Source organism: Chenopodium album, chromosome 21, assembly GCF_948465745.1.
Source record: "Chenopodium album chromosome 21, dcCheAlbu1.1, whole genome shotgun sequence".
Lineage (NCBI taxonomy): Eukaryota > Viridiplantae > Streptophyta > Magnoliopsida > Caryophyllales > Amaranthaceae > Chenopodium > Chenopodium album.
In genome coordinates, this window is record NC_137854.1 from 34,174,158 (window position 1) to 34,315,331 (window position 141,174).

Genomic DNA, 141,174 nt, shown 5'->3' on the forward strand with positions numbered 1-141,174 from the left:
GGTAGAGTATAAAGTTGTTTTAAGTTTGATTTTGAGAATTTCCCCGCATATTAAGCACTTATGATTGTAAGGTAAAAAAGGACAACTAGTGATAAGTGATTTTGGTGATTCTATTCGTGTGAAACACATCCAATAACTTTTAATAAGTAGCGAATTTTATCAAAGACATCCTTCTACCTATTCCTTATAGTGAGGCTCCTATCTATTCTACCATCTTTTCCTAATGTACTCTTTTTTCTAACTTCATCATCAATATTTAGGAATATTAAGTAATCGGTGATAAACTGATAATATTAATTAAAAAGAAAATTCCTTAATTATTTAAATCCTAATCAAGGTAAGCTAAAATTGCAAATTTTGGTGTATAGATCACGGAATCTAAATGAAGGTATGATTATTAATGGCTAAGCGATATGTGTGTGTTTCAGCAGATGCTATATATACGCACCACGCACGAACATCATGCGCCGAGTGTGTAACTCATGCAACCAATGCATACCTAACAAGCTAGCACCACCCATTGATGCAATATGTACTATACACCCGAGTGTATGTACATAGACCTAGGTGTACGCCACACATTGATGCAGCGCAATATGCACCACCCGAGTGTAAGTACGTATACCTAGGCGTAGATAGAAAGTTCAACAAAGAGGTAAATCTTAATTCAGTACGTTGTGTATTTGTGATGTGGCCAGTGACCACTATATGTTGTTTGCTTATTAAAGGAGTTGTACAAAATTAAAGGAGCATTATTTGACTAGCTTTTTAAATTCAAACCTGCTCAAAGTATATCTAGTATTAAGGGTTCTAAATAAAGAGAGATTTAAAAAAAGCATGTCTGATTTTGTTTATTCATAATTTTCAAAAGAAGATGCTAGCAAACTAAAGAAACTAAATGACGCATATATATACTACTTAAGTTAGAGCTTGTTTGGCACCATTTTTGATTTTCAGTTTCCTGTTTTTATGAAAACTAAAAACCAAAAACAGGAAACAAGAAAAAGGTGTTTCCACTTTTCTGTTGTCAATTTTCAAAATTATTATGATTTTAATAAGTTTAAGTAATTTTTTATTCATTATGTGACCTATATCATATACTTTTAATAAACAAAAAACCAAAAAACAGAAAACCACAACAATGCCAAACGAGCCCTTAGTTGTTCGTTTTTATTACTTGACTATATTCATTTATCACGCTTGCTAATTAATATATTACTTAATCATGAAAATTTTAAATGATTATGTTTTTCCTTACTTAGAATTTTAGAAATCACGAAAGTCTAAAATAAATTAAACAAAAGCAAAACAAAGTATCATGTAAATTAAAATCAAAGTATTAAAATAAGGATAATAGTCCGTCAAAAAGATAATTATGAAAGAATTTGTTCACTAATCATACCATAATATATTCTGTAAATCAAAGTACAAAATGAAGGATCCGTAATTAAAAAGTACATTTGTTAATTACTTGAACTTACAGAGACTGAAAAGACAGGCTATCTACTTTGATAAGGCAACAAAAGCAGCTTCAAAATGCTAAGTGTTGTTGTAAGTCACTTTAAAGAAGATGCCTGTTCAGACAATAATCTCTTTAATTTTAATATCTTTTTATTAAAAACATTACTTAGCTAACAGGTACTTGTTTAAGATATTATAAAGAATAAAAAAAAAAAGATGGTAGAACTAAAAAAAAAAGAGTTTCTGCAAAAAGGTTCAAGTGGAACAAAATTATATGTTAATTAACTTTATGCAAACTTAAATAGAAGTTGGAATAAAGCATATAGATACAAGAACATTGCTTTTCATTTGCTTAGTTTGGTGAAATTTGAATTTGAGGAATAGCACGCACCACATTTACGACTGTACCTTTTGTAAGAAGAATTTATTTTAAACTATAAACTACTTTACTATTAGGTCATGATTCTTTCAAGACGATATGTGCAATTATCAAGGCAATGCGAGTTTAGTTAATGAGTAATTATGCCTCAACAATCTAAGGAACATCAAAGATTTCGTTGATATTATCCCAATTGTCAATTGTATTTCGCCCTACCCTCATTGTTAGTATACGATGCAAGGAGGCCATCGCAATTAAGGATGAGAAGTGACATATTAAATCATGTTAGAATTAACATAGCTAGGCTAGGTAAAAGTATCACTTATAGTTATACCCAACTCCCAATGAAAAATATAAGAGTAGCTTGTTATCATTCTCTAATAATGATTTTATCCCTTTTTTCTAAGGAAATTCATGCAAGCCATTCTATAAACATGATAACAAAGTAAGAAGCTAGTTGTTTTGAGTAGGGAATACTTGCTTTTTCTTGAAAGAATATATATGTGAAGAGTGCCACGATTCTCTATTTCTTTAGGGCATGTAGATGAAACAAATAAACATATCATAAATTGCTTCTCAAGATAAGGTATACACTAATTCTTGGATATGGTAAGAGTGTACAATTGTACATGTACTTGGATTATTTTTATTGGGTGTATATATATGTATTTAAAGCCTCCTTTTTTCTCTAAGGTTTTAATTTGAGACTTATAAGTAGTTAGCAACTAAGTATAATTCTTCCAAAAAAAAAAAAAAAAAAAAAAAACTAAGTACAAAAAATCTAGCATTGAAACTTTTTAAATCAACAAAAAAAAAAAAAGTTAAATAAATTACTCAAGCCTACAACTAACTTTAACATTTTGTAATTTAGAGAACATATATAACATTAAAAATTACATGGAGAAACCTTCTTTCTATGCCACCTAATGATTGAATAATAAGGAAGACAAACAAAGACAAGAATACTCATGTGTTTTTTTGGTTTTGTTTTCCATGCATGAATGAAATCTATATATCAAAGCAAATTTTAGACTTTTTTAAATTAAGGAAGTGAAAAATACAAATTAAGAAATCCATCCAACTAGAGTTTATCTAATTTATCGTTCTTAGCAAATTATATAAAAAAAAAAGAAGTAAATGATTGATGGAGATATAACTTAATAGCAATTTTAATTTTAAAACTATCTAGCAGCTACGAACACACCTGTTATGTATAGGATCAGGACCATTAGGTACTTTTCTTTTGCTCATGTAGTTTATATCCACCTCGGAGCGAGCTAAGTGCTTCTCTCTTCCAACCGTGAGCTCTTCATGATTCACATTATGCTTGTCTAAAGAATTTGATATTGCCAACGTCGTTGTTCCTCTACTAGCTAAAACTCCAACCAAAGAAAGCCACAAAAAGCTTATTAATCTTAATAAGCCCTTCATAGACCTATTAAATCTCCCACTACTCATATTCCAACTTCTTTAATTTGTCCTCCACTCCTCTTTGCTTGTATATAAGTTTTTATGTAAAACTAAAGAGGAAGAAGAACCAATCAAGAGCAAAAGCTATATTATGCTTGCATGATTTGAAACAATTGTGTAAGATTAATTACTTAATTTGTCTAAGATTTTGTGTTTAGGGTTTAAAATTTATGTTGTGGCTCTAGCTAGCTAATTAAGATAGATAGCTTATAAGAGAGGAAATGAATTGAAGTAGTTAGGAAAAGCAAATAAGGCAAGGAATTGTTGCTTTCTTCATAAGAGGAATTGGTCTTAACTTGTCTTGGAGGAAGGTTGGATAAATTATTTCCTTTATAGGTTTAAGGGATTTTGTTACACTTTCTCGAACCTAGACTAGAGGAGAGAGAAAAGGAAGAAATATAGAATGAAGATGTTAGCTGGTTTGGAACGTGACATGGAGACAAGGCTCCTAGCTTTATAATGCTAAGTTCCCAATACCAACACTACACTTTTGCTTTGAATTGTGTATTTTTATGCATCTACAAATACAATTGTATACCCCAAAAGTTTAAGGATATATATGATCTTATTATCATTTCTTAACTTTGTATGAGAACAAACGTTTGTATGAGAATATATAAGAGCTGGCATGCATATGTACCATTATACAACCAAACAATACTTGATGTGTGTGGTTATATAGATATTCATCACCTTATAACCTTAAGGTAGTAATGTTGAATCCTTCCAACTGTAGGTGCTTGGAGTTTAAAATTCCTTAACTAGTCCCGTCACTTAGCTTAAATTTCAAGTGCCTATCCCGCAAAAATTGAACTATGTGATGCACATTTCATGTTCAAGAGTCTCCTTATAACGAAAACTTATTTTGTGCATTATACATTTAGCTGCTCCAACTTATTTGGAAATTACATTGTTTATCCATCATTGGCGATAAATTTTGGTAAATAATATATATACGAAGTATTAAACCTGTAGAAAGTTTTAGAAAGTGATCATAAATTTGCTTATAGTTGTTAAGAAAAATTTATATTATATCCATTGTATGTAATTCAAATTCTTAAAAATGGCTTATCTAGTCATACAAATCCAAAATAAGTGAAAATTTTCCAAGTTTATTGATTTCGAAGTGGAGAATTTTAGGTGGTTTCACTCTTCTAATTGTGAGGTATAGGCCTAGCTAATGAAATGTTTGGATGTAGCCTATCTAGATAGCCAGTTTAGTTGGTTACTTTATGTATATATTGCTATCTATTAGATTAAAAAAAAAAAACGCAAATTAAACATGCGTGCATTCTTATATACGTGTTATCTGATTTTATTCAAATAAATATAGTGTACACCATTGTATTGACCGATTGAAATTTATTTATTTATATATTTATTTTTTGTAGACAAGATTACCTTCTTATATATTTATACTTTTTCACTTAGGAGTAATACATTATATTACATATGTGGATGTTAGTAGTCAAGCATATATGCTTTGATCACTTGAACCATTCAAGGAACAATATTGAGTAGACACCTAGTTCAAATGACAATCTCAAAAATCATTTTAGTAATGCTAATCAATCAAAGCTTGATCATGAAGAATACAAGAATTAGTTTCATGCCGTAAAATAAAACTTTGATATAGGTTAAAAGAATAGACTAATTTAAAGAAATTAATAGATAAATGAATAAAGAAGCAGGTTCCATAAAAAGGGTAAGTGAAGGGGGAATATCATGCACAACAAACATGAACATCAATTGGTTAAAGCAAATGGTACTTGTGCTGTTTTTATAAGTGCTTTCTCTTTAGATTCACAGTAGTAGTTTTTAAAAGTTTCGGCCAAAGGAAGAATCAAATGCTCCTCTATATCCTTATTTCACTTTCACTGTGTCTATTCTTTATCACCTTCTCATATAAAGTTTAAAAATTAAATAATTTAAGGACTTGTTTGTTTTTATTGCGTTGTTAGATTTCACTTTATGTCTTTTGTTTTGTTTTGTTTTTTTTTTTTTTTTTTTTTTTTTTTTTTTTTTTTTTTGTTTTTAAATTTTTTTTTTTTGTTTTGTTTTTTATATGGTTTGAATTCCAAAAAGATAATGCATATTTAATGTTTGTTCGTTTATTAAGTTTGAAAATTAATTACTTGTAAAAAAAAAAAATGAGCACCCCAAAAATAGTAGTTTTCAATATTTAGTTGGTAATTTTCAAAATGATTACTAAAGTATTTTCTTTGTTTCTATTTTTTTTTTTTTTTTGGGAAATTCTCACTGGTGAACTCCAATTACTTAATATTACAAGCGGTAAACATTCTACCCCTTCCCCCACCAATTGCCCAGCGCCCCAGCCCCTCCACCTCCTATCGGCGGCCGACACCCCTACCCAACCATCGGCGCCGACGACTCTACTTCTCTCCTTTTCCCCAGTTTTTCGGCCCCCCTAACCCTTTAAACCCATTCGAAACCACCCTAAAGCCAGAAACCACCCCAAAATCTGAAACCCTAGTAAACGGGTAGAATGAATTTAAGGGAGGTTTCGGGTTTTAGAATGGTTACAAGGGGGGGGTGATTAGGGTTTTAGGTATCCGATAAACAGGGGAGGGGTAATTCGGGGAAGGGATGGGGCGGATGTTGGGGCGGTTTGGGGTAGAGGTGGGTGTCGGATTGGGGAGAAATGGAGAAGGGGTGGGTGGGCAGCAAGAGTGGGGAATGGGGGAGTTCGGCGTTCGTCGGCCGAGGGTGGGGGAGTTCGGGTGTTCGCCGGCCGAGGGAGGGGGATTTCGTGTGTCGCCGGCAAGGGGCCTAACCGCCGGCAAAGGGGAGAGGCTGCTGGTTGGGTGGGGGAGAGGTTTTGTTTTTGTTTTTTTATAAATATTTTTATTATAAATTAATTATTAAAAAATTAAAAAAAATAACTATAGTTAAGGATTTTTATTAAAATAACACTTATCAATGGTAAGCAATAATTTAGGTTTACCATCGATAATAAAAATTGAAAACGTTTACCACTTGGAAAATGAAAAAGTTGCAGTTCAACAAATAGAATTTCCCTTTTTTTTCTCCATTTGACTTTTCATGTTATTCAAGATCTGTCTTGATATATGTACGAGAATATCTCTATAATTATACACGTAAAAATTATATAAACTTGATATTAATAAATATACAATGAGACATTTCCAACAAAATCTCTCATAGTCACATGACCATAGTATTGGGTCGGCGAAAGTATGGCTAAATTTAAGCTCAAAATACAATCTATATCGACTTTTATAATCTAAATACCAAAATTTAAAAACTAAACGACAATGAATTCCCTTAGAGTTCGCTTGACATTGTTGTGGTTTTTTGTCTTTTAAAGTCATATGATATATGTTATATAATGAATAAAAAATTATTAAAATTATGACAATTTTGAACACTGACAATACAAAAATGAAAACACCCTTTTCTATAGTTTCCTATTTTTGTTTTTTTATTTTTAAAAATACAAAATTGAAAACAAAAAATGATGCCAAACAAACCCTAGCTTCATAGGTTATAAATGTTGTTTTAAGGACCAAGATTACATTAAACTCAATAGCTTTAGGTTATCTTTTATTTAAATTTTATAAAACTAAGTTTTTTTTTCATCAATTAATTTGACAAGAATTGTACAATAATATGAACACTTCTGTAAGCAACGAAGTACTCCATACTACTTCCTTCTGCTCATTTCTCCATGTGTGAAGTTTTAGGAGAAATTGGTGAAAGTAATAAAATATGGAGATAATGGGGTTAGTGGAAGGTAAATTAAAGGAGAGAAGATCTAATGTAATAAAATATAATTTCATTGGGTCTCCCTAGTTGAGAGAAATGAATTAAATATTGTAAAAAATTTCCAAATAAGGAAATAAAGTAAGTATTTAAAAACGGCTTGAAATAGAAACTGGAGCAAGTATTTAAAAATGGAGGAAAAACCTACTTATACAAGAAATTAGACCAAGTCAAAAATCAAATTAGGAGTTTATCCAACATACACGTTATTTTTTATTTTTTATTTTTTATTTTTTTTTTTTTTTGACAAAGAGAATTAAGAAAGAAACAACAAGCAAACTAAAACCGAAAACTAAGAAGCTGACGAGTACGCGCTAAGCCGGCTAGGAAATGGGCATAAGCCACTAAGGATCTTGAAACCTTCCGAATGCGGCAGGCTAAGAACGACAACATAGCATGTTGAATATCTTCTAGAAGCCAGACCACATATATGTCGCCCACATGGCTATCCAAAATTAACCGCGGAACTAAATTACAGTCTGTTATAAGGCAAATATTACCAAAGCCCCGATCCATAGCATGCCGGAGACCCAACAGTCAAGCCCGCAATTCAGATTGAATAGCGAAATTACAGAAACCTACCTGAGCCCCACTACCAAGATAATGAAGAGAAGAATCATTAGAAAAGAACCAACCTGCCCCTGAGTGGCGATCAAAGATACACGTTGATGTAAGACTACAGTCCAACGGTGAATCCAGGGGGTACACAGAGAAACATTTGTACCCCTATTCCAAATAGAAAAAACAGATTAAAAAAGAGACCGCCTATTAATAGGCGGTCTTTTAGGTACTGTAGAGTAACTAGCCAAGGCAATAAATCACACTGTGATAAATTTAAAGACCTCCTGTTTAAAAACAGATCTCTTAGGTTATTTTTAATTTTTCCATGCCAAGTAAGTACTTTTCGATCAAAGAACTGGTCTCAAAAAACTGGTCTCTTAGGATTTTTAATTTTTTTTTTTTTTTTTTACCAACGAACACATTTAGTACTCAATAATAATTTATAAGCCTCGCAAATTGAAATGGTTTATTATCTTAAAATTTAGTTAGTAAAAAATTATTGCATGCACTTCGAGCCTATTCTCATTGATTAAACTTAGCTGAACTGAATTGAACTTATTAGAGTTGAATTGAACTGAACTGAACTTAACTTAACTTATTAGAGCTGAATTGAACTGAACTGAAAATAAACATATGAGAACAAGCCCTTCACATTTTATTTTGTAATTTCTTTTATTATCAAATTAATTTTGTACCCTCATTCCTCAAATTCTGGATCCGTCACTGCTGCAATATATCAATGCTTAAGAATGTGAGAGGAGAATGTGTGATCAAGTGTGAAATCTCCATTTCTATAACTTATACTTCCTTTGTTTTTATTTACTAAAAACACATTCTTGTGGCGTGCGTTTTGTGATCGACTTTATATAATATAAACGAACAAATTAATCCAAATAATGTGGCGGCTAACTATGGGTTTGCCAGCATATGACAAGTTTGTTAGTACAAAATCTAAAAATTCTAGGTAGCCTTATAAAATATTTCCTCGTCTAAAAGCCATTTCGATTCTTGCGGAAGAGAATATTTTGCATAGTTACACAATCTTTTATGCTTTGGTTTTTTGTTTTGCTTATCCATTTTGCACATGTACAGAGTGCTTCCTGTATTTTTCTAGATTGAAATGTTTCTCCTATACATCTATTTTAAATTTTTTCCTCCAAAAAAAAAAAAAACTATTTTAAATTTTTAATACTACGTATAAAATATTGATCAATACTCCCTCCGTTTTATAATACTTGCTTCACTTTTTATTTTCGATCGTATTTATATACTTGCTCCATTTTCTTATTTAGAAAACTTTTACAATGTTTAATTTATTTTTCTCAACTAGTGGACACAACATAAATCATACGAAGTATTTTATTAATTTCTTATTATCTCTCCGCAAATTCTCTCAACTACTTTTGTTTTTGTTTTTTTTTTTTTTTTTTTTTTTTTTTTTTTTACAGTTTGTTTAATTCTTCCACCAACCACACTACCTCCCTATTCTAAGACTATCCAATTTCCACACATGGAGAAATGAAACAATATTTAAAAACGGAGGAAGTAATATCTTTAGTCATTAATAAATAAGGGTCTGTTCACATTAACTGAACTGAGCTGAGCTGAATTGAACTGAACTGATTGGAGCTTAATTGAACTGAGCTGAGCTTAAATGAATATTTTATGAGAGAAGAAAATTAGGAGCTGAACTAAACTGATCAGTTTAAAGCTGAACGGAACTGAACTAGATTGAACTAAAATTAAGCTGAAGTGAACAGACTCTAAAAATTATACTGTAGCTTGTTGAAATATATCTGAACATAAATATGAAATTTACTAGAGTGTTTCATATACTGGTACACATTTCATTTACACTGGTAATTTCCCCAAAATCCTTATCACCAAATAAAAGCTCCATTTTTCCCATATATAAGCCACACATTTCATTTGTGGATCTATCATCCACTAACACATTTTTGTTTTTTATTTATACTCAACAAAACACCTCAAATCCCATTAAATTTACTCCATCTCACATTCTTACTTCCCCTTTCAATCTTTCATATATACTAAGGGTTTATTTGGTTCACCTTATTTTTGCTTATCTGAACTAATCTGGTCTGGTCTGGTCTAATCTGATTGTCTGATTTGACCAAACTTTGACCTTAAGTGTACGATAATTTATAAGGAAAAATTATAAACTCGTTAATCAGAGTGATTTTCATTGATCAATATTTATAGGGTTACAATGAGAAACCTAATCATATTAAGTAACTATAAGATATGTACAGATATCAAAGATAATCTTATACAAAATATATCCTAAACCTAGGATGAGAATATTCTATGGATATTTTCTATCATAAATCGAGTAGGATCTTGTTAGATTCGTAATAATGTGTATTTTATTCACATGTAATTTCCACAAAAACTTATGATTATATAATTGGTTTTTCTAAATTGGAGATCTCCCTCTAAAATTAGCAAACACCGTTACACTTACACATATAAAACTAACCACGTAATCAATTGCGTATCCAATGGAGTTCAGTGGGTTCAACAAAATCAGAAAATAATCAATTTAAATTCGAAAGAGTTGAGCAATAAAAGAATTATAAGAAGAAAATGATTGATAATTTACCTTTAATCTAGCGCTTTTCAGGAAATCTTTGACTATGCGCCAAATATAAGATATTAAGAATGAGTAGTGGAAAGCTTGATGATTTCCATTTAAATATGAGAAGCCTTTATATAGGTGTATTGTAGTAGTAGGTTACAATAGCCAAGTATAGAGAAGATATACTGTTGAAACCCATTGAAGCCCACTTATGAATGTCCCACATTGGAGAAAGAGGAGAGATGGTTTCACTTTATAAGATAGAGGAGTACCTCCTACTATTGCCAATTGGTTTTAGTATGGAAGCTCCAAAAACCTTGTTTGTGGACCAAACTCTCCTCTTCCGCTCAGTTCAGTTTAGTTCAGCTCCTAATTTCCATCTAAGTTATTATGGAATATCTAGAATTTTTAACTGTTTAACATTATGTAGTGGAAATTTGAAAGAAATAATGTGGATTACTTGTAATGAATAAACTTTATTGATGATTTTAATATAAATATTTTATAAAACAAAAAATAAAAAAATAGGTTAAATGATAAGTGTGATATGTGACAATATTAATTATACATTTTACAAATAATTTAAACCCCATTTGAAGTATTTTTAAATTACACTTCGCAAATTAATTCAGTAGCACAACATTTTAGATACAAATCATACAATTATTTGTATAAATTGACTACAAATAAAAAAAAAAAAAAATTATAATTAATGCTCTGTACGTATATATATACACACTACGTACGTACGTATGTCTTCGTACTAATTACTAAACATCAAAATGTAAAGGCATTATAGGACTAAACATTAGCATTCGATTCCATTTCATTTCATTTCATTCATTCATTCATTTATCTTAACCCCCTCAACATCTCTATCAGACTCTCACTCTCCAAAACATGGAGGGAGGAGGCGAATATTCGTCGTCACCATCATCGTACATGATCCCAAACATGGAAATGCCGCCGTATCTTCCACCATCAATGCTAGAAAAACGGGTAAACTGGGACGTATTCTTAAGCTTTCGAGGCGAAGACACACGCCACAACTTCACAACACTACTACGTGACGCCCTCGAAAGCAAGGGCTTAAGACCCTTCATGGACGACAAAGGCATGGAGAAAGGTGATACAATACAGCCTACCCTAGACGAAGCTATTGTGGATTCCGCTCTTGCGGTGGCCATTATATCTCCTAGGTACGCTGACTCACGGTGGTGTCTCGACGAGCTGTCGAGACTTTTCGAGTGTCGAAAACGGGTCATACCCGTTTTCTACGGAGTTGACCCGTCCGATGTTCGGAGGCAGCGAGGGGAGCTTGGTAAGGGGTTTCAGAAACTTATAAATGATGATTCGAAGAAGATTAGTGAAGCTGAGATTGAGAAGTGGAGAAGTGCTTTGAAAGATGCCGGTAATATTTCTGGTTATCCATGCTATTCTCAAAGGTAATTATCTAGATATATACTAATTAATTCGGTTTGAATTTGAATATGAGTTGATTCAATTCATGTTCATGTCGGCAGCACATTTGTATCGTTCATAATGCCAAAGTTGCATATAATGTCATAGGTTCGGAATGTACCTAGCTAAGATATGAACTTATTGACCTTAAACTTTATCTAATAGGTGATTCTGTATGCATAATCAATTAATCATCATATTAATGTCTAACTAACTCTTATTTATACCTACTTGGATTAATCAATACAATCTCATCTCAATTTCAATATGATACAAGGTTTTCTGAATTTTGTACCTTAATCAAAATCGTCTAAAATACAATAACAAGTTAACAAAATTGGTATAATTTCAATTAGTTTACTATTTGATTTACATTTAGGGCTTGTTTGGTTGACATAAAAAAACATGGAAATTGAAACTCCCTAAGATTTGCAAATTTGGTATGTTATTTGGTTGGCAAAAATCTGGTGATATGGGGGAAGTGGAACTTCCTATGAATTTTGAGTTCCTAAAAAATGTAGGAATTCACTTACTTAACTCCCAAAGGTAAGTAGAAATTTCCTTGGAAAGTAACTTCCCCCATTGTTTTGTTTTTTGTTTTTTTTTTTTTTTTTTTTTTTTTTTTTCGGGAACTTCCCCAATTGTGAACCAAACAATTTTTGGAAATTCCCATAAATTTAATTGTAGGAATTAAAGTCCCATATATTTGCAATTCATGGAAAATTTTAATTCCTTTGTGGACCAAAGGACACCTAAATATGTTTTACTGTCAACTAATTATTGAGCCATTACTTTTTATTTTTTTATCGACAGTAAATGATCAAACGCATATGACTTGTGAAGTTGTGAGCTTGTGACCAACTATTGTGTATAATTATTGAGTCCTTTCATAGCAGTAATAGTCTTTCGATGTGACTTGTGACTTGTGACGTGACTTCTATATTGCCATATGAGAACTTGGTCCATACTCCGTATCTCTTTTTAACTTGAGCATCTTAAATTATTGCCTTATTTGAAAAATAAATAAAAAGTCTAAATAGATAAAGCTTCCTCAGTTTCTCTATCCTATAATCATGGAGATCTTGTCAGATTTGTTATGAACACTAGTGGAAACCCATTTAAAGATTTACAATTAAGACCAGGAGGAAAGAGATGGTAAAGATGGAGAGAAAAAGGAGAAGAGATAAGAAAAACCTTAAAAAAATCTAACAAGTGAATGCTAGAAAAACCTTATTAGAGAAAAAATCGTAAAGGAAACCAAAAAAAAAAAAAAAACTCCAAGGAAAAAAACTAAGGAAGAAAATCTAGAGGGAACTGTCTTCATTTTGTAAAAAACCTAGAAGGAACTTTCATAGAAGTAAAGTCCTATAGTCATTGTAAATGCTTGTTGTATATGAACTACAATATAAAGTATTCCTTCCATTTTTTTTTTATTTGCATCACTTGTGTTTACGCGAAGTTTTAGGAAAATAAATTAGGTATAATATAATAATGTGAGTGGATGAATGATTTATTATGATAAAATTAATGTGGGGACCAGTGAAAATATGCGAGAGAGAGTAGTAGAGACCATGGGAGAGAGAATCGCTAAATTATTTGAGTGGATTTAAAGTAAGAGAAAGAAATAATAAAATATAGTTTAAAGTTACTATACATAAAAGTAATGCAAATATAAAAAAACGGAGTAAAATCTTATACTTCCTGTGTTTATTTATATTTGCAACACACCTTTTATCACGCTTATCAATGAGGTAATTAAACTAGGTAAACGAATGAATTAAGCTATGAAATTTAAACTGTAGAACTTAGTGACTTATCTATTTCTTCTTATAGGTGTTAAAATTTTATAAATTAATTTATCCGTTTAGCTAATCTAATATTTTCCTTAACATGTGTGTCAAAGGGGTGTGTTACAACTAAATAAAAACGAAGAAAGTAATTCGTACTCCATAGTTTGTCAAAGCATACCTTTTGACTAATACGAGTAATAACTTGGGAATATCTGTTTGATAAGATAGATTCAATTTTTTATTTTTATTTTTGGTAATCTTGTACAGTTTCATTGAAAAATCAAAGATAATATGGACTAACTATTTAATTAAACTCTTTAATCATGATTAGTTTTTAACATTTTAGAAATAAAATAAAATTAAACCACCTCCTCTACCACCAACCAGCCACTCACCCACCCACCTCCCCCGCCTCACCGGCGAATCCCACCCCGAAAACCCAGCCTTCGTACTCTCCACTTCTCAAGTGACTCTTTGTATTCTGAATCGATATAAGCTTCACTTTAATTACTTTCGCTACTTTCCATAACCCTTGAAACCATGGCTTTTCAAGTTTTCATCGTCGTTTATCGGCAGGTAGAACTTCGCCGGAATTAGATCAACCAGCTTGCCGAAGAAGCTAGCATAGTCTTGACTAAGTTTCCGACGACATCTGCGACGGTGGAATCGTCGGCGGCGATAATAAGGTTGAATATGGGGTAAGAAATCGGTGTAAGAGGGAGTTATTTGTTTTAAGGGTTGAATTTGGGCTGGGGTGTCAGGATGGGGTTGTCACCGGCTGGATGGGGTGACGGGTAATAAAAAATTGTTATTTACTCCCTCCGTTTTTTTTTTTTATATGCATCACTTTGACAATTGCACTATTCACATAGCATAGTTGACTTAATTTTTTCACCTCTAGAAAATAAATAAATGTTATTATATAATATATCATTATATTCGTCATAATGTTTAGTTTCATAATATAATTTTGTTACAATTTTCACTAATGCACAATTAAAGACATTAATGGTCAAGGTAACGTCTCGGCAAATGTGCCGGTCAAACTGATGCATATAAAAAAAAACAGAGGGAATATGTCATAAATAATACTCCCTCCATCCTCGAAAGGACGACCTATTTGGGTTGATTACGCGAGTATTAAAAAGTTAAATAAAAAAAAAGTAAAAGTATATTGAAAAGATAAATTTACATGGGATTTGTAAAAAAATTGAGAAAGAAAGTAATAAATTACATGGAAAATCAATTTTTTATATAAGGAAGCTAATTTTGCACAAATATTATTGCAAATTGGTGATTGTTTTAATGCAAATAGGGCATTATTTTTGGGACTAAAATTAGGGCAAGTGAGTCGTTCTTTCGGGGACAGAGGTAGTAAGTACCGGAGTTTAAATATTTTTTTTTTTATGGAAAAGTATAAATAATTTACTATTACCAAAAATAAATTTTTTATTTTTTATTTTTTTAAAAAAAAAGGAGTTACCAAAAGGAGAAATTTCCTAGATGAGCAGGTATAATTGTGCCCCTTAATAACGATCTTTTAATCCTAGCCATTATTTCCGTCTTTCAAGTGAAATGGTCTGTGTTTGATTTTAGGCATATACTGGTATAAGTTAGTTAGAGTCTGTTCACATTTATTTAATTTCAGTTCAGTTCAGTTTAGCTCCAATCAGTTCAGTTCAGTTTCTAATTTCATTCTCTCATAAAATATTCATTTCAGCTCAGTTCAGTTCAGTTCAGTTCAGCTTAGTTCAGTAAATGTGAACGAGCTATTAATCTATTCTTGAATTCGTGACACTATTCTTGCTCAACTACAATGTTACTCTTCATGAGTTCATGTTACATACTTACATGCTTACATCTGAAATATTTTGAATGGTCTATTGTGTTTAGCATTTTATAATTGTTAGATAAAGATCAACGCCTATATTTTGTGATTTAGTCTACCTTTACCTCTAATAATATAATATATGGTCATCTAATTTTAAATTCTACACTGGAAGTCTTAACCAAGAATATAAAATAAAAATATGGCCATATTATATTTTTCGTTCTCTATTAATTTGTCATGTTATTTGCAGATATAAATTTTTGGGAAAATTTTTGCTCTACGTGTCAAATAACTTAAGTATCATTAGTTCATTACCCTTCGTGCCTCTCTACCCAACGCCTCCCTTCAATTCCTGAAACTAACAAAACATAATTTCAAATATAATGGCAGTGATGAAACTGAGGATGTTATACAACGTATAGCTCTACAAGTCTGGAGTGAGTTAAAGAACACTCCAGAGTATGTGGTGAAGCTTGCAGTTGGGTTGGATTCTCGTGTTGACAAAGTGATTGAAACGTTAGACCTTCGCTCACAGGGTGTTCGGTTTTTAGGAATCCATGGAACGCCAGGAATAGGCAAAACAACATTGGCTAAGGCTGTCTTCAATAAACTCGTCGTAAAGTTTAAGCATCGCTGCTATATTTCCAATGTCAGAGAACAGCTATGTACTAAAGAGGGTCTTATGGGTGTTCAAGACAAACTCATTAGCGATCTTTCCTTAAAAACAATGTTATCTGTGAAAGAAGACGATGTTGTGAATAGACAAAAAATCAAGAAGATAGTTAATGAGAATCGAGTCCTGGTTGTGTTGGATGATGTCTCTGAAGCAGGGCAGCTTGAAAAACTTGGCATTGTCAGAGAATGGTTTGGAGACGGGAGCAGAATAATCGTTACAAGTAGAAATGTGAACGCGTTACATGATTTTGCTCGTAATGATCGTGAACTATATGAAGCAGAGAAGCTTGATCCAAGGGAATCACTTGAACTTTTTAGCACACATGCTTTAGGAAGAATGGATCCTACACAAGAGTTTCGGGATGTTTCTGAGAGGATTGTTTCTCTGACGGGTGGACTTCCTTTGGCGTTAGAGGTGTTTGGTTCTTCCTTGGTTAAGAAGACAAAAAAGGAGTGGGAGGATGCTGTAATGAAATTAAAAACATTTCGACCACCTAATCTTCAACATGTGCTGAAATTCAGCTATGATGGGCTAGATGACCAAGAGAAAACCGCCTTCCTTGATATTTCGTGTTTATTAATTCAAATGAATCTAAAAAGAGAGGATGTTGTAGATATTTTAGAAGGTTGTGGCTTAAGCGCTGAATTAGCAATAGGTAACCTTGTCACAAAATCACTCTTAAAGATAACAAAAGATAAGGAGCTGTGGATGCATGATCAAATTCGGGACATGGGAAGGCAAATAGTCATAGAGGAAAGCTTTCAAGATACTGGAAAGCGTAGCAGGCTGTGGGACTATGAGGACATAATGCATGTCTTGCGCCATGAAAATGTATATTCCCTCTTTTTTATATTGACACTGAGTAATAGTTTAACAAAATGCAAAATAAATTGTGCATCAGATTAGCTGTTTAGTTTTTTTTGGATAAAATGAATTATTTCAAAATATTTCAATGATACTGACTACTAAATTTGTGCAATGTGATGTATCACAGGTAACAGATGCAGTACGCGGAATTGTTCTGGACATAAAAAAGCCTCCTCTAGACTCCCTTGATGAAAAGAGTTATTGGAACAACTTCAAAAGGAATCCCAGCATCAGTACTTTTATCACGTACGTGAAAGAAAAATTCAAGGGACTACTTTTACAGCATCTTCCAGATGAGGATAAAAAACCTGCTCTTCAAACAATTTGGTTTAAGAAGATGGTACATCTGAAACTGCTTCAAATAAATTATGCAAATTTGCAAGGAAACTTCAAATATATGTCCTCTGAGCTAAGGTGGCTGCAATGGAAAGGATGCTCTCAAAAGACTTTTCCTGCAACTATGCCAGAGCAAATTCGTGTGCTTGATCTTTCGGAAAGCAGAATAGAACATTTGTGGTACTCAGATCAGTCATGTTGGGGTTTCAATTTCAACAAGGTAAATGTCACACTGAAGTGTTGAATGCTGACATAAAATAATCGCCTCCTAATATTAAGTCATAGCAGACTCCCTCACCTTAAGTTTGGAGCTTTCTTCCTTACAATAAAATCTTTATTTCTGTCATAAATGTGGAAACTTCTTGGCTTGATTTGCAGGTGGTTGGGAACTTGGTGGTGATAAATCTCTATGGTTGCCCTTGCCTTACAGCTCTTCCTGACATGTCTGGACATCGACATTTGAAAAAGCTTACACTTGAGCTTTGTGTGGGACTGACTAAAATTCATGAGTCAATCGGAAACATGAGCTCTCTTGTTCACTTGAATCTAAGAAGATGCTCAAATTTGGTTGATTTTCCGAGAGATGTGACGGGGATGAAAGGTCTCAGGGAACTGCTCCTATCTGAATGCAGAAAGCTCACAGGACTTCCCCATGATGTTCGTAGCATGACATCGTTGATCCAACTACATCTCGATGACACAGCAATTTCTGAGCTGCCTGAATATTTATTTCACCTTACACAGCTTGAAGAGCTTAGTCTACAAAGTTGCTACCAGATAACAAGGCTGCCTGAAGAGATAGGGTCTCTTATTTCTCTGAAAAAGTTATCACTTTCTCATACTAAGCTTAAAGAGTTACCTGTATCGATTGGAACCATGGCAAGGCTCGAGGAATTAAGTTTGTATTCCTGTTCCTCGCTTACAGCCCTTCCTGAATCAGTGGGAAGGCTCAAATCTTTGACTGAGTTGCACCTTGATTCTACTTCAATCCAGGAACTTCCTTCAACAATTTGTGCACTATCCTGTCTGAAAGTCTTATCACTTGAAACGTGTCATTCTCTTGTCAAGCTGCCTGATTCAGTAGCAGGATTAGCTTCTATTGTCGACCTCAAGCTAACTGATACACCGATTAAATCACTGCCAGATGATATTAGTTGCTTAAAATTTATTGAGAAGCTTCAGATGACTGGTTGTAGTTTCCTTGAAAAACTACCAGAATCAATCGGGAAAATGTCAAATCTCACCATGCTCACTGTTGCAGGCGCCGATATAACACAGCTGCCAGAGTCCATAGGGGAGTTGGAGAATCTTACATGGTTAAACTTGAATAATTGCCAAAAGCTCTGTAGCCTACCCGAGTCCATCGGATCATTGGGGTCCTTGTGTGTATTTATGATGGAGGAAACTGCTGTGACATGTTTACCTGAAAGCTTTGGGTTTCTTGGTAACTTAAGGGTGTTGAAAATGAAGAAGTCTTCCAATAAACTCGCAAGGCTTAGTGAACTTCCTGGTTCTTTCTGCAAGCTTTCCAATTTGGAAGAATTTGATGCTCGGACTTGTGGAATTTGTGGTCAGATAAGTACTGATTTTAACAAGTTATCCAAGCTGGAGATTTTGAATCTTGGATACAATGATTTTCACAGCCTTCCTGTGACACTAGAAGGCCTTAGTGTTTTACAGAAGCTATTGCTGCGCCACTGTACAGAGCTGAGGTCCCTTCCTTTACTTCCATCAACTTTGGTAGAACTAAACGCGGCTGATTGTTATGAACTAATGAGTATAAGTGACCTCTCAAATCTTGAAAGATTACAAGAACTACAGCTTGCAAACTGCAAGAAAGTTATCGACGTTCCAGGCCTTGAATGCTTGAAGTCTTTGAGAAGGTTGTTTATGGGGGGCTGTAACAAAGCAATTAAATCAGCTGTCCGGAGAAGACTACGCAAGGTATCAGTACCCTTTCAAGTTGCATTTTTCAATCAGATTGATTAGAGTTTTCAGTCATTTGTCACTAGCAGTCATCTAAGACAACAACTGTGGATTCTGAATCGTTTAAGAAGTAAAGCGAGTTGCTGCTAATTTTGTATCGTGTTTTTCTGCAGGCAACTTTGAGGAATTTGAACAATCTCAGTGTTCCGGGAAGTGAAATTCCTGACTGGTTTTCTCAGACGGTTGTCACTTTTGCAGCTCATCCAAACCTTGCAATAAAAAATGTGGTTGTCGCTCTTGTAGTGTCTGTGGATCCCGATGTATTAGATGAGATACGAGTTCATCAGTATCCTGGCATCACTGATATTCAGGCTTGTATTTTCAGACTCGGAGAACCCATTTTCTGTACCACACTATACTTAATGGGAGCTCCACGCACGCATGAAGATCAGCTCTATCTGTGCAGATTCAAGGCATATAATCCCATGGTTTCTTTGTTACAAGAAGGAGATGTAATAAGGGGAAGGTGGAGGAGAGGAACTGTCACCGGAATTGAGATCAAAAAGTGGGGAATTCATCTAGTTTTTGAAAATGATGATGATTTTGATGGCGATGAGGACTCATTGTCATTAGCCGAAAGCCATCAATCTGTATCCCAGAGGCTACTGAACTTTTTTCGCTCCATGGATCAATGAAGACATAAGTTCTGCAGCTATATCTGCAGCTAGCTGTAACTTCAAATCATATATGATGAGGGCTTGAAGGTCTATACATGGTTTATTGCTAGATTATATCAGATAATATTGTGATGAAACATGATAAGTAGCTCTTTTAAGGTTGAAATTCAGGGAAGGTTGTGCATGACTTAGTAGAATTACGCTTCTCATTCTAGGCTCATCCAACAGTACATCTAATTTGACGTGACCTTCATTGAAAGCGTTGCTATCAATTATACATCACAATCTGCTTTATAATTAGGCTGTTATATTGGTATCCTTCATAATCTTCACAATCAACATTTTGCAAAATTACTTACAAACTGCTCAATAGTCCACAGATCATTTGAAAATTACCTTAATCAACTCGCTCATAGCTTATTCTTAGATATATTGATTACTAAACACTTGAGAAAGCGAGTTTTAGACAGTCCTAAATTGCGAACAGAGAAAGCAAGAGCTTATGACTAGGAATTATGGCAATCTTAGCTTTCGCCATCCCAGAGCTCCTCAATTGTATATATAGGACCTAAAGGTGAAGTGTAATCCAGTCCATCACATGTCCTGCCTTGTGGGATACGACGAATCTTCTCATGGTCATCTGAGCTCAGTTCAAAGTCGAAAATTTCAAGGTTCTGTTTCATCCTGTCTTTATTGAAGCTCTTCACGACGACTGTAATGCCAAGCTCATATGCCCACCTCAGTGCAACCTACAACAATAACTTGTTAGGGGACTTCTTAGTATAAAGGACCTAATAAGATGTTATAAGAGAGCCTAACTACTCCAATGCATGATGATATGAAGAAAAAGTACCTGAGCAACACTCTTTCCTTTAGCCTTTGCTATGTCTTTGAGTATATCGGATCCCATTACTCCGTTGTGCCCGCCAAGAGGGCCACCCAACGGCGAGTATGCTGTTACTATAATTCCTTTCTCCTTGCAGAAATCTATTAGTTCCTTTTGTTGCCATGTAGGGTTAACTTCCACCTTTACATAAATTTTGACAGTAAAACATTGTTATTTTGATCTTATGAAGCAATCTTTAGATAATTTTAGCTATAAATCTGTGTATTTGTGATAATGTAATATGTATTCAAAGAAAAACAAATCACATTGCATTTTTGAAGCATGTAGGCTAGTGGCCTTGTAACACAAATGCGAGCAATTATTTTGAGACAGAGGGAGTAATACATTACGAAGTATAACATAGAGGACTCACCTGGTTGACTGCAGGAGGTATGGTTGCAGTTGCCATAAGCTGTTTAAGCTTCTTTTTGGTGAAATTGCTAACACCAATGGCTTTGGCGAGGCCAAGTCGTTGGCACTCTTCCATGGAAGTCCACACACCCTTGATGTCAAAAGGAAGGAATTCTTCCTTCTTAATGGGATAGGCTGGTGGTCCTGGCTTGGCGCTTACAGGCCAATGTATAAGGTATAGATCCAAATAGTCCAATTTCATATTCCTGTATAAAGGATAGAAACAATAATGTAAGCTACCTTCATTTGTTGGAAAATTAAGGCTATTTCAAGATAATTTAAGGCTAGGTTATACTGATGATGTTGTATTCCAACAATAATATGAAGTAGTTACTGGTTACATATACTATTTCAAGATCAATAAAGGCTAGGTTATACTAATGTTGTATTCCCTCCCATCCTAAATGAACTACTCGTTTATAATATGTCACATCTTAATTTTGGTTTTTAATATTCTTTGGGAAAAACAAGGAAACCCAGATCAATCTTTGTGAAAAACAAAAATTGTTTGTTCATCACATGGCATTTCGGTAAATAAAAATGAAATATTTATCTAGTCATTATAATTGTGGGGCCCGTTTTTAAGGAAAAAGTTTTTGATTTATTTACAAAAATGTCATGTGATTAACAAAAATTGTCAATCTCAAAGATCAACTTGTATTTTCTCGGGAAAACCTAGTTTGATCCGTTTCTTTTGACATAAATGTTAAATCAATCTAAGGGAAGATAATCATATAATTTCAACCAAATTCCTTAGAATGAACTTTAATCATATGTGTTCTAATATTTAGGGACGACAAATTTAATCTATCATACAATAATTTATTTAAAAAAAAAAAAAAAAAAAAAAAAAAACAGTTGTTTGAAGTGTAAGGAACAACTTACTGTAGGCTAGTTTTGAGAGCAGGAACAACAAGGTTAGGATGTCCATCACTAACCCACAACTTAGAAGTGATAAAGAGGTCCTCCCTTGACTTAACCATCCCACGTTTAAGCACCTCAGAAATGCCCTCCCCTAGAGCCTTTTCAGTGAAATAGATGGTAGCCGTGTCAAAGTGCCGGTAGCCTACTTCCACCGCGTCTAACACGGCATCTTTTGTTACTTCGTTGGGTACCGGAGGGTTCGGGGCCATGCCTAGACCCAAAACTGGCATTGACACTCCACCATGGCTTAGCTGAATTGTTGGAATTTTTGGTGAAGTTGCCTCACTTGCCATGTATATTTTTTCTCTACTTCTCAAAATTTCCCCTGTTTTTTGTTTAGTGTTGTAGTAAGAGTAGCTTAGTAAGCTGGGTGTAGTGTCTTTATTATTGATGATCAAAAGTTTGTGGGGTATTTGAATACAAGTTCCATCTTTTTGGGTTGTATTTTGTGGGAACCAAATGCCACGTTAATGTTGGAGTGAAATTGAAAGTGATTTGTTAGATGTGATGTTGCTAACATGTGAGAGTAACAGAGGACACATGTAACATTTTAATTTGGATTCGTGCATGTACAACTTTCAATTGATCAATTGATGCTGCCCATTTCATGATCATATGTTTGATCTTTTAGTCATGCATGATTGGTTGAGTCTAGACCACAATCAATATCCTATATGCCTATTCAAAAGTAGGTTAGAACGACATTGTGTACAAATTCTTACATGAGTCATCTTACAATAGGAAAAAAAAAAAATCAGTTTATCAGTATGAAGAATTACTTCTACTATCACCAATTGATTTCAATATGATGAAGTTCCTTCAAGACATACAAGTGACCAAATTCTTATTCTCTTTATTGAGTTACCAAGCTCATTTCATATTACATGACATCTTTATCAATATGTTATAAGTTCATTATCAATAATAATTAGCATTTTTCATATTAGGGCCAATGAACAGTATTCAAACTATAATTATAATGCCGATCTTGTCCTCTTTAGCCTTGTACAATTGTAAATTTGTAAGTTACACAACATAACAATAATTGTAACATAACATAACAATAATTGTAAGACATCAAGTGCAATATGCCACATGCTTATTTATTAGTAAAGTTTTGTTAAAGATCTCCATCCCAAAGCTCCTCGAATGTGTGGTAAGGCCCAATGGGTGAAAGGTAATCCCATCCAGTCAATGTTCTAGCTTGTGGGATTTTACCAATCTTCTGGTGGTCTTCTGAGCTCAATTCCCAATCAAATATTTGAAGGTTTTCTATCATCCATTCCTTGATAAAACTGCTCACCACTATTGCTATGCCTTGCTCATATCCCCACCTCAATGCAATCTTAAGAAAACCAATCAACCATGCACATGCATGTAGAGCACAAATTTGGTTAGAAGCTTATTTCTAAATGGCTCACAAGGGACAATAGAAGTTAATAAGGATTGACAACTCGAGCATACAAGTCAAGTTAGACTTCATTCTAAAACCATATTAGAATTAGAGGACCAACATACAAATCAAATACCCTCCATTTCTAAATAAGTGATACAGTTAGATTTGACACACATACTAATGTACTGGTTTTATCTTAGATATAAATGTATGATTAAAAATGAACAAAAAAAAATTTAAAAGCTAATATTATGAAACTTTATATTAATACCTATTTTGTATAGTGAAAAAATCAAAAGTGTCAATTACTTCCTCCGTTTTCTTTTAGATGCAACACACTCTTTAGCGCGGTAATTAAGAAAGGTGGGATTTACATGATATAATAAACTTTAAAATAGGATGAGTGGTTGTTAGGAGTGTAATTCAGTGGGCCATGTGCTTTAAATAAGGGATATAGTATAGTTTTTCCCTAAAGTAACTTTCCTTTTATAGTGTGTTGCAAGTATTGTGACATTTTCTTTTTAGGGAAGTGTTGCAAGTAAAAGAAAACGGAGGAAGTATTATTTAGGAAAGAAGAGATTATGTTAGTAAACTTCATGTCAATAAAAAGAGTAGATATACTGTGATAGAAATTGGCCACATTGCCATAGGAGTTTGTTGTGCAACATCTATCATGGACGATTAAATAAGCCTATTAGTAATATAGTAGGCTTTAATATCTGTCCTTTGTGTGTTATTATAAGTGCCCAATAATTTATAACCCTTGTTTGGTTAAGCTAAGGGAAGGTGTTATATAGTTAGTCAATGTCTCAAAGTTTTTTAATCATTCCTTTCTCCATTAGACACAAATTCGTATCAGCAAATAATTGATCAATTATATAAGATGGCTAAGTTTGAACTAATTAAACATATAATAATATATCATGCAATATTAAACAAAACCCAAATAATTAACGTTGTAATTATCGCGAGTGCATGTGCATAATCCGAGTTTAACCGATAAGAGCAATTAATTAACCTAGTATATATAATAATACACTAATCTATTAGAAAAATACAAAAGCGAGTTTCTACTAGGGATTAATCAATCATAGTTTTGCAAAGCATTCATTGTTACTATAACCAATCAAGCTATGTATTTGTTCACGTCGGTCCAATTTTAGCAAAAATAATAAAAACTATACTTACAACAACCGTTTATGATTATTATTTACCAACATAATAATAAGAACGTGAAAATTATAAGCATGTACAGCTGCTACAAGATTCTTTACGTCCAGCAGCCCTAGATGCCCCATATTCTTCCGAAGGTTAAAGCTTTGGCTTCACTATAAATAAGACATTTTAGCAAACCTATCAAAACACATTAATAATAAAACATAGTAATTAAGGGAAACAATAATAATAATAATGAGGCTTGCTTCGCCTTCTTTAATGCTTTCTCTTGGGCTCATCCTAATGACCCTTGTTGGTCATTGTTATGGAAACAATAAGCTAAGAGTTGGATTTTACAATGGCAAGTGTGGAGCACACAATATCGAGAAAGTCATTTATGGAGTAGTTCAGCAAAAGATTAGGGAGGACCCTGATATCGTATCTGATCTTGTTCGTCTATCATTCCATGACTGCTTTGTTAGGGTATGTATTTGATTAATAATGATTTTTTATTTTTAAAAAGAATTGCATAAAACTTAAGAATATACAATTTTTTATTTTTTAAATTCTATGCTAATTTAATTATTTGATTGAAAAAGGGTTGTGACGCATCAATTTTGCTCGAGGGAAAGCATACCGAGCAAATGGCACAAGTAAACAAAAAACTTGGCGGAATTGAAGATGTTGGTGAAATTAAGGAGGTGGTAGAAAAAGTTTGTCCAGGAGTTGTCTCTTGTACTGATGTCCTTGTTATAGCAGCAAGAGCTGCTGTTTTCTTGGTAAGTAAATTCTTTTATATTTTACATTTTCGAAAAAAAACAACCCTACATATTACGCTAGTTATTACAATTAACTAATTATATGTATGTGCGATTGTTATTTATGTAATATTTGAAGGCCGGAGGAAAATGGTATGACGTAGAAACCGGAAGAAGAGATGGACGTGTATCTTTAAGCAAAGAAGCAGAAGCAATCCTTCCTCCTCCAACAATTCCTGTGAATAAAGCCATTCAATTATTTGCCAAAAAAGGGCTCAATAAGCGTGACTTTGTTGTTCTTTTAGGTATTTATATATTAACGAATACATTTTCTTAAGCAAAATTCTTTTAAGTAAATTCAAAGAGTCACATATAAAATAACAAATCTATAAGTTGCTCTTAATTATTTGCTTAAGCTAAATTAATTACTTACAAATTTACAGGTGGACATACTGCTGGAACTGCACACTGTCACTCATTTAAAAAACGTCTGTATAACTTCCATGGTACCCACAAACCAGATCCAACCATAAGTTCATCACTTCTCAAAGTCTTGCGCAACACATGTCCTCTCAATAGTCAAAGCGACAATGAGGCATTCCTTGACCAAACTCCAAATAGTCATTTCAAGATGGACAATGCCTACTACAAGCAGATAGTAGCACACAATGGTACTCTAGAGATTGACCAAAACATGGCTATAAGTCCTCTAACTAAAGGCATTGTGAAGGGGCTAGCCAAAAGTCCCTATCAATTTATGAACGAGTTCGGTCCGGCCATGGTCAAGATGGCTAGAATCGGAGTCCTTACGGGCCATCATGGAGAGATCAGAAAAACTTGTGGTTCCGTGAATTAGAGTATCTCATTTAATGGACAAGATTTCATTCACCACACTACAATTTGGATAAAGATGAATTGATTTTGTATTTTCCACTTTTGCAACATTTTTTATGTTGAAACTTCTTATACGTGGTATGTAATAATAATAATCTCAGAGGAACCTTCCTAAGGGATGTTAATACACAGAGAAAAAAATATTGTTGTTTTTACTCTTGTGGATTTTCCTAAAAATTGTCAAATTTATTGTTTTATACAATTAACTCAATTAATTTGATCATTTAGGAGGCATAAAATTAAAAGGAAATTTTGCAAAAAACCACCATTCTAATCTTGTTTTTTGCAAATAACCACCTTTTAAAAAAAAATGATGCAAATGACCACCAATTTTAAAAATTTTGTTGCAAATTACCACTTTTTTAGCCAAATTTATCAATTGTTTTACATTGAATTGGTGGTAAGTTGCAACAAAATTTTTAAAATTGGTGGTTTTTTGCAACATTTTTTTAAAAAGGTGGTTAAATGCAAAAAACAAGATTTAAAATGTAGTTTTTTTGCAAAATTTCCAAATTAAAACTATCTCTGATCTGAAATTCTGAATGACTTCTTGATGATGATCAAACACCTCAATTTTCCCAACATAATCACAGAAGATTAGACGAAAGTAATAGGCTCGATGACATGTGATGATGATCTATCCAGAGGACATAAGATGTGCCCTTATGTATAGGCGTTGAGTTACATTTAGTACATGACTCTTTCCGTATTTAAATAAGTAAAACATTTTAATCTTTTGCATTATTCATTTAATTCACTTTGACTAATGTTTGTGATTCATACATATAAATAAATATAATCTTCTTGAAACTTGATTATGGAATCGTCTCATCAATAAAGAGTTCATTATTATTCAATTGTTATATTTTTACTTATTGATATTATTGGTCAAAGTTTTGTATTGACATACATGTAAAAGAGAAATATTTTACTTATTTAATTACGGAGGGAGCAACAAAATACTGTATTACTCTTTACATTAAAGTCAAGTTTAAAATTTAGAATTGAATTTAGGTTGTTAACTATGGTTACAAAATTACAATGCAATTTCCTTTAAAGAATCCCTTTGATTAAACAAACATTATAATGGCCCACAACACAACGAACCAAACATTGTAACTGGGATAATACACCCGAAAAGAAGTGAACTGAAGTAAACTAAATTTTTAATAATAAATTCACAAAAAATAAAGTCTCAATATTGAGTGAACTTATTTTTTCTGATCTGATATAATTTAATGTGATTTATCTTTTTTTTTTTCCCTAAAATAAGTAAAAAGTAGTTGAACGTAAAATGACCTTAATGTTAGGGGGAATAAACAAGGTCCTTAATGGTGAAAGATCCAATTCATCCAAACGTTCGCTCCCAAATGTTAACTCAATTTTTACACCCCTCTTTCCTCAAAACCCAAATTCGTACTCCGTATCACTTGAATATATACTTGATTAATCTATTATATATGATGGCTAAGTTTTGAACAATTTTAGCATATAATAAATATAATAATGCATCACGACTAAATAAAAAAAATAGCCCAAACAATATAGAAATATAGAATAATAGCAATTATAGGCATAGCGAATGCATGTGCATAATCCAAGTTTAATAAATAATAAGAACAATTAACTCAGTAAAATAATACTGTTGTAGAAAATACGAATGTGAAGCTGTTAACAAAGGAGCACTTATTGGCTTTAATTATTTGTTAGTTAGTATAATCAAATCAATCTATGTATTTGTTCACGTCGGTCCAACATAATTATAACAATATACTTCGTATATTACAAGAATACAACCTTGTCTAAGATTAAAATAACCAAAAATAAGACCATGCAAATTATAAGTCCAGCTACTATAAGATTCTTTTACGTCCAGCAGCCCTAGATGGCCTTATTCCTTAGAAGATTAAAGCTTTGGCTTCATTATAAATACCTATGACATCCAACAAACCATGCAAATCATACTTAAGATAGTAAATATAAATTAAGGCAAAAAAATAAAATAAAAAATGAGGCTCGCTTTGTCCTCTTTGATGCTTCCTCTTGGGCTCATCCTAATGGTCCTTGTTGGTCATTGTTATGGAAATGATAAGCTAAAGGTTGGGTTTTACAATGGGAAATGTGGAGCACACAATATCGAGGAAGTCATTTATAAAGTCATTCAACAAAAGATCAGGGAAGATCCTGATATTGTGTCTGATCTGATTCGTCTATCATTTCATGACTGCTTTGTTAGGGTATGTGGCCAAACTAAATTGAATGAATTATTTTGTTTGTCAATTTAATTAAAACACATGCATGCATATGTTCAAGATTTTGATGTTGTAATAAAAATTAATTTGATTGAAAAAGGGTTGTGATGCATCAATTTTGCTCGAGGGAAAACATACTGAGCAAATGGCACGAGTAAATAAACGTCTTGGTGGAATTGAGGATGTTGGTGAAATTAAGAAGGTCGTGGAGAAAGTTTGCCCAGGAGTTGTCTCTTGTACTGATGTTCTTGTTATAGCTGCTAGGGCTGCTGTTTTCTTAGTAAGTTAATTTTTATTCACATATTTGGTTCTATCTTCTTTTCATACTTTCAAAGTACAACTACTTATGATTTAAATAATATGATTAAGTAATTGTGTGTGTGTGTGTATTGCTATATACGTAATATGTGAAGGGCGGAGGAAAATGGTATGAAGTTGAAACCGGAAGAAGAGATGGACGTGTATCTTTAAGCAAAGAAGCAGAAGCAATCCTTCCACCTCCAACAATTCCAGTTCATAAAGCCATTCAATTGTTTGCTAAGAAAGGGCTTAATAAGCGTGATTTTGTTGTTCTTCTAGGTATTTATATATCTAAACACACAATCTCAAGTACCTTAATCAGTTATATGAACGTACGGTTTTTAAATTAATATAAATAACTATCTTTCATCGTTACAAAATTACAGGTGGACATACTGCAGGAACTGCACACTGTCACTCATTTAAAAAACGTTTGTATAACTTTCATGGTACCCATAAACCAGATCCAACCATAAGTTCATCACTTCTCAAAGTCTTGCGAAACACATGTCCTCTTAAAAGTCAAAGCGACGAGGAGGCATTCCTTGACCAAACTCCAAACAGTCATTTCAAGATGGACAATGCCTATTACAAGCAAATAGTAGCACACAATGGCACTCTAGAGATTGACCAAAACATGGCTATAAGTCCTCTAACAGTCTAACTAAAGGCATTGTGAAGGGGCTAGCCAAAAGTCCCTATCAATTTTTGAACGAATTCGGTCCCGCCATGGTCAAGATGGCTAGAATTGGAGTCCTTACTGGCCACCATGGAGAGATTAGAAAAACTTGTGGTTCTGTGAATTAGATTTTTTAATGCTATTATTATTATTGTCATTGGGTAAAGAACTAAAGATGAGTTGAAGTTGTGTCTCCCAACTTTACATATGCTTATAAATTTTGTTCTATGTAATAATAATCTCAGAAGAACTGAGCTGAGTGTTGTTTTAATACGGAGTACAAACAAAATATAATGTTGTTTTTTCTTTTGTTGACCTCTTGTTTTCCATCTACTTTTTTATTTTTTATTTTTATTGTATTTAATTTTATATTTTCTATTATTTTTTGTTTAAAGAAGTCGTAAAGGACACTAAATTTCATTAATGAAAGCCATACGACATCTTGACAATAACGATAAAATTAAACAAGAATTAATCCAAATACATAGAAATAACAATTCAGCACATTCTCGATTCGTTGTCTCATACAACTTTTTGAGAGGATCCGTCATCGCTTTATAATTTGATTGTGAGAGAGAAAATTCTTGTGCTGATTTGTACCCCGAATCCGAACAATAATAAATCATAGCCCGACACAACTAGAGACCATATTAAGCGCAAATAAAAACCTTTTCTTTCGAAAGAGTTCGAAAAACCCTGTTTTTCGAAAAAGATCGAAAAAACTTTGTCTTTCGAAGGAGATAAACTCCTTCTTTTGAGAAGGACATTATTATAACCTATGTTGCCCTAGATGTTTTGATGATAACACAAGACAAATAAAAGGAATAATTATGCCTTGATCAGTTTTGTAGTTTGCTTATGATAAGTTGCAGGATTAACTCAAGGTAAAGGAACAAGAGCTAAAAGATTAAAAGACATGTTGTAGTGTTCCTGTGAAGGAACTGAAGCTTCAGAGCAGAAGCTAAGGAAAGAAGACTCGGAGCAGAGACTTCTTAGAGAAATTAAAGTCTAAAATATTTTCATGTTTTAGGTTTTATGTAAGTGAAATTAATTAGGAGTTGATGATAAATGGAATGCGATTTGAATTTGTCAAAAAGATAGAATCACTACAAAAAAAAATGAGAATAGGCAACACTTAAGATTGCAACACTTATAGAAATGTTACTCTTAATAATCTAATACAACAATATATATTTGTTACCTTGAACTAAAGTAACAGAAAAAAATTGTTGCTCTAGACTATATAAGGCAACAGTCGCTTAAAGTGTTACCTTTTTCTTGTCTAAGACAACAAATATAATAATTGTTGCATGAAAAGATAACGATAACAATAACAAAACTATTGTTTGAAAAATGTAACATTAATATCTATGTTGCCATCTATAGCAACATTTATATTAAAAAGACAACGAACATAAATATATATATATGTATGTATGTATATATATATATATATATATATATATATATATATATAGGGGAAGGCTCTCGTGAGAATTTTTCTTATATGAGAATTTTTCTTATGTGAGAACACTCTTTATGTTCTAAATTTTTACTCGTATGTTCTAAATTTTAAATATGATGTTCTAAACTTTTCCTTAGGTGTTCTAAATTAAATCAAATGTTCTAATTTAGTATTCACATGTTCTAAACCATAAATTAGTTAAGTTTGATGTCATAAATTTTAAATAACTTGTTCCAAAATTTTAATTTATATGTTCTAAATTATAAAACGTGTGTTCTAAGATTTTTAATTATATGTTCCAGATTTTAAAGCGTATGTTCTATTTTTGTTACACATATGTTCTAAATTCTTTACTCACACTTTCTATATTCTATATCAGTTTGTTCTAAATTTTTATTCACATGTTCATAATCTTAAATCAGATGTTCTAAATTTACTCATATGTTTAAAATTTCATAAAGCAAATTTTATAAATTTTTAATCACTTGTTCTAATTCTTAAATCAGATGTTCTAAACATATTACTCACACAAATGTTCTAAATTATTACTCATATGTTCAGAATTTTAGTTTGAGTCACGTGTTCTAAATTTTAACTTGCATGTTCTAAATTTTTACTCACATGTTCTAAATTTTTACTCATATGTTCTAAATTTTAAATCAGTTCTCATATAAGTATGAATTCTCACATATGAACCTATTCTCACCGGATCCCTCCCCTATATATATATATATATATATATATATATATATATATATATATATATATATATATATATATATATATATATATATATATATATATATATATATATATATATATATATATATATTATGTAAAAGAGAGAAGTTTGGCGGAACTGTTCCTTATGAACAGTAGGCCAGTGCACGGACGAAATTACCCTCAGTTTGGGGTTTATTCTACATTTGTGCCATTTTTGCTTTACCCTCAATTCCTTTCCACCCCAACTTTATTTTCTCTCTCCTCTAATGTGTGGCACAATACTCTGTCATCTACTCATCTCTCATTTTCATTGAAGCGCTTTCACCTTGTCTCCACTCGTGTACTATGAGCTTTCTCACTTCCATTGAAGCGTGCTGTGAGTTCTTTCAGGTTTGATTCCATCTTTTGATACTGCAATTAGAGTGGGATTATTCTTCAATTTTAGCGCAATCGAAGGTAATCTCTCTTACTCTTCAATTTTTTCAAAAAACTTCATATATTTTGTGAGATTATAGATAAGGTATTACCTATTCTCATTAGGGTTCCACGATTTCAGATCCTTGTTTGTGGGGTGGTTGGTGGATCTAGGGTTTTTACAAACAGAATTCATTTTTCATATTCATTTTCAATTGTGTTTGATTTTAGGGGTTTTAAGATATAGGGGTTTCCAATACATTTTGTTAGTTGTTGGTCTGCAGCAAGAAGATGAGGAGTTGTGAAGATTGGTGATTTGATCAATCTCGATATTGAGGGCTTGATCAAACTCAATTACGTACCGCAACGTGATTTTGGTAATGGCGATGTCATTTGATTGCCTCATTTGGTTAGTGATATTAAGTATTTAAATTAATTAATTTATGAGAGTTTGGTTACTGCATTTTTTGGGTTTATATATGTAGATTAATTTGCATTTGATTTAGATTAATGGTTTTGTGTCGTTTGACTATGTGTACAGGTGTTTCTCTTTTCGGCATGAGGCAGTTAGCGGGCATTCAAGTTTCCAGTCGCAATTGCTAATTGTGCTTTTCTGGTTGTTTTGATTTTTTTTAGGAACAACAGTCAGTGGGTTTTAAGTGTTTCATTTGGTTAATTGCTAAACTATTATTTTAGAGCTTGATGACTGCACCATTTGATTATGTTTACAGGTTGTACTTAAGTTTTGACATTGACTGTGCACCATTTGACATTGAAGTTTATAGCTTTTCTTTTGTATGGACCACCAGCAATAGGAAAATCAATACTAAGCCAATGTTGTTGCAACTGAAGCTGACTCAGCATTTTATAGGTATATATTGTGCTTGCACTTATGTGATTTATCTCATTAAGATCTATTTTTTAGTTGTTTTATGCTCTTTGGAGAACTTGACTACTTTTTGGCAGAGTCAAGCATGTTTAGCTTTTTGTTTACTTAGTATGACTTTCTCATTTGTCAATATGCAACTTTAGACCATTAATATCATTGTATCAGTAAGTAATAATTATGATAAGTTGATATTTTTCTTATTTAAATCACAAATGATGGCCAATGGGTGTGTCTTGTTAATATGGTCAAAATGAAGAGGTTATACTGAATTAAGTCATAGTTTATCAAGTGTTGACTTCTTTCTTAATTACTGTACTAGCTCCCATATGGTAAATATGCACATATGAAATAACCCTCTTATATCAAGAAATCCTTTACACCTTTAATTTGTACACTTAATCCAAAATTTGGTAGATTTGTAATTTTCTTTGAACATATTTTAGCCAAGAAAAGTGGGAGGAAGTGGGGGTGTTGCTTTTCTCAAAGTTGTGCTTCAGAACTTCAATATTCTTGCTAGGTTTGCCCCTCTTTTTCTTTCCTCCCTTTTTTTCTGTTAAATTACCATTAAATGCTCGGAATTTGCTATTTTCTGCACTAATCTTTACAATTTACAGCAATATAATTACTCATTTGATTGAAAGATTTAAACTTTAGACTATTATTATTGCTTGATTTCATGTAATTTTGTTAACTTGTGTGAATTTAGAGTGAGGAGCATACTATAATTGATTCAAAATGTAGAATTTTTTGGCAGCTTAATTGTTGGTGTAGTTGAAAGATTCCATCTTTACCTCAATCTTTTGCTCAGATCATGGGTTTTCTGATTCACTGTTGTAATTTTTTAATGGTTTTTGATATATTTTTGTGTGATTTGGGAGTTTCAAGCTTATGATCTTAGTTCGGTCAAATAATGGCAACCCAATTGCGCCTTTTTTTGGTAAAAAAATTACCTATTTTCCTCAATTTTTTGCTCAAACTTTTGGATTTCTGTTTCATTGCTAACCAACTCCACAAGTTTACAGTCGATTTTGTCTTGTATTCCGAAATTTTTAATGCTTATATGTATAGCAAAACCCATTTTGATATGATTGTTAATTTTTTTTAATTTATCAATATTTTTTTTGGATGTGATTATCTCTAAGATAAGGTTTGTTTGTGTTGTTGCAGGCCTGTGGTTAGTCTTGTTTATCCCCTGTAAGTATTATTGCTTTACTCTTCATTAAGTTGTACTGATTTTGGTTTAAGGCGATAGATTTGAGTGTTTATTTCGATTGTGAATGCTAATGAATTCATATAACGGTATCTGATCTTTAATCTATCCTGAGGGTTAGGCATAATTATGGGAAAGATTGTTAGCAATGCAACAATAATTCTAATAATGGATTTTGACTATTCTTTTCGCCTCGTAAAAAATCTCGGTGTTTGGTATTCCATACTCAGACATGAGAATCACAATCTGAAAATTTAATTCAGACCCGGAATCGCTGATATTGGTTCCCAAGTCCTTGTAACTTAGTACAAGTCACCTGAAGATTGATTATGATAACCCACTATTGTGGAGGGCCATTGCTTTCACTACCCTTGAAAAATTTCCACAAGTTACAATAGAACAGTTAATCATATACTTCCTCCGTTCTTTATTACTTGACCCGCTTTGACTTTTACACTATTCATCACCCCTCCTTTAACCGTCTTTTGTGAATAATATATAAGGAAAAATATATTCATATATGATCTTTTTGGATTCGTCTCAATAAGAACTATCATAATATATAACTTTTATAATTTTTACTAATGGAGAATTTAAGTTATTGATCGTTAAAGTTTTACATTGGCAAGCGTGGTAAAAGAAACAGGTCAAGTAAAAAAGAACAGAGGAAGTAACAAGATTAATCACTTTATACTGTTTTGTTTGCATAATCAATTTTGTAATTATATGTAATTGCATGGTTTGCATTTGCTATTTTAAACAAGACACTGGACCTAAGTGAGCTTAAGGAAGGGAACTCAAAACCAAATCTAAAAAGCACGGAAAGATAACCCTACAGAAGATTATGGTTCTCTTATCAAGGGTAAGCCCCTTTTAGAATTCAAAATTAATCTATCAATTTTTTTAAAAAAAAAAAAATTATTTTTTGGGTAATTAAGAAAAACTAAGTTGTTTGCATCGGTTTCAGTTTGTATTATTACATTTGCCGATGCTTCCTTGTCATGTAAGCCTACATGTTAGGGATTAGGTAAAAGTAATCATATGAGATTATGAGGTATTTTGTTAATTATCTACAGAATAAAGTAGTATAAATTTTCTGCTTTTGTTGAAATAATGATGCTTTTTGTAAGAAAAGAAGTACTCCCTTCGTTTTTTTATGTGCATCACTTTCCTTTTATGGGTGTTTTTTTATATGCATCACTTCTATATTTGGTAAAGTTATACTATATTTTGTTATTTCTCTCTCTTATTTTAAACCCCACTCAAATTATTTTATCATTTCTTTCTCTTCTATGTCCCCACTTAAATAATAAAATATCTACTCTCTCACATACTTTCTCTTTCATGATCTCCATCATACTTTTATTATAATAATTTATTCACCCACTCACAATATTATATTTATCTCTTAAAACTATGTGCATTCCCAAGTGATGCATATAAAAACAAAAAACGGAGGGAGTAAGAAGAAACCATTTTTCCATCTGAAAAAATTGATATTATTTTGAAAAGTTGATAGTAATTTCCCCATAAGAAGCTCCTCAAGGAAATAAGTCCAAAACTTAAGGTCAGTTAATAATTAGATGTGTACAATTTAATTGTATATAATATGTTGCTTACAAACACACATTGTTATTATATCAAACAAATATAAAGTAATGTATCTGGTTCAAATATAGGTAGATTTTTATCTCCTTATATTTTCACTTCAAGATATTTGTGAAGAATTTAGTCCAGAAACAATAACATTAGATGTGAACTGGAAAAGAAATTAATTAATGCATGTCTCATAGCACTTACTTTACACTGGCATTGGGGCCATTCTCAGGTTTCCTGTTCTAAACATAGTTTTATCGTTTGTATTATCTGTGAATTATGGTATTTTTTCTCCAATTAACTCCTGTAATTTGCATAGTTTTTAAATCTTTTTATAAATAAATAATTTGTGCTGTAAGGTAAAAGTAGGGAAATTTCTGTTTGTCTGTTGAAAAGGCTAATGCTTGAGCTGAAAAACCTATGAGTTCAGAGAAGTAGAAAGAAGATCCTGAAGCAATGAGTTTCTTGCTTTGCAACTGCGTCAGAGTTTACTCCTACATTCCGGAAATAACTAATCTTCTCAAGGGGGTTACTTTGCTGCAAGTTTGTAAGAACAAATGGGTTGCTGTGAGCTAGATTTCCCAAATTGAGAAAGGCAACTAATGAAGTAATGATTAATTTATCTGGAAATCAGTTAGATTCTTGGACAAATATTCTGTAGCAGACATCTGTTTGCAAAAAAACATTGAGATTTGTTTGTAACTTATAATGAAGGACTAGGTGTGAACCTTATTATCTATGATGCAGTTTTCTACTGTTTCATATCATTATTTTCAATCGTCTGTGATTAGTCGTCTCTAATTATCATCTTAATTTGAGGTGATGGAAGTATAATTCTAACCAAGAAAAAATGAATAGTATGTTTGTTACTCCGTTGTTAACAAGATGGTGCTCCAAGCCTAGCTCATGCAATATTCTAGGTAATCATGTATACACCAGCATTATACTGGTATAAGGACACTTAAATTTTATTCAACAATTTCTAATTGTTACAAATATAAAAAATGCTCTATTGCAGTTAAACTTTATATTTGCCATTTTATAAGTTATGGTGATGGATTGATGAATTGAGAGTTCGATGAGTGTGCTTTAACATATTTTAGTTTGACGAATCAATGATTTATAAATTTGCATATTTACACATAAACTATGTGAAGGTATTATTTATATAGTTAAGTTTTTTTATATCGAGTAACCTATGGTGCTAATATTATACTTTGTATACTTCGCCTCTTTTAAGGTGATGTTGTAAAGACAAGATTTGAAATGGATGGATTTGTTTGATGTGAAATTATTTATTTTAGGATTATAATTTAGATTTTGGCAATCAAAATTTATACTACTCTATTGCATACCTATTTATTTTGTAGGTTGGTTTCTAATATGGATTGCATAATAGTCTATATAAATCTATAATTTCTTCATATTGTTTTGCTCAATTTATGGAGCTGATTTCTTATTATTAAACAACTATATTATTACACCATCCTATTAATATCACCTCAACGAAATACGTTGAATATTTTTGCATATCATGCATTGGCAATATTTTAAGGAACTATAGATAGGGGGAGAGAGATCATTTAAAAATTTCTAAGGCAATTATCTTAGGGGAAAGATAGATGACTTGAGACAAGCAAAAAAAAAAAACTTAAGAAAATTAGGACAATTAGTTTAGGAAATAGACTTACTTAAATGCACGCAAGAGAGCGATAAAGACTACTTATGAAATATCACGTAAGAAAATAAAGACAATTAGCTTAAAAGAAAGAGATCACTTAAGAAAATAAAGACAATTAACTTAAGAGAAAGAAATCACTTAAGAAAGATCTCTTAACAAAATCAGGTCAATAAATATAGGGGAGAGAGGGGGGGGGGGGAGAGAGAGAGAGACCAATTAAGAAAAATCACTTGAGAAAATTAGGACAATTAGCTTTGGAGAAAAAAACACTTAAGAAGAAAAAAAAAGGGGGGGCAATCAGCTTAGAAAAGACAATTATTAGCTTACGAAAAGGTTTACTAAATTGCTTAAGAAAACACAATTAACTTAAGAAAACACAATTACCTTTGCTAAGAATAAGGGGTAAGCTAACATGTATTGCCTTTATAATATCAACAAAACCATAAAACAATTTGGATATAATTATAATATCAACAAAACCAAAATTAATACTTTCAATACTATTTTTTAAAGTAAGATAGAAAAGGAAATATTGAGTCGTTTCAAGAGAAAGGAACCACTTAAGAAAGGTCACTTAATAAAATAAAAGAAATTAGCATAAGAAAAAGACTTCCTAAATGCTTGAGAGAGATCACTTAAGAAATATAATTGAAGAAGAAAAATCACTTCTTTTGTGAGGAAAAATCGATGTAGAAGTTGGCTAGGATCATTTTTACAAAAATAAAGAACATATAAAAAAATTAAGAGACCATTTAAAAAAGATCACTTAAGAAAATCAGGGTAATCAAGGAAATTAGCTTAGGAGAGAGAGAGAGACCACATAACAGATACTACGTATCACTTAAGTAAGTTAGGGCAATTACCTTAAGAACACTCTTTTTACCAAGGAAAAAGGCTTATTAAAATGCAAGAGAGAGAAGACCACACAACAAATATCACTTAAGAATAACATGGCAATTAGCTTAAGAGAGAAAAAAAGAGCCCACTTTAAAAAAATCAAGTCAATTGACAATGGAAAAGACTTACGATGATGCTGGACCATTTTGGCTAATTATGTTTTCTTAAGATAATTTCTGAAGAAAAAACACTTTAGAGAGAGAGAGAGAGAGAGAGATAGAGAGATCACATAAAAAAGATCTCTTAAGAGGGAGAATGATCACTTAAGAAAGATCATTTGAGATAGGCAACTTAAGAAAGATCACTTAACAAAAAGAGAGAGACCGCTTACAAAATATCATTTAGGAAAATAAGAGAAATCATCTTTGGAAAAAAAGAGTTATTAAAATCTAGAAAGAAAGAGGAGACCACTTTAAAAAGATCTCTTAAAAATAAAAATCACTCAAGAAAAATAAAATCACTCAAGAGGAGAGATCGCTAAAGAAAAGAAAGATCACTTAAGAAAAAAGACTACTTAAAAAAAAACAGCAATTAGTTTAGCAGAGAAATTAGGGCAATCAGCTTAGAATAGGGAGGGAAAGAAAGAGTGAGTGAGTGAGAGAGACCTCTTAAAATGATCACCTTAGTAAAAAAAAAAAAATAAAGGCAATTAACTTAAAATAGAAAGAGAAGGATCACTTAAGAACATTAGGACCATTATCTTACAAAAATACAATTAGCTTAGGAAAAGGTTAGGCTAACTAATATGTGAGAGAGAGAGAGAGAGAGAGAGAGAGAGAGAGAGAGAGAGAGAGAGAGAGAGAGAGAGACCACAACCAAGTATGGGCTCGTTGGGCCCACACCGGGGGCAAAAATATAATTTTGCGTATTACTTATCATGATGTAAAAAAATAGTCCATCTCCTTTTAATAACAATATTCAACACCATAATAATAGTATATAAATAAAAAATATCAGTATACAAACCAATAATAACAGTATACAACCCAATAATAACAGTATACAATTTAATAATAACTTAGCACCGACAAACAATTAACGTCGTCAATCTTCGATCGAACTCAAAAAAATTTTGCCTCTGGATTTTCTCCTAATTTGTAGAATTCTTCAGTAATTGTTGAATTAGGTTTGGGAATTCACCTATTTTTGAAATTGTTGCTTTATTGTTGAGAAAGGAAGCCGGGTTTTTCTGTCGTAAAGAAGTTGTGCATCTTCTAATCTGCTTTTGAACTGTGAGTTCATAATTCGTAGTTAGTGTTGACCTTCACATCGTCCGTGGTTTTTCCTTCTGTTATATGAGGTTCTTCGAGGCTTCGAGCCTTTGAGGTTTTGAGATTGTTGCTGTCGGAGGTGGAGGTATGGTGGGCGGAGGTTTGGCCGGCAATGGGAGCTATCCGTGGAGGTGGGGAAAGGGTTTAAGGGAGGAAGAAGATGAAGAGGAAAAAATAAAAATTAAAAAAAGGGGAAAAAATAGGAATTATTTATTTATTTATTTTTTTATATTGAGGTATGGACAACTCTAGCCCATACCAGGTAGTGGGCCATAGTTACTCCCATTTAAGAAAAATGACTCAAGAAAATTAGCGCAATTAGCAATAGAGAGAGAAAGACCACTTAAGGAAAATAATGCAATTGGCTTTGGAAAATAGAGGGTACACAACAACAATGAGGAAGAAGAGATATGAATTTACTTAAGACAAGTGAAAAAAAAAGGTTAATAAAATGAATTGACACTATTTTGTTAAGGAAAATCTTATTTTGTATTAGTAAAAAATCAAACTTAGCATGCTTTAGTTTACTTCTTTCTAACATGATGATATATGTTACTTGTTTTTGTTTTTCATATGATGTTTTTTTTATGAAATTAGTTAGTGGTATTAGACTTAAATTTTTTAAAAAAATTATTATTTTGGACAACACATCAAATTATTGAAAATCTAGCAAAAATTGCAAATTTAAATTACTTTTAATCATAATAATTTTAATGCATACATAGTTTAAACACTTCCCAAACAATAATTGAAGCATAGCTTAGAAAAGGCCATTTGCTATTCTAGGTTTCAATGTTTCTTTATTACATTGGCAGTAATAATTTAAATACTACCTCCGTTTATTGGTTATCTGCAATTTTGGGGTATTATTTGTGAGATATAAAAAATTCCAAAGTTGCAGATAACTACTAACAGAGGTAGTACATACAAAATTTAGGCACTTTACAAACATAATAAACATGTAACAGCACAATACCACCGTATACATAATTTACGGACAATTATCACCACCATTGGGGGACCGTGTGCGAAGCGCACGGGGCCACAACTAGTATATATAAAAGCAAGTTTGGTAGAGTTGGTGGGGAACTCACCTTGTGACTTTGAGGTCACAAGTTTGAGCCCTACCAACTACCAAATGCTTGGGAGTGACAACATTTACAAACATTTTTTAATTATCTCCTTTGATGGCAACATTTTTTCATTTGTTGTCTTTGTAAAAGTGTTGCCTTATGTATCATTTTACCTTGGCTTTCAAAATTGTTGCCTTTGAATAAAAATGTGTTGCTTTATGAATAGACAACGGGGGCATAAATTACGCCTCATATGTGTTGCCTTAGCTACAAGGCAACACTTTTTTTTATATTAGGCAATGGTTTTGCATTGTTACCTTTGCTTTATTTTGTTGTAGTGAATTTTGTTGATTGCTAAAATAGGAAATATGGTTTCTGAAAATATCTTTTCTGCTTTTATCTTTAAACTAATATCTTTTATTTCAGAAAAATATCTTTGAAAAAGATTAGAAAAACTAACTTCCTAAACTTGCGCAACTATCTGTTGATTTAGTCTTCACCACTCACGTAGAAACTGATCGATTCTAAGAGGTTCAAAAGTGCCTTGGGTTTTTAGGACACGTTTGAAGCTTTGATAGTGGTGGAAAGAAGTGGCGTGGATGTGCAACAGTAGTGGTGGAAGTGGAGGAAGTTGTGGCGTTTTGATCAAGCTATGTACTATCTTCCTATTAATATAGAAGTTGTTCTTTGGAAAACTTCACCTTGCTCAATCATATCTTTCTATCTTTCTTGTTTTTTAAAAGAGTCAAGAGTCGCATTCTACTTAAGAGTTAACTTTCTTAATTACTTTCACTAGAGTATTGTCTAATTGACTTGAAATTGGGAATTGGGAGTTTGAGTGAAATCTAAGAGAAGTCAGTAGAGAAATAGAGAGAAGAGAATGGAGAAGAGAAGAGTGGCAAGTAGTGGGACTTACAATTGGGAACTTCAAGCTCGTTGAGGAATGAACTTGAAGATAGATCCTTTAGCTTGTAATAGGTTGTTTACCCTAATATAGTGAAGAATCTTTTCTAAAATCCCAAGCGGTCGTGGTTTTTCCTCTTATTAAGGCCAAGAGGTTTTCCAGTAAATTCTCTCTGTGCGACTTTAAAGTTCCTTTAGCTTAGTTTTATCGATTCCACAAAAAGTTAGCTAAATTTTCCCTTACTACAATTCACCCCTCTCTTGTAGTATTCTTCTAAACTGACAACCTAAGAAAAAAAAAAAAAAAAAAAAAAAACAAAAAAGAAACAAAGATTGTGGCTTTCCATCGGTGAAATTTGATAGAAGCCCCTTCAAAATTAATAATGAAGGCTAGAGTTTAGGAGAGAGAAGAGAGAGGAGAGGCTAGGGTTTTTTTTTTCAAAAATTTGATTTTTTATATTTTTTTGACACACTTTATTTTAATATCTATCTATACTTCTATATATACTATATATTAAAGTAATCACCAGATTTATCCCTTAATTACACGTGTCGCATTTACAACAAAAATTTTCCCGCCCAAAATTTTTTATTTATTTTTTATTTTTTTTTCTGTAAAAAATCATATGATAAAAAATGTAATGAATAAAACTTTCAATAATTTATTAAAATATTTAAAATAATGTAAGTGACAAGAGAGTTTTAAGAGTAGACATTAATGAATTCAAATTTCAAAAAAAAAAAAAAGAAAAAAAAATTGTTATATATAAGTCAGTTCATTTAAACTAACTCTATTTTAATTGACTTTTATTATTTTTAAGTCTTATAATTATGAAATCGTGCATTTGCACGGGGCAAAAACTAGTACTCCGTATTAATTATAGTGATTTGTAATTTACGCTAATTACCTATTTTGATTCATATAGTAATGACCTGTAACTTAAGAAAGGTAATGTTTAACCTCTTTATATGCCACCGAACTTCAGATTGCTCTCCTATGTATATGTCAAATACATAGGTTTTATGCGCCTAGATACACTATGGCAACATACCCATAAAAAAGTTTGAGAGAATATGAGAAACATAACGAGCACCGAAGACAATAGACAATTAGACATCGATTCAATAACAAAATACTACGTAATTCTATTCTTATTAAAAAAAAAAAAAAAAAAATCCTTTGTCAAGATTCTCAGAAAGTTTTTATTTTAATATCCAGTCAGAAAATAATTTTAAAAAAATCAGATCGAGATTGTTTGCCTGCAATTGTTTAAAAATAACCCTTTCAATGTGACATCGTCAAACTCATTAGAACAACAATTTCCCAAAAGAAACACAGAAACAACCCCACAACAAAAACAACAAAAATCCCCGAAATCATATGAACCGAGTTGACCCACTAACACTACGAACAATCCACCACACAACCCAGTCAAATATGACAAAGCCAGCGAGTCAACTCCGAGTCCCACAAATCAAACTCGGTCAACGAAGTATTCCAGTCATCGGGTTAGGTACTGCCGTGGATCCTCCAGTATCGGCGGATGAAATGAAGTCAGCGGTGGTGCGGGCCATCGAAGTGGGCTATCGACACTTTGACACGGCCCATAAGTATAAATCGGAACAGCCCATTGGTGATGCGGTCCAAGAGGCTTTGAGTTTGGGGCTGGTCCAATCTAGAGATGAACTCTTTATCACTTCTAAGCTTTGGTGTGGTGATGCTCACCCTAATCTTGTTGTTCCTGGCCTTCAAAAATCCCTCAGGTATATATTTAATATTTTAATGTCAATGTCAATGTTGCTTGTCTTTCTATCAAATTGGTTTCAAATTGACTGGACTGAAGTGAACTAAACTAAATATTTTACGAGAGAAGTAAACTAAGAACTGAACTGAAATTAATCTGAAAAGTTTTGGCCCTAAGTGGAGTTGATATTAATAAAGTGTCCACTGTCGAGTTCTTGTATGAACGGTCAGGGGTTTTTGGGTAACTGTCGTTTTACTATTGTACTCCGTAAGAAAAGAGGTGTTCCAAACGGAGGGTTGTGGGACAATGTAATTATGTCTCGCAAGGGTAATATAGGCATTTCAGACGTTATTTTAGAGATGTCTCATTGAGATGTTAAATCATACCACTGGAATTTCAGTGGTACAAAATACACTCTCAGTGGTATAAAATGTAGTGTCAGTGGTACTCAAAAATATTCAACTAGAGTTTCAGTGGAACAAAATATAGTCTCAGTGGTAGTGGTCCTGTTAAATTTTTGTCCGTTTTGCACGTGAAGTGAGGCCCACACTACCTTTTTCACTCTTCCTATCTCTCTCCTCATTTCTCTCTCTTCATTGTACCTTTTTATTTTTTTAATAGTTGTGAGACACTTTACTATGTTTCACAACACTCCCTTTATACTTCCTCGTAAGAAAATGGGGTAATACGGTATTATCAAGCAGTCAAGCACTACTTCTTGTAGTTGACTGGTTTGTACTTTGACACTTTTTTTTTAACAAATTGACACTTTGTATTTGTTATCAAAAACTTTTGCATGCCCCCATTTTACAATAATTTTATTGTACATCAAACATTTTGCGAAAAGTGACCCTTTTTTTTCTTAAAAGTGATCCTTTTTTTTTTACAAAAAGTGACATTTTTTTCACAAAGTGACCCTTTTTCTCATAAAAGTGACCCTTTTTCTTATAAAAGTAACCCCTTTTTTCCTTAGCCTTCTCCAATATTTTGGCTTTGTTTGGTTCATTATTAGTAAAGGAAAAGAAGAGATTGGAAAGCAGGGAACACCATTGAGATCAACTTAGACCTCAATGTTGCTATCGCCATTGAGATCGGCAACAATAGGCAGAGGAAGGCTTCTTACTTGATGGGGTAATCATCCAACAGATGAAACCAAGCCTCCCTAAACAACAAGTCACCCTCATGCTATTATAGAGAAGAAGAATCAACAGTAAAACGGCGAAGAAATCTGGAGAGAGAAAAAATTGGCGAAAGCGCGAGCATGAGAATGGCGAAATCGCGTTTTCTCATCTCTGTGCACAGCTTCCTCCTTGAGTGATCAGTGCCTCCTTAACCTTCTCCAATATTTTGGCTTTGTTTGGTTCATTGATTTACAATAGCATTATGTACATCGGGTGTTTTTGAACATTTGTGATTTGTTATACTATGTTGGCGAAAATTAGTTAGTGTTAACCTTGTCGTAGCCACTATATCCATTGTATTCACTTTTAAGTGAGTAAAAACTACTCTGATTATATATAGTCAAAGACTCAAAGTAGAATAGGTTGACAGTGTAAGTGAGTTAAAACCACTCAGATTATATATAGCAAAGACTCAAAGTAGGAGTATGTTAATAGTGTAAATGTGTTAGGACTTAGGACTTAGGAGAATTAGAAATAGAGGAATTAATGAATTATGAATGAAAAAAAAAGCCTCGTAAGAGTTATCCTATTTCAGCCATTTTAAAGTTTGATCCATCCCTTTTATAGGCTCATTATTTGGTGGCCCTTTAAAACCCGCTCCATTTAAATGTTGGATTGGCAAAACTTTTATAAACGGGCTGGATCAAGGCTTTTAATGGGCTCCTAACCCATTGAACAAGTCTAGTAGTGGCCGGTGTGGCCCTAGTGGCTGTAGAAATGTAATTTAGTACTAAGTAGATATACTTTTTTATTTATTGCCTTCAAGGTTTTTTTATTTTATTTATTATTTTTTTTTTAATGGAAAAATTGCCTTCAAGTTTTAAGCAAACCATAATTTAAAGTAAAATAAGGATGTATGTGTAGAAAAGTAGAGTTATAGAAAATTTAATGTTTACATGATTGGTTGTACACTGTAGAAATACATAAAACGGGTAAACTACTTGGGAGGTAATGTTTTGTAGATTGAATGCAACTGAAGCAAAAGAAAATGTTGGATATAGATGGCATTTATATCTTTATGTGGAGCTTGACAGTCCTTTCATAGGCTAAGGCTCTGGAGCTTGTGTTCATGTAAAAGAACGACAGGATTCAGTCCTAATATTACTCGAATTGGTAATAGATGGAGTAACCAACATACTCCGTTCATGCTAGTCAATTATCCTCCAAATTCATTATAACAGTGCATATTTTTTTTGGTTTTTAACTTGCTTAATGATTAGTTTGTCATTGATCCAGCTAATTAAAAGGATTACTACGGAACACAAATCAGAAGAGAAAAAAAAAAGATACATTTACTCGTATTTGTCGTCTCACTTTACAACAATTTTTATTTTCAACAATCTAACATGGTATATTAGAAATTCCTCCTATTTATTCAGTTGTAATTATCAGGTTTTCGTATTCCCCCTGTGAAAATTTATGTGTAACCCAACCCTCAAGCTATTAAAAGACTTGATACTATGAGGGGTGTTTTTGTAGGAATTTAAAGATGGAGTGGATTGATTTGTATTTGATTCACTGGCCACTAAGCTGTGAACCTGGTAAAAATGATTTTCCAATAAAGGAGGATGATTTTCTTCCCATGGATTTCCAAGGTGTTTGGGCAGCTATGGAAGAGTGCCAGAAGCTTGGCCTTGCTAAATGCATTGGAGTCAGCAATTTTTCCTGTAAGAAGCTCAATGATCTCTTGGCTATTGCTAAAATCCCGCCTGCTGTCAATCAAGTATGTTTTGTTTTGATTTGTTTTGTTTTTGTTTTTCCTCTAATTGTTAGCATTTCATTCACTGTTTTAGGCATGTACGTCCTGTAAATTTGGACTGAGTTTTTCACATTTTGTTCATGTCAGCTCTATTAAGTTCAATTCAAACGAACTATGTAATTCAATTCAATACCACTTAGTCATTTAGCTCATTACTCTGTTCTTCAATATAACTCCGGTCAGATCATTATAAGAATAGTTTATACTTCAACTCCATTTAGTTCAATTCTGTTCAGCTTAGCTCCATATAGTTCAGTTAAGTTTCAGTCAGTCCAAAAATACAGGGCCTGAATTTGGTAAAAAGGAGCAATGATAAGTTAAGAAGACTTGTATCTTTCCTTACATTCATCAATAGTAGTCTGTTCTCTGTTGCTTGATTTATTTAATATGGAATTACTGTTTTTAGTTTGTAGCATAGTTTGTGCACCGCTAACTGGTTTTGGATATACTTCTTTGGTTTGGTCTAGGATTCGGTGTTTTGTGTTACAATAAACCAGGGGCTGCCTTTTTCCTTTACTCTTTTTTTTTTGGGTGTTCCCGAGTCTCATGGTTTATTTCTGAAAGCTGTTGACTTTATTTGTACGAACTACTACGTAGTTAATTTGGACTTTATACAGAAATCTCATGCAATGTTCATTCCTTGTGAATAAGAAATATGATATGTTATTCTTCAGTTGATGCTTTGGTGTATACAGTCAGTACTTGAACTTTCACTTAAAGAAGTCAGATATACTAGTGTATTACTGCTTCGATGTAATCTGAGCTTGCAGCCTCTAGCCTCTACATATATAACTCATTGTAACTATATACGTTTGTCATGTATAATAGTCCAGTAGTCTTAGCATATCTAAATAATGCACTTTTTTTTTTTTTAATTATGCAATTACTATTCACTTCAGGTCAGGGTCTTAATGCTATGAATGCTTTATACATTCCTGTAATCCTACGAGACTCAGAGTTACAGATTGGATTGATAGCATGTAGTTCAGAGCTTGCCTTAATCTCCTTTGACATGCGCAAAATCAGATTATCATCTAATGATATATACAATTTGAAATTTGAAGGTGGAGGTTAGCCCATTTTGGCAACAGAAGAAGCTAATAGACTTATGCAAGAAAAATGATATTCTGATAACAGCATATTCTCCGTTAGGAGCCATAGGAACCTACTACGGCAGCAACAGGATATTAGAATCTGAAGTGCTTCAGGAGATAGCCAGATCTAAAGGAAAGTCTATACCTCAGGTACTTGCCCTTACGCCTTGTACTACGTATAATACTCCATAACTCTTTACATTTTATACACTGCATGTCATGTCTGTATATATTTATATGGCTATATGTAACTATGATTCGTGTGCCTTGTAATCAGAACTAGAAGTTAGTTGTTGCATGGATATACCTTAAGTTCTCTGTAACTATTTACCTGGCTTTTAATATTGTTTCATTAACATCATGCAGTAACTTTCTCTAAATTTCAATCCAATAAGATTTTTTCTTTTGTATTGACATAACTCTAATTATTTATTTAATTTTCTTATGAAATTGTGATCATGCATCTTATGTTAAGGGGCCGTTTACTAGGCACTGATAAATGGTGGTAATGGTACTAAATTTGAGTAATCTTGTTAGAAATAATCACTGACAAGTACAATTGCAATGCAATCTTGCTCCTATATATGTGTTTTTCAATCATAGATCAGCACTACCGTTTTATAGTTGATATTAGCTCTAAAATTGTTAGTTGATGATGGACTTTTATCAAGTACGTGGAGGGTGGAATAGCTTTACCAGACATTTGCATAGACTTTGTTTCTGAAAAAATTACTCATAAACTCATTATCATTACTATTTATCAGTCCTAAAGCCGCTAAAGGCATAAAAAAGGATATCCGAATGCTATATTGTTGTTATAATACTAAAGAGTGGAGACCATCGAATCCATGCTTTCATCTTCTCCTTAAATCCCCTCTGTGCTTTTCTCAAAAAATAAATGTCCTCCATATAATTGCTCAATATATTCGGGTAAGTGTCATCAAAGGGTCACGTTTATCCTTGGGAATTTCAGGTATGCTTGAGATGGGCATATGAGCAGGGAATTACAATGGTTGTGAAGAGTTTCAATAAAGAGAGAATGAAAGAAAACCTTATGATTTTTGACTGGGAGTTGACTGAAGAAGAGCATGAAAAAATCAGGGGAATCCCTCAGAGTAGAGGGGTCACTGGCTGGCCTTATTTATCAAAGAAAGGGCCTTTTAAGACGCTCGAAGAGCTCTGGGATGGAGAACTTTAACTATGATGATGCTTTAAACTCGATGTCTAGTTGTCTACTGATGCAACATTTTTGAGGATGTAACCCTCCGATGTTGAGACTTGACTTACATGAGAGATTATTAGTCTCACATTTAAATATTTGAATATTTGATATGAATAAGATCCTATTGAAATTGAATTTTGCCTGTGTAGTTCCCCTGACATGGCTTTCTTTCTATGATTTTGCATCTGATTATGTATCTTTTGCTGGAGATATGTCTGTTTCTATCTGGGAGGAGTTAGGAGCTGTGTGCAAACAGCTTGGGATACGGCAAATCAGTAGTAACCTGTAGTGTCTCCCCCCAACTCGTGAAATATTGATGGTTTCTTGTTGGGTGTCTTATAAGAGAACTTCTCTGTGTGTGATGACTGCTGGATGGGAGCTAGATTATCAAATATCGTGGAAACTGGTTGCATTGTGTTTGCTGGTCTGATATTTCCTCAAGAATGATTCACTTAGGAATCTGCCTGTAAATATGGAATTTGGGTGCAAAACACACTCAAACCAACAATAGCACACCCAAATAGCTCAACTAGTTCAAGTAACAAACTTAAGAATCTGCCTGTGATTATGTTTGATCGTGGAGTGAACGATATTGATGCAAGGGCCAAACAACAAAGGAGGGGGCTCGAAAAGGATGAAGTTATTGGTTGAATAGTTCATTGGTTCTGGTTCTGATTCTGATTCTGTTGGCACTCCAACAATTCATCTCCTGCTAATTCTATTGTGTTTTGACTTTGACTTAAAAAAAAAAAAAAAAAAAAAAACATTCAATGGGCTACACTCAACCTCATATTCATATTCCTCAAGTTTGGGCCATAATTTCAGGCTGAGGTGCGGCCCAATCAAGTTTGATCAAAACTCAAGCTTAACAAGACACAACTACACATACAATAAGCAAAAATGTAAAATCCATTCATCAATGCAAAATGTATGTTGAAGTCTCATATATTTGAAATCCGATAATCTTACAATCACAACCCCAAACATGTAATGTCATCTCAGCATCAATGCTGAAGATCAAATCTCGATTACATTACAGTCTTTGGTAACTTCCTATACATCAAAAATATATAATGTCAACAATCACCCAATGAAATACGAAACAAAGTCAATCAATTCAATCACCCAATAAAAGAACAAATAAATAGATGATACATGTATACAACTATTTGTGAGAGTTTCTGCGGAATTTCTGAACAACCCAAGAAATGCTACCTGAAGTAGAATCCTTTGCCTTCCTCATCCCCTTAGAAACCGATTCTTTGGTCTTCTCCATTCCATTCGCCGACACCTCCTTCGTCTTGTTAAAGCTTTCGCCGAATTTCTTAGACAATTTCTTCGTCAAACTTTTAGTTTTACTCCCATTGTTGCTGTTTCCCTTCTTATTAAGAGAAGAGGATTGATCTTCATTATTATTGTTAAAATCCCATTGATCCGCCCACGAGTTCGAGTATGATCCATGCCCTGCCATATTATTTTTTTTCCTGTCTTTAACAAAAATGAATGTGAATTGAATTACGAGAGGTTTTTGATGATGAAGAAAGCTGTTAAATAACTTGGAAGATGGATAAATGTAGGAGAGTTATGTTAGGAATGTCTATTTGTTTCTAAGCTGTCTAGACGTGGGAAGGTGTATGTTACATACGTTGAATGGATTTTCTTATCTGTCAAGTATGAAAGTAGCAAACTATAATTACAATAATTAAGTCATACTTCGAAAAAAAAAAATGTATGTTTTGACAGTTTTGTAAACAAAACAAAAAGTTAAGGGTTCGTTTGGCATTGCTGTGCTTTTTTGTTTTTTGGTTTTTTGTTTTTTAAAAGTATATGATATATGCCCCGTAATGAATCAAAAATTATTTAAACTTATTAAAATCATGATAATTTTGAAAACTGACAACAGAAAAGTGGAAACACCTTTTTCTTGTTTCCTGTTTTTGATTTTTGGTTTTCAAAAAAATAGGAAACTGAAAACCAAAAATGATACCAAACAAGCCCTAAGATCATTATTAAGATATTCTGTCAAATATTCTGATTTAAATCATATAGTTATAATATTATCATTTAAATTACATTACTATTGTGAGAAGTGATTGTTTTTTTTTTGTTTTTTGTTTTTTGATTTTTGTTTTTTTTTTTTTTTTGGGTTTTGGGCTTCATAGTTATTACTTATTAGTTAATTACATTACGCTTGTGATTACGCTTGTGAGAAGTGTATCTACACGTAATAAAAACTTTAAAACCGATAATTTAAGATTTGTTGCACTTTATAAAAAATTCACAATTACGTTTTAAATTTAGTATATGACACTTTCCTTAGTTTGTTAATCACTTAAGGGTAGTATATATCCAAGATGTACAATTATATGAAGTTGCAATCAAAGTTCCGCTTAGACCGTGAAACTCCATAATCGGAGAGTATTTCATTGATCAATATTTAAAGAGGTTACAATATCTATAGAGGGTAATATATATTTTCGATCAGTTCCGTCTATTTCACATGTCCTCTGTTACTCTCTCTCAATTAAACCGCATAAACCTTCCAAAATTTAGTACATGACACCTTCCTTAATTAGTGTGTTAAACATTTATGAGGCGTTTGGTATGTGAGATAGGGATAAGAAGGATAAGAGGATATGATAATGATAGAGAATTTGGGGTGGGATAGGGATTAAATAAAGTGTTATCCTTAATTTGGTATAAGTTAGGGATAAAAATAGAATAAGTAACAAAGTTACGAATAAACCCTTACTTACTCTATCTTTCTCCTTTATTTTTTTCTCTTCATTAAGGGTATAAATGTCATTTTATTTATAATCGCTATCCCTCATTCTTATTACAACCTCCCTAGGTATAGAAATTGAGGGATAAAAGGTGATTTTATCCTTGTCCTATCCCTCTCTCTAATTCCAATCCCTAGAAAGTAGAAACAAACATAGAATTTTAATATCCTTTTCTCCAAATCCCTATCCCTCTCCATTTACCCCCTAAACAAACATGCAATTTAAGGTTAATATCCAAGGTGTGCAATTCTATGCTCTTTTGATACTCTCGATTAAACCACATAAACCTTCCAAAATTTAGTACATGACGCCTTCCTTAGTTTGTTTAACACTTAAGGGTAATATCCAAGGTGTACGATTGTACGAAGTTGCAAACAAAGTTCCGTCTATTTAACATGTCCTTTTGTTACTCTCTCTCAATTAAAGCACATAAAATCTTTGAAAAATTAAAAATCAAACAAAACTTCAATAGTAAAACAAAAACAAAAATTAAAAAACCCAGCTAAATCAAGTATAGCTTGGTAATGCTTCTTTATAGAGAGCTTTGTGTGTGATTGTGTCAATCACATTACATTCATTATTACTCAAATCAGATCTCTCCATCCCAGAGCTCCTCAATTGTTACAAAAGGACCAAAATTAGATGTATAATCTAATCCTCTACACACTCTATATTGTGGAATTCTTCTGATTTTCTCAAGGTCCTCAGCACTCAATTCCCAATCGAATATGTCGAGATTTTGCTTCATTCTCTCCTTGTTAAAACTCTTTACCACCACCGCGATCCCCTGCTCCACTCCCCACCTCAAACATACCTGCATGAATTAGTTTGGTATCCATGATTAAATCGTTTACTTACCTCAAAATGTTATTTAACAAAGAATAAACCTTTCAAATAGGTTTTTCTCTCATATTATTCCAACAACCTTTATTTATAAAGGATGTGCTCGCCATGTTTATACAAAGATACACTTTAAAACACTACTGTTTTAGGAAAGGTGACAAATTTTGATGCGCTATCAATTTGTATATATGCAAACGTGACTAGTACTTCAAGACAAGGTGAGTATAATATAGGTGTTGTTTAAGTACCTGAGCTACAGATTTATTTCGTCGATTGGCTATTTCTTTCAAAACATCCGATTCCATGACGTTCTTGCTGCCATAGAATGTCCCAAATGCACCTAAGGGCGAGTAAGCTGTTACAAGAACGCCATTAGCCTTGCAGAATTCTATCATCTCCTTTTGTTGCCAACTCGGATTCACCTCAACCTTTTACATACCAAAATAATGAGATAAATTTCAATATCATAGTATATAATTTATAAAGTATGTTTTAAATTTGAAGTTTGAATTGTTGGGTTGAAAGTTTACTTGATTAACAACAGGAGGAATGGTAGCAAATGATAGTATTTGAGCCAATTTTGTGCGCGAAAAATTGCTAACTCCTATGGACTTTGCTAGCCCAAGTTTCTTGCATTCTTCCATACCTTCCCAAACTGACTTGTAATCCATCGCCATGAAATCTTCCTTCTTTATTGGGTACTCGTACACCCCCGGTTTCGAGCTCACCGGCCAGTGAATTAGATACATATCAACATAATCCAAATTAAGCTTCCTAAATCACAATAGAGAGCACATTTTTAGCTATTCAATCAGGCATTTCATCAAACACTTAACAAACGATTTTATATGAAATAAAAAAAACTAGTAGTATGATGACATGGTATCAGAGTTCACGTGAAAACGATTTAATATGAAATAAAAAAACTAGTAGTATGATGACATGGTATCAGAGTTCACGTGAAGTAAATCAAAAAAAATTAGACATATTATTAGCAACATAGAATTCAACTAGGTGATGCAAAAAATATCCTGTTTACGTAGTGAAAAAAGCCAACTAAACAGAAATTCATTGTAAGAGCATAATTCAAAGTTTGGAATGTACCTCAAAGATGCTTGCAATGCCGGGACTACACGGTCGCGGTGTCCATCACTACACCAGAGTTTAGAGGTGATAAAGAGATCATCACGAGACGTGATCAACCCTTGCTTAATTGCTTGAGCAATGGCCTCCCCTAGAGGTTGCTCCGTATAATAAAGGCAAGCAGTATCGAAATGTCGGTAACCGGCCTCAATGGCCGTGAGGACGGCAGTTTTGGTAATCTCTGCCGCGACCGGTGGATCGGGTGCGGTGCCGAACCCTAAAACGGGTATACTCCCGCCATTGTGGCTTAACTGAATTCTTGGGATAGGCATTGAAATTGCAGGAATTGGAGGAAAAGTTTTTAAGTTGGTATGAAAGCAAAGAAATGGTGCACTTATTATAGGATCTTCCCTTATTATAGTTTGGGTGAATGAAGTGTTTTGAAGTAAATTGTGTGACGAAATTTAGGGATCATACTAAAACTGTGGATTGTTTGATTTTACTTTTTTTGGTGCAAATGTGAAAACTGTGGGTTGTAGTTAGTAGATTTAAGATTTCATCTTATTTTGATACCAAGTAGTTCCTTGTGAAACTCGTTTCTCTGTTTTCTCTATCATGTTGTGTCATGATTTATTCCTTTTATCCAATTTTGGTTTGGTGTTGTCAAAAGAAAAAAATGGTTTGGTGTGTAGTGAGTTGTGACTCATAAGAACACTAATATTAGTGCACAAATTAATTAATGCGCTAAGAGAGTGTGCCAAGGTGGGGCACAAGTGAAGAGAAGGTGATTATAGTCGCTCAACAATGTAAGTGATAAGTTGTAATGAGATCATATAGAAAAATTAATATAAGTGGGTAGCTTATGATGGTTTAATCAGTAATCATATATACATAACTCTTATTACCTCCATTCTTTTTTATTTGTAATGTTTAGAATTTTCGATTAAAAAAAGTACAAATTAAACAGGCTATATTCACTGAATATGCACGTATATGAAATTCTATTTTATATGAAATGTTGGTAAATTCATTTCAATGTAGAGTTTTTTCAAATATGTACGTACAATAGTTGTGGATAATTCTACGTTGATTTCATGTATTAAATAATGTGCAAATATAAAGGATAGGATAAATTAAAGAAACATGCTTGTACGTACTTAAAACATAATGTAAAAGAAAATGAAAGAAAATTATAATAACCTAACCAGTGCGGTTCAGATTTTTCTCAATCCAAATCGCGCCAAAAAATCAAAATAATCCCAAACCTTCATTATAAATTGACATACAGGCAAAAGACAAATTTTGATGAATGGACTTGATTAAGCATGCATACATAGAAGATAGAAATTATTGTTCATTTGTTCTCATATTGTAGCTAACAATATAACAGCACCCCTGCCTTTTAGCTACTTGATGAGTTGTATATGGCCTGAATCCCTCGAATATCGTCGTCTTGGAGCTCTCTCTTCCTCTGACCAACTCGAATACTCGCATACATCACAGCATTTTCGTCGTCACTATGAGAGAGTCCTAGGAGATGACCCATCTCATGAAGCACAACAGAGGGTAGATCAAACTGATCTTTCCCAGGGTCCTCACTCCAATTTTCGTCCGCATCATAATGTGACCGCCCATCAGTTGGATGAAAAGAATGAGCTAATTTTCCATCAGGCCCATCGAAGGGGCGTCCATCCCCGTGATCGCCTTTGAAGAAACTGAAACGGAAGTCGGATTTGTCGCCTTCGACGATTTGTTGAAATGTGAAGGGGCAATGCTGTGCCCATTTGCTGAATGCGGCTTCGACTATGGAGTTCATGTTTTGTGCTCCAGGAACTAGAGTTTTTGACAGTACTTGGTACGTTAGTTGGGTTTGTGAGGTTGGCCATTTTGTCCCAGATATGTTATACAATGATCTTCTATTGGTGTTCTTTTCACTTTTGTAGCTTCTCGTCTCGTCTTTCTTTGGAATTGTTGTATTATTCCTGTCATTAATGAGATAAACTAACCATGTATGAATTACAAAGTATAATACTGATACGACATACGAGTAATAATAATATCAGCTTTAGTATAATGTTACCTTGATAGGTACTCCCTGCGTTTTTAAATACTTGCTATATTTTTATTTTTTGCACTATTCATTTGTCCTACTTTGATTAATATTTGTGATTTATACAAAAGAAAATATATAGTCTTGTAGGTACTTGTTGGAATCATCTCAATGAATAGATTATAATTTTTCAATTGCTAGAATTTATATATATTGATAATTAAAGATATTAGTGATCAAAGATTAGTATTGACATGTGTGTCCAAGAGAAATGGAGCAAGTATTTAAAAACGCAGGGAGTACAATTTAATTTCATGGTATTTCCTGTATTCGGGGCCGGCTATTAGGCTGTGCAAACAGCCCAATAGCACAGGGCCTCACAATTTTTGGGGCCCCAAAAGTCTGACAAACAAACATAGTATAATTATAAATCAACGCCTATAAAATCATGTTATTTTACTTGGTATAGTTGGTATAAGCTCGTTAGAAGATTGTTCCGAACCACAGATCGATTCTCGCTGCCTATATAGTTGTACTTGTACATTGAATTTTTTTTTTCTTTTTCTTCTAAGTATCACTCCGTATGGGTTTCTTCAAAATTTTTTGGCTGTTTTTTTTTTTTTTTTTTTTTTTTCCCCTTTTCCAAAATTTAAATAGTTACCTCTACATAATAATATATTTCGTATTTTCTATATCTACATTTTAAAAGTGAACTATCTAGTCTTTTAAATAGTTATGAATGTAAAGTGTCTTACATAATATTTGTATGAATTAGAGTACTTCAAATATTATTTGTGACTTAAGAAAATAGCACAGGGCCCCCAAAATGTTTAGGACGGCCCTGCTTATCATACATTATACGCAAGTTATTATGGTGGAGTAGTGGACCTTGGGATCGAGGATGATCAAACTCATACAATCTACACATAGACCCATAAATAATATATCAACAAGGTAAATCAAGTAAGCTAAGTTAAGGTCTTAATTGTTCTCTTTAGTACTTCAAATATTATTTGTGACTTAAGAAAATAGCACAGGGCCCCCAAAATGTTTAGGACGGCCCTGCCTGTATTATCTTAAGTCAATACTCCCTCCATCCCAAATAAAGTTTTGGGCACAAGTATATAGAATTGGATAGAAGATTTTGTTGAGTAAAGATCAGGTGAATAGAAACAACAATACGAAATATTTAGTTAGTTATTATTTATTATCACATAAGAACTATATTTTTAACCCGACCACGATTTATCTCCCGAAAATTTGTACATTGTACTGTATAATCGTATTAAGTTGAAATTTGTATGATTTAGTCATAAATACTAAGGTAGGACCTTTTTTGACATATACTCGTACTTGTTATAAATTTTGACTAGCTGCTAGTTGTTTAAATCAGTTGTTTTCACTACAAGAAAACAACCGAATTTTGACGGAATATTAATTCATCGAAAATACCCCGTATTATGTCAGAAATGGGGTTTCCGACAACGGTTGTCGGAAAAACGACATTAGATTTCTCCAATCTGATAAGTCCGTTTGAAATTTTTGAAATGCTACAACAAAAAAAATATATATGTATATATAGATTAAACGCCTGGCACCACTGCCAATAGCCCCATCCCACCTCTCTCTAAAACTAACCAGCTTCCGATCTAAAACCCACACCTGACCCTAACCCTAAGCCCAGATCCACCACAAATCCAACACCACCCACCTTAACCCTAAACCCATATCCAAACCCACCCATAGTTGATGTTATAAAAATTGATATTATAAAAATATACATTGATGAGACAATTCTAACGTGATATTGAATGAGTATTATTTATCAAAACTATAAATTACAAATAATTAGTCAAAGTAGAACTTATGAATAAATAACTTTAAAAGTCAAAGCATGTTAACTACAAAAGAGTGAAGGATGGTGTACTAATTAATAAATATATATAATTAACATGTGCATTAATTGAGCAAAAAAAATTTACCCTTGCATACAAGAAATTAAATTTATGAATATATATGACGTACCGAGGTTTCATCATCTGTTTCATCAATGTAGCATCCACAAGTCTTGTGACGTTTGATTCCCCATTTTCTTCACTTTTGGGAAGGCCATCTATGTTTTGGCCCTTCTTACGCCCTTCTAAACTCCTTAAAAAGCCAGTAGGGCTAGCATTTGCTTTTAACTGGATTGTGTATTGATTCAAAGTAAGGATCAGCAGTAAAATTGCAAAAAGATGGTGAGCTTTAGCTACCATGTTTAATTTTTGGAAAATTTGTTAAAAAAAACCTTTTAAAAACACTATTTTACAAAAAACAACCTTTTAAAAGTTTTTTTGCAAAAGAAAACCTCATTGTAAATTTTTTTTGCTGAAGACAACCTAGTATATCTAATCCACTTAGTTAACCTCTAATTTCTTCTAAAAATCACTTAACTATATAATAATTGAATTAATTATAGATTAAAAAATAAAACCACCACCAAGGCACCAACTCGCAGGCCTCCCCCAGCTACCCACCACCGAGTCAACCCCTTCCTTTTCCCGGTTTAACCTTTACCCATTACTAACCCCTTTCCCATTACTAATCAACTAGCGTAGCTTCAATGTTCGATATCGTAGTTCCGTAAATGATATCTCATAAAATTCTAGTTTTAGGGGTCACATAAGGAACATCAAGGTAAGTTGGAAAATTAGTTTACCCTTATTCCCACGCTGTATGCTCTCTGGGTATTGCGATTTCGATAAAGGTTGGAGTAATATTAAAGGGTAATTGAGATTATATATAACACCCATGTCGCAAAAAAATGTTCTTCTTTAATTCAAAGGTTCAAACCCTCATAATATTAGCAAATAAATAGTTAATTCAACAATTATAGAAATCATGAAAATACTTTGCTACGAAAACACCAATGAAATTTGTGTTTCTGATGAAAATGAAATTGAACGCCGGCGTGTAGAGTTTGGCGAGGACTATTATCGGTGTGTAGTCGCAGCAACGGTAAAGTGGAAACCGGGAAAGGGGCCCACTCAGTGATGGAGGTGGGTTGCTGTGGGTAGAGGGTCCTATGTGGCGGCTCAATTGGGGGAGGGGGCTGCTGCTAGGGGAAGGGTGAAAGGTAGGGGGTGGTGGTATTATTAAATGGATAAGTGAAAGTTAAAGGGCAATTACAAAACATTAGAACTTAATTGAGTGAATTAGTAATACTAGGTTGTATTCAACAAAAAAATTTAACAATAAGGTTTTCTTTTGCAAAAAAACTTTTAAAAGGTTGTTTTTTGTAAAATAGTGTTTTTAAAAGGTCTTTTTTGACAAATTTTCCTTAATTTTTTTGGAATAATTAAGTTGTATCTCAATACTATTGCTTTGGTTATTTTATTTTGGGTTATTAGCTAAATGACATTGCTTATATATAGTTGAACAAAGCTAAGTCAATATATAATTGTACATTATTGTTTGTAGAATAATAATATTGCATTGAATGCTTTCCCATTATTATTGATCTCCAAGGATATGGTATTAAAAAAAAATTCCATATCTTGTGACCACTTAGCTTTGGAGGATTATTTAGTTACCAAAATACTTTTTATTAACCATATCATGTTTTTTTTTTTTTTTTTTTTTTTTTTTGGAATTCCCCTGTGACCACTAAGCTCTATATATATACTAGGCTAGTTCCCGTGCCATGCACGATAATTTTCAATAGTTATTAACTATCATTATGAATTTATGATTAGTTTTTTATGAAGAAAAAAATCTAAAAGATATAGGTGACAAATTTTGATCAATATAAAGGGTTACGAATGATATACTTACTCCCTCTGTCCCAGTTTACTTGCAACAATTTGACTGGACACGCTTGTCGATGCACATGTTTGACCGTTGATATCTTTTATTATATATTTATATAAGTTATAAAAAGTTTATATTAAGAAACTATACATTAAAATAGACCCAACAACATCTTACATGATTACATTGACTTTCATATAATAGTTAAAAAAGATGGTCAAAGGGAGATGTGTGAACAGTGCAAAAAGTCAAACCGTTGCAAGTAATTTGGGACGGAGGGAGAATTAGATATAAATAATGTAGAAAATGATCAAAATAATGTTAATAAAATTTGTTTATAATATAACTACATAATTATTTGAGTTAAAGCTGTGCTAAATCTTTTTTATTTTAAAGTAATTATATTGTATAAGATTATGGAGTTATTTTTGTATAAGATTTGTTTCTTTAATACAATTTTATACACACAAATGTATAAGATTTGTTTCTTTAATACAATTTTATACACAAAAAAAAAAAAAAAAAAAAAAAAAAAAAACAAACAAACAAAAACAAAACAAAACAAAAACTAAGGACACAGCAAGAGATGACACGTGTCATTGCTGGTGTGTCTTTTAGTATATAGTTATAATTAAGTTGTATCTCAATACTATTGCTTTGGTTATTTAATTTTGGGTTATTAGCTAAATGACATTGCTTATATATAGGTGAACAAAGCTAAGTCAATATATAATGTTACACTAGTGTGTACCCCGGGCGATGCCCCGGGTTGCTAGTTTGTGTATTTCTTGCTTTAATTTAACAACAATTATGTTCGACTATTTGTATAGTTAGTGTGTCACCTTTTTTTTTTTTTTTTTTTTACATCATATGTTTTTTTTATTTTAATCTTGTGAAAAATAAATGAATTATATTACCTCTAATTTACTTAATAAATGAAAGGAATATTATAATATTATCTGAAGTTTTAAACATTAATAATAGTTGGTTGAGATGGTAAAAGTATTACCTATGTATATTCGAGGTTATGGGTTCGAATCTTGTTAAAAGCATATTTTATTTTGTTAAATGAACTGGCTAGATTTCATGGCGCGTATACTATGGATGATGACGTGGCATTGTGACATAGACACACATACTTTGAAGAGTGCCACGTGGCACCGTTCCTTTAAAAGGAACACCTTTTAATATATAGTATAGATAGATCGTTGTTTGTAGAATAATAATATTGCATTGAATGCTTTTCCATTATTATTGATCTCCAAGGATATGGTATTAAAAAATTTCCATATCTTGTGACCACTTAGCTTTGGAGGATTATTTAGTTACCAAAATACTTTTTATTAACCATATCATATCATGTTTATTTGCTGGTTTGTTTTTTTTTTGGAATTCCCTTGTGACCACTTAGCTCTATATATATACTAGGTTAGTTCCCGTGCCATGCAGGACAATTTTCAATAGTTATTAACTATCATTATGAATTTATGATTAGTTTTTTATGAAGAGAAAGATCTAAAAGATATAGGTGACAAATTTTGATCAATATAAAGCAAGGGTTACGAATGATATATTAGATATAAATAATGTAGAAAATGATCAAAATAATGTTAATAAAATTTGTTTATAATATAACTACATAAATATTTGAGTTAAAGATATGCTAAATCTTTTTTATTTTAAAGTAATTATATTGTATAAGATTATGGAGTTATTTTTGTATAAGATTTGTTTCTTTAATACAATTTTATACCAAAAAAAAAAAAAAAAACAAACAAAAACTAAGGACACAGCAGGAGATGACACGTGTCATTGCTGGTGTGTCTTTTAGTATATAGTTATTGATTGATGATTGATATTTTTTGTACTGTTTCTTTAGTGAATTGCAAATAAAATTATTCATATTAAATCATCCATAACATTAACGATAAATTTTAATTAAATTTTTAACTATAATTGGATATTTTAATTAGAAATAATTTTTTTTTTTAAAAAGTCAACCCCTCGATCCCCTCCACCAGCCAACCACCTGCCCCGCTCGCCGCCCCTCACCAGCATCGCCAGCCCCCTCCCTGCTGGCCCGCCCGACCCTCCCTCCCACCCCAGCTTGTCATCGCCCCTCCCCCTTAGCTTCCCCAAACCCCTCTCCCTCAGTCCCTCTCCCCAACAACCCCCCGAAACTCCCCCCCCCCCCCACCCCCATCCATGAAACCCCTCCTCTCTGGCCACTATAACATTGCAAAGTTATAAACTTTAAAGAACAAATATAATAAACAATAAATTTAAAAATAAGTATTAATTAATTAATATAATTTCAATTCAGTATAATTTTTTTTTGTAATTTAGTATAAATAATTTAAGTTCGTCAAGAATAATTTCTAATTTAGTCATAATAAATCTAGTTCAGTACATATGAGGTGAATAGATTAATAGAACAAAATGATCTTCTTTTTTTTTTTTTTTTTTGAAGAAAAATATAACAAAAAGATCTTAATTACTGCTTTATAATACGCTCAAGCCCTATTCACTTCACCTTATTTTTGTTGATTGAAATTGTTTTTAAGAGAATAGAATCTTATTTTTATTGAAATTAGATCAGTTTTACTAATCATTTTTTTTTTATTGATCATTATATTTTCTTGTTAGAGTTTTATTGATTTTAGTGGTTAAAATTTTGATGGACTCAACTTATTTTCGCTACATATTATTTAAATAAGATGAAGTGAACAGGACCTTAACTTAGCTTACTTAATTTAATTTGTTGATAAATTATTCATGAGTCTGTGGTGTATGATTGTATGAGTTTTTTTTAGGCAATTCTCGAGCTCAAGGTCCACTACTCCACCATAATAACTTGCGTATATTGTATGATAAGATTGACAACAATGTAATTGTCCAAGTCATAGTTCGGTGTTTTCCTCAGTCCAATTCTTTTTGGAAATTATATATGGCATTTCATATTTTCATGAACAATAATTTAAATAGAGACCACATGCAAAATCGATAAAATAAATTATTGCTAGTTTGTCTTTAAAAAAAAAAAGTAAAAAAAAAAAAAAAATGAAAGATACAAAATGGGCCAACAATTAGTCCATTTCAAAAGAGGGACGATTTAATAAGAAGTAGTGGGCCAGTAACTAGTACGAGTAGTAAAGAAAAGATGCAAATCAAAGAACTTGCAACTTTGCAAGTAAACTGTTGGAGGTTCCCACCATTATTTGTTATTGGCTCCAGGTTTCAAATAAAAAAACAAGTTGGCTTCAGGATCCCACCATTAAGAAGCAAAGAACTTGCGAGTAAACTTAATTGTCTTTTTTTTTTTTTTCCTTTTTTTTTTTTTTTTTTTTTTTTTTTTTTACAATGTTACCTTCCAAAAAAAAAATGTGTTCGTGTTTAGGGCATGTTCACTTTAGCTTATTTTCAGTTTAGTTCAGCTCCAATCAGTTCAGTTCAGCTCTTAATTTCCTTTTCTCATAATATATTCATTTCAGCTCAGCTCAGCTCAGTTCAGTTTAGGTTCAATTAATTCAGTTCAGTAAATGTGAACCAGCTCTTAGTACTTGTATTAAGTTGAAGGGTTAGGGAAAAAAAAAAAGAAAGAAAAAAAATTGTAGTGCTCGACCAAACCAATCAAAACAAATAGAAATAGCATTAATTGTCTTATACAAATAGAAATTGAGCCTTGATTGTCTTTTGGACTGTTTTGAGGATGTTTCTATATAACCAAAATTTATGACATAATTAGAAAACATTCAAAGTGTAACAAGCACACACAAATCAAATCAAATCACGTATAAGATAAAATATAACGGATAGAGTAATAAATTATGCATGCATTTTTTGCTGTTCCAACTTATATAACACCATGTCACTGTTGCTTGTGTTATGTCGTCTCATACAAGGCTTGAATACCTTCAACATCATCTTGTTGGAGCTCTCTTTTTCTCATCCCGGGACCAATGGAAGGATACATCACTGCATTTGAATCCTGACTATGGCCGAGGCCGAGGAGGTGACCGATTTCGTGAAGCACGACGGAGTTTAGATCCATTTCATATACTCCAGGGTCATCACTCCAATTCTCGGTTGCATCATAATGTGACCGTCCATCAGTTGGGTAAAAAGAATGACCTAGTACTCTTCCAGGACCATCAAAGGGAAAACCATCGCCGTGATCACCTTCCGCAAACCCGAAAACTAGATTGGACTGGCTTCCCTCCACCACTTCCTGAAATGTGAAAGGACTATACTGTGCCCATTTGTTCAATGCATCTGCCACTATGGATCTCATGTTTTCGGCCCCGTTGACTAGGGTCCCTGACTGGATTTGGTACGTTAGTTGGTACTCTGAAGATGGCCACACTTGTCCCTTATATGCGTACAAGGATGTTCCATACAATGTCTTTCGGCTTTTGTAGATAGAACTTGTTTTATCCTTTTGCATCGTGTTTATGCCATTGATAATGTCCGGAGAACCACATCTATAACAAAGGAGACCAACCATAGTAAACACGAATCAATATTGTTAGAGATATGAGATAAAATCAGTATACTACATTCGTTACATAATATTTGCAACGATTTGACATAAAACAGAGAGAAAAAATGTCTAATCGAATATGTAACGAAGGTAGTATATAGTTACACTGCATGAATTATATAGTTAATTTGTTATCACTTAAATGTGTTGATAAAATTATTGAAACATAACGTACCGAGGTTTGATCATTTGTTCCACCGTTGCAGGATCCAAATGTCCTGTAACATTTAGCCCGTAATTTTTCTGATATGTTCTGATCGCCTCCTCAAGGCTCTCATCGAATAATTGAGCATCTTCGTTAAGGGTCATGGTAGTAGTTACCTTATTTTCGGACACCGGATGATTATCGAGGTACCCAAATTTTGCAAGGTACCTTTTAAGATGGTGAAGGCCATCTACATTTTGGCCCTTCCTACTTCCTTCTAAGCTCTTAAGGAAGCCAAAAGGGTTAGCATTTGGTTTTGACTGAGTTGTGAGTGAAGCCAAAGCAAGAAGCAATAATAGTATAAATGAAGGGAAAATATAAGGTATAGTTGTTGCCATGATTATCTTTAAATACTAATTATACCCTAATTTTGCTTTATTTAATTTGTTTAGATGATTAAAATAGATGGTATATAACTTATTTATAGTGGTGCAAAAGCTTGCAGTCGTTATCAAGAAGTCTACCAAGTCGTCGACTCGTCGTTAATTGCATTTTGCTAGCAATGACTTTTTTTTTTCTTTTCTTTTTTAAGAAATAGTAATGACTTTTCTTACGCGTTTATTATTATTTCAGGATGACTTAAGATAAAATATCTTATTTTTAATTTTTCTATTAAAAATGACTAGAATATTACTCCTTATGTTTAGTTTTCCTTTAACGAATACATTTGATGATTGGCAAGATACAACTTGTAATAATTTAGTAAAAACAACAAATTGATGTTATGATAATCTATCGGGCATGTGATTAAGGGTTTATTCTGATTGACTAAACTGAGCTGAACTGAATTAAATTGAACTGAACTAAACTAAATATTTTATGAGAGAAGAAAATTATGATAAAAACTGAACTAAACTTATTGGAGCTGAATTGAACTGAACTGAACTGAAAATAAGCTGAAGAGAACATACCCTAATTTAGTACGAAATGACATGTGTTTTTATATGTATTAGTATATGAGGATTGCAAAATTCAAAGTGGTGTATCTAAAAATAAATAAAGCAGTACAAACTAGATTGAACTTAAAGTGAGCAAAAATTGAAAAATATCCGAAACTTGCTAAGTTTTACAGACAGATCAAAACAAAATGATACTTATTCATGGACCATAATTACATAAAAATGACAAAATCATGAAATGGAATTTGCTTGCTAGTTGCGTATCATCCCATGTGAAGGGAAGATATATTCATCGCTGGAATTTGTCGAGAGTTCTTAAGATGCTTGTAGTTGCGAATTTTACATGAAAGTAGTGCCAAATTGGGTATCATCAGTAGTCTAATTTAGGTTATGTTAAATTTAGATTGATCAAATGTGGGCCTAGGCAGCCCAATAAGGAGGAGAGTTCATTTCTTTTAGGAGCTCAAATGAGATTTTTTGCTTAAATCAATTGGTGATTATAGTTTTACTTTGTAAGTTTCGCTCAATAAAAATAATTTTAGTTAGTAAAAAAAAAAAAAAAAAAACTTAATCAATAAACTTCGGTAACTTAAAAGAACACATATAATAGAGAATTAGTTAAAATAAGTGGTTTCAAAAATAATTGTAAAATAAGTTTTAATCAGTAAGAATAATTTCAGTTCAACAAAAATAATTTCAACCCAGCAAAATTAGGAAAAATTGTCCGCAATAATCCGACCTTTGCCTCATCCGCCTAAAATAATCCCACCTTTCGATTATTTTTTAATAATCCGATCTTTATACCCAATCCGCTTCTAATGGTCCCAAGTGACTTGAAACTGGCTAAATAGGTTATCATTTGTGACTTGGGGTTTGTTGCACACGTGTCGCCATGTGATTGGTCAAAAATAAAATAAATAAAAAATAAAAAACAATTAAACAAAAAATTTATTGAAAAATAAAAAATAAATAAATAAAAAACATGTCACCCTCTCCGGCAGTCCCACCACCAAAACCACGCACCTACCCTACCCAGCCCACTCACCGAAACCACCACCTCTACCCATTAGCCCACCGAAACCGTCAATCTCCCCTATGCGGAGCTGCTATGATGGGTTGCGATTTTGGAGACAATTTGTGGGCGTTTGAAGCTGCTGATTTGTGGTGTTTATCGGCGGTTGTTGGTGCAGTTTTAGTGGGTGGCGCGACCAATTGTGATGGTAGTTCATTTGGTGTTTGCTGCGGTGAGAATGCTTGTGATGTTGTTACGGGTTTGTGGGTGGTGCGCTTGCGAAGGGGAAGCAGCAGCAGTTCTTTTTTGGAGCTAATTTGTGGGCTGCTGCTAGGGTCGAGTGGGCCAAAAAAGGGGAGGGAGAGGAAGGGTATGGCTGGAATCGGGATGGGGAAGGGCGTTGGTGGCCGGAATCAGGGTAGGAAAAAGACATGGTGTCGGAATCCGGTAGGGGGCCGGTGGCTGAGGCTGCCGGAATCTGGGTTTGAGGTTTCTTTTTGTTTATATTTTTTTTTGTTTTTTTTTAAATTTTTTTTTTAACTAATTAGAGTATGACACGTGTCTAGTAACTTGTAACAACAAGTTAGATGACCGGTTTTGACCATTTAAAGAGGATGTGGTATAATGATTGGATTATTAAAAAATAATCGAAAGGTGGGATTATTTTGGGCGGATGAAGCAAAGGTCGGATTATTCTGGACAATTTTTCCGCAAAATTATGGCAAAGAGAACATAGCTTTATTTTGTGAGTTTTATTGCTAATTAATTAATGTTATTGATATTCTATTATATTTATTGTTTAAATTTACCAATTTGTACTGAACTAAAATTAGTTTTTTTTTTTTTTTTTTTTTTGGCGTAATTAATGAAATAAGGCACAAGAAAAATCCGGATTTGTAACCAATAGTACGTACCTTCATACATATGCCCTCAATTTTTGTTGCATTAATACTTTATCGACGTAAAAAGGACGTTCGATATTTTTTTTTTTTTTTTTTTTTTGAAGACAATATTATTCTAATTTCTAAGTCATACCATCCATCTAAAGTCCATCTTCAACGTACTCTCCACTCAAAAAGGTGAAAAAAATAGTAAATTAAAAACAAGTCATGCTGCAAGTCTAGTAAAGCCATCACACATTTCATAATGCATCACTAATTGTTGAGCTCATGAACAATCCACGTGTGAGCATTCTTCTTGTCCCACACTAAACACTAAAGGGGGGTGTAGTGGTTATGAAATCCCACATTGAAAGAATACAAGAGTTATCACCACAATATAAGGCTAAGGGGCTACTCCCCTCATTGCCATATGGTTTTGAGGTGGAACCTCCTTGGTCTTGTAAAGTGGTGGACTTACACTCTCCCATGACGGGTGCGGCCCAGACCCGTATTTAACACTAATAATTACAAAGTATTTATTTAATCTGTATACGTGTATTATTCAATTTTTCGAATAACAATGTACGAAACCATATGTGGAAGTGTGGAAGATTATGTTTAGAGTGGTGTCAAACCTCACCCGACCCAACCTGATCAGAAATTGACTCGAAAAATATTCGATTCAAATTTTGATTCGTATGGATATAATTATTTAGCATGAATTTAGTTTAAAAATAAACCTGATCCGATCTAACTGAATCCGATATGAATATTTTAACGAACAAAATAGAGTTGCAGACTACTTAGCAAATCATGCACAGTGGGATCAACCAAGCGTACGTCATCATTAATTAATTATGGGTCATTATTTTTCACGTAGACTTAACTTACAAGTTGTCGTATTCTAACATGCTCGAAAAATTATTTTAAGATTTTGAACGAAGGTAAATATAACTATATAAGTCTCTCATACTTTAAACTACTTTACCCAAAACACTATGCAAAAAAGGTAGTGGACTATCACCAATAAGTCTTTTGTTTCTTATTTCTAAAGCGTAATCTAGGGGAAAGTAAAGCAATTATGTGCCTTATAGTTATAGGCAGGGTTGTGGATTGTGGTCTTGCGGATTGTGGCCTAGTGTATAAATGTCAAAATCAGTAAAAATGTGACGTAGGGTCTATTCTCATACGATTATTTTCAGTTTAATTCAGCTTTTAATTTTCTTATCTTATAAAATGTTTATTTCAATTCAATTCACTTTAGTTAGTTCAGCTCTAATAAGTTCAGTTTAGTTCAATCCAGTTCAGCTGAGATTAGTGAATGAAAACAGGCCCGTAATGAGATGAAAGGATGAAAGCAACAATAAGTCTTGGATAAGGCAGACTTTCATTAATTTTATTGACATATACATGAACAATTTAGGGTAACTTTAACAATTTTTATAGTATAGTTAATTTAAGTAATTTAAGGGTAAGTGAAGTGACGAGAGTTTTGGTTATTGTAGGTATAATTCAATAAGTTGAGTGAGGGTAGTTTAGTAAATTTATTATTACATAACCGTGGTTAGTGTATTTTAGGCTAACATATTTTATTTAATAAAGGAAAAATAGCTCCCATTAATTTCAACTCTGGCTCGTCCACCAATAATAATCCCTACTTTTGATTATTCACTATCACTCCCAACTTTGAATGATATTAATTTCTATTGCACCTAACCGATCATCTAACTTGTTGCAGGAGGTTACCAGACACGTGCCAACGTGTGATAGGTCCGATTATTTTAAAAAAAATAAAAAAATGAAAATAAAAAATAAAAAACAAAAAATCCAACACCACCAATACCCAGCCGCTGCCACCCACGGCCAGGCCAGGCAGCCCAACCCTTCCCCCAAGAGCGCCGACCGCCGACCATTCCCCCTTCCCATACCCCGTTGCCAGTGTTGCCGCGACCACCTTCCTTTTCCCCTTCGATCACCACACGAACCAGCCATAATTCCCCAAATCCCGAGTAAGGAGGCCACGAAACTAGCCACGAACTTTGCCACTAACGGCCGAAATCGGATGATTTAGGGTTCAAATCAACCATTCAGCCTGAAATTCAACCATTTTTGGTGGTCGTTTCCAGGGAGAAGCGGTGTTTTTGGTGGGGAAACGGTCAATTTAGGGCTGGGGAAAGGGAGGGGTAGGTTTCTTGGTAGTCGTGGGCTAGAGAGGGGGTGCGCCCGGCGTCGAGGTGGGCCAGGGGTTGCGCTGCGCTTCTTGTGGTGTTGGTAAGGTGGTTGGGTCGCACTGCTAGTGGTTGGTGTTGAGAGAAGCTAAGGGGAGGTGGCGGTGGTGGAAGAGGTTGAGGGAGGGCTGTTTGGGATTTTAATTTTAATAATTTTTAACCTATCATTTAGCGACACGTGTATAAACAATTACAAGTCAGCAAAGTTTGCCTCTTCAAGTGGTTCCAAGTAATTTGGGTGCAATAGAAATTAATAGAGTGCAAAGCTGGGAGTGATAGTGAACAATCGAAATTAAGGATTAATATTGGCGGACGAGGCAAAGTTGGGATTTTGTAGGGCACTAACTATTTCATATTTCCTTCAAAAAATATGTTTGACTAGATGCAAAAAATATGTGCCCATGTTACGGAATACTTTTAGTCAAACATTCTATGATAAAATAATATCTCTCACATTGCATTTTGATTTTTTGGCAGGTAGATATATAGATTGTAGCTAAATAGAACAAACCATCCTATACTACATCGTATTTAGAGCCGTTCATGGATAGTCCGACCCGCTAGGCTCGGCCCAGCCGGCCCGTTAAAATTTGGGCTTGGACACCTTAATTAAAAATAAATAAATTAATGGACGGGCTAAGCTCGGCCCGTTGTTGAAATGGGCGGGCATGGACAATGGTAATTATATTCCGGGCCGGCCCGTCCAGCCCGTTTTGTAAATTATTAACTAATATTTTCTTAGAATATATATGTATATATACATATATGTATATGTATATATATATATATATATGTATATATATATATATGTGTGTATATATACACACATATATATATTATTAAGTAATATTTTCTTAGAATAATATATATAACTAAGTACAAATTGTATACGATACTACGAAGTAGTAGTTACTAGATATCTAGAAGACTCTTAATATATTTTATTGTCATTTATCTCTCTCCATAACATAAACAAAAATACTCCTAATCTAACATCTTCATCTTTTCATTACTTCAAAGTTCATATCATACATACTCTTTATATTTTAAGATTTTAAACCATCAATAATTATAAGTTGTAAATTTTTAAGAAATAAATCCACCGAAAATAACAAAAGTCGTTAGGCCCGTTAGCCCGTGGGCAAGCCCGGCCCGTTTAAGAGGGCGGGTATGGACAACATATTAAGCCCACTAAAAAGGGCTTGGACTTGCAAATCAAGCCCGTTGGACAAAATTATAGGATTTGGCCCGGCCCGTGTCCAGCCCAAACCAGCAAATGAGCAGCTTTAATCGTATTATAATAGAATATTGTGTTTTGTAAGAAAGGGTAGAACTAAAAAAACTTACCATGTAGAATAGTGTTTTTTTAAATAAAATATAATCATACTTATCAAAAATGAGCCAAAAGATGTGAAAGATATTATTCTAAGATAAAAACCAATATTTACTAGATAAAGCCCGTGCGATGCACGGTTTGTTCGTAGTTTTTTACAAAATATCTTTCATATTTATGTGATTAAAATTGTTATTATATTAATTTTAAAATATTAGATAAAATTTCTAATCTCAAAAGAAAATATTTTGTATTTAATTAATTTAAACTTTACAATCTCATTCGTCAATTTTGCTTACGTGACATTTGAATTATTCAATTGTAAAAGAAATTAATAATCTCTTATTCAATTGGCTACAACTTAAATTTATAATCCTACATGGCGCACTAAGAAAATTAAATCCTACGTGGCTTTCTAAAAACTCAGTGAAAAACTCCCCTTTATATATATATATATTAGATAAAATATATTATTCTAAGATATATGGTGTCAAACATATTGCAATAATAATTAAAAGATATTGTAATAATTTCTTTATTTAGGAGTTTGAATTTAGGCGAGGAAATATCAAATAATAGATTGACATGTGTCTTTTTGCATCTAGGCGCCCTTTGTTTCAATATAATTATAGATAGATAGATAGATACATAGATAAATAGATTGATATTGATTGATAGAGCAGTTATCCATGAAGAGCTAAGAATGTTGAAATATATTCTAGCTGGGAGGTTTTTGTGCAAAGATATATAGAATGAATATAATTTTCTCTTACAATGAACTAATTAAATTCATGAAGATATGGAGCTAAATACATGCATGAAATCTGTAAGAATAAATCATGGGGTGTCATTGTGAATTTGTGATAATATCAATTAAGTCAAATATATCATTTGGCAATATTTTTAATACGAGAATCATGCTTTACAGGCCTATAACTCTATAAGTACCATAGTTTGTTACTCTCTCAATTAAACATATTAACCACCATAGAATTATAATTAGTTACAAATTCTCTCACAAAATATGGCAATTAAAGAATACCTTCTATCAGTAATTTTATTGTTGCTCCTTACTAAGGTTCCATTCACAACCCAGTCGAAACGGAACGCTAACCCTTTCGGCTTCCTAAAGAGCTTAGAAGGTAGCAAGAAGGGCCAAAACGTAAATGGTCTTCATCAGCTTAAAATGTACCTCAGAAAATTTGGGTACCTCAAAAACCATCATGTTTCCCAAGATGAGGTAACTACTAGCTCGACTATTAAAGAAGATACTCGTAATAAATTATTCGATGAGAGCCTTGAGAAGGCAATCAAAACGTACCAAAGGAATTACAGGCTAAATATAACAGGATATTTGGATGGTGCCTCAGTCAAACAGATGATGAAACCTCGGTATGTTGTGTTTTAATTATATTTCTAGAAACTCTTAAGGTAACACTAGCTAGCGTTATTAGCGTCACTTACTTTCATATTCATCAAAATAAAAGATCAAATTCAATTATAACTGCATGTATGTGGTAATATGACCCGGTAGTGGACACATATACAATTTACTAATTTTGAATATAGAATATTCACATATTAGACACACACACACACACAAAAAAAAAAAAAAAAAAAAAAAAAAACATATACTTGTTTCTTGCAAAAATATATTTCGTATATTTATTCTTAATTTTTTAAGTTGAAATAAAGTGATGGGAAATTTGTATGCCGACTTTTGATATATCAATTGATTTTATTCACCTGAACTTAGTGAAATGAAGTTCTTAATTTAAATCTTCTCAAAAAAAAAAAAAAAAAAAAAAAGTTCTTAATTTAAATCTTAATAACCTTGACTTTTACCTTATGTTACGCATATTTGGACTTTATCTTTATCAGCTAATACTCCTAATAGCCTTGATATTTGTTTTTATAAGTTGAAACTGTACACCCATAATTTAGAGGTGATCACTGGACGGGACGGGTTATGTCGGGTTCGGGCCGGATCGAACCTAAAAAATAAGGCCACTTTTTGGGCTGGGTTGGGCCAAGCTTTGGACCGGAATTTTGTGCCCAAACTCGCCCAAAATTGTCGGGCATGTTCGGGTTGGGCCTTAAGAAATCAATAACTAAATATGCATATAAACGCGTTCCCAAACCCGTCCAAAAAAATAATTTTTCAGGCCGAATCGGGCTAACTTTGATCACCTTTACCATTATTTTATATAACTATGTATGATGTACATCTTGCTACTTTCACGGAATTATTTCTGTAATTCCCTTGTAACGTTTGAATTTATGCGTTTTCTATTCATTTACTTTGATTAATTAACTTGGATGATTCATATATATACCGTAGATGTGGGTGTCCGGACATTGTCAACGGTAGGAATACAATGCAACACAAAAACAACAAAACATTATTGTATGTACTTAAAGGGAGGAAGTGGCCACCCTCAAAGTACGATCTATCGTTCAAAATCCTGTCCAAGACCCTCGTACCCGCAGCCGGGAACATGACAGTCATAGTAGCTGCTGCATTGAACAATTGGTTACAGTTTACCCCGCTTCTGTATGGGGAAGTGCCTGAGGACAGCAAGTCCGATTTGGTTTTCGGGTTTTTCAGTGGCGATCACGGGGATGGACGCCCGTTTGACGGTCCAAAAGGAATATTGGCTCATGCATTTTATCCTGAAGATGGGCGGGCACATTTTGATGCAACGGAGGTTTGGAGCGAAGACCCGGGACCAGATCAATTTGATCTATACACCGTTCCGCTACATGAAATCGGTCACCTTCTCGGACTTGCCCATAGTGCAGACCCTAGTGCTGTGATGTATCCGAGTATGTCACCTGGCCAAAGGAAGAGAGAGCTCCAACAAGACGACATTGAAGGCATTCAAGCCTTATATTATCCAGACTAAAAGGAGTCGGTGCTTATATATATATGCATGCCAAAGAACAAATGATGACTTATAAGGTCTAAATTTAAATATTTGGAAATGAAATAGTGTTATAAAAAACGTTGCAATCGAATTTAAAATAACATTTATATATCAAGTCTCTTATAGTCTTATAGACACACCCTAAGTGCTTTACCATTGTTTTCCTCAAAAAAAATGGCAAGAGAAATTATAAGTTTATTGACAATGTTTTATATCAATAAAGACAATAATTTAAAAGCAAATAGCTATTGTAGTACTCCGTACTTCGTATATACCTTCATTTGCATTACACAATTCTCTGTTCTAAAAGGTAAAAAAAATAAAATGTGTGAGAAAAAAATGTTTACACATATTGGATCCATTTTAATTATATTTATATACTATGAAAATACTAATCAATTAATCATAATGAGGAAACGGATTTTAAATCGGCTGCTAGAGTACCTAACTTTCATGCACACATCAAAGTGTACTGAGTACATATTATATTGATCATATTATGCCAAATTAAAATTAGAGTACTCAAAAGAGTCAAAAACCATTTTTTCAACGATAACCATATATATGAACTTTTTTTCCGAATTATAACTCGGTTAGTAATGACAAATAACAAAATCAAAACAAGAAAACAAGTTTATATATCCAAATTATACAAAAAACCTAAATTTCACTAGCAGATTAAAACTATAGCAAAATCACAAAATTGCTCCTAATTTCTCTTCTTCTTCTTGTTACTCTTAGTAGTTTGGCAATTGCAATCAAACATAGTTTCATAATCACTACTTCCCATACACCCTAACTTTCTCTTCATTCCCTTCCAAAAACCCATCTTCTTTTTACCTTTTTTCACACAACAATTCCTTTCACCAACACATCTTTCCTTAATCTCTTGCCTCTCTTCATCATCATGATTATCATCCCATTCCTCATCCTCCACTTGCCTAATCTCTTCGCTTACTCGCCTTCGGCTTCCTTCTTCTACATTACTAGTACTATTACTACAACATCCTCCTACAGCTTTACTTATGTTATCCCTTAGTTGAAGCTGAGACACAAATAAAACTTGTACAACAACTCTCAATGGTAACCTTCGATTTAAGGCCGCGTGATTACATGCTTGAGATGACATCTTTTGAAAGTCCAAAACTCTACAAACCTCTTCCCTTTCTAACTCACTCAACTCCGTGTGTTTATCCAAGTACGCGTCCACGGCCCTATAAATCCCATCCGAGTAACGGTAAGTCCCTACATTTGATGTCGAACTTGCCATCTCCGCCACCTCAGTGAAACTCTTAGCATCCATATTCCTCTTCTTAGCTACCTCTAACAAGTACTCTTCCATGAGATCCGCCACTGCCACCAAACTCGATGAATCAGGGTCCGTAAAATTCTCATAAAACCCCTTTAGTACCCTTTTTAGGCTCTCTATATTGAGGTCTAAGGCAAGGAGATCCTCTGGTGTAGCACGATGCAACTCCTTACCTATTCGAATTTCCAATGAAGCCACGCAATCTGAACTCGCCTTTAAGGATGTTGCCAATTCATGCATCTCGAACAAGAGAGTGTAAGGGTAGAGACAGTATTTATTACTAGTTGTACAAGTAGGCAAAAGTCTCTCAATGACCTCAATTGCTTCACTATCATCACCATGTTTCTTGAGGTAACGAAATAGGGAACCGGCGATGTTCTCTTGTGGAACCTGTCGTTGTATCATCGTCTCGACGATTGGCTTGTACATCTTCACCGGCAATGAGGTTATATCTTCTGTTGAAGTTGAAGTATCAGAATCTGATGAAGCAGTAGAATGATCACCTTCAATAAATAGCTTCCTCCTTGTTACATTACTATTATTATTACTAATGGGCCTGTTGTTACTAATGGGCCTGTTGTTATTACTATTGTTGGTGTACTCAATCATAATGGGCTGGGCCAGGATATTTGGGTCAGATAATACATAGGTTGTGAGGGCCTCTATACAAAAATCCAAAAGCCCAATCTCAACGGCCTGCTGAAATGTGGGCCCCTGTGAAGCTCTTAAAGATCTTATAGTTTGGTCCCAACTTGGAAGAATTTTTTGTTTCAAGAATAAAATGGCATTGTTGAGTAAGTTGTTAGGGCAGTGAGTTTCGGTCATCTTGAGATGGTTAGAGAGGCAAATGAGAGAGATGATGTTGTCACTCGTCATTTCGACGTGGAGTCCATGGCAAAATCTTGCTATGAGCTCTAAGGCCTCGGGTTCTGATGGTATTTCGTTGAAGAAGACTGAGAGATCTTCAAAAGGGTTGTTATCGAGTAAGGAAGATATTGTGGCTGATTTTTTGGCTAGAAGTCCCTGAAAACAGCCCAAAATAATTCACAATATATAATCAATCAAATGTTGAGTGATGATTTCATTTAATTTTATATTAAAAAACATGGTGAAGAATGCTTACTTTGTCCAACTTGAAGGGGGTACTACACACTAAAAGACGGTTATTTGGTGGCATTGTATGTTTGGAACACCTGAAAAATTGATCATGAAAAATTAATCAATTTCATTTTATTGTAGTTTCATTTTTCTGGATTTCAAAATGTAATGAAAAAAAACATATACATACCTAGATGATGAATCTTTGGTTCTAGCTAGAGTCATCTAGCTTGTAAACTTCTATGTTACTTGTGCTGTTGTGCACCCTTGAAGCTGATTGTGCTACTGATTCGATACGATCGTACAGAACTTTTGAAACTTTCCTTTCTCAAACAAAAGGCAATACATTATTGTTAGTTTTTTTTTCTAAAAAGTTATTAGAACATACTATAGAAAAAACAATTAATAACATAAACAGTCATCTATTGAGATGAATCGATTACAACTTTACAAGGTTATTTCATTAGTTATGATAAAGACACCATCTGCATAATTACATTCACTTTTCTTATTCACATTTGAGAATATGACATTCCCAAATTAAAAACCCTACAACATTGAACAAAATGAATTAGTACTAAAACCTAATCCGTGATGCATTAACTCTCGCACCTCCATCAATAGATTAACGTATTAACTTTTATAATTGTATACTTCATCCGTTCATAATCTTTTTATAAATATAATTTTGAAAAGAATACTTTTAATATGAAATCGATTGTATTTATCATTGCTCTACATCAATATATAGATTTAAAAAAAAACAACAAGGTTATCAAATATGTGTGTAAACAGTGTAAAAGTTCAAATTGATGAAATATAATTTATACCAACGTTAGAATGTTAAATTGGTAAAAGTATTCATAAAATTAACACAATTGTAAAATGTTTGAGAAAGTATAAGCAAAATAAAAGTGATGACTATGCACTGTATACATACCTTTAAAATGGAAATGATAAATTGCTGATAATAATAATTGATGAGGAGAGAGAAAGGGCAGATGATGAGAGTAAATGAGTGATTAAGGCTGAATGCTACAGTAGTGTTAATCTTTGAGTATAGTGGGAGAGATACCAGCCGCTCGCACATTTCTTGTTACATAGAATTAGGAATTGGTTGTTACCTAGCCAATTTTAACGTTTGAACTTTGAATTTGTTGCTATGAAATTTTCATGTTAATTATACGTTTTGTCCCTAAATAATAAATATTTCAAATAACTTTTTTTTTTTTTTTACAAATGCAACAATATAAAAACAATAATAATAATAATAGTAATCCAATGAATTGAGTGAAAAAAAAAAAAAAAAAAAAAAGGCCAATATAATCCAATTAAGACTGTAACTGTTATCTAATCTTATCATACAACTGACTCAATGAATATGTCAATAGACAACACAGCTTTATGAGCATGTTTAGTTTACATTATTTTTGCATATTTGATCTAATCTGATTTGATATGATTTGGTATAATCTGGTTAGATTTTAGTGTCTTATTTAACCAAACTTTGACCATATGTGTATGGTAATATTTGAAGAAAATATATATATGAAGTTGAGTCTTGTTATATTCGTAATAATGTGTATTTTATTAACATGTAAGTTTAATAATTTTTTAGGTTCCAAAAAAATAAAAAATAAAGTTTAATAATTTTTTATTAAAAAATATATATTTAGCGTTAAAAATCACACTCAAAATGATAAAGTATGTCACAACTTATTTTTCCTAATCAGATTCGATCGAAACTTAGTTATTATGATGATTTGATCATATCCGAACTTATTTTTTCTTATCTGATCAGAAATAAGTAAAACTAAGGTGAAATAAACATGGCCAATGACTATATCACATTCTCTAAAGATAAAGGGGGTTAGAAATTTATTAAATGAGTAAATTTATTTTGGCCTTATTTGGTAAAAAGCTTTTTGGAGAGTTTTGAATTTATTGTAATATTCAATTGTTATAATTTTTACTTATTGGTAAAAAAGGTATTATTGGACTATAGGTCACAATTTCGCATTGATATACATGCACAAAATACGGAGGGAGTATTATTAGTAAGTAGCTAAGATCGTTAATTAATACTCAGTGACCATGAAATACTAGCATTTGTGAGTTAACCTTTAGCGCATAGCTACTACGAAGTACGAAGTATATGTTAGAAAACATATAGGATGGCAATTTGGTTGATATGTAGAACTTAGAAAATAAATAGGATGACAAAAAGTATCACTACATGTGAGTGACAGGTGGTAGGTATTTTGGGGAAAATATTCAACGACATAGGATGGCAAAAAGTAACACTACATGCATAATAGAATACAAAAAGTACTATTAAGACAAATTATACTTTAATAGTACATTATAATGTAGCAGTGTAGAGTCCGCTTTTTTCATTTTTATTATTGAAGCTTACTAATTTACATTTTTGTCATCCTATATGCATTGTAAACGCATAATAGCTATGCACTGAGATGCACTCATGAGGATCAAATGCTAGCATATAAAATACGATTGAGCACACTATATATTTAAATGATAATCCATATTAAGCTCATGATCATCAATATCAGCCCACTTCGGCCCATTAATAAAACAAGTCCAAAACAAACTTACTCCCACACATAATGTATTCATCTAATTTAATGTGACTAATACGAATATTTTGGAGTATCAATATTCAATTATTATAATATTATATTGATATATGTGTACAAGATAAATTTTTCACTCTTTTTTTTAAAAAAATCATATAAATATTTCACCCGACGGAAGGAGTGTTAATTTTTACTCAATACGGGGTATAATAAAAGAAAGTAAACATTCATTTTTTTTTCCAATCTTGGACAATGGATAAACACCCCCCAAAAAACTTTTGTTAGAACATTTGTAAACCTAAAGACTATTTCAACCGATAATGATAATTCGTAAATTGTAGTTGCACCTATTGCTGTAAATACTCTAGATAGACCTAGTTATTGGGTGGGTCGGGTCAGGGTCGATTGCCGGTAAAATTAACGAGAGTCACGATTTATAGAGTCAATATCAAGTCGGGCCAATGCGGGTCGCAACAATTAAAATAATCGACCTAGCTCTAGCTGTAAATAATCGACCCACAAGCCACGGCGATATGGCGCCACGAAGAGCACAACTGGTCAACTGCACAAAGTTGTCATAAATACAATTTTGAGAGAATGGACTTCAATTGAGAGTTGTGGCAAACCTTGGTTCTTTCATTTTAATCTATTGTGCTTTGTGCTACTAGCATACATTACTTGGTACGTGTTAATTTTGAGTTGTGGCAAACTACCGTCCTTTCATTTTGCTACTGCGGATTTCATAATTTAAGATTTATGGCTTTATGATTCCATCTTACATTCCGCTGTATTAATTCAGAACATTAATTCTTTTGTCTTATAGCTATCAATTAGACAATAATTCATATTCTTACCATAATAGGACTATACGAGTATATATTTTAGAATAACTTTTCAATTAATTTTTCTTTTTCAAATAGTTATACTATACGTACACAGTATTATTTTGTCTAGATATATACGTAGTATATGTTAACCCTATACTTTAACAATTAATATCTTTAATTATACATTTATAAAAAGTATTAATATTAATAATTTTGATAATATATATGGAGATTAACTAGCGTGATTATGGTATAAATTCAAAAAATATTATTTGAATTTATCTAAAGTATTATTAAAGATTAAGGGTTAAATTCAAAAAAAAAAAAAAAAAGAATAAATTCGAATAATGTAGACAGTAAGGGCCTGTTCACATTTATTGAACTGAAGTGAACTGATTGGAGCTGAACTGAACGAACTGAACTGATTGGAGCTGAGCTAAACTGAAACGAACTGAAATGAATATTTATGAGAGAGGGAAATTAAGAGAAGAACTGAACTGAACTGATTGGAGCTGAACTGAACTGATTGGAGCTGAACTGAATTGAACTGAAATTAAGTAAATATGAACAGGCCCTAAAACATATACAAATTGTTGGGGTTATTCATCCTAAAGTCTTTCATAGAAGAAATAAGGAAAGAAATTACTTTTTTTTTTTTTTTTGGATAAAGAAAAGGGATTACTTATAACTTTCTTATAAGTGGAAGCACACTTTATTAGTATGAGGTTTGTTGAGAAGGTGTCTAAAAACAAATCCATGCGGAATAGCCTTACAGTGGACAATATTCTACTAATGTGGAGTGGAGTGTGCGTGCGGCCCGACAAGGTGAGTGACTTGGGCCCAACACAAGCTTAACAATAAGAACTAGAACTTTGACGGACATAAAGGATAAAAAAATAACACAACGATAAAACAAATACAATATCCAAAATAACATAAAAGAATAAACAAACATGAGCATAGAAGGACATATTATTCAACTAAAAGAAGATATGTACTTTGTATTATTGAAATTCAAAGAACGTTTTTTAACTACATATAATAAAGAACATATCTTATAAAGTTATAATATAAACAATAACATATAGTTCATCACCGAAGAATATAATGATCAAACTCAAATAACATATTATTCTCGTGTTCTTTGTAAATGTATGTGATTGATGTTCTTTTGTTGTCAGTGTTCTTTAAATATATGTGTAATGTTTTTTCCGAATGCATCAAGCGCATGGGTGTACCATAGAAATTTCATCAATTCTTTATCAATAGAGTTTCTTGAGTTTGAGTTTTTTTTGAGTTGCTTTATATAAAGTCCCACATAATTTTATTTTCTTACGTATATAAGCGTTATTTCAATCATTGATATCTTCTATTATAAATATAAAAAAATTTAAAAAAAATTACTAAACTCGAGAATAATATTATTAAATTATAAACCCGAGAATAATCTAACAAGATTCATGTAACATTATATCTCCTTAACTACAAATTAGAAAAGCTAGCTAGTCAAAGTAGACTATATGAATAATATAAAAATCAAAGTATTACATGTAAAAGAAAACGGAAAAAATACTTCGTAATAGTGAAGTAAAAAAACACAGAAGAAGTATAAATGCGTACGTGGGGTTGGGTATAAAGAAGTACGAGTAGACAAGGTTTACTTGTAAATAATCTCTTACATATAGGATAACTGTTTACTTCCTCGTGTTTTTTTATCTCAGAGAAACATGTACCCCATGCATCATGCATGTTGCCATCAAATCCTGCCTTCTGATCTTAATAAGAGACAGGACACAAGATTGCTTCGATGTAATCTTTAATTTGTGCGTATATTGATTGCAACAAATAACTACTGTACTTTACGAGTAGTTCTTCCACATAAATGAGAAACAGAGATTTTAGTAAATTTTAATTGTAAATGACTAAATGAGTATCAGAAAATTGGTGTAATAATAATAATAATAATAATAATAATAATAATAATAATAATAATAATAATAATAATAATAATCCCTCCCCTCTAAACTTCGACCCTTATGACCACAATTTAGTCCTAAATTGATCATTCTATTTGCATTAAAATACCCTCGAATTTGCAATAATATTTATGGTCTGTTCATATTTACTGAACTGAATTGAACTGAACTGAACTGAATTGAACTGATTGGAGCTGGACTGAACTAAATTGAGCTGAAATGAATTTTTATGAGAGAGGGAAATTAGGAGCTGAACTGAACTAAACTGAAATTAAGCTGAAGTGAACAAGCTCTTAAGCAATAACTTCTACATGTAAATGTTGTTTTTTTTTTTTATGTAGTTTTATTACTTTTTTTTTTTTTTTTTTTTTTTTTTTTTTTTTTTTGTAAACCCCCATGTAATTTAACTTTCTAATATACTTTTATTAGCTTTCTCATACACTTGTACTTCACATATAAGTTTCTTAATACCAGTGAAAAATGTTAAAAAGGGTCAAAATTTCGGGGACGTAGGGAGTAATAATAATAATAATAATAATAGTATCTCCGTTTTATATTTTTTGCAACTTTGAAATATTTTATATTTCTCAAATAATACCCCAAAGTTGCAAAAAAATATAAAACGAATGTAGTAATAATAATTGATAGAGTATATAAACCAATCCTGAGCTCTTAAGCATATAGTCATTAGTTTAAACTTTTGGCTAAATAAATACTCGATCTAATAATCAATATAAACCAATATTAGGCTTAAAAGTCACATGAGTATATTTTCATTCTCCATTCAACAAATTTAATATATCTTTCATTCTATAATAAGTACTCTTTATACCAAAAAGGAATTAGGGAAATTAAAAACAACATATATATCAAATGAATTGATCCTATTATTTATTGAAGAAAGTTAATTATTCAACAGTGGCACAATTATGTTGGTAATGGTGGACCAATGATTCACACATTTGTGGGTATTATGGCGGCAATGTCGTCGTCCACATTTTGTACAAAACGGCTGGAGAAAATAGTGATAATATAATGGTGTGTATAGTTGTATACACAGTCGTGGCAAGTTAGAGATCTCTCTTTGCATTTTGCATTAAATACAAGTTTAGAAGTTTCTTTTACACAATTACATTATCACTCCCATGTTCTAGAATATTTAATACAGCGTATAAATATTGTAAATTATTTCCATTATAAGGAGTGTTGCATTTAAATAAAATATCGAAAGTAAAAAATGATACATCAAATAAAAATAGAGGGGAGTACTACTTTTTTTTTTTTTTTTTTGAAGGGGAGGGGAGTACTACTTTGAATTCAGTTTTTTACTAATTTATTTAAAACAAGTATTAACATGTACTATAAAAGTTCTGCTTTATTATAGGAATATAAATTAGTTAAGTTAGGCGTAAAATTCACAAGTCTAGAACAATCCTTTGATGATAGTGTAGTATAGAACTATAGATGTAAAATTGTACGGCAAGGATTAAACAAATAATATATCAAAGGTTCATATTAATTTCTCTCGTCTGTAGTTGACGACTATATTAAAATATATTATTTTAAATATGTTCATTCTAAATTTCTAATTAATACTTGTATAATGTTTTCTCCGGAATCTTCCATTAGGTTTGGGTCTATCCACTGCACACATGATGTGTGATGAAAAACCCACAACTTTACAAAAACAACATTACTCTCTATTTATTTTCGTTCCCATGCATGTTAACAAATGTCAGTAGCACCGATCAGATATACCATAATATTGCATGTGGATTAAGAAATAAAGAAGAAAGATTGTTCAGATTGTGTGATCTGAATAACTTGAGACAATAATATATACAAGTATATTGATTTAAAGTTTCAAAAGATATATATATATATATATATATATATATATATATATATATATATATATATATACTAGGCTCTATTAAATCATCAATATACCTATACTAAAGGCGAAACCAGAAATGACACTTGTCATAATCTGGTTAAAAATTTTCCCTCCAAAAGTTTTTTTTTTTTTTTTTCAAAGCTTCTTAGAGAAGTATTTAATTTAATACTTACTTTACAATAATAATCAATCAATATACCTATACTAAAGGCGAAACCAGAAATGACACTTGTCATAATCTGGTTAAAAATTTTCCCTCCAAAAGTTTTTTTTTTTTTTTTTCAAAGCTTCTTAGAGAAGTATTTAATTTAATACTTACTTTACAATAATAATTTTTTTCTATTTGGCAAGTATATTCATTTTTACATATTATATTTATTTATTTTATGACGGGAACAAAGTCATATAATACAATAATGTAATATTATCTATAACAATTTGATATTATTTTTTATAGTAAAATAATTGTATTAAACTAATGATAAATATTGAAATTACCGTGCATGGCACGGGATCTAACCTAGTTATATACTTAAAATAAAATAAAATATATTTAAATAATACATTTTCTTAAATTAAATAATATACATAAAATTAGGTTCTTAAATTAAAACATATTATACACATAAAATAAAGTATATTTAAATAATATAAAAATGGAAATTTTACAAAAAACCACCTTTTATAAGCATTTTTTTTGCAAGAAACCACCTTATAAATTTTTTTTGCAAAGACACACCTTAATCAATTTTTTTTTTGCAAAACCATACCTTTATGCCAGAAAATAGAGTCAAACCCTATTTTTCGGCGTTGACTACGCCATTTGCACCCACAAAACTGACAGTGGAGGGGAGAAGGGTGGCTAGGGCTATGGAGGAGGGTTTAGGATGGTCAACGTCATTAAAGGAGTGTGTTTAGGGTGGTCAACGCCGTAAAAAGGGGTGTGTTTATGGTGGTGAACGCCATGAAAAGGTGATTTTGTGGGAGGGGCTTAGGAGGGAGGTGGTTTCGTGGGTGGGGCTGGAGAGAGAGGTGGTTTCGTGGGTAGATTGGGGTAGTCAACGCCGAAAAATGGGGTCAAACCTCATTTTCCGACATAAAGGTATTGATTTGCAAAAAAAATTTTGATTAAGGTGTGTCATTGCAAAAAAAAAAAAAATTATAAGGTGGTTTCTTGCAAAAAGTTGCTAATAAAAGGTGATTTTTTGCAAAATTTCCTATAAATATACTACAGAGTATGTACAACAAATATAAAAGTGGTGAGCTATTATCAAATACGGAGTACATATAAACGGGTGAAAATGACAAGTACATACTCCGTAGTAAGGGGAGTATTCGTGTATGATGTATAGTAGGTAGGCCATGTTTGTAATACTTTGCATTAGCTTGCCCTAATTTATGAATTAAAAACATTTGCAATTACGTGTTTGATATTTTGATAGTGATACATAAGAGTAGAGGTAGTTCGAACGTAGTTCATTTGTGCATTGTAACTTTGTAAGTTTTAACATCATCCATTATCTGATTATCCAATCCATGTTTTATGTCTAAGAGCCTAGTTGCCTAGGACTAGGCTTTGGTGATAGCTGCCTACTCATACGCCAAAGTGGCAATTTTACTTTCCACCATACAATTATTGGGTGTTGGGTCCATTTACTTGTTCATACTGAGTATAGTAGGTCTCAAGTTCCAAGTTTAAGTTGGTCATTTACTCATTTATCAGGGTATCAAAACTCAGCTTCAAGATACGTGAAAAAATATTCACAAGTTTGAATTCTCATTCCCCTCTATTTTCAAATTGACATATTAAGCATTGGATATGATGAGGGCCTATGCTGCATCCACATTTCATAACCAACGGGCTCTCATATGGGAGGGAAGAGGAGGGCGTATTAATAGAACATGTAACATATATATTATGTGGCCTCAACCCATCAACTTAAACTTTTGGTTCAGTTGATCATTTAACACTAAGGGCGTGTTCTCTTCACTTTAAAAAAAAAAAAATTCAAGTCTAATAATAAATTCAAATAAGTTTAACAAGTTCTTTTAAGTTTAATCGGGCCTAATAAGTTTCAAAAAGTTCCAATAATAAGTTCGAATAAAGTCTTATTAGTTTAATCAGGTCTAATAAGTTCAATCTTAATATATTATATTAAAATTTTTAAATAATAATAAATGTATGTTATGTATCATATTAGTAGTACGAGCTATAGTTTGTTTTTTTTTTTTTTTTTGAACATTTAAAATAAAATCTATACTTATATATTAAAAAGCGTTCCTAAAACAGAATATGTTCCACGTGTTACCTTTTAAGAGTTTTACCATCTTAGCCATATATTCATTGTGTTTTTTAATCCAACAAAATTATAATTAACTTAGATAAGTTAATTTGTGTCTTATTATACTCTTTGTTTCCATTATGTAATGATTGAGTTTGACAATTATAAAATGTATATAACAAGACTTAAATTAAACTCGAAATAAACCAACAAGTCTTAGCTTATAATTACAATCTAAACGGTCGAATTTGATTAGCAAATTAAACAAGTACAAACTAGCAACCCGGGGCATCGCCCGGACCACACACTAGTCTTATATTAAAAATATGTATGTACAAATTTATTAGAATAATAATAATAAGTTCAATAACGTCTAACCGTCTAATAAGATTTAATAAGTTTCCATAAGATCTTTTAAATTTAGATAAATTCTGACAATTTCCAATAAGCTCTGATAATTTTTGATAAATTCAGTTAAGTTAATGCTCAATAAGGGGTAAAGAGCACCAGCTAGATTAATTGAAAATTTTGAAGCCTTGAAATCCACTAAGTCATAGAGTCAATCAAGTTATAAACACAATAACCCAATTCTTCAAATACGGAGTATGAAGTATGATATACGGAGTAATTATATTTTTACTATGCATAAATACAACTTAATACAAAGTCAAAGTATAAACTAAGCAGCCCATCTTGTGTGCGGTCGACCATACCATGTGGTTACTTAAAGTAACCCTATAGTATTGATTAAGTAACTCTTGTAATACCGATCGAATAATCCCTATAACAATGATCGAGTAACTCTATAACAATGACGAATTAACTCGTTTAACACTGACCAAGTAACCCCCATTATACTAGCGAAGTAACCCTTATACAGTGTGGCCAGCCACATATAAACCAAGATAGTAAGCACATCCCATCCGACCCATTTGACATGTAAATGCTAGCAATCTCTCCATATAAAAAACGCAAGGACTTTCTAATTTTTGTATCTATTTATTACTTCGGATTATAATAATAGATGCAAATAACTTGAAAAGGGTCGTAAAATTCTAAAAAGTATGTATATAAATAGCCCCAAAAAAAGTATATAAATAGCCAACGATTACTGCCTAGTATCTACAAGTTGGCTGCATGACTTGCAATCCTATCTTCACTTAGCCAACCTCAAAATACATTCTTTATTTTTTCCAACTAATCTCAAGCCAAAATGAGCACCAAAGTTATAGAATCCACAATTATATGCCCTGAACAAGAAACCCCAAAAGGAAGTCTTTGGCTATCAAGCGTAGACTTAATTACTCGTTCACCTTACACACATACTCATGTTTTGTTCGTCTATGAGCCAAACAAGGCTCAAAACACTAATTCTACACCATTCTTTGACACCAATCTTATAAAAGAAACTCTTAGTAAGGCCCTAGTAGCATTCTACCCTATGGCAGGACGACTAAAAACCAACAAAACCGGTCGTATAGAGATCGATTGCAATGCAAAAGGGGCCTCATTCATTGAAGTCGAGACCACACATGTGCTCACTGATTTTGGTGACTTTAAGCCGTCTCCTGAGCTACGAAAGGTGGTGTTTCCGACGTATGGCTATGCCGGGGGGCTTTCGTCGTTCCCACTACTAATGGTGCAGCTGACCCGGTTTAAGTGTGGTGGGATAAGCCTTGGGTTTGTGCAACATCACCATGTAGCTGATGGGGCTTCTCATGTGCATTTTATCAACTCTTGGGCAAGGCTAACTAAAGGGCTTGACCTTGATGTTTTGCCCTTTCATGATAGGTATAGTTGCTTTGCGCCGCGAGACCCGCCTCAAATTAAGTTCCAACATTTGGAGTATGAGCTACCGTTGCCACCCTTACCACCTAAGGTGTTTTCAGGTGAGGCTAATTAGCTAATTAATAAGTTATCTACTTGCACTTTTTCTTTTTTTTTTTTTTTTTTTTTTTTTTTAATTTTTTTCTCTGATTTTAGAGTGGGGAAAAACATAAAGCATGTCCCTTTTTATTCTTTAACAAAAGTAGAAAAGAATAGGGTCCAGTTGGTACTTGGTACTCGTAGTACGAAATTATTCAATTTTTGGTCTCATATTCGAATTGAGTTTTAGATTTTATTGGTTAAAATGTACAGGAGACTAATAGTTGATAGGGTATATAAATCACTCATGTGCTTCAAGCCTTCAACCATAAATTTAAGTTTTTTTAGTTTAATTGGTTCTTTATTTGATATCAAGAGCCAACGTGACACAAAGATCAATATTAAAAGTCTTATAAATCAATTCTAGGCTTCGACAATAAGTTTAAGGTTAAGCTAGCTTTTGATTGAAATGAATCAATGATCTTCCAAAATTAGGCTTTTTTTTTATTTTTTTTTTTATAAGAGCATGTTTGGGCATAATTTTATTTTTGAAAACAAATTCAATTAGATTTTTACTGTTACCGAGTGTTTGGTTAGAAAGATTGGGTAACAATTAACACTATCTAGGAGTATGGTTTCCACCTACTCATATTTGTTATCTCTCTAAAATCTTAGGTAACAATTGCCCTTACACTCAATTCAAACAAGAGGAAAGGGAGTTAGGTTTAAGTGACTTATTTTATTTTCATATTTAAAACAATAATCAAATGAACATGTAAAAGTTAAATGATTCAATTCCACAATTTTACTTGTTTCAAGTCCATTTTATATGCAATACTTATACCAAATGCCCCCTTACTTTGAATATTAGATGGTTATTAAAATTACATGTGTAATTTTATTGCAGGTGAGGCAACTACCATAATAGAAGGTCTATTTAGATTCACCAAGGAACAAATTAGTACCCTAAGGCTACAAGCAATGTCCCAAGAAGTACTAAACTATAGACCAAGTACTTTTGAGGTCCTAGCCGGACACGCATGGCGTACTTCATGCAAGGCACGTGGGCTAACAGACGATCAAGACGTAAAACTCTACATACCAAGTGACGGACGACCAAGAATGAAGGATCCACCATTGCCACAAGGATATTGTGGCAATGTGATCTTTTTCACGGCTTGTGAAGCCAAGGCGGGCGATGTCATGAACAAACCACTATGGTACCCCGTACGTAAGGTTCACCAAGCCGTGAATAGAGTTAAAAGCGATGAATACTTAAGATCAGCAGTCGACTACCTTGAATCTCAACCCGACCTCAATACACTCGTACGTGGGGCCCACACGTTTACAAGTCCAAATTTTACAATAAATTCTTGGGTGACCATACCCTATAATGAGTCTGATTTTGGATGGGGTGGGCCCAAATATGTGCGCCACGGTGGCATTAAATATGAAGGTCAATCTTATCTAATAGCAAGCCAAAATGGGGATGGAAGCATCTCATTGGCTGTTAAGCTTTTCACAGTACACATGGCACTTTTTGGAAAATATTTATATGATTTTTAAATTTAAGTACACTTTGTTGTCACAATGTCATTCATAAAATGTAGGTCGAATTTATTTATGATTTTGTAACTTATGTCATTATGTGTATGCACGTAGCTTTCATTGGATGGCTGTTTTTTTTTTTTTTCCTTTCATGTTTGTCATTATAATGACCATTCATTTGAAAGTCTTAGGAACACAAAAGGAGGTAAGGATTTTAGATGTGAAATTACATTTTTGTGTAATTGTGCAATTGTTGGAGTTGATGGATTATATGGAAGTAATTGTACTGTGGAATCAATTCTAGAAGCATGGCAAAGTAGAAAATTAGTCAAATCATTTTGTATTGATTGTGTGTGTAATGCACTATTTTTTCATAAATTTTGTTTAAGGGAAATTTGTTTAAACAATGATTTTGTATTACGCCGTAATAAAATTACAATGTTTTGTTATATGTGAGGACTAATGTATACTTTAACGATATTGTATATTAGTACCAGGAAATTTGCATCACAAATTAGCCTAGCCATAAGTGCACGTGATACTTATAAAGTATTCACATTTAAACACAGTACACCAGGTTTTGATTGAGTTGGAAAGTGTATCTATATTCTCTATCCTAAAATGTGGCTTGAATCCAATTGAATAGTATATTTGAGGTTTAGCCTTGCCTAATTATAACTTTTCATTACTTATTGATAAAGTATATAAACCGATCTTGGGTTTCAACCATTAGCTTTAAACTTTTGGTTGAGTTGGTCCTTTAACATAGTATCATAACCAGCGTGATATATAGGTTGCGGGTTCTAATCCCATTCACACCTCCTATCAAGGGTACATTGATGGTGAAACCTCGAAGAACTGAGGTGTTATAGAAGATGGATGAAGAATGAGAGAGGGGTCTTTTTTTTTCTTTTGAAGTGAATAAGTTAATTCACAGTATCAACGTGTTTTATGGCGCCACTAAACACAATCAGGACAAAATAGTCAATCAGTGGCATTTGGTAAATTAGGAAAACCTTGATTGCATTTGGTGAATTTTTAAAGTGCTCAACGACATTTGATGAAATAGCCATTAATTTTGTAGTCGGTTGGATGCACTTAAAAAATCCAGTTTACAGTATTATTGATTGGCGGGTTGCTGGCGACTTCTTTCTCCTTCCTCTTTTAAGGTTCATGGCATCTAACGGAACTAATGACAATATCGACATCTTTCTTCACTTCAACACTACCTTTGCTCTAAATCTGAAATATTAATCCAACTCTTCAATCTTCTTTTCCTCCAATTTCAATGCTAAAGTGATGCGTAATTACGCAGTTATTTTGAGTTTCTTGAATAAAAGAAACAATCTTTAAACCTTTCTTGGATTTAATACGTTTATTATACGATTGTAGTTGTATGTATTCGGTTTCATTGAGGAAAAAACGAGTTAAAGAATATTTGAGACACAATGATAGAATTCCCAAGGCTCGGTTGAGAGGCGATACTTGAAGGCTCGGTTCAAGAATCAAAGTTTAGCACAACGGCAAGGTTTAACAAACCATAAACACAAGCTAAGCTCACGTTTTTCATATGATAATCAAAACTCAAATCTAACTAGGAAACTAACCCTAACTTGCAAAGATAATATGTTGCAAATAGGATCTTTAAAATTAAGCTTATCTTATACTAACCGAATTAAACTAACAAAAAAATCCTAATAAATTCGGTCACCTAATAATAAATTAAAAATAACAATAAAAATAATTATAATAACAATATTGATGCCTTGGAACCGCATCATAAAGAAGGTGATAACGAAAACTTCATAATTCCGGCCTCCCTCTTTCTCTCTCCCCCCTAATTTCGCAATACAACAATTTTATATCCTCAATCTTTTTTTCTCTTTCATTCTATATTAATTGTGAGAAGAGATACTACAGTAGTTAGATATATTTGTTCACTTAACTAGGTTGATTATTTATGGTGAGCTTTGGGGAAGATGAATACTTACTGATAAATTTCACCAAATCAACAACAAATTTATAACTCTGATCTAGAGTAAATTGTTGATTATTACTACAATACTTCAATTTTTTTGGTGCTTATTGGTTAACTTTTAATTAATCAACGATTAACTATTGGTTAAGTTAAGGGTAACTTTATGTGAATAAAGGATAACTTTAATAAGAGAAAAGATAACTTTTGTAAGAATAAGGGTAACTTTAATGACAATAAGGGTAACTTTTGCGCTGCATTAATCTGTCATACAATAACATTACAAAAGCTTTTGTTTTTTGGCCCGGGATTATGTTACTGAAATGAGAGTCTGAGAGAGTATCACTGAATCAGGTATCAAGCCTATAATCCACACTTTTTGAGGAAATTTTGAGGTTTTGGGGCCCGGTGGCAAAAAGTGTTGAGACCCTAGGGGATATATCTCGGGTCATATAATGCCATTTGAAACCATATATGATCATTACATGTTGTCATAAACGTACGTGGTAGGCTTAAGTTTACGAAATCAATGCAAGTTGTGAACAGGTAAAATGACCATTTAAGGGCATATTGGATGGTTCCAACAACCCAATTGGACACCCGGAGCGAGGGTATTAGGGACCATGGTAAATATCTCGCCAATTTTTATTTCCGGGCGAAAAAAGTCAAAAAATTACAAAATTGAAGGCTACAATGCAAGCTTTTTGAGTAAATTTTGAGATTTAGGGGCCCGGTAGCAAAAATCCTTGAGACCCTAAGGGATACATTTTGGGGTCATATAACGTCGTTTGATCATTATATGTTGTCATAAACGTCTGTGGTAGGCTTGAGTTTACAAAATCGGTGCAAGTTGCGAACGGGTAAAATGACCGTTTAAGGGCATATTGGATGTTTCCACTGACCCAATTGGACTGTTGGAGGGTATGAGGGACCATGGTAAGTTTCTCACCAATTTTTTTTCCCGAGCGAAAAAAGGTGAAAAAAATACAATATTAAAGGCTATAATCCACGCTTTTTTAGGAAATTTTGAGGTTTTGGGGTCCGGTGGCGAAAAGTGTTGAGACCTTAGGGAATATATCTCGGTGTCATATAATGCCGTTTGAAACCATATATGATAATTATATGTTGTCATAAACGTACGTGATATGCTTGCCCGCTTGAGTTTACGAAATTACTGTAAGTTGTGAACGGGTAAAATGACCGTTTAAGGATATATTGGACGGTTCCACCAACCCAATTTAACTCCCGGAGATATAAGGGACCATGGTAAACATCTCGGCAATTTTTATTTCCGAGCGAAAAAAGGTCAAAAAATTACAAAATTGAAGGCTATAATCCACACTTTTTGAGGAAAATTTGAGATTTCGGGGCCTGATGAAAAGCCTTGAAACCCTAAGGGATACATCTTTGGGACATATAATGCCGTTTGAAACCATATACGATCATTATTTGTTGTCATAAACGTACGTGGTAGACTTGAGTTACGAAATCACTACAAGTTGTGAACGGGTAAAATGGCCGTTTAAGGACATATTGGACAGTTCCACCGACGAAATTGACTCCTAGAGGATATTACGGTCCACGTTAAACATCACGACAATTTTTTTTCCGAGCGAAAAAAGTTCAAAAAAATACAAAATTGAAGGGTATAATCCACGGATTTTGAGGAAATTTTGAGGTTTTGGGGAACGGTTGTGAAATTCTTAAAACCCTAAGGGATACATCTCGGGGTCATATAATGTCGTTCGAAACCATATATGATCATTATATGATGTCATAAACGTACGTGGTAGGCTTGAGTTTATGAAATCACTACAAGTTGTGAACGGGTAAAATGACTGTTTAAGTGCATATTGGACGGTTCCACCGACCCAATTGGACTCCCGGAGGGTATTAGGGACCATGGTAAACATCTTGGTAATTTTTATTTCCGGATGAAATAAGGTCAAAAAATTACAAAATTGAAGGCTATAATCCATGCTTTTTGACGAATTTTGAGGTTTCGGAGCCCGGTGGCGAAAAACCTTGAAACCCTAAGGGATACATCTCGGGGTCATATAATGCCGTTTGAAACCACATATGATCATTATATATTGTCATAAACGTCCGTGGTAGGCTTGAGTTTACAAAATCAATGCAAGTAGCGACCGCGTAAAATGACCATTTAAGGGCATATTGGTTGGTTTCACCGACCCAATTGGACTCTTTGAGGGTACTATGGACCAGAGTAAACATCTCAACAAATTTTATTTCCGGGCGAAAAAAGGTCAAAAAACTACAATATTGAAGGCTATAATTCACGCTTTATTAAGAAACTTTGAGGTTTTGGGGTCCGGTGGCGAAAAGTGTTGAGACCCTAGGGAATATATCTCGATGTCATATAATTAATGCCGTTGGAAACCATAAATGATCGTTATATGTTGTCATAAACGTACGTGATGCGCTTGAGTTTATGAAATCACTTCAAGTTGTGAACGGGTAAAATGACCGTTTAAGGGTATATTGGACGGTTCCACCGACCCAACTTGACTACCGAAGGATATAAGCGACCATGGTAAACACCTCGGCAATTTTTATTTCCGGGCGAAAAAAGGTCAAAAAATTACAAAATTGAAGGCTATAATCCACGTTTTTAAGAAAAATTTGAGGCTTCGGGGCTCGGTTGCGAAATGACTTGAAACCCTAAAGGATACATCTCGGGGTTATATAATGTCGTTTGAAACCATATATGATCATTATTATGTTGTCATAAACGTCCGTGGTAAGTTTGAGTTTACGAAATTATTGCAAGTTGTGAACGGGTAAAATGTCTGTTTAAGGGCATAATAGTTCCACCGACTCAATTGTACTCCCAGAGGATATTAGAAAGCATGGTAAACATCTTGGCAATTTTTAGTTCCGGGCGAAAGAAGGTCAAAAAATTACAAAATTGAAGGTTATAATCCACGCTTTTGGAGGAAATTTTGAGGTTTGGGGGCCCGGTGGCGTAAAGCCTTGAGACCATAAGGGATACATCTCGGGGTCATATAATTCCATTTGAAACCACATATGATCATTATATGTTGTCATAAACGTCCGTGTTAGGCTTGATTTTACGAAATCACTTCAAGTTGTGAACGGGTAAAATGACCGTTTAAGGGCATATTGGATGGTTCGTTCGATCTGGCAGCATTCATGAGTCGCTCATTCAACTGTCCCTCGGAGACACGGTCGAGAAATGCCATTACCAGAGTAACCTCCGTCCTTTCTTTCTCTCGGTCTCACCCAAAGTGGCAGACTGAATTGTTAGAGTGAGCCTGAAAGAAGGTAGAGGATAATCTCCCAACTTCAAGCCAGGAAGCATTTTAGCGTCTCGTAAGTCAGCGCCCAAACGGGCACTCCCGCGAAAGCGGTCCGCAGGTGTCCCCCTCCTAGGAGGGGACCGATGATCGACCCAATTGGGCTCTCGGAGGGTATTAGAGACCATGGTAAACATCTTCACAATTTTTAGTTTTGGGCGAAAGAAGGTCAAAAAATTACAAAATTAAAGGCTATAATCCACGCTTTTTGAGGAAATTTTGAGGTTTCAACGCCCGGTGGCGAAAAGCCTTTAGACCCTAAGGGATACATCTCGGGGTCATATAATTCCGTGTGAAACCACATGTGATCATTATATGTTGTCATAAACTTATGTGGTAGACTTGATTTTACTAAATCACTTTAGATTGTGAACGGGTAAAATGACAGTTTAAAGGCATATTGGATGGTTCTACCGATCCAATTGGACTCTTGTAGGGTATTAGGAACCATGATAAACATCTCGGCAATTTTTATTTCTGGGCAAAAAAAGGTCAAAAATTACAAAATTTAAGGTTATAATCTACGCTTTTTAAGGAAATTTTGAGGTTTTGGGGCCCGGTGGCGAAAAAAGGCAAAATTGAAGGCTATAATCCACCCCATTGTTCAAGTGCAGGTTGGGTTCAGATCATTGTCGGTTAAGGTCGGGTCCTCGGGTCAGATTAGTTTTTTACAGCTTTAGGGTCTCAATACTTTTCGACACCGCGCCCCGGACCTCAAAATTTCCTCAAAAACTGTGGATTATGTAGCCTTCAATTTTGTAATATTTTTTGACCTTTTGGAAATAAAAATTGCCAAGATGTGTATCATGATCCCTAATACCCTCCGAAAGTTTATTTGGGTGGGTGGAACATCCAATTTGCCTTTAAATGGTCATTTTACCCACTTTCGTACATGCCTCTTGTATTGGCTATAAGCTCTCATGGGGCCTTTACCTTGCCAAATAATCGACATATATGGATCCACACAATATTATATGATCCGGAATTCATCCCGTCATCCCGTAGTGTTCACAAAGTCTTATATGTGGCTGGCCACACCGTGTGGCAGGGGTTACTTTATTAGTGTAATAGGGGTTACTTGATCAGTGTTAAAGGGGTTACTTCGTCAGTGCTATAGGGTTACTCAGTTAGTGTTATAGGGGTTACTCAATTAGTATTACAGGGGTTACTTGGTCATTTTTATATGGGTTACTTTGTTAGTTTATAAGTGGTCACACGGTGTGGCTAGCCATACACAAGACGGGCTGCGTAGTGTTACATGAAATTCCAAGACCAGCTCCTGACATCTCTTAAATCGCTCTGATTTCGTGTATTATACTATCAACCCTATATCTCTGTCTTCCCTCGACCAAAAATTTCATTCTCATTTTTCGAATTTCCAATTTCGATTCAAAAACTTCCAATACAAATTCTCATCCTTGGACCTCTGCCGCCGATTCAATTCCGCCGTCTGCATTGCCGCCGAATTTCGCCTTAGCTCTTGTGATCTTCCTTCTTCAATTTAATCGAGGTACTTTTACAAATTCAATCGAATTTTATATTTAGAATTTACAGTTTCTGAAATCTACTTTGTAATTATTTGAGTTTAGTAGTTTGTTTTTGAGGAATTGGATCATGAACTTTTGAGTTTGAGTTTAATTTGAGTGTTTGAATTGCATGCAATCATAATTCTTAATTGCATTTGTAATTTTAGAACTATAGAAATGTAATTGAATTTGATGTTGTAGCTGATTACAGTATGTATTTTGATTTTAGTTTGAATTTTCTGCTTTCATTTTGTGACTGAGTTAGTGACATAGATTATAGAAATTAGAAAATGAACAACTGCTTTCATTAGCTAAAGTCGCGACTGATTTTGATCGAACAAATTCTTGAAAAGGAATATAACCTTGAGATAATCGGGAAATCGTTTTCGAGGCAAAGTGAGAAAGGATTGACTCTGTGGGAGTAGATTGTGTAGTCATTGAACATTCTGATATCAATTTCATTGTCTCTTCACCTTTATTTAAGAATCTTATTACCTATTCTTATTTATTTCAAACAATATTAGACTAGATAAGATTAGAAAATTCATATTCGAACACCTTCATCCAAGTTATCAAATTAACTATTTCTTTTCTTAATAATGAAGGCTGTTAAGTTTACTAAATGTAAGTAATTATTTAGTTTATTTATCAAATTAACGAATTTTTCCTTAGTAATGAAGGTTGTTAAGCACTTAAGCTCCCTCGTCATACTATGTTGTCAATTATGGAAAATAAATCATAATTTTATTTTAATTTGGGTTTTTATTACTAAGTAGCCAATAAACCAATTAAGAAAAGGTATGTAAATTGAGAATAATAATGTCATTCAACTGCTGTATAATCCTTCATCATTGTAAGTCTGTGCGGAGGTAGTTTTTTGCAGCATAGAGGGGTGTCACATAAGAAGTGTTAATTGGTAATGAGATAAAAATACTTTTTTTTTTCTTCTTCTGCTTTTCAAAATAGTATAATTAGGGATCTTTATGCATAGCACCTTAAAACACAAATTTTATTATTAATATACCTGATATGTTGTGCAAAACACTGCTAAGAGCACATCTTACTTTGCTCTATTTTATAAATTCCCGGATATAAAAGTACACATATTTCCAATCCTCTTTACTGTAATTGTTTATGGGAGAAGACAAATTTCAAGGGACGTGCTTTAGGATTATAATAGAGACTCATTTGCGAACACTTAATTTGATAGTAGAATCTTTAATCTGAATGCTATCTACTTTGTGTTAACTCTCCCTTTGCCTTCATGTGAAACTTTGGCTTTCTCAAAAGACTGATCGATTTTTTCAATGAAATGGATCTATTAATTAGAATCTGGGGTGGCTTAATTTGAGAGCAACGACACTATAGAGTGCCCTTATGGTTGAAAGGAAAGTTTTATGTGACGGCATTAGATTGGCGTTATTATATAGGTTGGGTGTTTAAGAATGAACATATTAAAAAGTTAGAGTGTAGCAAAGACGCACTTGTTGAGATGGATGTGTGGTAACACTTTCAAGGGTGATGTTATGGAATGGAAATCAGGTATTTAAAAATCAAGGTGCAATAGGTAAATTGATAGATGATTGTAATGTGGATGGTTAAATCACCAACAATGGTGTTTACAAGCAAACTAAAACTCTCACCAATTTTCATCATATATTTTCATTTCAAAAATCTCTGTAGATTAACCACCTCCCATAATCTTGTTGCTTAAGCAATCTTTAATATATTTAACAACTAATTATGCTTTGCCTAGAGCCTTAGACTACCCTTCCACTCAAGCTAGTTCATTACATTTGGAGGAAAGTTGGAGTTGTAGATATTTGTAATAAGATCAGTGATAATCAACTATGTTAGTTTGGGCATGTGAAATGTCAACGTAAGAATGCATTGTTAAGGAAGGAGGGGGGTTGGGATAATGAAATATTTCAAAAGATATGGAGGCAAAAAGGGTTTGCAAGTAAGTTATTTCCTTATTTTTTCCCACTACAAGAGAAAAGGGAAACTATATTTTTGGCTCAAAGTGTTTGTGGAGTTCGAGTGATATTTTGTGTTGCATATTTAGGGCATTTGAAGTGGAGGGTCTTTTACTTTGTTGTCCTTAGGCCTAGCAGTTCCTTTATTGATATGATGCTTCCTTTATTTGTTGAAATGTTTTTTTAATAGCTTACCACAAATAAGCAAAAGAATTTTGAGGATGATGGTATTTATTTTAGCGGGAGGTAGACTGATAATAGGGCATATGTTACTATATCAAGATGAAGCTAGAGAAGGCAACCTATTAGGTTAGGTTAACTTAATGTTTTTGGACAAAGTTATGAAGTGACATCAACATAAGCAAAATGAAGGATGTTTTATTTTAAAGGAAATAAATTCACACCATACTTGATGATAAAGAAATATGTTTTTTCCATTTTTAGTCGATTGGATTTTTCTAAAAATATAGGGTTGTGGGTTTTTATGTGAGTGGTGGTGGATTAAGAGTGGACTAAGGAGGGATTTTAAGATTCGGGGGGGGGGGTGGTTTTGGGATAGGTGGGGTTGTTTTCATGTTGATAAAGGTGTGGTTTAGGGGAATGTAGGGCTTATTTCAGGGGTTTTTATGGTGGTTTGATATGCTATGGGAGGTGTTTGAGCGGTGAATCCGGTGATTGGCGCCTTGGCGGTGCTGGTTGGCAGTCTTGAAAGTAGATAGCTCATTCCTCTAGCAAGTTTATCCCATGTATGAAAGTAACCAATGCCTTCATCTTGTAACCATTCCTTTGCCCTATCTCGTAATGAGAAAGAAAAAAGGCGAAGTCTAATAGCATCGTCGGTTACTCGGTTACACCATCGAGCTTCATAGTATCACACTTTTCCAAGAAACTGTCTATGTACAAAGGAATCATTGGCTCAATTCAAAACTCGAGCGGTGACAAGTAGTCTAACAATACTAGAAAGTAGTCAGTTGTATCTGGAATACCATACTCAAAAAGTGATTTCGTTATTTCACCTATGTTTCTTTAGTTTTTCTTCCTTCTTCTTTTACCTCTTCATCTTCATGCAATAGCTTCGATCTTAGAATCAAAAGATGTTAAATGATCAGAATCTTAACTAAAACGGTAGATCAAAGACATACCGAAGCAACAAAACAAAAGCTTAGTAAAAACGAATCAAAATAACTTAATTAAAACCGATAGTCGACGCCAAAATTTAATGGGCGTGTCGCATACCTAACAAATGTAACCAAACTAACTAGCTGAGTAAGTAAGGGTCGAATCCTAAGAGACTAAAATATTAACTAATCAAAATGACTCAAGTTATTATTAAGTAACCAATCAATAGTTAAGAATTATAAACTAATTATTAAAGAAATAGCAAGAGTTATTGATGGCTTCCCAAATCAACTATCAAGCCTACTTCCGTGGAATCAAACAAATAAGGGACATTAAACTCAATACTTAACTTTTTAATTATCTAATCAACTACTTCAGAGAAGAACTTCAAACCCTTGATTGAAATACCCGAATCCCGTTAATACCCAACTTCCGTTGCAATAAGAACAATGGGATGATAACAATGCTAATTATTCTTATTCTAGCATTGGCATAAAAATAATCAATTAAGCAAGTCAATTGGGACTACTATTGGGGAATTTAAAGATTCTATTCATGCATCAATCATATTCGGGTTCCGCTAGATCTCGGATCGAGAAACTACTCACACATATTAACGAAAGCAAAAACAATATTTATTAAAGAAAACATGATTAATAAGCAATAAAAAGTTAAAGAGAGGAATAGAGATGAATACCAAATACTTGAATTGAGAAATATACCAATTGTTTGAACAAAGATCCAAACTTAAAAGTGCAATTAAAATTAAGTAGAGAGCAAAAACTAGGGTTTTCATGAAGTTTTTGAAGGGTAAGAATAGAACTAAGTGTGTTCAATTGGGGTTTACAGGGGGTATTTATACCCCACAAAATGAGAAATTCCGAAAATTATGGACACTGGGCTTTGTACACCTTTGCTCGGTCTGCCAAGGCATCGCTGCCCGGTCGGGCGAGCGTAGCACTCTTCATCTGACTCTTCTTCAATGTCACAATATTGATGATCTCTTTTCTGTGCATGGTCAGACCAGGCAATGATGCCAGGTCAGACGCAAGAAGCAGCAAGCAAAATCCCAACTTTTAAAGCTTGTAATGTTGGGTGAGGCGATGGGGGTAGAAGACTTCTTTATACTCTTTTGCTCTTCTTCCTCCGCCCTAGCAGTCTGCCTTGCAGGGCAGACACGGTAAATTGCTTCTTAATCGTAACAAACTCTTGTGGCCATCCGAAATTGGTCCGAGTCATCCAAAAATCTTCGTATTCTTACAAAACTCAATCAAGTAGACCAAATCGCACCAGAGAAGAGAATGTTAGCAAGAAATGGCTCCGTAGAGCTCAAAATCATGCGAAAATAGCTATTAAAACGGGGACAAAATATGGTATAAAACATGTACATCAGACCTTTCTCTGGATTTTTTGTCAATCCTTTGCAAATGTTCTCTTGGCCTCCTTTGCAGCTTGTACTTTTCTTATATTCTGCTATTTACTTTTGCATTCTTCCTTTTCTGTCTTCACCCTAGTTTTAACACTTTCATTTGCTACTATGTCCCTGTATAACTTATTGGGCCTCCTTTCAAAGCTCTCAAGTTTCCAGCTCCACACTTGTAAGTGTTTGCGATAGTCCCTAACTTTTCGTTAGCATTACCCTTGGTTTGAATTCCTTCTTTTTTTTTCCCCGTCTTTGGTTCTTGAGCCAAAAACAGGTCAAAATTTTTTTCCTATTAGCATATGAAGGAGAGGAACCATTTCCATTTGCTCCTGCTCTCTCTCTCTCTCTAAATTTTGTCTGCCACATAGACAGATATTAGTTTTAGTTTGTCCTGAGATGATAGTTGATGGATTCTCACTGGGAATAACCTTACAGTCCCATTGGTGCTCATGCACTTCCCTTAAGGAGAAAGTAGTTAGCCTGAGTTTGAGACACGCTGCCTATGAAAGAAAAAATTTATAGTAAGGGTTGGCTATTATGAAACTATAAACAATAATTAATATATCTAACCGGAGTTTGTGTGAGTGCCTTAGGCAGATCCCCCTTGTGCTAAAACAACTATTTGCTTGCCCCTTTGTATGGCCATTAATGCCTCCATGAGAACTAGACTGATATCATGCATGGTCCACACAGTACTTGCATTTTTTTCTTTTTTCTGAAGGTTATATCTAATGCATGGTCCACGCAGTACTTGCATTTTTTTCTTTTTTCTTCGTATGGCCATTAATGCCTCCATGAGAACTAGAATGATATCATGCATGGTCCCCCATGTGCTAAAACAACTATTTCCTGACGATCATCTAGTTTCATGGAACTAAGGGCGCTAAATTCTAACTTTAATCCCATTACTGATTCATGTCCATAAGATGTTACTAATCTGTACACTGGCTACCACCTTTGTCCAAGATTGCTGTTTTTCAATATATCTAGGTAAATAAATTAATATAGAATTGTAGCATTGCTGTTTTATCATTCATCTAGTCCATGAGAGGTGTTTTTTGTGAACTATATGCTGAAATTTTTATTTATTGGGCTTGGAAAATTGAAATTATGTAGGTATCCAGTATCCACTATGGGCAGATCTGCTGAGGAGAGGCTATCAATTAAAAGAGATAAAAACCATGTACTTTGTGGACGTACAACTATACTGCAACGCACTTGAGACAAGATAGTTAATCCATTTTACTGTTATATCACATTATGCTCAAACTTTGTCCTCTAAAATATGGTGTTGTATCAGTCTTTACATTTGAAAAACACTTTGGTGGCTGTGTAGCTGTTGTCTTTCTGGATTCAGGACAAGTCAATGAAATTAGCTGTGAACTATATAATTTTCTACTGAGAGTAAGTAATAATCTTACAAATCTGAACTGTCATTGTTGGTAACTTGGTATGCTTCATATAAATCTTCTCACATGCCATTTTGTAATTTGTATCAGGTTACTGCAAACAGTTGGGAAAATGGATTGTTTATCTTATTTTTGATTGTATTCGACTATTCGCAGTTACCTGCCAGTTATGTTCTGAAGAAGGCAAGTATATGCTTACATGGTTACTATTAATACTAATGAGCTTCTGTGCACTACAGCTCTCTTTAGCTTGCTCCTGATAACTAAAATGATTTTTGTAGGGGCTGGAGGATCCTATCAGGAGCAGATATATGCATACTTATCCTCAGTTGTTCACTAATTATTACATCTGTTATACCCCATGAGCTTCCAATGGAATTATCTATATATGGGAATCTATGATATATTGCACGGAGCCATTCCGATTTCCAATTGCTGGAAGGTGATTGACTTTTTTTTTCAAAAGCTTGTCAATTCATTTCTTCTTCCTAAGTCAGTCATGTACTCATGTGACTCATGTCATCATTTGTTTGAAAGGTTGAATCAAATAATATATTTTTTGTTTTGATGGGAAGCATGGTGGCTTAGAATGATAAATCTGTGATTGCCCTGATTGATTAGTCGCAATTGGAATTGTACATTATAACTGAAAATTCATAAGATCACACTATCTGAAATTTAGGTTGGGTTTCATAGCCAAAAATAACATTAGTCTCTTGTTTTGTTTATTATGTTAATGTTCTTGCTTTTATGTTTTAATTTACAAAACAAAAGCAAGCAGTTTAGCAATAAAGTTAGAATTTGTATTATCACTTTTGAAGCGAAAGTCAGTCAGTTGCTTCAAAGCAAGCAGTTTAGCAAATTTAATTATTTGTTTGAGTGATTAGTGTTTGTGTAATAATACAGGAAAAAAAGGAAAATTTTGTAAGGGTTTTGGGAAAGGAGTAACTAGTACAGGTATACTTGATACCATACAAACGGCGTCTAACATGTTAACAAACGGATTTATTAAACGCTTTGATACAGCTAACTGCCCTTCATACTGTCTAAGCATATGACAGTGCAACTTTATGAGCTGGCAGATTAACACTGCTCTTCATTATTACAACTAGGCCAATAGATTTACTAGCCTCATTAATCAAAAAGATCAACTGGGGCATGCTCGGGTTGCTCCGGAACAGAAAGAGCTCATCATGACCACACTAAAAACTGTGGGAGGGATGACATTAATATGTGGCAATGGTATTAAAGATGTTGGAGCTCTCAAGCAGGTAAATTTTGTACTTCATGGTCTTCTATTATGTTGCATACTGCTGTGATTGCAAAGAGTGAATTTTTAAATAATGCTTTATTTTGAGTGGAAAAAAAAAGAAAAAGAAAAAGATTGCAAGGTGTAAATTCAATCAGATTATTTTAATGTGAGATGTCTGAATTCCTACTAAGCCTGTTAAATTTCATGATAATTGAACTGTCTAGATTTATGTTACTTGAGCTTGTGACTTAAAATATGATTTGGAGAGCAAATCAATGTGTAACATTTGCAATACTTGGCTATGATCACCATGGGATGTGTTTTTTTAGGCTATTGCAGAGGAATGGACTACTGCTTGCATGGAAATAGTTTGGAGAACTTTATCATTGGTCTAGATAAATTTTTGTTCTTTAAGTGTTGTTTGGGATTTTATTTTTCATAGTGAGATTGATGTAGATCATTGATTATTTACATATTTAATCACCTTCTCAATAGGGTACTTGGGGTTTGGGCAACTGTTGTACATATGTGTTTGGACTAGTCAGATAATCCAGTTGATGCTGGGAAGTGACTGGGGCTTAGATGGATGGGGTTCTATAGAGGATTTAAAGTTGATATTTTTGTGTGATACTTGTTAGACTTGCCTTGTTAGATGGATGGGGTTCTATGGAGGATTGGAAAGGAAACACAGGGAAGGGAAGTGAAAATTAATGAAGAGAAAATTTGCTTGTCAAGCTGGATTGTGCCTATAAATTTAGCAACAGCTGAAAGAACTAATCAATTCTCCAGAAGCTGTGTATATTTCCCTTGTTATTGCCAGTATCTCACCCGTCTAAAATTCTTATCAGTTTATTTGACGATAATTGGCTTGGGGGTGGGGATTGCTATCTACCAAGGGCACCAGTGGAACCCAAGTCTTTATGAGGAAACATATGTTCAATAGATTGATAGGTGGTAAACCTGAATGCTTGATAGGGGGCTTTCAGGGAAGGGATATAGTTTTTCCATATTTGCTGCATGTTTGTAATTGCTTTTTGTACATCCTTAAAGATAAAACAATCTGTCCTATTTTATGCTCAACTCATTGAGAGAGACAGCATCACAAATTTTTTTTTTTTTTTTTTTGAAAGAAGCAGCATCACAATCTGATGCAAGGTTCTTCTCTAGTCAAAGCTTTACTACGTGTAGGCTCTATAATCAATGGTTTTGGTCTGCTATTTATGTTCTAGGCACATGTTGGGGTGGATGGGGTGGGGTGGCTTTGCTAAATGCTGTTCCTCCAAACCAAAATGGAGATCAATCTGAAGCTTTGAAATGAAACTACTACATCGAAGTCCAAGAAACTAAAGATTGCTTTGGAGGATATGAAAACTATCAGTGTTGAAGGTGAAGAGACTTCTAAAGGCCGCTTAGTTGGACTGCTGTTGAGTTGCAGAAACAGAAGCTAGAAAAAAATGATGAAAGAGATGAATGAAGATGGTTGTGATGGCCGTTCAGCCCCTATTGTGTACGTAGTGTATGCGTCTATGGCTTCTCCTTTCATGCATGCATCAGTGGCCCCATTACAGATATCATGTGTTTGGGTCAGACTGTCAGGTACTTTCTTACTACACTTCAGATGTTCAATTTAACTGCCTTGCAACTGCCTATGTGTTCAGTGTCATGAACTTGGATGGTGTCAAGCTTGGTGATATCCAGGCGACTGTTAGTGAAGTTTTCATTGCTGCATTTTTCCTATTCATCCCCCATGCTCAATTCAGACACTCAGCTAATTGACCACCCCAGTATATTCTGCTGTTACGTTTTTCTCTCTTTAATTGGACAGTTTTCTGTCTACCTCCATTACTTGATTAATGGCAGGAAGGAGGCTGGGAAATACATGCCTGATGAATGTATTGAACCAGACTAATTTTTCATCCAAACCTGGTAAACACAGTTCCATACATGGTTCAAGTGATGTTGCAGGTTGCCACATTTGCAGTAAATTACATGGGGCATCCTTTTAACCTGAGCAATACAGAAAACAAGCCTTTACTTTATGCTCTTCTAGCAGCTGTTGGTTTCGAGTGCAACTAGGCGCATAGCTCCTATTTGTTTAGGATGTATATAGGAGGGTTAATTAGTAAATTTACTTAGTTTTTGTGAATTTTTTATTGCTACAGTGGTATTTTTAATGTACCATTATACTTACAGTGAAATTTTTAATATACTACTAGGTATAAGCTATTTTAGTAGTACTATTTATAGCTATTATAGGTAACAGTGGTACAAATATTGTACCACTAGAAAAGAAAAAATTCACCACTCTTTTGTCGTATAGCTGCTATTTACTTGGCATGTAAATAGCAGCTATGCGCCAATACTTAACCGTTGGTTTCTTTGTTGTGATCATGTCTGCTTTATTTAGGGACCTCAATGATTGGCGTAAGCTGGTGATCATGCTCACAGCTTTAAGGGATAAACTATTGATTTGGGCTTTGCTTATGTTCTAAGGTGGGCATTCCCCAGAAAAAAAGCCTGCTTGGAGAAAATGCCAGCAGCAAGCTATGGCTAACTTCGAGAAGAACAGAAAGAGTAATTTTTGGCAATGAGTTACTGATGAAACTATTTCATCAACCTTCAACGCATCTCACTGCTGCTGTCGCCATAAATAGATGGAACAAAATGGTGGTGGCTTACATTTAGCCATATGTTTCTTGTTTTATGGTTGTGTTGAGCATTTTTGTTAGGGTATGCTTCCATATTCTTTGCAAACAAATGAATTGCCGATTTAGTTTCTTCGGGCAGCCGTAGTGAAACTGAAAAAGTAGTTGCCAACAAAATTATGTAATTTTTTAATTTTAGGAAAATTTGATTTAAATAATCAAACCTTTGACGTATTTATTTTTAATAATCCAACCTTTGAATTATTCCTGAATAATCCAAGCTTTAGAGGTTGTTCTTTTTTATCTGGCCAATATGACCGGTTACCTTCTCTTCAGGTAATTTTTTATACATTTTTTCTTTACAATTTTTTAACAAAAATAAATTTAAAAAATAAAGTCAAAAATAAAAACCCTATTAAACCACCAGCCCCCACCCCTTCCCCGGAAAACACCCTACACCCTCACACACTCGCCGGAAAATAACCTCTACCCCTGCCTTCCACCGCCGCCGGAAGTCACCGGAAAACCCACCCGCATCAACTACAACTTTAAACAACAACACACCAACGCAGCTCCTCTGCTCCACCATCGCCACCCATCTACAGAAATCAACCACCTTGTCCCTGGTGCATCCCACAACATCACCTCCCACAGCCAGCGCAAAAACGCAACTCAAACAGCAACTCCACCCAACCATCAATGATCCTCCATTCAATTGATTACTTCCATAATATTTTCCAATATAACCCCAATTTCTTCTCTCCCACAATAATCAAATTGGGGGTAAATTATAGGGTTTTGAAGATCGAAGATTTTCTGTAAACTGATGGAAATTGAAACAGAGAGAAAAAAGGAGAAAGAGGGAAGAGGGTCGGGTTTTCGATGGTTTTGGGCAAAATTCGTCTCGACACCCACAAGATACGTTACGAAAACGACTCCAAACACCCCGGAACCCAAAAATCGGCGGTGGGGTGGGGGTTTACGATGGTTTTGAGCAAGGTTTTGGGGGAGGATGGATGGGTTTTTGTGCTGGTTTTGCGTGATCGATGGTGGTAGGGTGTTTCAACAAGGTTGGAGGGGTTTCTAGGTTCGAGGGTGTTTCTGGTTGTCGTGTTCCTGGGTTTGTGATGGTGCTGCTGGTGGTGGGTCTTCGATTTGGTGGTGGGTTTAGGGAGGTTGGCTGCTCTAAGCTTTGGTAGCCGGGAGTTATGGAGGGGATGAAGGAAGGTGAAGGGAAAGGGGAAATAAAAAATAAAATAAAAAAAAAAAATTTTAGTTTTTTTATAAAAAAATGAAGAAAATAAAATTAGACAAATCAAAATATGAAATGTGGCAAGGTAACCTACTATTGTAGGTTGGTGACCGGTTTGGCCTAATAAAATAAAATACCCCTTAAAGCTTGGATGATTAGAGAATAATCAAAAGGTTGGATAATTAAAAATAAATATGTCAAAGGTTGGATTATTTAAATCAAATTTTCCTTAATTTTATGCACCCCGTAATTTAATAAGCCACAAATCTAAAATTGTTACTATTGCCTGATTTTTCTAAACAGTAATTTCTGTAGAATATATATTAACAATTAATCAAATCAGATATGGAGTAGTTTGCAAAATCCAATCTACATTCCCTTGGTTACCAATAATTTTTAGAAGTTGCCACGAAGTCAGGTTGCTCCTACGCACTGGTTGGCTGTCCGTGCTCGTGATCACCATTTCTTTTGCTGGTCTTTTTAGCTTGTGTTTGTTGTTCTGTTTGTTTCTTTGTTAACGATCTTTGTCAATATATATATATATATATATATGGGGTGTCAATCGGGTTTTCGGTTCAGTTTTGGGTTCGGTTTATCGATTTTCGGTTTGTAACGGGTCGATTTTTAACGGGTTGGAATTACTAACAGGTCAGTTCGGGTTGGTTTTAAATAATTTCGGGTAGGTTCGGCTTGGTTTATTTTTATTACAGTTTCTTTTCGGGTCGGATTCTAATCAAGTCGGGTTATAATTGGTTCGGGTCATAATCGGTTCGGGTTAAATTCGATCGGTTCAAAAACGGGGTTTGTCGGTTTAAAGCGGGTTTTGGGTCAACACATATTGGGTCCTAATCGGTTCGGGTTGTAATCAGTTTGAGTTGAACTCAGTCGGTTTGACAACTGGTTTTGGCAGTTTTAAACGGGTTTCGTTAACATATATCGTCTAGTATATCCTCAATGTTATTTAATTAGTTATTTTTAGTAGATCATACGGAGTATTAATTAGTTAATTTGACTTTATGTCCCTTTTTTGTATAATGATTTTAAGGATCAAATAATAATAACAAATCTAGAGTAAGCTTTTGATTTAGATTTTTAATTTTTTTAATACAATATAGTGTTCCATAAGCCATTACTCGTTAGAGGACGATAATATTTTAGCATAAGAGTTTCAATGACATCAAAATTCCAAACCTTTTCAATATAAATACTTTGTAATTCAAATTAAACCCTTTTGTTTTACTATTGATAAACATACCCAAAAAAAAAAAAAAAAAAAAAAAAAAAAAAAGTAAAAAAATAAAAAAACTCTACGGTCATAACGGGTTACGGACTTACGAATTATAAACGGTTCGGTTATAACCGGTTACTGCTTGTAAACGGTTCAGTCATAACTTATTACGGGTTATAAACAATTCAATCCTAACAAGTTATAGGTTGTAAACGATTTGGGTTTGTCGAGTTTTTCCCGGGTTTAAACAATTTCGATTTACACTGGGTCGGGTTGTTATTGGGTTCGATTGTACTCGATTCGGGTTGTTCCCGATTTCGGGTTGTATCAGTCCGGCTTGATAATGGGTACAGTTCATTAACGGTTCTCAAACATTCGGATCGGTTCAGTTTCAGGTTTTAAAAAATCGGGTCGGGTCGGTTAACGGTTTTAAATTAACAGGTTTTTAGTGGTTCGGTTCCTTTTCAAAACAGTTCGAAACGGTTCGGATTCACCAGTTCGGGTCGGTTCTTGACAGCTCTAATATATATATATATATATATATATATATATATATATATATATATATATATATATATATAGAAGGGTTGCAAATCGTACTATATATTGTATAATGATGTAAATAATATACGTAGTATTACGGAATATACCATTGAGCATGATAATCTATACTAAACTTACACATTTTGCAACACTTTCTCTTTCTTTCTCATTTGGAGTTTACAACCGTAACAAGGGTAATGACTCTAATTAGTCATTCTTAAGTTTATTATTATCAACGCATCTGATTGATCATTGATGTAACACAAATGTTGTGTACACCAAACACGGTCAAAGAATATGTAGAGCTTTCGACCAACAATACAATTTCTTTATGTCATGTCATAAGAAATGACTTAAAATTTAATATAACTTATTTTCCCATCAAATGTTAGGTTAAATACCTTGACATTTCTAGCATTAACGTCAGAAAAATTGCCCAGATTATTGACATTAGTCTAGGTAGAATGTATATTTAGACTTCGGTTAAAAGCAGAGTCAAAATATAATGTTTTAGACTATATATTTTGTTAACTTTAACACGTTTTTTGCAAAATAAATCTCTATTTATCGCCTGCTTAATTAACTTTTTTTCAATTTAAATCATTTTATGGAGTAAAAACAATTGATGGATGATAGCTAATAATTCTCAGCTTGAAATTAACTCAGCACAAAAGGACTTTAGTTTCCAACAACTCAAATGTTGAAAATGTAGCAACAAATCCTTTTTATTTTTTTAAGACAAATTAGGTGAAACAATTAATCACACAAATCATCAAATGTAAAAATATTTAAATAACAGTGACAAAGAATCTTAATTATGTTTAATAAGAGTAATAAATTGACACAGTTAAACTTAGCACATATGTCAATGCACCTTAAAGATATATATATATATATATATATAATTATATATTGTACTGTATTTTTCAAAAAAAAATATATATATATAAAAAAATTGATATAATGAAAATTTATTTTAATATGATTTAGTAAAAAAAGTTAACCGTATCAATTATTCAGGAACGTGATCCATTGCTTGACTAAGTATGTATAGCTAAACCTGCTTGGTAAGAGTCTTATCTTAGATAATAAACTCCTTAAAGTCTAATGTTCAAATCCTATTAAACTAGCATATTTGGAAGTGGAGATTCCTTACCATCAAGGTCATTTTCCTTACTTTACCAAAAATAAATTCGCATATAGTACAATGTAGACAAGGCAAAAACTAGGTTTGTACACAGTAGTAATGGACTTGGAGTCATGGACCACGAACCCACAATAAGAAACCAAGCAAGGATCTAGTACATGTAGGCGTGACACCTAATACTTATTTTGCTTCCAACCTTTTTTTTTTAAAAAAAAATTCAGAGTAAGAAAAGAATTAAATATAGGTAGTTTTGAGTAGTTGTTATGGATAATCTAAGATACTCTGTATTAAGGATGATAATACTGACTTAAATGTATTTTTAATCATAATTTAGTTACCTAACTTAATTTAGGTAGTATTAAGTTCTAGATTCAAGGGCAATTTAAAATATCATACAATTAGGGCCACTATACATAACATGGTCTCAAATGAACATATAAAGTTAAAATATTACAAAAATATGATATTGTGTCAAAAAAAAAAAAAAAACCATACAAAAATATGATATGTACTATAAAAACATATTACTAGTTCATGATCAATGAGCATATTCACAAACATTGAGTAGGTTACATAAATTGTGAAATCTCTAACAAAGGAAATCCTTGAAAGTGAGTTGTTCCATTCCAATAATTCTTTGCGCATCCTTAAATTCAAAATTTTCATCCTCCTTTCCTAATGCCACGATAAGGCCATTGGGAAAAAAAATGATATGGTTTACTCTCCTAGCATTACGGAGAGTCGGAGAGTGATACCAACTTTAGATTCTAGTACTTAATCATCTTTGCTAATGTACCTTTCACCGATTATTTAATTGCATCCTTAGGAGAAAGACACAAAATTGGTAAAAAAGGAGTTGTTTGCATGCACTACTACACACCCCCAATCATAGGCATGTCACATTAATAATGCAAGATTGTAAGGCATACTTTACCACTAATTATGTTCACTAAACACCCAAAAGTACTTACAAACTTAGCTTATGAGATGTACACCACAATTAATTTAAATTAGCCAGTTGCACCTCTATCCAAATAATTAGTCTCTCTCCTTAGCACAGTTCTTTACAATCAAAAGACCCTATCCCTTCCTTTTTAGGTCATTCACCCTATTTGTTAAAGGCATACTCCTTTTGCTAGGGAAAGTAAGCTTTAAAAAGCACCAGTAAGATCACAAATTAGCTGGGGAGATAAACATTCGGATAAGGCAATTGAGAACATTTTAGTACATTGTACTATGTTATGTACCGTACCACTCAACAGAAGATTCAGACAACAAAAGGTTACTGCTTACAGCTTACTCAAATACTCATCATTTCATAAAAGCAACATTTTATCCCAATGAGGGGGAAAAGAGAAATCCACTTAATTTAAAAGGCCCTCTAATCATGTTTATTCTAAAATCTTTGAGATTTTAATTAGATTTAAAGTACGTGGTAGAGAATAATACAGATAAGGCTAATGAATTGTTAACATCTATGTCAAATTATTTTCTTCATGGGGTTTCCATTGATAGGAACTAGACTTTCTTATAGGTTGTGGAGTATTATTTTCTTTTTTTTTTAAAAAAAAAAAAAAAACAAAGAAAATTAGAAATTATGAGTAATCATAATCTTAGACATAAAAAATTATAAAAAATCCAAAAGTCTCAATAGTACTCAACAGTCATGTTGATGTGAGGCATAATATGATATTACTCTGTACTATTTTGTTTAGGGTGGAGAGAACTACAAAAATACAAATGATATAAACGAAAATTGATCTAATGTCTTAGACATTACCCCTTTAAACTCTAACGACATCCACATATTTGTGATATTATCAATCACCTGAGATATTAACAAATGACACTTTGCATATCTGATCCGTAATCCTCAACTAACTTGTACAGTAATAGAGAGTGACGAATTTTAATACTAACGCCATACAGGCCACATGCTATTGATGAAGATGTGTGTTTGATACAATTCGACAACCTAATCCTTTGTGTGAAAGCATAACATCAAGCAATATTATGAAGGAGAGGAACTATTATCTAACAAAGTAGACTCGTGAGGACTGACTTGTACGGACTAGGTAAGTGCGTGGTTAGCAAATGCTATTAAATACTACAAGTATTAAATAAAATCAAGTTCGAGGGTAGAGTTATGCAAGAAATACTAAAATCAATCGAAAAACAATTATTTGTGCATGTGAATCACAAAGGCCAATAATAAGATTAATAACTCATGTATTGGATTCTCGACAATTCAACATGGGGTGGCCGATTGATCACTTTTGTTTTGACGGAATTCAAATACTGTTATATATTTCAAATTGTTCAAGTTAGACACTTGGACACAATAAACTCATGTCAAACATGATTACCCAACCTAAGTATACATATATAATGTGTGATTTATCCAATCTGATGATACCACACAATACTCCCTCTAAAGACTACCAATTAAAATAGCTGATATTGATAGATAACACAAACTAACATTTCATACTAAGGTAAGCAAATCAAAGTTCTTTAGAGGTGGCACACAAGTACACGAGGCTTATAGTGATAACCAAGTTTATGTCATCTCAAGTGACTTACCCTAACCACATCTCTATATTTAAAGCCATAAATACAATAAGACAACATGAAGTAAGTTCAATTTATATTAATGATTTTCTTAGGCGTGGGTCAAATACGGAGTAGAAAATAACATATCGAAATCGAAATTAAATGTATGATACATACAAGTCTTAACCAGATATAATATCGTGTCTTACTAATCACCTCATATTACTAATTTGGGGAAAAAAAAAAAAAAAAAAAACAGCCTAATAAATCTGACAGACGAATTTCATTTGATAATGAAGCTGAAAATCGACTAGTATGATAACTACTGCTAAAAATTGTGTGATTTCCACCAAAATGAAGAGCAATTTCTAGAAAGGGCCCATCAAAATTTTGTGCCATTAGATGAAGAGCTAGCATCAACCATTTCTTCCTTTTTATGTAGGTCCAAAAAAAGCATGATAATTGATGCATGCGATAAGGAATACAAAACACATCACATCATAAGCTTTGGTTGATTAGCTATTCATATGTTGTGCAATAACTGTCAACGTACTCCGTATTACTTACCACTTTACCAGACTAACCTGAAGATATTTGTGCAATAAAATTTCTCCTTTTCAAAGACGACAAACAGCAAGATACAACTTGCACCTGGGATCATAATCTTATTAACGATAAACTTTATACAACAGGTTTAATCATTTAAGTTCGCTTAAATTTAAAATTAAGCCATTTATTTAGTTGTATAGAATACACCCGTTGCACAGAAGACTTTTTAGAAAGCTAAAGTCAAGTTTGCACAATTTAAGAAAAATTAGTGCTAAGATCTAAGAAACATCCAAATCTCTAAGGATCGATTACCACCTATTACTGAGTTGTAACCAACTTCCATAGTCCGTACATTACCCTTTTTCTTTTCCCACTTTTCCTTTTTTCCTTTTCTTTTTTTTGAAAAGAAATCAGGATCTATCATACTTTTGATTCTAAGTTTCTAACTATACTAAGACTAGGGAGCAGACTCATTATAGGGAGGTAGTAGACAATTAGAAAAAAGGTGAGCTGCCTGCCAGCGAAACATTTGGTACGTGGAGCAAGTACGGGAACATAATTCACTACGGAGTCCTAATTTTATGTATGTATCATGTTTTGCATACCTAATTTGCACATTCTAAACAATGCTCTACTAGCCATTCAATAAGCATTCTACAAACCAAGCTTGAATATTTACTGAAATACTGAATCATGCAGTGATGTATGATACTTGTAGTCAGTTTCATGTAAGATAGAAACACGTCTTCCTAAAAAATTTAGAGTTCCCTACCAAGAAAGGCAAGAATTACTACCGACACTGATAATAATAAAATCTCATAGAAATGTCTAACTACAAGAATCATAGCACTGAGTTCATTTAGGAGACTCATAATTTAACTATTGTGAGTCTTACGACTATAAACAAGATGATGACTAATGTCTAACTAGTCAAGCAATAATCTAGATTGTCCAGAGATAAGAATGCGGCAAGATGAATCCCCTTTGGATAGAACTAGCAAGTAATCTGTAGCAAGTAAATTCTCTTAAGATAGTAGAATTGTGCCATCTTTGCAACAAAGTGGACTTTTCCAAGTTTAACTTCACCCTTAAATTGGGTGTTTTCAAGCTTTTCCATTGAATATTATCCAACTTTCCCTAGTGCATTGGCCAACAATGTCTTCTAGTCCAGGTTACACCAATTCAGATATCACAGGAATTTTTGATGCTTTGGCAACCTAGTTGCCTAAATTTTTACAAAATATTAATATTTTTTAATTTAACCTAATCATTCCGTAAGTACACCTAATTTCTATTTCATAAACTCTCCTCTATCTAAGAATGCATGCATTTCATGTTGTATGCATGCATATCTATAGATTTCCAAACATATGTACTCCTACTCAACTAGTTAAAGGATGACAAAGTAATGAAATCATGGTGAATCAGCTGTACTAATGAATTTCAGAACATAGGTGAGTATATCCCTATACTAATGTACTTCTTGCTTTTGCCTTTTTTTCTTTAATGCACTAGGACCACTAGGCACTATTCTTGCTGCATTCAACCAAAGACTTCAAAACTAAGAAGAACAACCACCGTTGCTTTGGATAAGGTTGGGACTAGAAGGTTATTGAGTAAGACACACCAGAAGAAATCTGATTCAGAAAGAACATGAGAAAATCACAATTGGTGCGACATAATGATTTAATAATGGCACCACTAACCAACTCTTATGACTTTAGCGACTCTAAAATTAACCCATTTGCAATAGGATTAGATAGAAGTAGGTGTATTAGCCTTAGTCCTTAGGGTGCATCATGTCACTAATGCCTTATCGGTTTAGACCTTAGGGGAATATAATTATAATTAAAATGTCTTATTCATTGCATGCTGCCTTACTCTAATACAGCTATTTGCGCACATTAGGACATATTCATCTTAGATATCACAAATAATAAAAAACATCAATGGCAGGACTCTACAAAAGTGATAGCCCATACTCCAATTCAGTGTTAACAATTTAGCTTACAGCTCTTAAGAAATACTATCAGAAATTAGATTTTATGTTGATATTTTATTTGTGGACTGTAACCATTCTATCAGTTTTATATTACTTGCTCCTAAGTGAAATGAGCCACACACGTAGCTACAAAATTTCCAATCATGGGGAGAGCATGTGGATTAGCAAAATATGGGGGCCAGAAAGTCTGATACGATTATACCAACCAAAGAGGATATACTACAATAATTTCTGAAGTTTCCTCCCCTGTTTATCACTTAATCAACCAAATATACTAATTATATCCTATGTTTAAGTGGTGTGTTACTATGTTACTAGTATTTCTAGGGTCTTTATAAAAATTACCACACACTATTATCCAGCTTACAATTTATTCTAACAAAAATTGAAAGGAATACGTGGTGTTAAGTAAGAAGTTTCTCACCTTGCAATCTTGCATAAGACAGATTAGACTTCTGGCACTTGGAATGAGCAATGTTGTAACTGTTGCAACATCCGAGAACTAACTTCTGCGGCAGAGGATAGATTTGATCTATTAGATGAGTTTTAAGTTTTAATAGAAAAAATCACTTGATCATGGCAGATCTTCTAATGGTTTTACCACAAGCTGTGAGAAATGTACAGGAACCCAAAGAAAGTTAGGAAATGGCTAAATGTGTTATTATCATAAAAATAGTACTAGTATAGTTAATTTCAATCATTTTAAGAAAAAATATTAAAAATAGAAATTTAATACTTTGTACGTATTCAGGCATTAAGCCCATGCACATGCAGATGGAACAGGAAAACATTCATATTCAAGGTTAACAAACAAACATTATGGCTTCAACATAAAAAAAGCAGTGAGACAACCAGAATGTAGTCTGCAATAAACTGTACGCACTTGTACCGTACAAGATAAAAAATTAACTAATCTTTGCCACTTTTACAGTTTTACTTTACTAAACTTTTCTGTAACATTCTTTAGACTTCTGTAATATGCTTTATACATCCCTTTCCTAGCCTGATCAAAGATAATAATAAAATTAAAACAACGTGAAACAACTGCAAGGAACAACAAAAGCACCATAATCTTGAACAGGACAGGTCAAATTAACCATTCTGAGATTAAAAGGTCAATCTGAAATAAAGTTATTTTGAAGCCAATGACCTCATGTGTCTAGAAGAAAATCTCTCTTATCTACAAAATCAACTCCCTATCCCCTTTCTTCCCCACCCTACCATAGAATCTCATTGCAACTTGGTGTAAACTATTGTTCCTTTAGTAATTTAATATTCTGAAATAGGTTGCTTTAGATATATATTAATTAGTGCTTAAGAAACAAGGAGTAATATAATAAACTCCACCACAAGATGGCTAGAATGGCTTACGTGGTGTTAGTCAGCATAATTAGGGTTAATCTCGACCCTTCGCCTACACTTATATCACTTTTAGAATTGATTAAAACAATCTAGAGCGTTCAACATTATTCTAAGATCAGCCAAAATAAGAGTTTAATGATTAGGTTAATTCTTTAGGACATAATTATATACTAAGTAGTTTCGGTCCCTAAGATGAGCAGGGAAAGGTCGACATGGGATTGTGGTCTTGATATTTTCTTAAAGGATTATGCTGATCTGGTGTTACCACAAAGAAGAATTTTTTATTAGACTGTTGGTATGGCAAAGCATCTTATGCTCTATGGTGACATACTGACATGACCATGGTTTGCTTTAAATTGGTATACTTAAAAAAGCTACTCAAATATTTTAAAAATAACAAAATCAAATCTAACCTAATAAAACATCCTTGTTATATGGTTTATTTGGTCAGATTAAAGACTTATTATAAAATCTCAACCGCCAAGTGTTATACTTGTATAGATGCATACTTATTCAAACCCCTTCCCAGTTTAGTCTACGCAAAGATGTACACCTAGTGTGGAAATATCTAAGCTAAAACTAAAAACACGGATGCTAACAGAAGAGGCAAGTATGTTTAAAACAAACACATATTTGATCCCATTCTAATTAAAGTTGTTTTATTTCAAAACTGTACAACTACGTTAGGTCAGGAAAACCTGACATGCACCAAGATACACCATAATGTTACTCGTAAAACCTACCCCTGCATAGCATTAAAATGTCCATCCCTATGAGTGTTTTACCATTGTTAGCAAGACTAGCCAATACAACAAATTATTTCTTAAAAAAGCGAGTCTCAAAGCAATACAGTCCACTTCAAATGTATGCATAGTAAAGGAGTGATTTTAGATTCATACAGATCACTATTCCCAGCAAAATTTAATCATTTTATTAAATTGATAGATGGTCTAATTGAAGGCGTCGCAAGTTGTTTTATAGTTCTATAGTTTATACATGTTTCATTCAATATGACCTCATTCTTAGGTTTAAGTAGTCTTCACATATGCACCAAACCAAACCACTCATCATAGGAAAATTATTCCTGGCTAAAGCGAAGAAGCTAACAAAACAAATCTTACCAAAAAGATGCCAGTTTACACCTTATCTTTTGCAAGCATTAGGAACCATTGGCTGGACTTTTCCATTGTAAAGACTAAGATTATTTCATTCAAACCTTGCAAAAAAAAAAAAAAAAAAAAAAAAAGAATGTAATGACAGTTTGATACAAGTATTATTCAGACACTAAAAAAACAACAATAAAAGGTGAAAATTGATGGACCCATAAAAAATTTGGTAAGTGCTATGTGCGCCTAGCTAAGTTGGACTCAGTTCTCGTACATTGTCGTATTGCTTACATTCTCAACAGTATCTTGTGGGACCCCCACAAATTTTAAATTTTTTTATGAACTTTCTCCTTTACTCTTTACCTAATTGCAATTATCCCTGAACCTTAAGTTACTTCCATTCCCATCTTTAAATCATCTTTAAATACACGTTTTGTTGTAAGCCTTACCCACCCATCAAACACATACTTTCTCTCTAAAACTTTGAACAAAACCAAACATGAAACTTCTTCAATGTCCACTACCTTGCCATGTAGAAGATGAAAATCAATCTAACTCTCATGGCCTTCGATCCGGGTACTCTTCCTCGTCATCCTCATCCTCTCTTACTTCACAGCGAAGTCTTCAATCCCTCCCCTCTCTCTCGTTATCCCAACAACTTGATCAAAAAACCAATACCATACACTACCAGTGTATTTCCACCCTCAAAGGCCACACCTCCTACGTTTTCTCCCTTGTTCTCAACGGAAAATATCTCTATAGTGGTTCCTCTAATGATGAAATCAGGGTTTGGCCTAGAGAACTTACCAACAACCACCAGGATTCAGCTGAAAATAATAGCAATATTGTTGCTACTACAAACGGTGCAGTTAAATCCTTGGTGGCTTTGGGAGACAAGCTTTTCAGTGCACACCAAGATCATAAAATTCGTGTCTGGAAGATTGATAGCAATAATGAGAGCCATAATAAGAGGTACCAATGTATAGCCACTCTTCCCACAATGAACGACCGTTTCCTAAGGCTCTTATCAGCAAAAAACTACATACAGGTACGGAGGAACAAGTCCTGTACCTGGGTCCATCATGTTGACACTGTCTCAGCACTAGCGTTGTCAAGTGATGGATCCCTCCTATACTCCGCTTCATGGGATCGAACCTTCAAGGTATGGAGGACTTCCGACTTTAAGTGCCTAGAATCAGTGGCCAAGGCTCATGATGATGCCATTAATGCTCTTGTAGTATCTAAAGATGGGTATGTCTACACCGGATCAGCTGACAAAACCATCAAAGTATGGAAGAAACACCAAGGAGAACGAAAACACTCCTTGGTGGAAACATTACAGAAGCACAAGTCTGCGGTCAATGCATTGGCTCTTAGCAATGACGGGTCTAAGCTTTATTCTGGAGCATGTGATCGTTCAATCGTAGTGTGGGAAAGAGAAGCTGGTGACAGTGGCAACATGGTGGCGGTGGGAGCACTTAGAGGCCACAGCAAGGCCATTTTGTGCTTGGCTGTGGTGTCTGATCTATTATTCAGTGGTTCAGCTGATAAGACTATCAGGATTTGGAAGAGGTCAGGTGTTGACAAGAATTATACTTGTTTAGCAGTCTTAGAGGGACATATGAAACCAGTTAAGTGCTTAACTGCAACTGTTGATCCGAACAGTAGTTCTCGTTCTGGTACTTCTTATTTAGTTTATAGTGGTAGTTTAGATTGTGATATTAAGGTATGGAAAGTTTGGGTTCCTTTTCAATAAGTTTTCCATGTTTTATTTAATTTTTTGAAATTTTGTTACATATTGTTTCAAATGTACATAGAATAGTGAGTAAGAAATTATTTGTATATTTAGACTATTTAAAGATTTTTCCTTTGGAGTTAGCCTTTGTTGAACATTTCCTAGCTCTAAACCCCTTATTTGCTTTCAAATCATCCAAGAATTTTCAGGGCAACAGCTTGGGGAAGAATTGCCTTATTCTTTCTTTTATTTTTCCCCATCTTTTTTTCCCTTTTCTTTCCTTTCTAGCTTTCAGATATCTATCGGTCAAAAGCCAGATAAAAAGGTTACGGATTATTCGAAGAAGTTCCTTGAGGGTGGGCGGCTGTTTCCTTAAAACACTTCTAAGAAATTTCCAGCTCCTATGCCAATATAGAGTTACGATTTGGTCACACTACTGTTACTAACATGTTAAGAAGCTAACAGACATAGACTACCAACATATGCATCAGTACATGACTACTCCGGAGTATTACTCTTAAGCACCTACAGACTCAATTATATGGAGTACTATGTTGTTGTTAGCACGTCAAACAAGCAAGATCAAATCTATAAATAGACTAAAATTCACATTAATGAGAAATCAAAACAAATTTCACATATATGCACAGATTTTATGCAGTACAGATATAATAGATTAATAGAAATTACTACGTATGAAATGTGTAGGAGAAATATACTGAGGATGTTGCAAAAAAGTACAACTCCCAGATCCCCTTATACATATACTTTATAAGAACACCTATAAATGTCTATTTTCGGTCAGTCAAAGGTATGTTATGCTCTCGTGTTGATGAACAAGCTCTTATTCAGGATTTATTTTAATTTTTTTCTTTAATGAAACTATTCCCAGTTAAAGGTGACACTACAATTGACTTTTGAGGGGTCATGAAATCTGCCCTCTATAGCAGATAATTATTTTGGCTCCAGAATTGCAGATAGATAAAAGGCTTTGTTCTCTATAGCAATTTAGCTGATTACGTCTTACAGATTGAGAAGCTACACACAAGATCCCATATCACCCTGAAAATGATGTCAGTATACTTTTTCCAGGATCCAATATTAAGCAAACAAGGAAAGACAGCATGATTTTGTAAATGGTTTTAGTTCTTTGATCATTGAATAAACAAAAGTAACAAGCACCACACAGAGGAATAATATTTTCTTACATATAACCAAAAAGGAAGATATGCAAAGAATACTATACAATGAATTTAATCTCTTACAGGTATATTGATTTGCTGGAAGTTTAGTTAATTCTTTTTACTATATACCAATAGATTTTTCTGATCAAAGAAAAGCAACATTAATGGTTATCTGCACTACAGAGCATTTTAAATGCAGAACTCGAAAGTTTTAACATATTCCACTTAAATTAACTGAAGGATATATATCAATGTTTAAGTCAATTTTCTTTTCCAAGTATTTGATATATACATATATATACATATATATATACATATAATTCTAAGTAATTGATATATATATATATATATATATATATATATATATATATATATATATATATATATATAGAGAGAGAGAGAGAGAGAGAGAGAGAGCGAGAGAGAGAGAGAGAGCAAACAGCTAAAATTACTATACTAAATTATGGAGTAATACTTTTAACTTCAGATTACTATACTAAATAAATAACTGCTCTTGAACTAGAAGGTAGGTAAAAGTCATTTCTTAGTCCTGTAACCCATAGTATTTTATTCATTCCTTTCTACTTTTCTAAGTTGTAGGGAGGTAACAAAAAACATGATCGAAGAAAACACAAAATAAAGGCGATCCTGTTTCTGATTTTCTCTCATTGTTTAAGGTAATATCTTTTCAGCAACAGGAAGAGCACTAAGACGCGGATTAAGGAGACAAAGAATCAAGATTATCCTAGATTCTTCTTAATGGTGAATAAAGAATAACAAGAAGCTTCTTAACAGATTTCAGATGGCCAATAATCAATCTTTATAAAAAAAAAAAAATTGTGTTCACGCAAAACCCTGCCACGTTAAAGAGTGACAGCGAGAAGGAAGGTAATTAGAAAAAACAGAAGAAAGTGCTGAAATCACCCTTTTGACTCCAGATAACTCTGCATCTAGATTACAATGTTCTAATTAAATAAATAAATATGGTGTACTTGGAATGACCAGATAAGTAAATTCTTAGAGAAACATTGTAAGATTATAATGACATAAAACAATACCCAAAAGATAAAAATAGAGAAATAAGAGGTGAAGCTTGGATTGCACTAATCACTAGTAGTATCTACTTGACACATTAAAATTTGAAAGTATTAATCTTGAACATGACAGAAGAAAAAAATGCTCAAAATCAGACATCCCCAACAATTTAAACCGACATGAAGCATGTTGCCACCAAAAAATGTAGTTTGCTTTGAATAGTTAATTAATCTTAAAACGAAATGTAAGGTCAGAGTGCTACCACATTGAATATCATATACAATTGTACGTAGTATAGTTCCTAGCTCAATTGAATATAACAAAACTATTATAGCTTTGTGAATTACACCCAGACAAGGTGACATATAAAATTCAGTATTGTGTTATGTTATGTAAGCACAACTGACTTGTATTGGCTATTCCAAAAGCTAAAAAAGCATCCAGCTTAAAACTGGCCAACAAATGGCAATTTTATTAATACCCACTACCAATTATGTATCTTTATAAATTGCTAAATAAGCCTTTATTATTCTACAAGGAAAAAGGTTTTATAGCAGCCAAAGTGCAGCAACCAAGCTGACACCAGCACAGGAGAATCCGCTAGATTGCCTGCTTACTATCAATAGCAATATAAAAAGTTGGACCATTTGCAACTGAAATAATTACAAACTCAGTGCTACACAATATATGCCTTAGCACTGGTATTATAATTTCAGTTAGTAAACATAGCACTCTCAACATCAATGACCTCATCATAAGAAAAATCAAGAGCGCCAAAGGATTAATAAAAGTAGATATTAATCGAGGAACTCCTATGTCCTGATATAGTATGCAAACAGAATGTCAAAGGTGTTTCTTAGCTAGCTAAAGTTGATGAATACTTCGTAGCATGCAAAAATATAGTCATTTAATTCATATATAGCACAACTAAAATGGATCAATAAATATATGATCAATGCATACATGTAGCCTTTTCCTTTTCTATAGTACCCAAGAATATTTGACTATCAATCTCCTGAATGATGAAAAATCTTGGCTTACGAAGTCCCATAGGATGGCAGCTGCCTAAGTCATAATTCCTAAAATGTTTTACAAAACAAAACTTTACAGAATTGCACTCATTTTTTTTACAAAAAACCATGAGACCATCCGCAAGTTACTAGGATTGTATTCATCTATAGTAAACTGGACATTTAAAGAAAAAAAAAAAAAAACACAATTAGAATAGTGCTGACTACATTGAGTTCACATTTCAGTAGCTAGATCTTAGAAAGTAATAAGTTGTAGTGCAACAAGGGGAAAGCCTAAAATTTCTCACCAGACCGCTAATAAATAGATAGAGTCGAAGGTAACTGTTGGTTGAACATAGATGTTTGCTAAGTACTAGTCTACCACCATCTTTATTATTGTATTTCTATTTTAAAAAATTTAAATACAACAGACATTCATGAAGTACACATTTGGAGAATTTATACAAAGAAAAACATACCACATCAAATGTGCTGAATTGGACACTTCATTGAACATTCTTTACAATCATGCCTCCAAGCAACAAATTACAGGATGCCTGAAAATCAAATCACAAATAATAAGGCAACAAGTTAAAAATAAGCTAAGCAATACAATAATCAAAGACCATGTTAAGAAATTTAGGCCTATCTTTAAGAAATACTTCGTTTTATAAGAGTAGAAAACTCTCCGTCGATATTAATAGTCTCATTGTCTCAAACTCTCAACCCTCGATAATTAAGGTTTCACCATTCTTCACTAGAAAGCCCTTCGTAATAATTGTTTCTTTCTTCCCTAAAAATAGTATACGTGACTATGAATTGCAAACAGATAAAGTACGATATTTATTGAAACTACATCAATGATTCAGTGGGAAGCAACTGGAGCTACACATATATGATCTAGTAATTGATTTCTTCTTTCATAGGGTAATACTTCGTAACTAATGTGCATGATAATTCGGTAATTAACTGCTAAAGTCTCATACACAAGCAATGATACAATTATACGGCTGCAAAATGTCAATAAAATTGAGGATAATCAATAAACCTTGAAGAAATTCCTTGAAGAGAGAATTATTGTAAAAGGAGTTATAAAAAAAATATATTTTAATAAATTCAAATTATAAACCCTCGGTGCCTTAATTCAAGCTTAAACGAAGTTTAATGTACAATAATCAGAAAAAATCAAAATCACAATTGAATTAAGATACCAAAAATTAGATTAAGAACAACAAATTACGAACTGTAACCAACAACATTACGCAAAAACTGTGCCAAAAAACCGTAATTCAACGAATACGAAAATGATAATTGAAATCAGGCGAATAATTACCAGAAATTAAGTATGAAATTGAGCTCATATTTGAAAAATTTTCAACTTACAGATTGATTTTCATGGTTTGATCAAGAATTTTTGCAGCCGAATTTGCCCAGGTAGTGAAGCAGAGAGAGAAACTGCGAGTGTCGCCATTGGCGCGAAAGAGAGGGGTAGAAGTTGGACTGGACCATATGGTATGATATATGGGATTTGGGAAGTTGGAAACAGAAGAGTTAAGACCGGCCCAATATATGGTGTCGGGCTGATGGACATCTCGTTCGACATGGGCATCGTTATGGCCTTGTTTGGAAAAACTAACGATAGCGGGTAATTTTTAGATGTTGAGCCATGGATAGTTGTCGAACTTGTCAGAGTAGCTTGCAATTGTCAATTAGGGTCTGTTCACATTTACTGAATTAAGCTGAACTAAACTGAACAGAACTAAAATTAAAGTGAAGTGAACAGTTTTTTAGTATCGGGATAAAATTGAGATGTCAAAATAATTGTTGATAATAAGACTGTTTGGTAGATATTTATAGAAATTGTATACAATAAAATCATATAGTATAGTTGTAAATAAGTAATTATAATTTGTCAAACTTTACTCGCTATCTTTGAAATGCTGCTAGTAAATCTGGCGTTTGAGAGAAGTTACGTCTACCGCTAACCGCTACTTCAATCGATACCTTACAAATTACTCTTGTGTTTTCCAATTACTGTTTTGCATGCTACTTAAAACACTAGTGCCAAATAAATACGAAGCTATTAAAGAATACAACTTTTGGATTATGTCTAGTCCTTGAAGACCAATATGATTTGACCTATGATCACCTCTAGTGCCTTGACATATTTTGATGGTTAGGACGTTAGGTCATCATTCTTCCTCTATAAGTGAATGCAATTTCACTCTTATGAATTGAGCTAAAATTTTATTTGATGCTTATCCAAGCATTTTTAATCTTTCCGCCTTAATCAAACTTGAAGAACTTCATATTTGATTAATCTCTCCGCCTTATTCATGTTTAATACATCATAATGATTGGTTACAGCTAGTTCAAACTTGAAAATTCTAATGTGTGACATGCAAAATTCTTTCTCAACATATTTGTATATCTTTTACAATAAACTAAAGCTTATAGCTATGTTAACATGTCACATGTATGCAGGAAGTTCATGCAAGGAACCCGGTTGAGGAGTATTTAGTGTCTAACAATCAGACACCAATGCAAGTGGCGCAGGCTCATCTCCTGATGCACCAAGCTGGACTGGTGCATGGTGGAACTGATATCTTATAGAACTTCGCAAGCAGCCCCTTCCGATCCCTAGTAATTTAACTCTAGTGTTTTACCCCTTACGGAGAGTCATGTTGAAAAACTTATTTATTGATGATGATGAACTTATGCATGTCATGTTGAAATTCAAGCTCCATTTAAGATCCCTCAAATAAGAGCTCAAATTCGAAATAAAAACATGGACAACTCTCACGAAATAAACTCGAACAAACAAAACTCTTTACAAGCCAAGCCCATATAAGAAATTCAAAATGCTCAAACAATCGCTCCCTTTAATAATTTAATACCGTAAATCATACTAAGTGAGAGGTTTTTTTTTTTTTTTTGAGAAGGTAAGAAGAAATAAATATTAGGAAGCCCTTTCCACGAGGGAAATTCCTAATGTACTTAAAGAAAGAATAAATACCTAGTGAGAGTGAAAAGAAAGGTCTTACTAAGCTCGCAACTAATTTGATAAAATAACATTGGAATTCATTAAGAGTAGGGTGCAGTTGATATTGCATATTGACATATTGTTGCCCCCTATTTAGTGTCCATAATCATTGCAGTTATCTTTAATACCATTTGATTGCCAAAATACTCTCTTTACGGATTTTTTTTTATTTTTTTTTATTTTTTAGGAAATTTTGACAATTACCACCTTCTGTTATGTCAATTTTAGCAATTACCACCTTCTATTTTTTTAAAAAAATTACCACCTTCTATTTTCAAAAACATCAAAAGTTACCACCTTCTTGCCCCCCATCTAGCACGTGACGTCATTTTGGGCCAATTCTTTCCCTTCCCTCCTATTTCTCTCACATTTCTCATTCATATTTGGATTCTCATCTCCCCTTTCATTTTTTTCCCCCAAACCACCAATAATTTTCCGTCAATTTTTGATTTGGAGGAGTGAATTGAAGAGTTTCTGAATTTTTGGGGGAAAATAAGTGAATGAGAAGGTAAGAATCGAGTTATGGAAGAGAAATGAGAGAGAAATAGGGAGGAAAGGAAAAGAATGAGCCCAAAATGATGTCACGTGGTAGTTGGGAGGCAAGAAGGTGGTAACTTTTGATGTTTTTAAAAATAAAAGGTGGTAATTTTCAAAAAGAAAAATAGAAGGTGGTAATTGCTAAAATGGACATAACAGAAGGTGGTAATTGTCAAAATTTCCATTATATTTATGTTCTTTATTTTTGTTATCAACTTATCTCACTGAATAATACTTTTATTTTCTGCAGGGATAATGCATGGGATGACTAACTTATTGTGCTTTATTTGATGTTCTTCCTTTAGGCTCCTAAACATAAAACTTATTTAAAAGAAAAAATAAGCCTGAATTGTATATACGCAAAACAAATTCGAAACACTAGTATAAGCGGAAGTACATACTTAATTTACATATCTAATGTAAGCCTTCTCGGTGTTATATTAACAAGGCAAGCTCGAACAATAATTTTCAAACCCTTCGAGCTCAAATTAACTCAAATGAAAATATTAAAATTTTTATCAAGTTTAGATCGAATGAAAGATAGAATTTTGCTCGGCCTGACTCGTTTGCAAAGCTAAAAACAAATCAACACCAGCTTTCTTTTTATCTTTTTACTTCAATATACCTTTCTTCGGGCTCCTAGTTAAGAAGAGTATAAGTAAAGGTAAAGCTATCCTCGAAAACTTTTTTGATTTTGCTAAAAGAAGATTATGTTCTTACAATTTCTTCTAGTAAAACTATCCTTTTAAGATGGAAATGATTACTGCACGGTTTTGATCCGGAAGAAAGTAAAAAAGAAGACCAATAACTTAAATTAACATAAAAACAAATGCAGCTTTTCCTAGTTATTAACTTTTTATTTGTCAAGTAAAATTACTCAAATCTAAAGATAAAGTTAGGAGTAAAATCTTTGTTAAAATTGAGTAGAATTTGTACTAATAAGGCCTATGATTTTTGAACTTGTAAAAAATCAATAAAAAGGTAAATAGTGTTTGACTCTTTAAATTTTCCCAATAAGGATCTTTGTATTCCCAATAGATTTATGCTTTAGATTATAACTTTGCTAGCTTTTTTATGCTAATAATCATGATTCATCTTTGATTTTTTAATTTATAGTTTTTCATAAAATCATAGGTTTTCTCCTCTTTCTAATATCTATTTTATTCTAATTAAATTAAAGATGCCTAAGCTAGTTCATAACTTCCATTTCACTTTCAGTTGATCTGATGATTTCCATCTAAAAATTTTGTAGCCTATTTACCCCAACTTTTGCCCCTTTTTTTGCTAGTTTATATTCAGTCATCCACAATCAATTTTGGGAGTACCTGCAAACAAACGGTGAAACGAAAATAAAAGTACAGTTATAATATTCATTTTACGGAAAATTTGTCGAAAAGGAAGGCCTAAACTCTTTTTTAATATCACGTGCCTATCACATGTCGATCAACTCTCAAAAAATGGAGTCAAGGTCCCAACACACAACCATATATAATCACTTAGTGCCATTTTTTTTTTTTCCAAAAATGACATTTCTCACATCATAATGGCATGGTAAGTATAAAAAGACTTTTCTAACAAATTTTTCTCTAATAAAAGAATTTTCTCATTGCGTATTTAAATTAAAATCAACTTAGGTTTAAAGTTATCATTAAAAAAAGTTAAAAGTCAAATTGATCGATGTACATTAATGTAATTATTGTAAATAAGGTGCACACATGGTGTATTTGTTTTGAAACAGATGAAGTATGGTTCTTGTACGTACAAGAAGATGAAGAGAAACATATAGAGCAATCAGCTTTTCAAATTGTAGCATTCATGCACAAAGCAGCAAAAAGCCATTTGATACTCTCACTAAATATAAAAGTAAGCACATAAAAGACAATGAAATTGACATATTGGCCGTTTTTATTTCATACTTGCCCGCCAATAACTAGCATTTTTTGTCATTTCCAAACGCAATATCAACAAACAAAAAAGTGTTATGAGTACCATCATTTTTCATCTATTCACATTACAATTTACAAATATAAATAACTATTAAATAATATAATAAACGAGTCATTACCTTTTATAGCATATAATTTGACATAAAGAACTGGTCTAATATTTACCTCTATAGTTGAATATTCTCATCTCTGATAATAACAAAGAAACAAAACAAACTTGAGGTACGAATCGTAAATTAAAGATAATTTTTTTTGAAATAAGGTTTGTTAATATGTTAGTGGATCGTCCTATTTGAACAAGAAACTTGCTATGAGAAAAAAGCAGTTCATTATTTGAAAAGAAGCTTTATTTTTTTTTTTGTCATTTTCAAGTGGAAAATTGAACCTCTCCAAATGGTGCATATGTTGATTTCAATACTAAGATATAAGATTTCAATACTAAGATATAAGAGTAACTCCAATGACTGTGCTAAAGACTCGCTTGCAATAGTAAGCTAATAGCTAGAAAGTAGCAAAAATGACAATTAGCTTAAAAGCTTATGTGGCATGACAAGCTAATAATTTGATAATTAACTTGTCATTGGAATTGTTCTTATATTACAATCTCACTTACTTTCTGTGGATGCTAGCATTATGTGTTCACAAAGAAGAACACGACCAATCGACCATGCATCAATATTAGGCCATTAGCCCTTCGAGTCACGACCGTGTGTGTTCCCATCAATCTCGAAGCATTCCTCCTCCTGTCTGTGTACCTTGAGCATATCATTTGGTGCACACTCGCCATTCTGAGTTCTAGCCATCAAAAAAGTCTTCTGGAACTACACTTTATGGTGAAAATTTTCAGTAATTTTTTATTTCACAATTGTTATACTATTCTCGTTTTTTTTTTATTATTAATTGTAACAACGGGTTCTACTTGTAAGAAATTGCTTTGTTTTACTCCATAATTAACAAGAAACAAAGGTATTATATGAAGTTACACTACAGATTGAATAATATGAAATTGCCACTTTTTTTTAGGCGAAAAATTACGACATTTTTATTGCCTCTATTTTTTCTTTTTAGAACGTACGAATAATTATGGATAGTAATAATTATTAAAATATAAAGGTTATGTACTTATGTGAGATGTTGTTGGCCTGGCAACATCATGAGTACCAGGCCAATTAAATTAAATTAAATTATATTGCTTTGTGTTGTATTATTAGGTAAACCATAAACAAAAAAAGTTACGTTCCACCAATTAATTAAGATTGTTTGCCCTGTTTTGAGACGTTATTATAGCACGTGCATTAGTGCATGTTAGATGCTTTTTTGACAAGTAAAGAAAGTCAAGCTAGTTAACATAGTCACTGTTAAAAAAATTAAAGTTCTGCTTTATTTATCCATGCATGTTAAATATAATGGTTTTATACCTTAATACGAGTACTTCATATGAAAATTTTAAGGTACAGCAGTCTGTACCTTGCTAGGTACATACAAAAAAATGCGGGAAGAACATGTAGCTGTTTAGTAAAGAACATACTGTTTTTTTGTAAAGAACGTATAGCAGTTTTGTAAAGAACATTTAATTTGATGTTATTTTTTATATCTAAAAAACATCCGTAATATTAATAAAGAACATGATATTACTATTTAATGAACATTACTTGTATATACCCATCATAATTTTAAGACAAAATTTAAAGAACAATTCACAATAAGTAATGAATATTATATCACAAATAAAAGTACATTATACTGATAATTAAAGAACATGGACATATGTTCTTTTCACTTTTTTTTTTTGGTACAAATATGTTCTTTTTACCTTAGGTATATGTTCAGTACATTTTAGTAGTATGTTCTTTTCACTATAACTATATGTTCTCTACATTTATATAATATGTTCTTTCCTTGAAACGTCTGTACCATGCAAGGTACCCACGCCTGTAGGAACCACACACTGTACTTCATATGCTTTTAATTTTTCCCTTGAACAATATCCCCCCAACCAAACATTTATATAATACCCCCATTAAGACTATAATGCGTGTTCATACGTGTAAGCATATGCATATCTTATAATTTTAACAAATTATGCTGAGCAAGATGTGAATTGTGGAGGTAAAGTTGACCTAATAGTAAAGATTGTACTTCCATCAGATCATTTAAATTAGAGAATTAATTCCTTTTAGTACTCCCTCCGTTTCATAATGTTAGTCTCATATAGAATCAATCACATAAAATAAAAAAAGAAATATATTTGGAATCTAACATTAAAATACTACATAATGCATAATTAGTTTACCTTATTTAACATTTTAAATTTTTTATTAGGAAATCATTAGTCATAATTGCATAATTTAAGGTAAGGATTTCCTTATTTAGAGTTATGTCATCAATCCACAACTTATAAATTCCAAAAAAAAAATTATAAATGAAATATATTCAATATAGGTATATCTTTTTGAAACGCCCAAAATAGTATATGGGATTAACATTATGAAACGGAGGGAGTATTACTTAAGGATGAAAATCAATTACCTTCCCCTTTATCCCCCCAACCGAAAACTCTCAGCTCGCTTCAAACCAGTTTGATCCATATGGGCTCTAGCTCAATATGATAGTTCTTCTTACACCTTAACAAAAAAAAAAAAAAAAAAAAAAATTAAAAAAAAAAATAAAAAATAAACAACACTGATATGGATATCTTCGATCAGCTCTTTTTAATTTTTATTCAAAAAAAAAACTTTAATTACTAATTAACATTGATTAGCAAGACACGGTAAGAATTTTCATTTGCCACCAATTTGAAATTTGATTTTGCTATACTAGTAAACCCTAATCGATCAATGGAGCTGCGAGGATTTTGAAGAATTACGAATACTCATTTTTAGAAAGCTTTCAGAAAGAGGTACGTGTGTATATCAACTTATCAAGTACATACTAACCAATAAAAAGTGTAACACTTAGTAATACACTAGTTTGTTGTACACTACGAAACGTCGAAACTAAACAATAATTAATTAATAGGAACTTGCTTAAATTCAGAGAGTACTTATTAATTGATCGAGTCTTAGACTAAGAACAGTAAATATGATGAATATGATTTTATTATAGCAATGAATATATAAAATGCTATTGCAACACTGAGATATTGGGTTCTGTAATGTATCTAGCCATCCAGTTGACAGAAATTGAGATTCTCAGGGAATAAATTTCGACGTAAACGACAATGTCAAATTAACTTTGTTGCAAAATAAAAGCTATAATTTCCGTTAAATCGAATCAAACATGAAATGATGTTAGCAGATTTGCCTTATGATGTTAGCAGATTTGCCTTTTTCTTATACTTATCGATTTATTATATTGCATAGTTTTTATGAAACTAATAATAAGAGTTGACATCGATGACCAATTCAATCAATATGTATTGTGCACTAACAAATAGTACATCTCAATAATTAGACAACTGTCATTTGTTGCATGTTTAGGTGCAAATACAACGAGTATTTCCTTAATTCACTATGTGATCATGTATCAACATATTCAGAGTTTTTTCATAGTTAGATGTTGCACTTAGATGGATAATGACCACTATGTACGCACCTGAATTAAAATTAACAACTTTCAAAACATGAAACGAGCATCTAGCGTCCAGTTTTCTTAAAGGTTACTCCCTCTGTCATAGAATATCTGTGACATTGGATTTTTCTCACTATTCAAAACAACACAAAATCTAGAAAACTGAGTAATTTTTTTTTTTTTATTCTCGATATTCTTGTCATCAAACAATATTGTTTTTTTTATATTGAGTTATGTTCTTTTTCAAGCCTTCCTCTTTTTGCGCACATGAGGAGGGAGACGCGCATGTGTTGTTTATTGGGTTGTTGTTTTTGACAGTATATAGTCTGTATGTGCATGTTGAATATAATACACCCGTCACTTACCTACACTATCTAATTTGCGCCTCAAATTGGGTAGGAATAGTAACATATAAGAGGGGTATTATAGTAACGAAAAAAGCCTTAAATTTACATTGTACTTTGCTAAGAAATGATTGCAATAGTTATTATGTACGATGAGAAATGAATCTGATGTGTTATTAGGGAGAGACAAAATAATCAATAAAGCTAACAATTTCCTAATTAACTTTGACTGGTAAATTTTACGAGTAGTGAACTTTTAGCCTTGTCGGCACTATTTTTTTTATTAGAAAGACATAGGAAAAAAAAAAATGTAATAAGACTAATGAACGAAATTCATAAAACAATTAATCTTTAATGGAGGAACGTTGTTAAAATCCATAGAGACAGTAGTCGATCCATAATTGGGAGGGGGGCACAACCCTGACCGCGTGCGATGGCTATTCATTTAAGTCTTTGGGTAGCACCACTAGATTTTATCCATAATGGAGGATACAAATTTATTATGAAAGCCTGTAAATCTGGTCTTGTTCACTTTATCTTATTTTTGTTAAAGTAAAATTGTTTTACTTAACTAATTTTTTTTTTGTTGAATTTAAATCAATTTAACTAAGCTAAAATTATTTTTGCTGAATTGAAATTGTTTTTACTAAGGCCCGGTTCACTTCACCTTAAAAAAATATTAAGTTAAAATAATTTCAGGTCTTAAAAATCAGTTCAAATCAGTAAAATTCAGCTTCTTAAAGAAGAATTATAATAGAAAATTAGTAAAATAATTTCTGTTCATTAAAATTAATTTTAATTTAGTAAAAATAATTTAAGTTCAGCAAATATAATTTTATTTCGGTAAAAATAATTTCAGTTCAACAAAATAAGATGAAGTGAACAGGGCCTAATTCGCTAGCTGTTCTTTAATGTTACTGATTTTTATTGAACTTAAACTATTTTTACTGAGCTGAGATTTACTGAGCTTAACTTAATTATACTGACTGCACTTATTTTTTCTGATATGATATTACTTTTACAAAATTGAAATAGTTTACTAAATATTTTTGTAAGTGAAGCTATAACAAGGCCTTAGTAATATATATACTATGTATCACCTTAAAAAGACATTCAATAAAAATAATTCAATTCTGTACAATTAAGTTTAGTTTTGTAAAACTAATTTTAGTTTAATAAATTTATTTGCATAAAAATCGGTAACTTTAAATGAGAAATATACTAGCTAGACAATTTTTTAATTTATTAAAAAAAAAAGTAATTTCAATTCAATAAATTTTATTTAAGTTCAGCAAAAATTTCAATTTAACAAAAATAATTTTAATATAATAAAAAATTTAAATTCAACAAAAAATAAGATGAGAGAATAGGGCCTCCTTGAACTAGAAATCAAGGCTCATGATTAAATCTCGTCCTTCTCGTCCATTCTACCGAACATGCTAAGGCCTTGCCAAGTGAAAAAAATTGCATTCACGTTCATACAATTATTATTTTTGGAATTAAGTCCCTCTTGAAGTCTAGAGGCTTATTTCTTTTTTTTATTTTTTATTTTTGGTGTTTAGAGGTCCACAAGGACAGGGGTGAGAATCAATCTTAGGTTCTCCTGGAATCAGAAGGAAAATTCTAACCACATGAGCTATCTATCATTCTCAAGTCTAGAAGCTAGTTGGATGAAAGTTTCCTTGCCTTTTCCTTATTCAATTCATACAACAAAGCCTTGACCACTAACCATATATATTATCTGTATATAGGTTTTATTCAATTCAAACCGAAACCGTTTAACTGCCTGAAATGAAGCGACCCAAATGAGAACCGAACCGATTAAAAACTGTTTTTTTGAAACCGAAAACCGACCTGAACCGTTTGTGAATGAACCTGAAACTGAACCGATCCGAATAACATTTCACCGTATAAGAACCGAACCCGTTAATGAGCCGAACCAGTTCTAAACCGAACTGAAATCAAACCGAACAAAAAAAGAACCGAACTGTTTCTAACCCGAAACCGTTTTCAACCCGAAACCGTTTGAACCGGGATAAAAACCGTTTACACCGAATCATTAACAACCCGCAACCCGTTTGCACCGAACTATATATATATCGAACCGTTTATAAACCGAACCGTTTGCAAACCGAATAGTTTATGAACCGGATCGCTTATAAACGAATCGGCTACAAAATATTTACTATAAAGAGAATATTAAAATCAAGTAAAAAGGTGTTTTAAAGAAATTTAATTATGCTCACATGTTTACTACCGATCGAGCATTAAAGAACCGAACTAGTTATAAAGTGAACCGAAAAAGAACCGAACTAGTTATAAATTAAACCGAAAAAGAACCGATCCAGTTATAAACTGAACCAAAAAAGAACTGAACTAGTTTTAAACTGAACCGAAAAAGAACCGAACTGTTTCTAACCCGAAACTGTTCCCAACCCGAAACTGTTTGAAATGGGATAAAAACCGTTTACACTGAACCGTTAACAAGCCGTAACCCGTCTGCACCGAACCGTTTACAACCCAAACCGAATTAAAACCGTTCGAGAATTAACCGAAACGAACCGATAACTATTTAAACCGAACTGAAACCGACCTGTGAAACACTTAAACCGATTTCAAACCGACCCGATTTAATACCGAACCGATTTCAAACCGAACCAAACCCGAACTGTCAAACCGTTTTGAGAGTGCTAACTATATGTCTTGCTGCGTCTAGGGTCAATTTTAAACATCTATTAAGTATTACTAAAACAAAACATGTTGATGTCATCAATTCCTAAAATGTCTTATGTGTCAAGTTCTCACTAAAAAAATTCCCTCCAAATTTACGTATGATGTCGTTATTTTTATTTATTTATTTTTTTTTTTTTTTGCCTTTTCATTTTACTTGCTAGAAACTAGGACCAAGTAGGTATGAAACTAAATCCGAAACTTCACTTTGACATCAATATTATTGTTGTGCTTCCACTCTAAACGTATAAGTTCATTAGTTAATGCAATACTTATTGAAACACGAAGGGAGTACTTATTTAAATACTTACTAACATATAATTAGTTAAATTAATGGTCAAAGTCATGTCTCTGTGTTTGGTCAAACTGTAACACTTATTAAAACATGAAGGGAGTACTATCCCTTCGTGTTTTAATAAGTGTTACAGTTTGACCAGCACATAGTTTTAGGTAATTTAATTGACTGTAATAAAATAAGGGGTAAGTGGAGTAGTTAGAATACTCCCTCTGTTTTTTTTATATGCATCAGTTTGACCGGCACATTTGCCGAGACGCTATTTTGACCATAAATATCTTTAATTGTGTATTAGTAAAAATTGTAACAAAATTATATTATGAAACTAGACATTATGGCGAATCTAATGATATATAATATAATAACATTTATTCATTTTTTAGAGGTGAAAAACTTAAGCCAACCATGGTATGTGAATAGTGCAATTGTCAAAGTGATGCATATAAAAAAAACGGAGGGAGTATCAAAAATTGTAAAAGAAAGAGAATGGGGTTAATAGTTTTTTAAAAAGTTATGAATGTGAGAGGAAATATATAATAATAAAAAAAAATAGTAGTGGGTTTGGAGGGGACCATAAGAGGAGATAGATATAATTTTAATGTAGCTTTTTGTCAAAATAGAAAGTGTAACACTTATTAAAATACGACCAAATTTGATAAGTGTAACACTTAAAAAAACACGAAGGGAGTAACTTAAATCCAACGTGATCTAATCTGATTTGAACCTGACTTGAACATCCAAAAAAAATCTTAAATAGTGATGCATGGAAAAGAGAGCAATTAGTCAGAATGAAAAATAAGGTTGGGTGTACCCCAAGATGATAATTATGTCCAATTTGCCCCATCTAATGAGGAATTTCAACTCTTCTTTTTTCCAATCTCTCTCTAAAACCAAGTGAGAGAAATATATTTATGTACCTATATAGGCACGCAATTCTTTGTGATTTATTTCATATTATTCTCTTCCATCACTTTTATAATTTCTTTCTCTCTCTAAATTCAATTCAACTCTCTTTTTCTTTCTCTCACTCTCTTTCAAAACCCTTCGTTATCATCATCATCATCATCATCATCAAACACCACTACAACTTCCTGCACCTAACAATCATCATGTCCTCTTCTTTCTTCCTCACCTCATCATTATTACACCTTCCTTATTTTTACTTTTGTCAACCCTCTTCTTCTTTTACCTCTTTCTTCACTTACTTTAAAACTAGAAGGAAAAAGAAAAAATTCCATTCTATGTGTTAGAAGTTCATGTAGAACATGAGAAGATTCATTATATATGCATCCTTCTCATTGAAGAAGACGGTACGACGAAGACGAAGAAACCCTAGCTAAGCCAGGTTAGTTAGCTAGCTAATCCTGGTAAGCCCTAACAGCGCGCTTATTAGCTTGATTGGTTTCTTTACTCTTCTTTGAGATAGATCCATATCTCTTGGGGAATTGAAGCATCACGGTCCGATTCATTTTAATTTCTTGTTATAGATCTACTAGTAGTTATATGATATAGTGAATAACATGAAGTATATGTAACTTTGTTATAGTATTTGCTTAAAATTTTGGGTTTGTTTGATTTCGATTATAAGATTTTAATTAACGTGTATGTCATGAGATATTGTATGGATTTAAAGCATATTATATGATAAGTGATTTTTATTTTCTATTTGATTTTTTCAATTAATTACTTTAATTTCAGGATTGTTGTTGTTGTTGTAATAATAGTACTACGTACGTTGGTGTATTAATGTATTTACTATATTGGGTGTAAATTTGTAGGATGCATGCAGATTGAATTTGGTTACTATATATATGAAATATTGACTAGGACAATAAATAATTATTCTCCTAAACAAGGAAATTCTTTTTGTATGAAAGGTATTTTTCTATATTTGTGAAATTATTTTGATAAGATATAAATAGTGAGTAGTTTTAATTAATTCATTTTGCTTAATTGATTACTCTCTCCGATCTGTCTCCATCGGTTTAATCAAGTAGGAAATAAACAAAATCGAATTGAAAGGAGTAGCAAAATAAATAACACTCCAAATGTTATTCGATGTATTATTACTTTATATCATGTAATTAGTTGGGTAGCTAGGGTTTTGCATATTTTCTATCATATGATAAATTTGACTATTGTTTGATTTGATATGATTTATATTATACCATGAAATACAATTGCTTTTCATAGCATCATGTATATTGTCCCCTGAAGCTGTCATCGATCAAAGTAATTAAAAGGAGAAAATAAAGGTTAAAAAAAGGACAAATTTATTTCACATGAATCTAGCAACTTGCCTTTTTTGTTGCATAAAAGCAAAATCTTAGCATGTTTGTAGTACCATACTACCATCATAGATAAGCTCGTGGTTAAAGTTTTTATCTTTCAATTTAATGGCTGACATTTCAGGGAAGTTTCAAAAGATCACTTTTTGTAGTAATACTTGTCTTTTCATGCATCATATAGTGTAGGCTATAGTAAAATTTTTAACTTCTATCTAGGTTGTAATTGATATCTTAGTTTTGGAAGACCGAGCAAGATGAATTAATTCACTTTAGTTTGCCAATAACTTTAGCTTTTCGCCTTGTTAACACTTCAAAGTATTTTTGACTTTATTTTGTTCTAGGTTAAAAGATCGATTAAGCAATCCATATCTGAGAGTTTCTACTCTCCGGTTATTGCTTCTACACTAAACACATCCCTAGGCCCTAGCTAAGCTAATCGACGCAAGCTGGTCTATTTAAAGGATGCATTGATCACTCCTCTTTTATAGATGCTTAGACCAGCCAACTAATAAGCTAGATGGGTGCAATTTTGTCAATGATTTAGTATTCAATCTAACTACATCTATAGCTAGGTGTGTAGTGTCTTTGAAATACCAATATGATACAACTATATAAGATATGATACATCTAGCTAGATATGTTACAAAGATATATAAGATACTGTATGAAAACTATGAAATACGGATTATTAATTATCTTGATCTCGTGAATTGTTATACACGGTAAATTTTATTACACATGTAGCATATATATACTTGTGTATGAATAATATTTGGTGCAAAATAAAAGTTGTCATTCATTGTAATGGCGAGGAAGGCCAGGATAGTGGGCACTGGGACAGGGAACTAGACATTATTGAAAATTCATTGTGTCATGTCACAGACTACATATAAACCAGTGTACGTGCATGTAAATGGGAAGATCAGATCATCTGATCTGTTCAATGTAGGCTCTCTTAGTACACCACCTCAATCCTTCGATTTTAGTACGCCCAAAATATCAGAAAATAAGGTACTCCATAATTGATTACCCGTTTTGATAAATACTTTTTGCCAAACTAGCCGTCTTGGTAAAAGATCCGAGAACTACATTAGATAAACAACAAGAAACATGTATACATTGACAAATTTTGCGCACAATATCCGTCGCAAAAGTTAATTTTACCGACGAGGCGACGAAAATCTTTTATATAGAAAAGAAACGCAAACCTTGTATTACGTTGTTAATTTCACAATATATATAATATCTTGTTATTTATAGCCTTGTATGTCAAATTCATTGGGAATGGAAAAAAAATTGAAAGTCGTAATAATAAGATTTCTACTTGAAAAGTATAGTGTTTATCAAGTTGTAAAAATGTAAATAAATCAATAAGTGCAACAATTGTTGATATATATAATTATCCATGGTAGTTGAATTTTTTTTTTTATTGGATTTATTTATCAAGGTTTGATCATGAATTCTTGAGTTCTTGCACCATGATCGAGTCCATGAATGACCCTTTTGTCATGAGACATTGAGAGCAAACTATTACCACTAGACCATTAAACCGACCATCTAGCGTATATCCATAGCGTGTTGCCTTACATACATCATTTAAAAATATACCAAATCTATATATAGTTTAGATTGATTCTCAATTTCTCATCTCAAATCAATATAATTATGCTCGAGTATACATATACTCCGAAATAACGTTACATAAAAAACATCCGTACCCCAAGAAACTGTTACTGAAAAATAGCCAAACTATAGCTTAATGACTTTATCTGCAAAGTTAACTAAAGTGTAGATAGATACTCAGCTGCTTTATAACGAGAATTTTAGTGCCATCATTTGAAGCTCTGATTTGTCTTCCTCATCGATCGCTTATCACTCATCACATCCACTGAGTCATGTACGAACACTCCCTACTACGGTATCTTATTTGCTTTCTATTTTCCCTTCTTTCTTTCTTCACGCTTGACTACGTGTTAGTTCTACTATTTATACTAAAGTTTAATACGAAGTACAAGGGAAATGATTTTGGTACACCTTAATTGATTTTGGCACACCCCTATGTGAGAGCACAGTTTCAATGCTCTTCTCACATAGGGGTGTGCCAAAATCAATTAAGGGTGTGCCAAAATCAATTTCCGAAGTACAAGTATTATTTATTACGGAGTACGAGTATTACATGAAATGGCCTAGCAATTACGTCAATAAATGTACCAAGCACGAGATATGATAGTTCTTGATGATCGGCTTCTTTGAACTGTACTCTTCTATTACGGAGTACTAGGCAATCGATATCCATAAACCATAATGGCATAATTTATGAGTTTGAGGCTCATTCGGACCCAAAAAAATTAAAAAAAACAGAGAGAAAAAAAAAACGTTTGGACAAGGAGACTAATAGACTGGACTTACTTTGATTTGAGCCGATTGGACTTTACATATATGATGGGAGCCTGAGATGCACAGCATAGCCATTTTTGTTGCAAGCCCATTATGAAGGAAATGTGTCCTCGACTCTCGTGCAATTACTAATATAATATGGATCGAATTATGGAGTTAATAAGTTCGTTTAGTTGGGTTGTCTTTACGTCTTGCTAGAGACCAATATTGATCATTGGATTAAACCAATGCCAACTAAATGGATCCTATTAGGTCACACATTACAGTGTTAGGTCGAACATGAATACCGAGTCCAAAAGTTGGGCTTAGTGAATGACTGACCATAAGGAGTAAGATAGGAATAAGTCTTGCCCTAATTAGATAATATGATTATATATAATAAAGGGCTTGGGGAAAAATAAAATGGACGTTCATCTCTCAAAAGAAACAACGTAATATTTTTCCCTTCCTCTCTCTCTACAACCAGTTAGAAGTTCTCCATAGAAGAGGAGATTAATCTCTCCCGTCCAACTAGCATTGGTAGAGGTTCGATCTATACTTGTGGACCAATATTAGAGGAGCAACAATTGGGGCTCTAATATCCGCAAGAAGGTAGAAGAAAGCTTGGGAATTCACGCATCAAAGGTTAATTCTAAACTATTATGTGATCCTTTATTTGTATATGCATGAGATCCTGTTTAGGTGGGTATGAATGAGATTCATGAAATTCCGCTTAGAGTACCTAAAACCCTACAGTGGTATCAGTTAGCCCCTTGCATATAATTTATTGGTCACAATAATATGATTATTTTGATGTATTTTATGTTAATTTTAATTTGATTAAGGGGAGGAATTGAATTATGGATCGAATAACCCGATTAAAATATAATTTTAATTGATTGGAGATTAAATTGTGAATTTAATTGCTCAAATAGCCTCTAACCATATATTTTTTAAGAACCCTAAAGCCTCAAAATTTCGAATTTGATGGTTATGAACCCTAATTTCGATTTTAATTGTTAAATTTATATAATATAATCTATTTTTCATATTTAAAATTGTTTAGATATGATTAATTAATTCATGTAAAATTAGTTTTATATGAATTGGGAATTATTTTATGTGAAAAGCCCTAAATTAATTAAAATGGAGATTTTGATTAATTTTTCTGAAATTATGCATAAAGGAGTTTGTGTTTAATTGTAATTAGATCACCAAAATTAATTTTGCAAAAGTTGTAAAATTAATTTAACTCAAAAAAAAAAAAAATTAAATAGCTTGAAGGGGAGCAGCCACGGCTGGGTGGCAGAACCACCTAATGGTGGGCCACGGTGGCTGCTCCGGTGGTCGGAAATGGCGGAGGGGCAGCAGGGGAGTCGGTGTTGGGCAGAGCAGAGCTGAACGTGCAACTGTTGCACGGTTTCAGCTCTGCTTGGGCTGGTTGGTGTGCTGGGCTGCTGCCTGGTGCGCCAGCCAGCGCTGCTATGGCTGCGCGGCTGCCTGGCTGCGGTGACTGGGCTCCGGCCTGGCTGCTGCGGCGGCTGTGACGTGGCTGGGCAGCTTGTTCAGCCACGCAGTCCCCTGTTTCAGATTAAAAAAAAATTGATAAAAATAAAGTATTTTAATTAATTTTAAATTATGGATTTAAATTTAATTAAGGATAATTGTTTAAAAATCTGGTTTTTAAGGAGATAAATGAGCAATTCCAATTATGGTTATTTGACTTGGTTTATGTGATTATCCATAATTTGATTTTTTAATCAAATTAAAATTAGATGGTTGACTAATGATTAGGATGAAATTTTAAATTGGTTAAGATAATCCTAGAATATAAATGTGATTTATTTTCTTAGATTATATAAATATTTGATTTCATCTCATTCCTAATTTAAATATATGATATTTTGATTATGGTAATGAATAATATGGAGATATTATCTAATCGTGTCCTAAAATATGTGATATTTTGAAATATACGTTGCCTTAATTAAGAATATCTGATATTTTAGTTTGGGCAAAGTATGCTATGTAATTTATTATGTGGCAATTGTATGTTATATACGATATATTATTATTGCTATAAATGA

General features: G+C 33.0%; 9 protein-coding genes, 2 long non-coding RNA genes and 4 pseudogenes across 18 annotated transcripts in view; 9 read left to right on the forward strand and 6 right to left on the reverse strand.

Moving 5' to 3' along the window:
- Positions 1-3,835, reverse strand: part of LOC145602956 (uncharacterized) — a 5,541-nt gene extending 1,706 nt beyond the window's left edge. The window contains exons 1-2 of one of the 2 annotated variants that reach the window (XR_014104651.1): positions 3,045-3,835; positions 1,482-1,574 (exon numbers count right to left, since the gene is read on the reverse strand). This is a non-coding gene — a long non-coding RNA (uncharacterized LOC145602956). The remainder of the gene's footprint in view (positions 1-1,481; positions 1,575-3,044) is intronic. The other variant, XR_014104652.1, reaches the window with a different exon arrangement.
- Positions 3,836-11,058: 7,223 nt separating this feature from the next.
- On the forward strand, positions 11,059-20,135 carry LOC145601436 (uncharacterized). 2 transcript variants are annotated; one of them, XM_081657455.1, is made up of 5 exons: positions 11,059-11,719; positions 15,747-16,863; positions 17,027-17,455; positions 17,614-19,179; positions 19,335-20,135. In XM_081657455.1, the coding sequence occupies exons 1-5, from the start codon at positions 11,175-11,177 to the stop codon at positions 19,854-19,856; spliced, it is 4,179 nt and encodes a 1,392-aa protein (XP_081513581.1). In that variant the 5' UTR covers positions 11,059-11,174; the 3' UTR covers positions 19,857-20,135. The 2 variants fall into 2 exon arrangements, with proteins under 2 accessions (XP_081513581.1, XP_081513582.1); XM_081657456.1 differs by lacking the exon at positions 11,059-11,719 and adding an exon at positions 14,109-14,223.
- Positions 20,136-20,187: 52 nt separating this feature from the next.
- On the reverse strand, positions 20,188-22,425 carry LOC145601437 (non-functional NADPH-dependent codeinone reductase 2-like). Its single transcript, XM_081657457.1, has 4 exons — positions 22,021-22,425; positions 21,098-21,341; positions 20,692-20,865; positions 20,188-20,587 (listed from the first exon to the last, which is right to left on the reverse strand). Exons 1-4 carry the CDS (start codon positions 22,350-22,352, stop codon positions 20,363-20,365), a joined length of 975 nt encoding a protein of 324 aa, XP_081513583.1. The 5' UTR covers positions 22,353-22,425; the 3' UTR covers positions 20,188-20,362.
- Positions 22,426-24,861: 2,436 nt separating this feature from the next.
- On the forward strand, positions 24,862-26,246 carry LOC145602845 (peroxidase 57-like). Its single transcript, XM_081659000.1, has 4 exons — positions 24,862-25,093; positions 25,210-25,389; positions 25,508-25,673; positions 25,812-26,246. Exons 1-4 carry the CDS (start codon positions 24,866-24,868, stop codon positions 26,222-26,224), a joined length of 987 nt encoding a protein of 328 aa, XP_081515126.1. The 5' UTR covers positions 24,862-24,865; the 3' UTR covers positions 26,225-26,246.
- Positions 26,247-28,271: 2,025 nt separating this feature from the next.
- Positions 28,272-29,875, forward strand: LOC145602952 (peroxidase 57-like; annotated as a pseudogene).
- A 1,954-nt stretch (positions 29,876-31,829) lies between these two features.
- Positions 31,830-36,552, forward strand: LOC145602444 (uncharacterized). 5 transcript variants are annotated; one of them, XR_014104556.1, is made up of 5 exons: positions 31,830-32,504; positions 32,637-32,966; positions 33,428-33,501; positions 34,152-34,178; positions 36,221-36,552. It is a non-coding gene; the product is annotated as an uncharacterized LOC145602444 (long non-coding RNA). The 5 variants fall into 5 exon arrangements; XR_014104555.1 differs by having other exon boundaries at positions 34,152-36,552; XR_014104554.1 differs by having other exon boundaries at positions 31,831-32,137; positions 32,380-32,504; positions 33,428-36,552.
- A 6,156-nt stretch (positions 36,553-42,708) lies between these two features.
- LOC145601796 (non-functional NADPH-dependent codeinone reductase 2-like) lies at positions 42,709-48,754 on the forward strand. The gene is made up of 4 exons (XM_081657871.1): positions 42,709-43,379; positions 46,021-46,264; positions 47,365-47,544; positions 48,368-48,754. The coding sequence occupies exons 1-4, from the start codon at positions 42,997-42,999 to the stop codon at positions 48,590-48,592; spliced, it is 1,032 nt and encodes a 343-aa protein (XP_081513997.1). The 5' UTR covers positions 42,709-42,996; the 3' UTR covers positions 48,593-48,754.
- A 2,892-nt stretch (positions 48,755-51,646) lies between these two features.
- LOC145602247 (non-functional NADPH-dependent codeinone reductase 2-like) lies at positions 51,647-53,869 on the reverse strand. The gene is made up of 4 exons (XM_081658422.1): positions 53,347-53,869; positions 52,773-53,016; positions 52,491-52,670; positions 51,647-52,213 (listed from the first exon to the last, which is right to left on the reverse strand). Exons 1-4 carry the CDS (start codon positions 53,655-53,657, stop codon positions 51,989-51,991), a joined length of 960 nt encoding a protein of 319 aa, XP_081514548.1. The 5' UTR covers positions 53,658-53,869; the 3' UTR covers positions 51,647-51,988.
- Positions 53,870-54,727: 858 nt separating this feature from the next.
- On the reverse strand, positions 54,728-57,630 carry LOC145600700 (metalloendoproteinase 3-MMP-like). The gene is made up of 2 exons (XM_081656581.1): positions 57,401-57,630; positions 54,728-55,307 (listed from the first exon to the last, which is right to left on the reverse strand). The coding sequence occupies exons 1-2, from the start codon at positions 57,628-57,630 to the stop codon at positions 54,728-54,730; spliced, it is 810 nt and encodes a 269-aa protein (XP_081512707.1).
- A 5,164-nt stretch (positions 57,631-62,794) lies between these two features.
- On the reverse strand, positions 62,795-64,287 carry LOC145602018 (metalloendoproteinase 1-like). The gene is made up of 2 exons (XM_081658128.1): positions 63,880-64,287; positions 62,795-63,645 (listed from the first exon to the last, which is right to left on the reverse strand). Exons 1-2 carry the CDS (start codon positions 64,245-64,247, stop codon positions 63,048-63,050), a joined length of 966 nt encoding a protein of 321 aa, XP_081514254.1. The 5' UTR covers positions 64,248-64,287; the 3' UTR covers positions 62,795-63,047.
- Positions 64,288-71,124: 6,837 nt separating this feature from the next.
- Positions 71,125-73,168, forward strand: LOC145600701 (metalloendoproteinase 3-MMP pseudogene; annotated as a pseudogene).
- A 730-nt stretch (positions 73,169-73,898) lies between these two features.
- LOC145600702 (BTB/POZ domain-containing protein At3g03510-like) lies at positions 73,899-75,821 on the reverse strand. Its single transcript, XM_081656582.1, has 3 exons — positions 75,787-75,821; positions 75,622-75,691; positions 73,899-75,527 (listed from the first exon to the last, which is right to left on the reverse strand). Exons 1-3 carry the CDS (start codon positions 75,819-75,821, stop codon positions 73,899-73,901), a joined length of 1,734 nt encoding a protein of 577 aa, XP_081512708.1.
- Positions 75,822-86,244: 10,423 nt separating this feature from the next.
- On the forward strand, positions 86,245-89,002 carry LOC145601512 (anthranilate N-benzoyltransferase protein 2-like). Its single transcript, XM_081657543.1, has 2 exons — positions 86,245-87,064; positions 87,949-89,002. The coding sequence occupies exons 1-2, from the start codon at positions 86,389-86,391 to the stop codon at positions 88,605-88,607; spliced, it is 1,335 nt and encodes a 444-aa protein (XP_081513669.1). The 5' UTR covers positions 86,245-86,388; the 3' UTR covers positions 88,608-89,002.
- Positions 89,003-95,155: 6,153 nt separating this feature from the next.
- Positions 95,156-104,812, forward strand: LOC145602203 (putative manganese-transporting ATPase PDR2; annotated as a pseudogene). The gene is made up of 6 exons (XR_014104507.1): positions 95,156-95,412; positions 101,063-101,350; positions 101,446-101,538; positions 101,637-101,797; positions 102,468-102,626; positions 103,837-104,812. The product of XR_014104507.1 is annotated as a putative manganese-transporting ATPase PDR2 (transcript).
- Positions 104,813-117,450: 12,638 nt separating this feature from the next.
- Positions 117,451-118,872, forward strand: LOC145602202 (protein JINGUBANG pseudogene; annotated as a pseudogene).
- Positions 118,873-141,174: the final 22,302 nt, after the last annotated feature.

Excerpts from the sequence above, each read along its gene's own strand:
- LOC145601436 (XM_081657455.1), top strand. The coding sequence starts at position 11,175 with ATGGAGGGAGGAGGCGAATATTCGTCGTCACCATCATCGTACATGATC. Across the intron at positions 16,864-17,026 it reads ATGTCTTGCGCCATGAAAAT|GTAACAGATGCAGTACGCGG; the intron begins GTATATTCCCTC and ends GATGTATCACAG. Across the intron at positions 19,180-19,334 it reads TCCGGAGAAGACTACGCAAG|GCAACTTTGAGGAATTTGAA; the intron begins GTATCAGTACCC and ends GTTTTTCTGCAG.
- LOC145601437 (XM_081657457.1), bottom strand. The coding sequence starts at position 22,352 with ATGGCAAGTGAGGCAACTTCACCAAAAATTCCAACAATTCAGCTAAGC. Across the intron at positions 21,342-22,020 it reads GCTCTCAAAACTAGCCTACA|GAATATGAAATTGGACTATT; the intron begins GTAAGTTGTTCC and ends TCCTTTATACAG. Across the intron at positions 20,866-21,097 it reads TACCTCCTGCAGTCAACCAG|GTGGAAGTTAACCCTACATG; the intron begins GTGAGTCCTCTA and ends ATTTATGTAAAG.
- LOC145602845 (XM_081659000.1), top strand. The coding sequence starts at position 24,866 with ATGAGGCTTGCTTCGCCTTCTTTAATGCTTTCTCTTGGGCTCATCCTA. Across the intron at positions 25,390-25,507 it reads CAAGAGCTGCTGTTTTCTTG|GCCGGAGGAAAATGGTATGA; the intron begins GTAAGTAAATTC and ends TAATATTTGAAG. Across the intron at positions 25,674-25,811 it reads TGACTTTGTTGTTCTTTTAG|GTGGACATACTGCTGGAACT; the intron begins GTATTTATATAT and ends ACAAATTTACAG.
- LOC145601796 (XM_081657871.1), top strand. The coding sequence starts at position 42,997 with ATGAACCGAGTTGACCCACTAACACTACGAACAATCCACCACACAACC. Across the intron at positions 43,380-46,020 it reads GGCCTTCAAAAATCCCTCAG|GAATTTAAAGATGGAGTGGA; the intron begins GTATATATTTAA and ends GTGTTTTTGTAG. Across the intron at positions 46,265-47,364 it reads TCCCGCCTGCTGTCAATCAA|GTGGAGGTTAGCCCATTTTG; the intron begins GTATGTTTTGTT and ends TGAAATTTGAAG.
- LOC145602247 (XM_081658422.1), bottom strand. The coding sequence starts at position 53,657 with ATGCCTATCCCAAGAATTCAGTTAAGCCACAATGGCGGGAGTATACCC. Across the intron at positions 53,017-53,346 it reads GCATTGCAAGCATCTTTGAG|GAAGCTTAATTTGGATTATG; the intron begins GTACATTCCAAA and ends ATTGTGATTTAG. Across the intron at positions 52,214-52,490 it reads GAAATAAATCTGTAGCTCAG|GTATGTTTGAGGTGGGGAGT; the intron begins GTACTTAAACAA and ends TAATTCATGCAG.
- LOC145600700 (XM_081656581.1), bottom strand. The coding sequence starts at position 57,630 with ATGGTAGCTAAAGCTCACCATCTTTTTGCAATTTTACTGCTGATCCTT. Across the intron at positions 55,308-57,400 it reads AAACAGATGATGAAACCTCG|GAATAATACAACAATTCCAA; the intron begins GTACGTCATATA and ends CATTAATGACAG.
- LOC145602018 (XM_081658128.1), bottom strand. The coding sequence starts at position 64,247 with ATGGCAACAACTATACCTTATATTTTCCCTTCATTTATACTATTATTG. Across the intron at positions 63,646-63,879 it reads GAACAAATGATCAAACCTCG|ATGTGGTTCTCCGGACATTA; the intron begins GTACGTTATGTT and ends CCTTTGTTATAG.
- LOC145600702 (XM_081656582.1), bottom strand. The coding sequence starts at position 75,821 with ATGACTCTAGCTAGAACCAAAGATTCATCATCTAG. Across the intron at positions 75,692-75,786 it reads ACCAAAGATTCATCATCTAG|GTGTTCCAAACATACAATGC; the intron begins GTATGTATATGT and ends TCAATTTTTCAG. Across the intron at positions 75,528-75,621 it reads CCCCCTTCAAGTTGGACAAA|TTTCAGGGACTTCTAGCCAA; the intron begins GTAAGCATTCTT and ends ATTTTGGGCTGT.
- LOC145601512 (XM_081657543.1), top strand. The coding sequence starts at position 86,389 with ATGAGCACCAAAGTTATAGAATCCACAATTATATGCCCTGAACAAGAA. Across the intron at positions 87,065-87,948 it reads ACCACCTAAGGTGTTTTCAG|GTGAGGCAACTACCATAATA; the intron begins GTGAGGCTAATT and ends ATTTTATTGCAG.